The sequence below is a fragment of the Pelecanus crispus genome, chromosome Z (genome assembly GCF_030463565.1).
Source record: "Pelecanus crispus isolate bPelCri1 chromosome Z, bPelCri1.pri, whole genome shotgun sequence".
NCBI classification, from domain to species: domain Eukaryota; kingdom Metazoa; phylum Chordata; class Aves; order Pelecaniformes; family Pelecanidae; genus Pelecanus; species Pelecanus crispus.
In genome coordinates, this window is record NC_134676.1 from 78588056 (window position 1) to 78709951 (window position 121896).

At 41.3% G+C, this 121896-nt stretch overlaps 5 protein-coding genes across 14 annotated transcripts; 4 read left to right on the top strand and 1 right to left on the bottom strand.

Moving 5' to 3' along the window:
* Nucleotides 1-39469: 39469 nt before the first annotated feature.
* RAD17 (RAD17 checkpoint clamp loader component) lies at nucleotides 39470-57135 on the bottom strand. Of its 5 annotated transcripts, none has more exons than XM_075726111.1 (16): nucleotides 57072-57135; nucleotides 55475-55750; nucleotides 54272-54355; nucleotides 53376-53532; nucleotides 52654-52790; nucleotides 51466-51518; nucleotides 51247-51372; nucleotides 51093-51162; nucleotides 50347-50458; nucleotides 47739-47933; nucleotides 46435-46520; nucleotides 45706-45852; nucleotides 45046-45192; nucleotides 44139-44259; nucleotides 42754-42811; nucleotides 39470-40290 (listed from the first exon to the last, which is right to left on the bottom strand). In XM_075726111.1, exons 1-16 carry the CDS (start codon nucleotides 57111-57113, stop codon nucleotides 40029-40031), a joined length of 2073 nt encoding a protein of 690 aa, XP_075582226.1. In that variant the 5' UTR covers nucleotides 57114-57135; the 3' UTR covers nucleotides 39470-40028. The 5 variants fall into 5 exon arrangements, with proteins under 5 accessions (XP_075582226.1, XP_075582227.1, XP_075582228.1 ...); XM_075726113.1 differs by lacking the exon at nucleotides 39470-40290 and adding an exon at nucleotides 41902-42001; XM_075726114.1 differs by lacking the exon at nucleotides 39470-40290 and adding an exon at nucleotides 41941-42015.
* Nucleotides 57136-57476: 341 nt separating this feature from the next.
* On the top strand, nucleotides 57477-59866 carry AK6 (adenylate kinase 6). Of its 2 annotated transcripts, XM_075726523.1 has the most exons (6): nucleotides 57477-57512; nucleotides 58043-58135; nucleotides 58460-58518; nucleotides 58605-58750; nucleotides 58900-59126; nucleotides 59764-59866. In XM_075726523.1, the coding sequence occupies exons 1-5, from the start codon at nucleotides 57485-57487 to the stop codon at nucleotides 59087-59089; spliced, it is 516 nt and encodes a 171-aa protein (XP_075582638.1). In that variant the 5' UTR covers nucleotides 57477-57484; the 3' UTR covers nucleotides 59090-59126; nucleotides 59764-59866. The 2 variants fall into 2 exon arrangements, with proteins under 2 accessions (XP_075582638.1, XP_075582637.1); XM_075726522.1 differs by having other exon boundaries at nucleotides 58900-59866.
* CCDC125 (coiled-coil domain containing 125) lies at nucleotides 59090-73118 on the top strand. 2 transcript variants are annotated; one of them, XM_075726520.1, is made up of 12 exons: nucleotides 59090-59126; nucleotides 60834-61212; nucleotides 62781-62839; nucleotides 64254-64340; nucleotides 65208-65285; nucleotides 66003-66088; nucleotides 68205-68287; nucleotides 69150-69265; nucleotides 69817-69924; nucleotides 70938-71109; nucleotides 72476-72609; nucleotides 72740-73118. In XM_075726520.1, exons 2-12 carry the CDS (start codon nucleotides 60942-60944, stop codon nucleotides 73061-73063), a joined length of 1518 nt encoding a protein of 505 aa, XP_075582635.1. In that variant the 5' UTR covers nucleotides 59090-59126; nucleotides 60834-60941; the 3' UTR covers nucleotides 73064-73118. The 2 variants fall into 2 exon arrangements, with proteins under 2 accessions (XP_075582635.1, XP_075582636.1); XM_075726521.1 differs by lacking the exons at nucleotides 59090-59126; nucleotides 60834-61212 and adding an exon at nucleotides 61327-61405.
* Nucleotides 73119-73165: 47 nt separating this feature from the next.
* ZFYVE16 (zinc finger FYVE-type containing 16) lies at nucleotides 73166-109567 on the top strand. 4 transcript variants are annotated; one of them, XM_075727195.1, is made up of 18 exons: nucleotides 73166-73214; nucleotides 83862-83970; nucleotides 84160-86333; nucleotides 92232-92328; nucleotides 93207-93383; nucleotides 94245-94396; nucleotides 96519-96897; nucleotides 97420-97542; nucleotides 97637-97792; nucleotides 98406-98630; nucleotides 100433-100515; nucleotides 102468-102572; nucleotides 103412-103562; nucleotides 104751-104831; nucleotides 105406-105568; nucleotides 106389-106494; nucleotides 106904-107068; nucleotides 107970-109567. In XM_075727195.1, the coding sequence occupies exons 2-18, from the start codon at nucleotides 83901-83903 to the stop codon at nucleotides 108129-108131; spliced, it is 4569 nt and encodes a 1522-aa protein (XP_075583310.1). In that variant the 5' UTR covers nucleotides 73166-73214; nucleotides 83862-83900; the 3' UTR covers nucleotides 108132-109567. The 4 variants fall into 4 exon arrangements, with proteins under 4 accessions (XP_075583310.1, XP_075583309.1, XP_075583308.1 ...); XM_075727194.1 differs by lacking the exon at nucleotides 73166-73214 and adding an exon at nucleotides 73636-73671; XM_075727193.1 differs by lacking the exon at nucleotides 73166-73214 and adding an exon at nucleotides 81506-81607.
* A 440-nt stretch (nucleotides 109568-110007) lies between these two features.
* FAM151B (family with sequence similarity 151 member B) lies at nucleotides 110008-121514 on the top strand. Its single transcript, XM_075726131.1, has 6 exons — nucleotides 110008-110026; nucleotides 110167-110292; nucleotides 113147-113312; nucleotides 116770-116987; nucleotides 118638-118773; nucleotides 120960-121514. The coding sequence occupies exons 1-6, from the start codon at nucleotides 110008-110010 to the stop codon at nucleotides 121108-121110; spliced, it is 816 nt and encodes a 271-aa protein (XP_075582246.1). The 3' UTR covers nucleotides 121111-121514.
* Nucleotides 121515-121896: the final 382 nt, after the last annotated feature.

Here is a 121896-nt window from a genome sequence, read left to right on the forward strand (position 1 = left end):
GACTGAGGCAATTAATTTAAGCCATTAGTAGACCATTAGAAGAAAACATTGATGACTTTTCTTTCCATTTTTCATTGGATTTTACATGAAAAATCACTGAAACTTTCTCCATTTGCCAAACAATTTTGTTATACTATTCTTATTCAGGTGTGCTAGACTGTTGTCTGATGAAACTAAACTAAAGGTGAAACTTTAAACTAAAGTCTTTGAAGTCCATCCCAGCACATTTTTCCTTCCACAGTTCCTGCTGTGTATGAAAAGGCAAATAATTCACACCTCAGTTCTTAAACCTCTGCTGACATTACTGCTGCTGATGAGGCAGACTTCAAGATTATTAACAAGCAAGAAAATAAAAAGAAAGGAAAAACTATGATTTTCATCAAAATCATTAAAAAGGCATTAGGAGAAGCAACATGACCATTACAAATGCAGGACCACCAAGTAGGCTTGCCAATGTGACGCCCATCTACAGGAAGGGCGGGAAGGAGCATCCAGGGAACTACAGGCCTATCAGACTGACTTCAGTGCCTGGGAAGATTATGGAGCGGTTCATCTTGAGCACACTCAACAGGCATGTGCAGGTCAACCAGGGGTCAGGCCCAGCCAGCACGGGTTCATGAAAGGCAGGTCCTGCTTGACCAGCCTGATGTCCTTCTATTACCTGGTGACCCACCCAATGGATGATGGAAAGGCTGTGGATGTCATCTACCTGGACTTCAGTACAGCCTTTGATGCCATCTCCCACAGCATTCTCCTAGGGAAGCTGGCGGCTCATGGTTTAGGCAGGTGTACTCTTTCCTGGGTAAAAAACTGGCTGGATGGCCAAGCCCAGAGAGTTGTGGTGAATGGAGTTAAGTCCAGTTGGTGACCAGTCACAAGCAGTGTTCCCCAGGGCTCTGTTTTGGGGCCGGTCTTGTTTAATATCTTTATCAATGATCTGGATGAGGGGATTGAGCGCGCCCTCAGCAAGTTTGCAGTGACACAAAATCAGACGGGAGTGTCGATCTGCTGGAGGGTAAGATGACCCTGCAGAGGGACCTGGACAGGCTGGACTGATGGGCCGAGGCCAAATGTATGAGGTTTAACAAGGCCAAGTGCCGGGTCCTGCACTTGGGTCACAACAACCCCATGCAGCGCTACAGGCTTGGGGAAGAGTGGCTGGAAAGCTGCCTGGCCGAAAAGGACCTGGGGGTGTTGGTAGACATCCGGCTGAACATGAGCCAGCAGTGTGCCCAGGTGGCCAAGAAGGCCAACAGCATCCTGGCTTGTGTCAGCAATAGTGTGGCCAGCAGGAGCAGGGAGGTGATTGTGCCCCTGTACTCGGCGCTGGTGAGGCCGCACCTGGAATACTGTGTCCAGTTTTGGGCCCCTCAAGACAAGAAAGACATTGAGGTGCTGGAGCGTGTTCAGAGAAGGGCAACAAAGCTGGTGAAGGGTCTGGAGCACAGGCCTTATGAGGAGCGGCCGAGGGAACTGGGGTTGTTCAGCCTAGAGAAGAGGACGCTGAGGGGAGACCTTATCGCTCTCTACAACTACCTGAAAGGAGGTTGTAGTGAGGTGGGTGTTGGTCTCTTCTCCCAAGTAGATAGCGATAGGACGAGAGGAAATGGGCTCAAGCTTTGCCAGGGGAGGTTTAGGTTGGAAATTAGGAAAAATTTCTTTACGGAAAGGGTGGTCAAGCATTGGAACAGGCTGCCCAGAGAGGTGGTGGAGTCACCATCCCTGGAAGTGTTCAAAAAATGGGTAGATGTGGCACTCTGGGACATGGGTTAGTCAGCATGGTGGTGTTGGGTTGACAGTTGGACTAATGATCTTAGAGGTCCTTTCCAACCTTTATGATTGTATCCCTGTTTTACTTTCATTAAAAAATACTCCAGCCACCAAGCCATGAAACATGAACATGAAATTAATTATTACTCTACCCTTAATTGGTTTAGTAGCAGACTTGGTAGTGTTAATGGTTGGACTGGATAATCTTAAAGGTCTTTTCCAACGTAAACGATTCTGTGATTCTAAGTATGAGGCCAAAGAATTTTAAATCTCAGTTTCGAAATTATGATATGATATAGTTCTGCCTCGCAAGCCAGTGTGAGTGTTCATCAGCATTTGACAATTAGATGGATGTAGTCATTTAGAAAATGTCCTAACCTTTGACAGGAGAAATATGTGTTTCGTCATAAATCTTTGCAAAGATTTCTGTAGTTAGACTACTGAATTTTAACAATCCAGAATTTGTCCATAAATTCCTTCAAACACAAAATAATGAGCAACTTTATCTAAAAGCAAAAGAGCAGAGCAGTTGAAAGACGTGATATAGAGAAATACACTTTTTTTAATAAGTGATTAAGCTTGGCTTGACAGATGTTATAAAAATACTTGGCTCACTATAGTCAATAATAAAAGCTAAAGTCTTAATATTTTTACTGAATAGTTAAGAAATTTCTAGATTTTGTTCTTATCATGCTGTTAGTAAAAGCTCTGTTTGTGGTTTGATTGTTTAAAAGCTAACTGAAGAAAATTTAAGAAAAGTTTGCTTTCTATGAAATACCAAAATTAGGCCACCAAACAACTGCATACCAGTACTACCAGAAAGCTGGTGCACTGAACTAGAGTGGATTCACAGAAGAACATCAAATAAATGGCTCATCACATCAGCCAAGGAGGAAAACTTGCCCTATGAACAAATTGTCTCCAAGTCACACACTGCTGGTGTTGTCTAACAAGACAATGGACTAAGTGGAACTTTAGTCCAGCCCAGAGCAAACATCCTGAGATCTGTAATTATGTTAGAGGAGATATATAAGAAAATGAAAATTTGAAATGAAAAATATGTAAATGTGAAGAGTGATGTTTAACAATGCTGGACAATACTGCTATTGAAAAAATCTTTAGTAGATTTAGTAGATTTGGTCTGTCAGTCTGTATCTGAGTATTTTATCATCACAGCGTGTAGCTACAATGCACAGGGAGCTTAATTCTTTCCTTAATAGTGTCATGATTGTGTCGCAGAAGATATATTTACTTAAAGGTCAAGCACACTATATTGCTGAGTTTTTAAAAGCCTTCTTAAGAGACACTTACTGGCAGTGGAACTCAGTGAAACTGCCACCATTTTTGAAGAATACTTAAAAGCTTTGAATGAAAAGTGATCATGCTGTGTCATTTATGTGCCTAACAATGCCACAAGCCTTTTCCTCCTTCAAAAGACTGTGATAGAACTCAGACATCTACTGGAATTTGTGACAATTCAAATATGTACCCAAGCAAGTACAATAAAAGGCATTTTGCAGCTCCATATGAACCTGTTGATTGATGGACTGGTAAGATTTGATTTCTGCTCTAACTCATTTAATTACTTGGTTCAGATCCTCTGAAGTGAAAAATGGTAGGGTCTAGACTGGCTGCTCTCAGGGTTCACTGACATTTATTCTCTTGGGTTACTTCACACAATTTCTGAGGGAGGTTTTACAGTGGAGAAACTAAATAAAACAACATTTCCATTATTGAACTTCTACTGCTGAGTTAAATAACCTTGTTTAATGACATCTAGCTTATTCTTGTAATCAATGATTCCCCAAATTAAAGATATCCTGTTGTAGTATTTCATTAGGTAAAGATGTCCAGTTTAGAAAAAAAGAAATGGAAAACTGGAAGTAAAATCTGTCTTTCAAATATTCTTGGGAGATAGGATCAAAGTAAAGAGTTTTTACTGTTGCGTGCTAATATTCTTCCCTGTGCTACCAGCTTCCTACACAATCTTAGGGTAAAGATAAATTCTGTTACCATATCCATTTTCCTCACATACTTGTGTCCCACAATCATTAACCTACATTAGAAACAAAGGATGGATGTAAAAATAAATCCTGATACATGAAATGAAGCCATCTTACAGCAAGAAAGAAATATCTATAATAGGATATCTTTTGTGTCAAGCTGTCATTGTTAATCAATCAAAAAGACTTGTCAAATTTGTTGGCAGTGTCAGTACAGGTAGTGTATTAATGCCATCCTTAAAGAGGCATTGTTTTTTACACAAGAAAGAATGAAAACACCAATCTACTGGCAGATCCTTTCTTATAAAAATGCCAAGGCTGTGAATGCATTATGGATATTAGTTGCCTACATGACTAAATGTGAGGGTGGGTAAGATAACTGGTTGACTGAAATAGCAACAAATGTGATTATATTGCCAGTTATTGATTTATTTTACTTCATTCATGGTTGTTATCATCTCCCTTTCTTAATTTGTTTTCTGCAAAGAGTGATAAGAAGGTATAAGAATTTCATTTGCTTCAATTCAGTTTCAATGTAATTGATTGCTAAGTACACTAGCTCAAGTTATTGATCAGAATAAACTTTTTTAAAAAAGATTTTGTGTATGCAATTTAAGTCAAAATGTTGTTGAAAGTAAAAAGAGTTGCTGCACGTAAGTTTGAGAAGTTGCAAAGGTTCAAATATAATCTTTCTACATTTGAACTCCTAAAGTCAGTACAGCTCCATGCAGGTTCATTATTAAGGTTAGATTGAAGAATGTAGGCATAAGACTGTGTGCTGGTTTTGGCTGGGGTAGAGTTAATTTTCTTCATAGTAGTTAGTATGGGGCTATGTATTGGATTTGTGCTGAACACAATAATACAGGAATGTTTTCGTTACTGCTGAGCAGTGCTTACACAGAGTCAGGGCCTTTTCTGCTTCTCACCCCACCCCACGAGTGAGTAGGCTGAAGGTGCACAAGAATTTGGGCGCGGACACAGCTGGGACAGCTGACGCCAGCCGACCAAAGAGATATTCCATACCATCTGACATCATGCTCAGCATATAAAGCTGGGGGAGGAAGAAAGAAGGTGGGGGACATTCTGAGTGAGGGCATTTGTCTTCCCAAGTAACTGTTATGCGTGATGGAGCCCTGCTTTCCCAGAGATGGCTGAATGCCTGCCTGCCCGTGGGAAGTAGTGAGTGAACATCTTGTTTTGCTTTACTTGCGTGCGCAGCTTTTGCTTTACCTATTAAACTGTCTTTATCTCAACCTACAAGTTTTCTCCTTTTTACCCTTTTGATTCTCTCCCCCATCCCACCAGTGGGGAGTGAGTGAGCAGCTGTGTAGGGCTTAGTTGCCGGCTGAGGTTAAACCATGACAGACTGCAATACAGAGTCTTTGGGGAAGAGCTTGTATTTCTAGTAAATTAGTAGAGAGCGTCATGAGCAAGGTCCTCATCTTGACTGATCTTCACCTACAAGTTTCATTTTCCCTTGTTTCTCAGAAAATTTCACTTATATATGCCCATGTGAAATGTAGCTAATATTTGCTAACCTTTTCAATAATTTAATAATTCATGTTTACACTATTTCTTCATCATTGTTCACATTTATACTGAAAGGTCATCTATGCTGTACAAATTTCATGTCACATTAAGCTGGCCTTGTTTTTCCTAGAGAGGAGGAGTAACAACTAGTTGATTGGTAGTTCCCTTCAACACCTTAACCTCTGCTGGCCTGGCAATAATTTCCTGTAGAATTTTGATCATTAATATATCCAGCCACATTTATTGCTTCTCAGTCGGAGAGGAGTTCAGGTTTCCTGGCATTACCAGACACTCTTAAGGTGTAAGACAATGATGAAGCGTTCAAGCAGAAGCAAGAGAACTGGTTAGAAATAGAAATCTTAGGAGGATGGTTTTTAAACCTTTTTTAAAAGATACAGAAAGTTTATATCCTTATCAGATTATCAGTTTTTGCATCACTGCAATTTCAGGAATGCCATTTTTATCTGACTTTCATGTGAACCTTCGAATCCTTAGGCATCAAAAGTAGGTGTTACTGGAGAGATAAGCTCTGCTCTGCTCAATGGGTCTTCATATCTTGTGTTTCACTGACGCTGGTGACCTGCTAAATCACATACAGATTTCAGCTTCTTCTTGTCACTTAAGGAGTGAGATGGATTCGGGAGATTTTTCAGCCAGAAACAGTAAAATAATTTCTTACCTTTCACAGCTATGGGGTGGACAAGGAACAGAATGGAGAGTAAATCCTTCTCACCAGCAGAGCCAGAAAGCCCCAGTGGCTAGTTAGGCAATGCTGTGAGGGCTTAACCTATAGTCTTACCTCAGATCTTTACCACCCAGCAAATAACTCTAGTATTTATGACTGGATACAAGGTAAGGCAATATTGCTAGGCAGCAAAATTTGTTTTGCCAAACACTGCATTATTTGGAAAGTATGTCATTTATTTAATTTATTCCAATATTCATCATTGGACTACCTGGCCAGTTTGTAAAGCATTATACACCAATGCTTTAATTTCTTCTTCCTTCTAAGAGGTAAAGTGAAATCAGGTCCCTTGTGGTTTGCTTCACAAAACAAGATTTGAAATTGGGAGGGCATTTTTTACCTTTCCAAAGCCCTTTCACAATTGTTTAATCAGATTTATTAATACATAGTGTTAATGAATACAGAATTTCCTGATTCTAGTGTGTACTGTTTAGCATACACACCCATGTGCACCAAATACATACTCTTAAACTGTTTAAATCTACACAATACCTGTTAGATGCACAAAACCCCTCCAATACTTCTTCAGATATATGCAATCATGAATATACAGTCTCAGTAAGATGGCTGAAATACCTTGTATTGCAAACAGAACTTGGCAAAGAGAAATAAAGCTCTGAAAATTACTCTGAGATTGCTGCCCATGTTTTTCCAGTGCACTGAAGGCACAGTCTGAGGCTTATTCCATTCTCACTGTGTTTTGGTGGTGGTGTTTTGTTTTGAGTTAAATCTTTCAGGCTTTGACATTGTACTCTGAAGTTTTGCTATTGTATGCCTTTTGCAAGAGAAAGCCACCCTAGAAGACATTTACAGAAGGTATCTTGATCAGAAGAACCCAATATATTTGGTACAGTTCCTCTATGACCATGGACATGACTTCAGTGCAAAAAATTATGGACCTTACTAAGGGAATTGACTTAGATTGAAATCAGTGATGGGCTAACAAAGGAGAGGCAAAGACCTGACTGAATCCAGACAGAATAAATTTAAGGAGAAAATTTCCTTTAATGGGAAAAGAGAGAGTGTGGCTTACTGTTTGTCTAAGCTGAAGGCATGGAGGTTTTTTCCACATATTACACTAAGAGTAAAGGCAGGCTTTGAAACCAGGTGAAGAGAGATGAACTGGAATGTAGCATTGCTGCAGACCAGAACAATTTTTCTAGACAAAGTGGGGGAGAAAAGAAAAAAGGGAATTAAAAAAAGAAAAGGAAGGGAAAAAAAAATTATCTCCTCTGTGAGAAGAGGGAGGAAACCAGTTAAAAATAACCTAGTTCAAAAAAAAAGAAGAAAAAAAAAAAAAAAGCTGTGAGGAAGTTGTGATTTTTCTATTTATGTAGCCTCCAAAGTTTTAGCAAACAGAAGCATGCTTTTTCCAGGAATGCATGAACATTATCTTCTTACAGATGGGACAGTCTGTTTACACAGTCTGCTCTCCTGAGTTTATTCCTAGCAAGAACAAAAGTAATGTAAGGAGGTGACGATGCTTATTTTCCACAAACAGATCCCGGGATCTAATACTACAGTACACTTCAGAGAGACCTCTCAGTCCATCCCAGGATATCAGTCTATGATGTCAAACCAGGCATGGCCACTGGACCAAACTGGTCTTGCCAAAAAGTTCCATTCTTGGCTTGTGCATTTATGCACAAAAACAAACTTTCATGGCGGAAAATTTTGGAAGACTTCACTCCAAGCTTTACTGAAAGGTTCAACGCAATGATGGAAAAGTCTATCTGATTTCTACCCCTGAGAGGTTTGCATCCCTGAGGTTTCTATATTTGAAGCTGTCTACAGCTCTGAGATAATTCTGAAATTCTTAATCATTTTACACAAAGCGATATCCAGTGCCAAGTGAAAAATTTGAGTTAAAATAAAACCGTATCCAAGATATTAGGGGAGAACATATTTCAAAGGCTATGTGAGCCATCTTCCTCCAAAACCTACTTGATATGCAAAAATATAACAAGTTTCCTTAGCAACAAGCATTTCCTTGTCAAACACTTGCTCTCCCAGAACATTTCCATTATGGATTATTTATCCCATTATCTCTACATAAGACACTGCTAACAAAAAGCATTCATTACTGCTCAGTCCCTACGTTTGCCTATCATTTTTTAGCTCTTGATTATTTGAGCAAGAACACCCTTAATGGAGGCTAGTGTAAGCTTTTATTACTGCAGTTAAGCTAGCATGTCTAAATAGAAATGAAAAATGCTAAAAATCTCTTCAAAGTACTAATTAATCTTTTCCAGAACTTCTATTGAGACTATATTTTTTTGCTAGTGACTGCATAAAATAATGGATTCAATTAGTATACTGTCATTCCTTTTAGTCATCTGAAAGTATTGCACATTATTACTTTATCTGAGTTATTTACTTCACATTAGAGATAAACAGTGCTTTTACATTGCTAACAATAACTAATAGATGTTGATGCTCAGCCAATTATTTTATAGACTTGAAAATTAAATATATTCATTCAGTTTCTATGCTTTTCCCACTATAAGGGAAGCCCCATTAGTAAATCCCTGAAGAAAATTTTTACTCAGCAAAGCAGGTGTCTGGCTAGGAACCTTGAAAGACAGTCTATGGAGGTGTTCAGAGAAAGCAGGCTTGGTTTCATTTCCTTGTGACTGGGGTGTGATGTGCGTCCTGCTCCCCTGTGTGCTGATTAGCTGGTTTTGCACCTCTGCACAAATAGGCCAAAAGCAGGGTGGTATGCCTGCACGCCTCTCTGTGCTCATGCTTTATGGTCTCATCCTGCTCCCACACAACAGTTAAAGCAGTTCCAGAACTGAGTTTTTAGTGTTGAAGAACAAGGAAAAGCCATTTGCTGTGGATTAATCTTCAGATTGCACTATATACGTACCAAGATAAACATTTTGAATACCACCTGTTTAGATGTGATTGGAATGGTTAAAAAGGTGTAGTGATTTTACAGATGAGGAAAAAGAAATTCCATGTTTGTCTCATGCAAGGACTTGAAAGTGGTTAATACAATCTTCACACGTTTCCAGATTTCTCAACAACTACACAAATTGCTTTGGGACAAAATACAGGCTATGGACATACCTGCACTGAAAGGCAATTTTTGAGAGAATTGCAGCTGAAAGCTACAAATAAAATTGTTTTGTGTGCATGACTAAAGAATTTCCTAGCAATAAATACTTAAACAGAAAATTTCTGGTATGCAGCCTTTTCTGGATAAAGAAAGAAAATCAATAGGTATATAGCACACTCCTTCTGTGAATGTAAAGCAAATCCTGTTTAAGGACTGAGACATCCAGTCTTCCTTCTCTAGGAGAAAGCTTGCTAGAGCACAAAATTCAATATTTGCACTGAGAGAAAATCCTAACTTTTGAAAGTGTATGTTTTTTTCCGATCTGAGAGGACTATGTTTTAAAGCAACTAGAAAACAAATATTTTGCAGGGGAGAAATAATTTGGAGCCAGCCATGAGGGTGCAGGAGGGTTGGGCAGCTCCAGGGGAGCTGGAGCTGAGGTTGCACCTTGCTGGCAGAAGCAGTGTCCTCACTGGCAAGGGCACAGCAAGGAGTGCGGGCAGTGCAGGGTAGCAGTAGCCAGGACCAGCCAAGAGATAAGGTGGCCATGGAAGTCCATGGTGGTGAGGCAGCTCACGCCAAGGAGCTGTGTCTGTGGGAAGGGCCAGGATCAGAGAGATGTGGTCAGGCACAAGCATGGTTGCCCTGTAGCTCAAGCGAGGAACCAGTGCTTGAACCTTGGTCCAGCTCCCTGTGACAGGGGAACTGTCCCCACTCCTCACACTTTTCATCACACCTTAGCCATGCTCCCAGCCCAAGACCCAAGGTTTTGTGCCTGCCCCATGTCCAACCTGTCCTTGAGCAGCAGCTCCTCTTGGAGAGGGGTGTGCTGAGAGTCCTCACCTCAGCTGAAATACTGCTCTTGAACTAGGATGTTAAAAGTGTTCATATACAATCAAGAAGAAAACAAAAAAGATAGTTTGAAATCAAATAACTAGGATGTTTGGTTCTGTAGTCACCATATCAGTATGTTTATATATTCTCATGATATTTTCCCCCCACTTTAAGAAACTGAAAAGTACTTGATATCATTGAAGGCTAACTCTGAAACTTAGCTAACATCGTATCAGCCAAGAATGCTGCTCCAGTAAAAATTGAACTGAAACCAAGAACGCAAACGGTAAGAAAGAAACAATATCCTATTAAATTAGAAGCCAGAATTGGGCTGGAACCTTTAATAAATACATTTATTCAGTATGGACTATCATGAGAATGTCAATCTGAATATAATACTCCAATCCTACCTGTAAAGAAGCCCCGTACCCAGGAGTACAGACTGGTAGAGGATCTAAGGGAAATAAATTGAATAGTTGTTGAAGTGCACCCAGTCATTCCAAATCCTTATACTCTTTTGTCTTCAATACCTGAGAATAATACTTATTTTTCAGTATTGGATTTAAAGGACACCTTTTTCTGTATATTGCTGGAGTAAGAAAGCCAGAAGGTGTTTGCCTTTGAGTGGGAAAGCCCAACTACTGGCAGGAAAGTACAATTCTGCTGGACTACTTCCTCAAGGCTTCAAGAACAGCCCTTTTTGATAATGTGCTTGCAAAAGAATTAGAAGATTGGCAAGGTAAGAATTCTTCTGTTACCTTACTACAATATGTGGGTGACATCTTATTAGGAGCTGAGACTAAACAAGAATGTGTTAAAGCTGCTATTAGCTTGCTCAACTGTTTGGGACTGGCTGGATACAGAGTATCTCAAAAGAAGCCCAGATAACACAAACTACTGTAACCTACTTAGGTTTTGAGATATCCAGGGGGAGAGGAAGTTGCGAACAGAAAGTAAAGAGGCTATTTGTTAAATAGCGCCACACACCCACCACCACCACCCCCACCACCCCCCCCCCCCCGATCTAAGAAAGAACTGTGGAAATTTTGGGGAATGGCTGGATGGTGCAGACTCTGGATACCAAATTTCACGTTGATTGCTAAGCCATTACATGAGGGTATTAATGGACCCAGACCTGGTGTCCATTCTAGAACCAGAATGCCAAAAAGGGTTTGAATCTATCACAACTGAATTGATGAGGGCTCCTGCTTTGGGTTTGCTGGATTTAACCAAACATTTTACAAACAGAAATAATTAAAGGAAATTGAAAAGCAGATGAAATGGCCAAAAGAGTTGCAGAAAGGGGATCACTAACTGCAACATTGACCCCATCAAGAAAAGTTCAATGGGAAACTTCAGATTATTCTAAGAAGGAGGATCAGCTTGCCAAGTATATAAAGTGTACCAAATCAAAGGAAGGATGGTGGATAACTAAAAGTGGGCAAGTATTGATTGCTAACCCGCTGGTAGGAGAAATATTGAAGAAGGCTGATAGTGAATCCCATATGGGAGCAGATGCTCTAGTTGCAAGTATCGAAAGATATGCTATAGGACCAAAAATGCAAACTTTTTCAAACAGCACCCAATATGTTGTAAGAACAACCCAAAAATACAGAAAAGACCTCCTCCTGGAGAGGTCAGAAGTCAGGAGGGGTCATACCCCTGGAGAATACTGGCAAATTGATTTTTCTGAACTACCAAAATGCAATCAGTATAGATATTTGTTGGTGGTGTTAGACACCTTTTCTGGATGACCTGAAGCTTTCCCGTGTCATACCAATAAGGCTAGAGAGGTAATAAGGATATTGTTAAAGAAGGTAATTCCTAGATTTCAGGTACCTGAAGGAATGTCCTCCAATAATGGGCCACATTTTATAGCTCAAATAGTTCAAGAAGTTGCAAAATTTTTACAAATTACATGGGACTTACATACCACTTGGAGACCACAATCAAGTGGCAACGTTGAATGAATGAACCAAACTCTAAAAGATAGATTTCAATACTTTGTCAGGAAACTCAAATGAAATGGATAGAGGTGTTACCGATAGCATTGATGAAAATTTGGGTCACTCCTAGAGGTAGAGAAGGAATTAGTCCTTTTGAGATTCCATATGAGAAACCATACCCCATAAATAGTTTAACTGGCAAAGATGATCGAATGCATATTATGGGAAACCAATCGTTATCTGATTATCTGTTATCTTTGGGACAGGCTTCGTCTTCCCTTTACAGATATTTAAATGAAAGGGTACTCATACCCTTAGATACCTCAGTTCATCCTTTCATTCCAGGAGATGAAGTTTTCATCCGAACATGGAAAGATGAACCTTTGAAAGAGCAATGGAAAGGACCTTATCTGGTATTACTAATTACCCACATGGCTATGAAAGGAAGAGGCATTGACTCCTGGATTCATCATACCTGGGTAAAAAAACAAACAAACAAACAAAAAAAACAACCCACTGATGGAAAAATGGAGCTCTGAGAAGACAGAAGAAACTAAGATAAGAATTTTCAAGAACACATAAACTGGTTTTGCATCCCAAAGGGTTTTTGATCTCACTTATAAAATATATATTTATGTAGAGCTTTTGATATTTTGCCAAGTAGAAAATAGAATGTGTGTGGTGAAAGTTTTAATAATGTAATTCTACATTAATTGCAGTAACACAAATCTTATTCTGAAGGTGGTCCAAGACTTTGGTAATTTTCAAATTACTTCAGTGACTTCTGTGACTGCATGTTTACCTACTCCTAAGTCTGCAGAGAATCCCATTCCATGGCGGGGGTACTAACTAAAATGTGGGAAGACATGGAAAAGGGAACCTAATAGGTCCACCACATGGTACAATAAGGAAGGAAAACACATCCTTAAATGGACTCTGAAAGATGGTACAATGGATAATTGTAATATCAGTAAGCCTGAAACTCCATGGGCCAAAGAACTAATATATAGAACATCAGAAGATCAGTGTAGTACTACATGGGGTTGTCAGATACACCACCTCAGAAATTTAAATGATACCTGGTCACACCTAATTAATAATGGCGTTGCAAAATAGCCTAGCTTTAGATTTGCTGTTATTGCATGAACATGGAGAATGTGGATACCTGAATCTTTTAAATGGTAGCTGTGGTATCCACATTCCAAATGTAACTAAAGACCTGGACCATCAACTAAATGATATTCAAGGAGTAGCAAAAGTAAGTAGACAGCTAAGAGCAAGGTTAGAAGGAGGCTGGTTAAACAAAATCCTGAATGGACTGGGATATCCATTAGCTGGATAGTTGGAGAGTTTATTTCAAAGTATAATTGTTGCAATAATAATACTGACCATTATTTTTATTGCTGTTAATTGTTTAAAGAGAATACTGTTACGATCAACTAAAGGACATTACATTATGTTATCACAGGTACGTAGTAAGACTTATGAAGCTCTTAGAAAGCCTCATAGTCTCAAAGGGGGGAATTGTTGAAGGCTAACTCTGAAACTCAGCTAACACCGTATCAGGCCAAGATTTTTTTTGTAAGTAAAGGACACTTAATCATCCCTGATCAGAAGAACAAACATTCAGTATCCTTTAACCAAAGGCATCCTGGAGGAACTAGACCTTGAAGAAGTACTCAGAAACTGATAAAAGGGAACATCCTACCCCAGAAGGTGCTGGGAAAACTGCACAACTGCCAAAAAACAGTAACTGGGGGAAAGGTAATTCCGGCAGGGGGAGATCACAACCGCTGACTCAATTTAGGACCAAAAGGACTTGCCCCCCTACACCCATAAGGAGCATGTGTGCTAAGTTACATAGCAAGCAAGGCTAATTAGAATATAGTTGACCAATAACAGATAGGATAATTACTACCTCTGTAAGCTTTGAGTATAAATAAGGCACAGAAGGTCTCATTCGGTGTGCTAGCTTTGTGGAATTACCACCTAGCACCCATCTCTGTGCAGAAATGAAATAAAACCAGTATCTCGACTCAGTGTGTGGATTGGATTATTGCACACTGGGTAACAAACTCCCTTTGTGAGACAACAATATCAGCCAGCTCCAAACACTGAGGAGTGAGAGCAGTCTTAAATTTGAAGGGCTTACTTGACCATCTCCTTTTGTTCAGAGCACCTGCTTTTCATGAAAGAACATAATTCTATATGATGGAAAGTAAAAGCAAAAAATATTTTATTGAGGGAAAGAATATATTTGTTCACTAAAATCTCCAGCTTTTTGAAACAATTCTGCAGGGAATCTACATGAGAAAGGCAAATACATCTGGTAACTGTCTCACATTTCAGACAGATATAAGAGGCAAAGAATCAAGTCCTGCCTTGTGCAAAGTGGGGAAGTTAAAGAAAAACCGCAGCAGGAAATCACTGTTGCCCAGTGTGACTAGTCAGAAGTGGGAAGTGTTTATAGCTCATAGACAGCACTAAAGAGGAGTAATCTGCTTCTTAATCAAGTCTTCAGGGGAACAGCACTTCTGAGAGCAGCTTGCTTTTCTACTTCAACAAAAGCATCTATCCCACCAGGAGTTATCACTACATTCATCTCCACAACTTGCAAATGGCCCATTACTGCTGAACCCAAGTCTCTAGCAGGAGTGAGTGCATTTATATGCCCACTGTTCACACAAGAAAAGCCATAATAACCAGAGCCCTGATGGTAAATACATCATACAAAGGTGTCAGAAAAAATCATCTACTGCACTGTTTGCAACTGAGGACCATCCTGTGACAATCCTCATGCTTGCACGCTAATCACCGTCTCTGCATTATAGAATATATGTGAAATATGTAAGAATAAATATACAGCAATAGTGTTAATTTGTTGACCTCCAAGCAACTGCTAGGGGAGTTACAAACCCCTTAAGAAAATTTCTATGTGCTGAATTTTTATGTTTGAAGGGGAAGGGGATATATACAGGCCCACTAGTGAGGAGCCCAGGGGCGGCATAGCAACATTGGGGGCAACATTGATAGCCCAGCTCAAGTGCATCTACACCAATGCACACAGCATGGGCAACAAACAGGAGGAGCTGGAAGCCCTTGTGCAGCAGGATGGCTATGACATAGTCGCCATCACAGAAACATGGTGGGATGACTCTCATGACTGGAGTGCTGCACTGGATGGCTTTAAGCTCTTCAGAAGGGATAGGCAGGGAAGGAGAGGCGGTGGTGTGGCTCTTGTTGTTAGGGAGTGTTTTGACTGTATAGAGCTCAACAGTGGTGATGATAAGGTCGAGTGCTTATGGGTAAGTATGAGGGGGAAGGCCAACAAGGCAGACGTCCTTTTGGGAGTCTGCTATAGACCACCCAAGCAGGATATAGAGATAGATGAGGCATTCTACAAGCATCTGGCAGAAGTCTTGCAATCGCTAGCCCTTGTTCTTGTCGGGGACTTCCAACTTGCCAGATATCTGCTGGAAATACAACATAGCAGAGAGGAAACAGTCTAGGAGGTTCCTAGAGTGTGTGGAAGATAACTTTCTGACGCAGCTGGTAAGTGAGCCTACCAGGGGAGATGCCTCGCTTGACCTGCTGTTTACAAACAGAGAAGGGCTTGTGGGAAATGTCGAGGTTGGAGGCCATCTTGGGCTTAGCAACCACGATATGACGGAGTTCTCGATTCTTGGCAATGTAAAGAGGAGGGGCAGCAAAACTGTTGCCATGGACTTCCTAAGGGCAGACTTTGGCCTGTTCAGGACACTGGTTGGGAAAGTCCCTTGGGAGACAGTCCTGAAGGGCAAAGGGGTCCAGGAAGGCTGGGCCTTCTTCAAGAAGGAAGTCTTAAGGGCACAGGAGCGGGCTGTCCCCATGTGCCATAAGACCAACCAGCAAGGAAGACAACCGGCCTGGCTGAATAGGGAGCTTTTCCTGGCACTCAGGGAAAAAAGGAGAGTCTACCACCTTTGGAAGAAGGGGAGGGCAGCTCAGGAGGAGTACAGGGATCTTGTTAGGTCATACAGGGAGGAAATTAGAAAAGCAAAAGCCCAGCAAGAACTCAATCTGGCCACTGTTGTAAAAGATAATAAAAAATGTTTTTATAAGTACATCAACAATAAAACGAGAGCCAAGGAGAATCTCCATCCTTTGCTGGATGCAGGGCGGGGGGAACATTGTCACCGAGGACAAGGAAAAGGCTGAGGTACTTAACGCCTTCTTTGCCTCTGTGTTTAATAGCCAGACCAGTCATCCCCAGGGTACTCAGCCCCCTGAGCTGCAAGACAGGGATAGGGAGCAGAATGGAGTCCTCATAGTCCAGGAGGAAGCAGTTAATGACCTGCTATGCCACCTGGATGCTCACAAGTCTATGGGACTGGATGGGATCCACCCAAGAGTACTCAGGGAGCGGGCAGAGGAGCTTTCCATGCCACTTTCCATCATCTATCAGCAGTCCTGGTTAACAGGGGAGGTCCCAGATGACTGGAGGCTTGCCAATGTGACGCCCATCTACAAGAAGGGCCGGAAGGAGGACCCGGGAAACTACAGCCCTGTCAGCCTGACCTCAGTGCCAGGAAAGATTATGGAGCGGTTCATATTGAGTGTGCTTAACGGGCATGTGCAGATCAACCAGGGGATGAGGGCCAGCCAACATGGGTTCATGAAAGGCAGGTCCTGCTTGACCAACCTGACCTCCTTTTATGACCTAGTGACCCACCTGGTGGATGAAGGAAAGGCTGTGGACATCATTTACCTGGACTTTAGCAAAGCATTTGACACAGTCTCCCATAGCATTCTCCCTGGGAAGCTGGCAGCTCATGGCTTGGATGGGCGTAGTCTTTGCTGGGTAAAAATCTGGTTGGGTGGCCGAGCCCAGAGAGTAGTGGTAAATGGAGTTCAGTCCAGTTGGCTGGTCACGAGTTGTGTTCCCCAGGGCTCCATTTTAAGGCCAGCCTTGTTTAATATCTTTATCAATGATCTGGATGAGGGGATTGAGTGTACCCTCAGCAAGTTTGCAGACAACACCAAAATGGGTAGGAGTGTCGATCTGCTGGAGGGTAGGATGGCCCTGCAGAGGGACCTGGACAGACTGGATCGATGGGCTGCGGCCAAATGTATGAGGTTTAACAAGGCCAAGTGCCGGGTCCTGCACTTGGGTCACAACAACCCCATGCAATGCTGCAGGCCTTGGGGAAGAGTGGCTGGAAAGCTGTGGGGTTGAAAAGGACCTGGGGGTGTTGGTCGACATCCGGCTGAACATGAGCCAGCAGTATGCCCATGAGCCAGGATTGTGCCCTGTGCTGGAGTATGTTCAGAGAAGGGCAGTGAAGCTGGTGAAGGGTCTGGAGCACTGGCCTTATGAGGAGCCGCTGAGGGAACTGGGGTTGTTTAGTGTGGAGAAGAGGAGGCTGACGGGAGACCTTATCGCTCTCTACAACTACCTGAAAGGAGGTTGTAGTGAGGTGGGTGTTGGTCCCTTCTCCCAAGTAGATAGCGATAGGACGAGAGGAAATGGGCTCAAGCTTTGCCAGGGGAGGTTTAGGTTGGAAATTAGGAAAAATTTCTTTACGGAAAGGGTGGTCAAGCATTGGAACAGGCTGCCCAGAGAGGTGGTGGAGTCACCATCCCTGGAAGTGTTCAAAAAAGGGGTAGATGTGGCACTTGGGGACATGGTTTAGTCTAGTCTACCCTTGATTGGTTTAGTGTGGACTTGGTAGTGTAGGTTAGTGGTTGGACTGGATGACCTTAAAGGTCTTTTCCAACCTAAATGATTCTATGATTCTATGATTCTGTAAATGCTGCATTATGCCAATGAATTTACATTTCTTAATCTCATTTTTTTGACAAGTTAGGAGTAGTTCATGTCCACAAACCACAAACTGAAAATCACTAGGTAGGAAAACCTCACTCTGTTCACATTTAATATGCAGCTTTGTTTACAACTTGATGGTAGGTATTTTTGTTGTGCAAGTCTTTGCAATTCAGATCTTAACAACTTCTTCTGACCACCCTTATTCAGGCTTCCCCCTGCAAGCAAAGCAGTTCATGCATCTTCTGCAGAGCATGCTCTTCTTCTAAGGTGCAGTTAAGAGTTTTGCCCTCAGGACAGCCAAGAGACTGGACTCAGACCTGAGCTTCTGCACCCTCCAGGATCAATAGAAAAGGACTTTCAGGGAATACTTTAGCCACTCCATGACACAGAAAGCTGAATTCTTTTTTGCTTATTGGCCCATCCCTACTATCCTTACTGCATAAAGAGAAAGGGATCTCTTCCCCCTGGGATCCAGTGCCAGGACACATGGGAATGGCCCAAAGCTGCATCAGGAGAGGTTTAGGCTGGACTTGAGGAAGCATTTCTTTACAGAGAGTGGTCAAACACTTCAGTAGGCTTCCTAGAGAGGTGGTTGATGCCCCCATCCTGTCAGTGTTTAAGAGGCTGTATTGGGTCTGGCGGAGATGGAGTTAATCCTCCCCACAGCAGCCCTCATAGTGCTGTGCTTTGTGCTGGTAGCTAGAAATGTGTTGATAATTCTTTGCCTCAGCCTTCACCAGCAACCTCTCTCCTCACCCCTCCCGAATCGATGGACCAAAAGATGGGGAGCAGGGGGGTAAAGCCCCTCCCACTGTCAGGGAAGATCAGGTTCGAGATCACCTGAAGAACCTCAACGTACACGAGTCTATGGGACCTGATGAGATGCACCCCAGAGTCCTGAGGAAATTGGCTGATGTAGTTGCCAAGCCACTCTCCATGATAGTTGAAAAGTCATGGCAGTCCGGTGAAGTCCCTGCTGACTGGAAAAAGGGGAATGTTGTGCCCATTTTTAAAAAGGGAAGAAAGGAGGACCCTGGGAACTACTGACCTGTCAGCCTCACCTCTGTGCCTGGGAAGATCATGGAACAGATCCTCCGAGAAGCTATGCTCAAGCACATGGAGGACAGGGAGGTGATTTGAGACAGCCAGCACAGCTTCACCAAGGGCAAGTCCTGCCTCACCAACCTAGTGCCTTTCTATGAAGGAGTGACTGCATCAGTGGACAAGGGAAAAGCAACGGATGTCATCTATCTTGACTTCTGCAAAGCCTTCAACACAGTCCCCCACAACATCCTTCTCTCTAAATTGGGGAGATATGGGTTTCATGGGTGGACTGTTCAGTGGATAAGGAATTGGCTGGATGGTCACATCCAGAGGGTTGTGGTCAATGGCTCCATGTCCACATGGAGACCGGTAACAAGTGGAGTCCCTCAGGGGTCCGTACTGGGACCTGTGCTATTTAACATCTTCATCAGTGACATAGACAGCAGGATCGAGTGCACCCTCAGCAGGTTTGCAGATGGCACCAAGCTGAGTGGTGCAGTTGACACACCAGGAAGAGAAGATGTCATCCAAAGGGACCTGGACAAGCTGGAGAGATGGGCCTGTGTGAACCTCATGAGGTTCAACAAGGCCAAGTGCAAGATCCTGCACCTGGGACGGGGCAACCCCCAATATCAATACAGGCTGGGGGATCAAGTGATTGAGAGCAGCCTTGCAGAGAAGGACTTGAGGGTACTGGTAGATAAAAAGCTGGACATGAGTTGGCAATGTGCACTTGCAGCCCAGAAAGCCAACCGAATCCTGGGCTGCATCCAAAGAAGCGTGGCCAGCAGGTCAAGGGAGGGGATTCTGCCCCTCTACTCTGCTCTGCTGAGACCCCACCTGGAGTACTGCGTCCAGCTCTGGGCTCCTCAGCACAAGAAGGACATGGACCTGTTGGAGCGCATCCAGAGGAGGGCCACAAAAATGATGCGAGGGCTGGAGCACCAGTCCTATGAGGCCAGGCTGAGAGGGTTGGGGTTGTTCAGCCTGCAGAAGAGAAGGCTGCAAGGAGACCTTATTGCAGCCTTTCGATACTTAAAGGGGGCCTATAGGAAGGATGGGGAGAATCTTTTTAGCAAGGCCTGTTGTGACAGGACAAGGAGCAATGGTTTTAAACTAAAGAAATATAGATTTAGAGTGGATATAAGAAAGAAATTTTTTACAGTGAGGGTGGTGAAGCAGTGGAACAGGTTTCCCAGAGAGGTAGTGGAGGCCCCATCCCTGGCAACATTCCAGGTCAGGTTGGATTTTGCTAAGCCGCCTTAAAACAGCTCTGAAACTCCCACATTGTCTAACATAGCTTGCCCTGAAGCCCTGACCCACCAGAGTGGTGGATCTCTGACTGTGACCTCTTCTCACAGGTTCTTCTGGAGGTTATACTGTTCTAACTATTGCCGTCTCAAGCCTTACTTCCAACGTCTGTCTCAGTGTATTCTCAAGTTGATGAACTCCACTCAAACAGAACGTTCCATTCTGCCGCCATTTAAATTGAACTTCAGCGATACGTGACGACTAGGAAAAGGAAGTCAGAGAAAAACTTTTGGGGCATCTGTTTCCTGTAGTGAGCAGCTCTCCACAAATCTCTGAAGTGAGACTTGTGCTTCTGCTCTATCCAGGGCGTTTTCTGTGCAAACTGTGCCGTTGCTCTTGAGCTTCCTAACACAGCTTCATAGGCAGTAAAGATTACTGATGGCTTCTTCTCATCTGTCCTGCTTGAGCTACGTCATCTCTAGACCACTTGTGCTTGCAATCAAACGTGTTCAAGGCATGGAAGGGTGGCTACTTTCCAAGTTCAAGGAATATGGGAAGGATTACGTTTTTCATCTGCACGATTGCCAGTGCCAGCTGGAGTGCTACCCATGCGAGCACCGTAGGAGCATATGGCCCGTTGTGACGTCACCAAGCAGTGGATGGTGATGTCAGCAAGCGACGGACTGTGACCTCGCGGCCCTGGCTGCTTATGTTGGGGCGCCGGCAGAGCCCGGCCCAGTCTGCCTCGTGCCTGGACTCCTGCCGAGCGTGCCTGCGAGGCCCGGAGGGTGGAGCGAGGAGGCTTCTCCTGGTGCTGGGTGGCGCTCTGGGGGCTGCCGTCGGCCGCTCTCGGTGCCCGTCCCGGAGCCATCCCCTGTGTTTCCCCGGCCCTGCCTGCGCCAGGCAGCCGGGCACCGCAGGGCGCGCTTGCAGCAGCGGAGGTGAGCTGTGCGGGGAAAGGGCCCCCCGGGGTGGCTGTGGGGCGGGCGATGGGGCTCGGGGAGCCGGCACGGTGTCCTTCTCGAGGGGCCTGGGCATTCCTTCCTTTCCTCCCCTCCGGGGGACGGCGAGTGACCACGGCCTCTCTCCTTCTCACAGCGCGCCACACCCTTTGGCAGCGCCGGCACCAGCGATGGGGAGCCGCTTCTCATCCTCAGCTCTCCCCAGCCTGCCGCGGAGCGCTGACATGGCCACGGAGATGGAGTGGAGGTGCCCCATCTGCCATGATGCTCGAGATGACATCGCTTATGCGATGCCCTGTTGCCACCAGTTCTGCCTGGGCTGCATTGTGCGGTGGGCAGACCTAAAACCAGAGTGCCCCTTGTGCAGGAGACCAATAGAGAATGTCAGGTTTTCCGTGCAGGGAGAACATGACTATCTACAGTGGTTCACCACAGCCCCCGAAGAGTCACCGGCTCCCAGCAGCCAGGCAGGTGGAGCTCCCAGCCACCTGGCCGAAAACAGTCCCCATCACCCTGTGGCATCCCCTCCATCTTCTCCACAGGGGATCCTGTCCTCAGCTGAGCAGGAGGCTGCAGGGCCAGAGGCCGTGGGTGGCCTCCTGCCCGAGGTCTGGGCAGAACTTTTCCAAAGACAAGGGCATCTCCTCGATCCCGTGCTGCCCTGGCTGCGCCAGGGGCTGGAGGCAATATATGGGGCCCAGTGGTGGCAGGCAAAGAGCGCGGAGAGCAGCGTCCTGCATGCCCTCTGCCTCTATGGTCCGGATGAGGAGGTCATGGTCCAGATGCTGCAGGACTGCCTTGAGGAATATACAGCACCACTGGTCCGTGGTGTCATCCACATCATTGTGTGCCAGTGCAGCGAGGAGGCCCGCAGGCTGCTGCGATCCCACGCTGCCGGGGCGGAGGATGGCAGCCCTGCGGCCAGCTCCAGCTCCAGCAGCTCCCCGGGGAGGAATCCCGACTCCAGCCTGGCCTTCTCCAGCAGCTCTGCAGGCTCCAACACGGACGACCAAGCCAGCACGTCGGAGGCCGCGCTCCGCGGGGCTCCCGCCTGCCCCCCATCCACACCCGGCCCTGCAGAGCAGGAGCAGCCCCAGGAGGAGCCAGGGAAGGCGGCCGCAGCAGGTGCCTCTGCCCAGGGCTGCAGCCGCAGCCCCGCCGCTCCTGGACGGGGCGGGCACCGCTCACCCGGGGGACCTCAGTGCCCCCTAAAGAGGAGGGACCCCGGCCCCCAGGACTCGCCAGAACCCTGCAAGAGGCCATGCTGCCGGCTGCAGTAGCAGGGCTCCATCAAGTCTTTATTCAAGGAAAAGGAAATAAATTCCTACTTCCCTGACACAGTCTCTCAGTGCTGCTTTCTCCCTCTTCTCCCGGTGCCTTTCCCTGCCCCCTGTACCCCACCGTCGGACAAGGGCCCCCGGAACCCAGGGCCATCTTGCAGCGGCTCCTCCCACAGGAAATCCTGCTGCAGCCACGGCAATGGAAGAGGTTCTGATAAAGCACCAGGGGGATGCTTGTAGAGGAGCAAGGAGGGAAAGACTGACCAGGCATTCCTTTGCTATTCCGATGCTGTCTCCTGCTGAATACCTTTCCTGATTTAGGGTCCTAGGCCAGGGATGCGGGTGGAAAACTCTGCCTCCTGATCGCTACCTTAGGGACCAACCACCGCACAGCTTACCTGAGCAGTCCCTAACCTAGAGAGGCGTTCTCTGGGCATGTGTCTTTGGGTAATGTCACCTTCAGACTACGTAACTGGGATGGAGAATTTATTACTGCATTAGTAAGACTGGGCCAAGATTTGCTGTTTGTCTTAGTGCAGTTCCACCGATATACCTGTCTGTGGGATAGAACCAGTTCTGAGAGGTGACACAGAAGCACAGGACGGCATTTAGTCTGCGATACAAAGAGCGTATCACCTGTCTGTAAGAGGTGGGGAAGCAGTGGAACAGGTTGCCCAGAGAGGTGGTGGAGGCCCCATCCCTGGAAACGTTCCAGGTCAGGTGGGACAGGGCTCTGAGCAACCTGGTCTGGTTAAAGCTGCCCCTGCTCACTGCAGGGGGGGTGGGCTAGAAGATCTCTAGAGGTCCCTTCCAACCCAAAGCATTCTGAGACTCGGCGATTCTATGAAAGCACAGCGGCTCTATTTGGTAAGGGACATACAGTTAAATCACTTACATTTTACTTCTTATGACATGACTGAGTTGTGCATGACATCCATTTTTGTTGCATGACATCCATTTTTGTTGCATTTACGGCCTGGAAGAGATGGTGAAGGCTTAGTTATAGGGAACATAGTGTCTATGACTATAACATTGTTTGTGCCAGCACGGCTTCCTTGGATGTAGATTCACTGTCTGGATTGTGCTGGCAGAGTCTGGAGCACTGCAGGTTGTGCTTGGAGCGCAGACCCCAGATGGGCACTTGAGGATGATCTGAGAGCGGGTGACTTGCTTTACTCGTATCTGCCATTCTTCAAAGCAGGCACTGCGGTCTGGTTAATAGGGCTTTGTCCTCAGGAGGCTTGGATTCTAGTCCAAACTGGATCAAACTGTTCCTATTTTCATTTCCCATCTTAAAAATGTGAATATTTGTCTGTCTTGAAAAGTTCTTTCAGATATTTGGGTGAGTGGAATTAATGCGATTGCTGTGATTCTGGAGCTGAATCTCTGTTCTTCTCCGTGTGTGTCCGTAAGCAGATCTATACAAAATGTGAACAAGGAGGCTGCAGAACAGCAGCCAAATACCCACTTGTGCTTCTGAAAAGGGGCTAATGGGTGACTGGTCTTGACTGAAGCTTTGAGTACAATCGTTTGAATAATTCTTCATTTCTTCAATTGATTTACAAAGTGATAATGCAGAGCATATCCTTGTCAGGGACTGAAAGAGTTAATGCCTCCAACACTGTGGTGAGGCAAGCTAAGGTCTGCAAAGAGACAAGTAAGGTCTCCACAGCGATAAACTGGGGTCTGCGTAGCACCACAGGTGAGAAGCCATTGGTGTGGAGTTGGCACAGAGCCGGGAGGCTGTCGGTGGACTCGCAGTTCGGATGGCCAAAGGTCATGCAGAGTTTGTCTGAGGAAGGGGCTCACGACCACCTGAAAGACCCCTCGCGACCACCCCCAGTGGTGCCTGTGTAGAAGATGGAGAACCTTCTGGAACAAGCCTCAAGGCGGGAGAGACTAAAGGCAGGGCCTGGCCTAAATGTAGACAAATGTTTATCTCTGACACGTAAGCCCATGCCAGGAAACTGTTTAGCACAGGGTTACAAGACCCGGGGGACCTCAGCGCCCCCAAAGAGGAGGGCCAGCAGCTTCCACACCTCTTCAGCCTGCAAGAGGCCATGCTGCTGACAACACCAGGCTGCCACAGAAGCCAGTGAAACCAGGGCTTGTCCAGCAGCTGGGGCATGCACTAGGCCCCAAGGGGACTTGGAGGCACTTGGTAGTAACCTAATTAAAAAAGAAGAAAATAAAGTTATGAAAACAGCAGGAAAAATCTTAGTCTCTCATTACAAGCAGCACAGGTAGCATTGCTATCGCCACCACCCGTGACACTTTCTCGTCCTTCTCCTGCTACTGTGCACACCTTCCCCCTTGTGCTTCTGCTGCAACCTGAGGTTGATGGGGCCCGTCTGGTGGGAGAGGGTAGAGTTGTGCATCCCTTTGCCAGGGTGGGGAGGGCTCCAGGTCCATCCTGTGCGCTATTGTTCATTAGCCCAGGCCTGGCCTCCTCCATGCCTCACCCTCTGCCCTGACAGTTATACTCTACGAAGGTGAGCAAGAATGCAATGAAGGGTACATGAAAAAGCAATAAGGGATAATAATCCAAGGGCGGTACCAGGGTAAGGAGTCCTCTCCTCACGTCTTTAACCTGGGCCTCAGCAGAGGCAGCAGAGTTCTCTAAGAAATGGATCAGGTCGACATACTGGACCTGCTGTTCCCCTCAGAAGAGTGTCCTACAACAATGATGTATCTTTTTTTCTTTATGGAAGCAGTTTTGACACAGAGCATAGGCTGACTTAACCCCGGCAACACCTCCAAGCTAGATGAACCATCGTCCTCATCATTGTTTGGTTCCGCTTGCAGAGCCTCGTACCTACTATGCAATGGCACCTGCAAAGGTGGGGCAGTCACGGAGGAGACGCACCTGCCACGTCGGGCAGGAACTTGTTGCCATTGCCCCCTACCCCTTAAGCCACTGCATTCTGCTGGGTGGGGAAAGAGTAGTATCACCTCTCCTGTCTGCCTGAAGGGGGAAGTGCCCGGTACTAGCATGAGCAGGGCACACCTTGCAGCCCGACACCAGGGGAGCAGCACGCTCCCATGGGAGCTGCCCGCCACGCTGCCTCAGTCGTGGCAGGTGCAGAGTTCAGAGGGGACAGGGCCTTCCCCTGGGTGGATGCCATTGCTCCCTGGTCGAGCTGGCAGAGCTACAGTCCCTTCCTGTGCAAACTGCCATGCTGCGACCTGTTTGCCCGCCCTGTCCAGGCTGCTCCTGGTTGCTAGTGCTCCCCAGGGCCTTCTTCTGGGGTGGGAGAGGGTGGCTTGTCCAAACAGTCCTGCCCAGGTCTGCTCAGCTGCTGTCACGCAGGCTGCCGGCTCCTGTCGGGTCTCTCGGCTCCCCTGAAGTGCCCCCAGTTCAGGAGCCCCGACATACACCACGCTGGGCAGCTGGGTGTGCAGCCCTGGCGTGGGTGCACTTTGTGGTGCACAGAGAGCATTGCTACGTATTTTCATAAGAGAGCTCTTGCATGTGGCAGGAGGAGGGGGAGAGAGGGAAAAGAGCCTCCTCCTTTTCAGTTGATAGGCTGGCTCCAGAATTACTACGCGCCTTCTCCATAAATGTCGTATCTAACATGTCAAACGCTAGATTTGATTGTAACTGCGGCATCTGCAACTGTTGTGGCTGCTGGGAAGCAGCAAGGCTGCAATGCCTCTTGTGAAGACGGAACTACCAGCTGTAACGTGATACAACACACATTTTGTTGTACCACCACTTAAAATAAATGGGCTTTGCATATTCTTCCTCTGTGGAATTTACTGCCTATGCTTTTTTGAGTATTATCCTACACTGGCTAATAAAATAAAGCAAAAAGTATGTATTACTACAGGCAGAATATCCCCAGTTTCAACCGTATCATCCTGCATCTGTAAACAAAGATCACAGCAAACCTCAAGCAATAATTTTAATAAAGTGTTACAGTACAATTATTTCTCTGTATATGTGGTTAATTAAATTTTTGCCACAGGACCTTCAGAAAATTAAAACAGGGTAATGGAAGCTGAATGGAGTGCACAAATGACGGAGCACAATGCAGTGCTAAGAAGGTTTGGGAAGGAGGAAGAAAGGACTATGTTGTCGTGCCTCAGTGCCCAACTAAGGTGTCAGCTTCCTAAACAACACTGACAAATGGGAAGGGAAATTCAAGCTTTGCAAAGGAAAACAACAGCTGTCTGGCTGTGGAGCTGCCTTCCTCTGTGCTTCTTCAGGACAGCGGTAGGGACACTTGTTGCCGGCCGCAAAAACAGAAAAGGTGTAACACTAAGACCTTTCTAGAACTCACCAACCCGAGAGCAGCACAGGGAGACTAAGCAGTCGCCACCAGGTAGCCATGTAGTCTTTTTGATTCACTGAACTACTTGCATGCCAGGTGTTTTGTGGGATAGACAATTGTTCACTGACTTTTTTACTGCCTGCAACTCTGAGTTGCACTGCAGCTAGCAAAACTGTGTTAAAGGCATGGGTTTGAAATGTGCTGGAAATGGAAGGTAAAGTAAGTTAGACAGCAGTGAAGTTGTAGTACTTTCCCCCGTCTCTGATGACACAGAGATCAAGCAAACATTGTGTCATAAGGTAATCTTAATAGTTTGTTTCAGAGAAGTAGAGTCAAAAATGAAATTTACTGTGGAGGTGTTCTGCTAATGATGGGGTTAGCTGCAAATCCAGGCTCAGATTTTCCAGCAAAGGTCTCTAGTAAGAGAAGGTGTGAAGAGGTGCTGAGAATCTGGAGTATAATTAGGGGAATAAATTGTTCCAGGACTGTGTTTAAAATACAGCTTTTTTGAAACCAAGGAATTACGAACTGCCCAGAGTGGTTAAGAAACCCTCCACTTTACGTAGGTATATTTCAGTGAAATCAGAGTAAATAACTAAGCTTTGTGTTGCTAGGCAGCAGGTAAGACTTTGTGCTTCTGGTAGCAGAGGAATCTGAATACTCTAGGGAACCCTCAGTAACATAGAAATTTCAAGTGAGCAAACGCACACTTCATTTAATTGGCTATCTAATGGAGCAAGACAAAGGAGTTATGCAAATATAATATCAGTTGACTCTGAAAATGTGGATCCAGTTTATAAACACAAAACTACTTCGAGCATTCGCACGCAGGATTTGGATTTTGTAGAAGGAATACCAATGTAAAAATTGGACAAAATAAATAAGTAGGCCCAAAACCAGCAATGCACCTAAAGCAGTATATCACTTGAAGTGAAACGGGAGCAGCTGCAGTATTTAAAACTGTCATTCAAGATAATCCATCTATATCTAGCAATGTGGTATAGCACCTGGATCCCAATTAAAGAGAAAACCATGTGTGTGGCTATTGCCTTCATGGTTTTGCCTGTCACCTCAGCATTGATCCAGTCCAGTTCTAAAGTAGATTATAAAACAGGAATGACTGAGTCCTGGCTTATCATAATCTTTTCACCTTCTAAATAGATCATCTGAGTAGCAGGTGAAAAAGACAACTTTGCTTTCTTCTTAAAATTTATTTTTACTCCTAACACTGTGAATCCACAAACTCAATTTCCCATGTGAAAGCCAGGCCAGGTTCATTTTGTCTCTTGCAAAGACAGTTAATAAAGAATCTGTAATTGGCACTTCGCTGCTGAATCCATAGGTGATGCTTGAGCAAGGACAGAATCCAGATCATATTGCTGGAGGTGAGCTGGTGCTGCTGGGTTGCTTATAGTTTATTTCAGTCAGCAAAGATGGCAGATACGAATCTGCATGTGCACATACACTCAAGGAAGGATTGCTTGAGCAGGCCATTTTGTTCAAAGACAAGTTTCAGTGTAAAACTAATTTTATTACACTCCTAGGAGGGGAACAGAAAAATATTATAATGCTTAAATCGTGTATAAATCAAATGCACGACTACAGTTTGAATGCGATGGTCTGGCTTTTAAACTTAACCTTGGGGAAAACAAAAAAAGATAAGAATTCAGCTGATTGAGAGGCAAATACAAAATTAGCTGAATGGAAAGGTTTCCATTATGGAAACAGGATTAAAAAAAAGTAGGAAAGATTAAATTACTTAAATGGTGAGATTCCAATAATCACCTGTTCTGCAGCCCTAGAGTCACTCTCTTTTGCTAGAAATGCACAAAGGTTTCTTTTTTTTTTTTAATTTTTATTCCTATGTGGAGAGGAGGAAATGTGAAATGTTGAAAATTTCAGTCCAATTAGGAAATTTTTGTCTGCTTCATTTTTATGTTAGATTGATTTTATGAATAACAGGATCTGAACTAGCCATTTTTCTAAGAAATCACTGGGGCTTTTTGCCAAGCACTCCATATGCCAAAATTTCTCTGCTGGTACCATGTTGCATACTGCCCGATGGACCTATGTCTGTTGGCATGGACAGGGGAAATATGGGTGTGCTCACTGTCCAACCACCACATGCTAAGACAGGATCGGAAATGGCTCCTATACATACATTCAGTGAAAGTGAGACTGGTTTAAATTGTGGTAGAGCCCTTGTCTTGCAGCCAGAAAGTACCAACAAACATAATAAACATGGTCAAATTTATTAAATACTGACAAAGGACAATACCTATGAGGAATCCTGATTTCTTGACTGGTCAAAAATTAATCCAGCTGGAACTGTTCCAAGAACTGAGCATAAATCTTGATCTGTGCCATGAGCCAGGAAGTCAGTCCAGTTGCCTAATTCAGTTATCTCCTCTTAAACAGCAGCCAGTATTCATCAGTGGGTGTAGGATGTCCATTATAGCAGAAGTTATCCTAATACCATATCAGCTGGAAGAAGTTCTGAGCCTGCAAGCAGAAAAATCTACATCCCTTCTAAACTGTTCCAGATTTTGTGGTATAACTTTGTACGGTCTCATTATCTGCCTTGTGTTAGATGAAGAAGAAATAACTCAGGAGGGATATTAACTGTATAGACTGAGAAATTAGGTAGACGTTATTTATGTATTTTGGTAGCAGAAGAGATCTGCATTTGTTCTGGTGCCAGTTGTGAAATATGTAGCTTCTTTCAAACTAATAGCATGTTATTATATTTATTTGTAAGGAGACTGAGTTGCTAAGTATAGCTGAATTTGTCTTGGAAGGGAAAACAGAGATGACCATTTCAGGTGCCTTCCAATTTTGTTTTATGCAATTTTGGAACAATGGTTCAGGTATCTTTGGAAATAGCATAAAATAAGTATTAAGGCACGGGAATGGCTTTATATGGTGATGACAGAGAAAAAGGAGAGGTAAACAGTAATAATTATAATGGCAGTTATGACAATAATAATGATAATCATAGTAAAACCCAGTTATTTTGCTTTTTAATTGGTTCTATAGGGAGAGAGGAATTTTTGATTGGTATGTTTATGGTTGGTATGTGAAAATTAACTAAGTCTTTAATAAAAGCTTCCACCTGATTGAATGGAGCAATGAATGAATGAATGAATGAATGTTCCTTTCTCCTCCGTATCTTATATGGAAAATACTTTCCAGACCACCTTGTATTCCATAAAAGCAAAGTAAGTTGCACGAAGGCATTTTCAGTTTCATGAAGCACACATCAAAAGAAGGATGGCATTTTTCAAACCTTTCTTTTTTTGCCTTATGTTGAGATTGTGTGAATATTTGCTGCTGCTGAGCAGCAGGACCATGGTTCAAACAGACACTTGACAACATGCCTGATTTTAAGCTATGCATTTACTAAATAAAGAGCCAGCTAGGACTTGTGGGATCCTTGTTCAGTATTTAACCTGATGCAGACATTTAAGGCAAAAGGTCTTTTGATGTTAGTAGCACTTTCCAAACATTTTACAAACTTTTAGAACATTTTACAAGTATTGGCATTGTCTTACAGGAGTACAGTGTTTCAAAGCTTCATGTCTGCGTAGCTTTCCATAGAATTACTTTTGCCATCTCTGGTACTATGAAATTCCATCAACAGAAGCCAGAGCGAGAAATATGAAAAAACAAAAAAAATACCCTGACAGAGAAACTGGTTTATCTTGACAGGATCTTGTTTAACTCACAGGAGTGGACTGACTGCACGGGTATGGGACATAGCCCTAGTGCCACAGCTGCATCTCCTCCGGGTGTATTTGCACATCTATAGTCCAGTGACATCCAAAGTGGGCTGCAGGAAGAACATATTAGAACTTCAGTAGTTCATGTATATAATTTATAAATAAATACATATATTGGGGGGAGTGCTCAGACATTTTTTACTGAATAGGGTTCATGATCAAAAAAGCTTGGAGGCCACTGCTACAGTCATCCCTCTAGGAGTACCTTTGCCTACAGCCCTCCATGGAAGCACCCCTTGAGAAAGAAACTTGGGAAAAATGGGTAATCCACTTCTGATTCCTAATGGTGACTCCAGTGAATCAGGTAAGTGGGTATTTCAAGGATTGATCCTATTCACCCCTTTTATTTTTCATGTCATTTATGTTGATCGAAGTAAACATATAATTCATAGGAAATGTGTCCAGACTATTTCTACATTCAGGAGAATTTCTCTCCCAGCTTGCCTGCATCTGAGGATGTGCTTACCAGGATTTTCTCTTCCTGGTGTCTGTAGTTTCCATTATGGAAACAGGAAAAATACTGGATATACTTTGCTGCTTCTGGTGCAGGATCCATATCAATTAGAGAATCAAATAATAACATTTAAATGATCTCTTGAATAATTATTTTCAGAAGCACTCATCAGCGGTCCAGTTTTTGTTGTTTTGTTATCACTGTCAGAATGAATAGAATTAGACCCACAGCAAAAGTTTGAACTTTCCCCCTAATACATCACAGCTCAGCATTTAGCTGCAACCGTTTACGCACGTTAGTTTAGATGCACCTTAGCCCATAGTTTCATCACCCAGCACGAGCTCTGCTGACCAAATGGGTCCTCTGAGCACTCACGTGGCACGGTTGCTACAAGACAATGCTGCAGCATTTCTTAATTCATCAGCAAGGGAAACTGCTCTACCTTACAGGGAGTTACAGGTGCTGTGTAATTCAATTACATGGCTATTAAAATCTTGTGAGATGACACCCCATGGTTTTTATTCACAATGCTTCTTGTATAGATTAATGCGAAAGATAACACATCTGGCCATTTCACGCCAGCCTCTGAGCCAATCTTTGCCAAACTGGCTTTCAAATTGGAGTTTTTCCTTTCTACAACCCCGCTGACTCTTTGGTTGTGTTTGTAAGGCTGCACAAATTTTGTTCATTACTTCTCCTGTAGAATGGGTCCTCCTATAGTTATTTAGTGTTAGGGGAACACCAAATTAAGGAATTCATTCTCTTAGCAACTTTTTTGAAACAGGTGTTGCATCTCCACATTTACAAGGATAACACACCTAAAATGACAAGGATGTACTACTCAAAATTACTGTGCTTAGGCATTAGAGTAAAGTCAATTTGCTAATTTACAAATGGTCTCCACCATTTGTTTATTTAGGGTGTGCAGCTATACCTGTCTTCTCTTGCTGTCCTATATTATGTGCTAAACAAACTGGGCAGCTGCTACAATACTGTTGAGCTATAGTTGAAAAATTTAGAGCAAATCAATCTTGTCATTATCTGCAATCACCCTGCCTTTGCTGGTTGGGCCACCAAAAGGGCTGTGGGAGCAAGGGCAGGTAATGGGGCCCGGGGCACTACCAGGCGGCTGCTATGGGAGCACCAAAGGGAGTTGGGATATAGTTGGCATCCCCAATGAGGCCATGGTGCCTTTTCCTCTTCTGGTGTTCAATCTTGCAGTGCTGCCAGTTCAGCAAGGGAGGAAAAAATGGGAAAAGGGGTGGACAGACAGATGAAAGGTACAGGAGCCGCATCCTTTGCAACTGCATCAGGTAAGGCATTTCCTTGCAAGGCATCATCTTGAAGACAGAGATGGACCTGGCATTTGGCAATAGCTAAAGAACCATAAATTCATCCTTCCAAGGTGCAGGCACATCTGGGATGTAATATATGGTACAACCTAATTTACAGAAGAGGTGTCTTCCTAGAAGGTTAACAGGGGCAGTAGGACTTAAAAGGAAAGCATGGTATGCAGGAGTGGGGTTGATAGTCATAGAGGAAGGGGGTGTTACCAGATGAAACATGTGTTTTCCTGAAATACCAACAGCATTTACTGCTTCTGAAGGCAAGGGAACTGCAGGAAAATCATGCCTCTGCACATGAAGTATATTGAAAAGCGCCAGTATCAACTAGGCAAAAAACAATCTTGCTGTTAATAGATAAATGAGGATAGTTTGGTCTAAAGAAAGCAAAGGAGTGATGATGTCTATGTCCTTTGGGCTGTCTTAATAAAATTTCTGAGACTGTGGTATGAAGGAAGAGTTGGGTAAAAAGTTAGGGTTACTGAATCCTGTCAGACAGGAGGGCTTATGGTCAGGTCTGTAAGGAGTCACTGACTTAATGCAATAATGGTCACTGCAATAATGATATGAATTGTCAAGAGCAGTTCAGTATTTCCAGGAGCAAAATGTTGAATTGGCAGTGCCATGAGTTCCGTTTTGCCCTCTTGTCTTTTTCCTCTCCTGATCTGCACTGTAGTGATGGGCAGTGGGACTGGTTCAAGCAGGCGGCTTAGTCTGCCGCCCGACGGCAACAGAGCCTCATTGGCTTGGATGTTTGCAAACGCTGAACAAAGGCTGCTGCCGCAGCCTCTGGAGGGTTTTCAGCAGCACTGTCTGTGCCAGTGTCTGTGTAAAGACATCGGCTGTGCCAGACTGTCTGTTAGAAACGTCCCTGAAGACGAAGGTTCTGGACTGACCTGTGTTTAAAAGCAGGGATGCAGCATCCCCCTGCGCCGCGGGAGCCTGCGGATGACTTTGATCAGGTCAGAGCAGAAGCAGTGCGCACGTACCACTGCCGGAGAGGACGCAGGGCAGCAGCTGGACAGACTGCCCAAGCGGGGCAGCTACAGAGCTTATATACCTTTGGCTGATAGCACACATTTTTCACGGAACTGCAGTATGTGCCAGATAAGCAGAACGCAGTACATCACAGCAGAGTGGCTTCGTATGGCTTACTTCAGAGGAGGGAGCTCCAGACAGTCGCATAAGGAAGCTCTGGGCAGGTTGTCATTTTACAAATAACTCAGTCCTTCGATAACTGGCTGATGCTGGCTCGGCAAGGCTGCTGGGTCGTGCTGCAGGTATTTTCTAGTGAGTGGGGCTTGCAAAGGTCCACAAGGCATTAGCTATTTTGCTTCCGCACTACTGAAGGGCCAGCTGGGAGTTGGGTGATCCTCGCTCAGTTTTTAGCCTGATTCATCCACTTAAGGCAAAAGTACTGGTATCAATAGCACTTTTCAGCCATGTTATGGAAGTCTGGGACATTTTATAAATCTTGGCATTTTCTTACAGGAGTGATGAGTTTCAAAACAGCAAGTCGACAGAAGTCAGAGTGAGAAGTATGAAAAAAATTGATCCCGACTGAGAACATGGGTTATCTGGACAGGATCTTGTTCTTCTACAGACTCGCAGGGGTGGATTGACTGCACAGGTATGTGACATAGCCCTGGTGCTACAGCTGCATCTCCTCTGGGTGTATTTGCACACCTATAGTCCAGTGGCGTCCGAAGTGGGGGTGTTCAAAACAATCCATTGAGGTGCAGGAAGAAACCACTAGGACTTCGGTAGTACAGCTATATAATTTGTAAATAAATAAATATACATATATACAGGGGGAGTGCTCAGAAATATTTTACTGAATAGGATGCACGGTCAAAAAGGTTTGGAGGCCACTGCTACAGTCATGCCTCCAGGAGTACCTTTGCCTGCAGTCCTCCATGCAAGCATCCCTCGAGTACTGAAACTTGGGGAAAAACGAGCTAACCCACTTCTGATTCCTAATGGTGATTCCAGTTAAGCAAGTATGTGGGTGTTTCAAGGATTGTTCCTGTTCACCCCTTTTATTTTTCATGTCATTTATGCTGTGATCAAAGTAAGCATATAATGGATATGAAATGTGCCCAGACTATTTCTGCATTCAGGAGCATTTCTCCCCCAGCTTGCCTGCATTTGCTTATTAGGGTTCTCTCTTTCCCTGGTCAGTGTGGTTTCTTGTGCAATTCCACACTGGCATCTGAATTAAGCCCTGCATCGCATTATAAGCAATATCAGTAAACAGTTATGAAAGATAAGTGATCCTGTCTTAGACTTATCTGAGATTTTTCTCTAAGTTTAAAGGCAAACTCCAGCTTTGCCCATAATACTACTGCAGCCTGTTATCCCTTGGTCAGTGTAAAGCTGATTGTAATAGCAAATACAACTGGATATAAAAGTGTCACAGTAGCAGAGAGGAAGGGAAAAGGAAGGAGAAATCAATCTGCCAGAGATATTTGCACTTACTGACCTGCGAGACAAGATTTAATTTCAGAATTATAGGGATGTGAAATGTCACCTTTTATGCACAATGCCATCCTTCTGTTGAAGATTTTTTCCTTTGTTGAATGAAAAAAATATGACACATTAGAAAACCCCAGTAGTTTTGTCCTTCCTCAAGTCCTGATCTGCTTTAGCAGATGATATTATTGCATTTGACTACTGTTTCTCTCTCTACTCTCAGTTTTCACAGGTCTGTAGTTTTGTGAACAAAACCAACCCTTCCCCATCCCAGGAGGAGCCAGCTATCTGAGCGGAGGCTGGGTGACACAGCTGGGAGCCCAATTCCCAACCCAGCGCCAGCACTGACAGAGGCCACTCTCTGAAGATTAACCTGAAATGTAGGCAAACAGCCATCTCAAAAACACAAGCAATTTAAAAGTGCCCAAAAGTACCATGGGCACTGTGTCCCCAGCCAGAGAACAAGTGCAGACTGTGCTCTTGTGACGCAGCCGTGTTCCCAGCTCCCCGGGGCAGCCATGTGCTCCACAGCTCCCAGCTGCTGGACGAGACCTCAGGGGATGGAGACAGATGCCCAGAAACACTGGGCTCCCCTTCACATCCAGGACACAGGCAGCTGTGGGGCAAGGGGTAGCAATGTATGTATATTGAATTTGTTGTCATGCCGGTTTGTAAAGTCCCACGTCTCAGACCGACATCTGTGGCCTTTGTACATGTGCATTTATTTGGAAACTGCTATTCGCTTATTTTACTTTCTTTTTACACAGTGATTTGTTTAGTACACCCTCTTGAATTAATCACAGTTTAGACTTCCCTGCCAGAATACAAATCTACACACACATTTATACTCCATAAAAAGAGAACACCACTATATTTTACTTTTTCAGCCTTTCTATCACATTAACAAATAGATAGTTTTGGGAAGAAACAAAATTTTTACCTGGAATTGGGAAAGATATCGCATATACTTTGCTGCTTTCGCTTTTATTATTGGTGAAAAGGGGACAGTGGTCTTCTGCTGCCCTTAAATATATGATTGATTTCTTTCAAGCCAAAAGACTACGTGATTGTTATGCTCAGGATTACTTGATCCTTCTGGCGCAGGATCCGTATCAATGAGAGGGTCAAATAACATTAGAGCGATCTGTTGAATAAGTGTTTTCAGAAGCACTCGTCATTGGTCCAATTTTTGTTGGTGTGTTATTGATGTCAGAGTGAGTAGAATTAGACCCACAGTGAAAGCTGGAACTTTCCCCCTAAACCATCACAGCTCAGCATTTAGCTGCAAATGTTTATGCACATTAGTTTATGCGCATTTACCACTGTTCTGCTGTTACTTTCCTTCAGGAAAGCAAGCCATGTCAGCAGCAGCAGAAATACCTGATCCTTCCTGTAAGTTCAAATCTACCTGGAGCTGCACCTCCTTAGGAGTGTGTATATGAAAAATACTTACGCTTTGTGAACAAGGATTAATGAGTCATGAAAAGGAGAACACAGTTATGCCTAATCTTGCTGGGTAAAATATGCAAAACTGTTGAAGCAGCTTTTTATGGCACTCTTCAATCTTAACATAGTGCTGTCACGTTTATCAACTCTGACCCCAAAGAAACCTCAGCCATTTATAACGAGCCGAGTTCTGCTTGCATTTGCTGTAGCGGAAGAGTTGTTCATTTCAGGGGCAATGGGAGTAGGTCCAGTCTAAAGAAATCTATGTCCAGGGGATGAACAAAAGCAATATGGAGCTGCACTGAGAGCTTGCCTTGATTCCAAAATCCTTTGACAGGTGTTGCACCAATGGGCATAGAAAAGCTGATGCAAATGTAAAAAAATAAATAAGCATACATAAAATATACATAAAGAAATAAATAAACATATATAAGCACATAAAATGCCAGTTCATTGCCTCTGGTGTATTTGCTTATCTAAGGCCCTGCACAGCAATCACTGTATGCAATATTACCCACCACCTCTGGCTGGCATGGAGATTCTTCTGTAATAGTGGATGATGATTTTTCCTGAGTTGTACATGTGTTTGTCACAGTTGCTCTCACTATAGCAGTGCATTGTATCTAATTGTGTCTTTAAGCTCAGTGACTGTCTCTTGTTGATTGTAAAAGGGGACAGAAAATACCTGACCTTCCCAGCAGCATTTGGATGCAGCCAGCATACAGACAGCAACAGAAGCCCGTAGCAAAAAGGTAAGGGCCAACTGCCTGTAACTCTGCACCGAGGGTGCCGCATTTGGTGTGTGCTCCTGGGTAGGTGCTGGAGTAGCTGCTGCCAGGACACAGAGATCAAAGCTGAGTCCTAGATCTCATCATGTCAGATGCTCTGTACACCCATATACAGTTAGTCCTTGCTCCAGACGCAAAAGAGGAGAAGGGGCTAAAACATCAACCAAAAAACCCAAGTGGAGTGATTTGCCTAATTTGCCTGATTTTAATAGCAGTATCCCCAAAGGAGGTAATAGAAGACAGAAGAGAAATCAATTCTCACTATCTGGTAACAAACATCTCACCACAACTCTTGAGAACTTTGCCAAAGTACTAAGAATTTTTTTTGTTGTAGTTTTTAGCCATTTTTCTAAAATCCTGATACTGCCAGTGGTTTCATAAGCTCTTTTTCTAATACACGGGCAGGGAGTCCCCTGTACATTTCCCCATGAAGGGAAAAATGTTTGTGCATGTTTGTGTCTAAGACCTCTTCAGTGTAAAAACATACTGGATCCAACTCCAATTCACTGCATTCCAGTAAGAGAACTACTTCCCGGTAAGATGCGATCATGCAACCTGAACACAGATGTGCTAACACAAAACATACGATACATGTATTTCTGCAGCTGCAGGAGTGCATCTCACCAGGCTGGCTCCCCTCTGCCATCCCTCTGAAACTGAGACACTACAAAGGTGAGTATGTCAGGTAGTTGGTGTTAGGAATGGGTTTTGTTAGCAGGGAGTGGGGGGAAGAAGACAACTACTCATGGTAAACTGGATCAAGATCGAGAGGCAATTCCTCTTGAATGCCCCACACAGCTCTGACCTGGAACAGTGGCATTTGCTGATGAGAAAGGAGCTTTCCTGTTCAGGCCCCCAGTTTGCATAATTTTTCAGTTTATCTCTGGAGAACTTTCCTGTTAGACAAGATGGAAAATGTTCTTCTAAATAACTGTTCCTCAGAGGAGGGGAAGCCTGAGAAGGCCACAACAATCAAAGGTGTGTCTTCCCAGCTGGGTGAGGGCTGATTTTGGCATAGGCAGGTGCATCCAGCACTGTGCTCACTCTGTCTGCCTCATGTTAGTGATGTCTCATCTGCACTTTACACACCCAGAATTACAACTACCTTAGAGAGGGTGTGTTGGATGGGTTCAAGCATGAGCCATGGGGGCCTCCCAAAGGCTCTCATAGCTGTTGAAATTCTTTGACTGCACCAAAAAAATACACGCATCTTTCCTTCTCGGGATGCTCCTAAATCACTCCTATCACTCCTGTTTGAAGAACCATTCTCTTCTTTCCCCACCTTGCAATTGGGACAACATTGCTGAGAGCTGAACACCCTAGGGCCTCTTCCACTGCCTAGAGACAGGTGGGAGGGTGGGCTGTAGCAGCAACACTCATTCTTGTGCCTGCTTGCAGCTATGCAAGCTTAACAGCTGTCAGCACTTCCCTTTGGCTTACCTGGGGATTGATTTAATGTTAATTTGGCATCAGCTTTAATCAGGTGCTCACTAGCACTTCAGTAATTTGGGGCTTCCCTCCTCTTCACACATTTTGCACGCCACTGCAATTCAGAGCCAAGAGCACAGGCATTCAAGCACAAGAGATTATTAAAGAGAATGCTTTTTTTTTGGTGGTGGTTTCATGTGAAAGAGGTTTTACACAAATTATGGCTGCTGCAGTTAATAGTGGTAAGTCTCTACTATTACAATTTATAGTAAACCAGGTGAGTATGGAATGCTGCCCTAGTAAGGGCAATGCCAACAGTAACGCAAAGTAGTTGATGTGAAAGTAACTCTGTTACTACTATTATTATGGGATAGTACTGTACGGAAAGCTGAAAAAATACAAAGTAGTAGCTTGGAGTTTTGCTTGCAAAGTAAAAATCAGTATTTCATGCCTTATTGTCATTTGCGCTAGAGGCTCCCCTGGGAGCACAGGAGGGGTTAGACGGCATTTTGGTGCTACACAACTGCAGGAGGCCAGAGTGAAGTGAGCTGCCACCTAAGCCATGCAGGGGTCACCCCATCCAAAGCACCCTGGAGAGGGGGAAACATGTTAAGGGGTATCAACAGCCAAAACCATTTTGACTTTGCTCTAATGAGTATAGCTATTACAGAATTTAAGAATTAACAGAGAAATTTCCCTCTTCAAAATTAAACAATAGCTATAGATACAAGACTGCACTTGTCCCTTGAGAGGACAAATCTGGAATTTTTAATAGCAGCATTAATTACAACATTATAGTGGATAAACAGGTATTTTCTTCTACTAAACTTTGGATGTAAGCAATACAGAAACGCAAACATACGTTACACACTCAAAGTTGTTTGCTTTGGTTTTTTTCTTATTCCTGTGGTATCACTAACCACAACAGTGTATTAGATCAATTTGCATGGACCAATCCCAATTACAGAGAAATGCTGAAGCATTAAACGGTCTGTTCAGAGAACACACTTCTCACGTGTCAGTCACCAAACACAGGATTATTCTTTCCCCCAGCGCAACTGCAGTTTAAGAAGAAAAACTGCACACTACACCATTAACTTCCTACAAAATACAAAGGATGAGGACTTTTGCTTGATTGTTGTATTTCCCCTCCATAAGTTATGAAGATATCTTTCAAAAAGGGATCAAAAAATAATGTTGTACAACATATGTTCAACTTATAAACACATAAAAATCTGTGGCAGAGTACCAAACAGTATTAATACAGTAGTAGTTTTATTTACATCATCAGTATGGGTTATCAAACTTTTTACATGTACACTTCAGTCTCTTCTTTCAGAAGGGCCAAGCTTCCAAACAGCAACTGGTTTTGAAGGTATGAATTTTAATAAAACCTTCAAATGCTGACAACTTATCAAGTGCGTACTAAGAAAACACACTGTACAATTGCAAAGTAAATTAAAATGTGTAAAAAATAAAAATAACTTAAGAGTGACACTGCTTACCTACAGTCTCTTTCAAACTGATTTCAGTCATTTATCATTCTCTTTTTATCAATATAGATTACTTCATGGCTCAGGAGAGGCAGGGAATAGCTTGTAAATTTAGTATTCAGCTCAGGTCTGATCCTGCAAAGTTAAGAGGAAGCTGAGGAGAGCTGTCTCAATGCTGACACAGCATGTTTAGACTTGGCCTCCTAGCCCACCTAAGTAGCTAAAGCAGTGCTTTTGTGCAGACCATACTCTCTTTAGCAAAGGCCTTTGTAGCCTATTAATCTATTCAGGCAAGTCGGTGGTTGATATTTTGTTGTACTCAGTCACTATCATATTCCTCTATGTTTAATTCATCTTCCTCCATGACTGCTTGAGCTGCAACAGGCTGAGGCTGACTGCAAGGGAGTTCACTTCCACTGCACTGGCTAGAAGAGAGAGAGAATCCATCCGATTCATCCATTCTGGTTTTCTCCATCTGTACAGCTGTCTCCATAGCATGCACATCAGCACGGTCCCCCTCAGAGCTAACAAATAAGTCTGGTATCCCAGGATCTTTGTCAGTAAGTGTTTCAAGCTTTAACCTGTAAAATTATCATTGCAACAGTAAGTTACCACAAAAAAAACCCAAAACAAACAAAAAAAACCCACACACATCTCCTGTTCTCACACACAAAGCTGCAATAGAAAAGACTGCCCATTTACCACACAAGTCACTCCCCCTTCACTGATTCTCAACAGCTTTCACATCTTCTGGCAGTAATACCCTCCATCAATCACAGTTCGTTCAAGCTATACGTGTTCTGCGCTTACATCACTACCTTCAGTATTATGTTTCTACAGCTCTGTGTGCGTCTTCCAGGTACAAATACTTGTGCCCAGAACTCAGTATCGTACAGCTTACATGACAGCCTACAGAAGACACAGGAGTTCCTCTCGGAAAAGGACTGCCCTACATAGCCTCAAACCACAGCAACAGCAAAATACCAGATCGTGTTTGTGCTCCGTCACTGCCCCAGTACCCGTTGTTGCTTGAAGTTTCTTCCTTACAGTGACAGTGGTTTTGCTTAGCTTTTCTCATATACATGAACTGCTAACAGTTAAGTTACTGCCAACACCCCATGGTACATTAGATCCTTTCCAAGCAAAACCAAAGAAACCAAAATCCTTTAGGACAGGAAGCAACTTGACTTGAAACAAGCAAATTAAAAAAAAAAAAAAAAAAAAAAAAAAGGAGTGGAAAGGAAATCTTTTTATGTTTTATAATTTCCTTTACTATGTGGACTTCTCAATCTTTCTAGCATCTCTATACGAGTATGTGACCAATTTTCCTTTATTATTTTTCCCACTTTACATGGGAATCATAAAAAACTTAGTTACTGACAAAAACTCATTGTGACACCAATTCAAGCTGATCAAATATCATGTAATCTCCTCAATGCCAATTTTCTTACTACAGTACCATTCCAATTCCATTAATAAATATAACGGAAAATAAATAAAATATTCTTATTTATATTAAAACAGCTGCACATTAAGTTATTTTAAGGACTGCTTAATAACACAAAATAAACTATTTTCAGTTAGGATTCCAGCAGGAAGCAAACACTTACTGGAATACCTACATTTCTCTAGACTTCCTTTCCAAGATAGCGAACAAATGAAAAAGGATTACCATGTTTTCAGGAGAAAGTTATCCCTCAGATAAAACTCTAAATGACACACACCCAATTTATTAATGCAGATACAAAATGTTTATCAATATTTAAAGGTATGCTGCAGACAAAAGTAATGGCATAAGGAAGTCTACAATTAATTTGTAAAGTTACAAACATTTTGGCTTAGACTAGGGAGATTACAAAGAAATACACCCATTAGGGACACTTCTCTTTCTTCCTGATTAGCAACCAAAACGGCTTTTAACACAAGTGTTGGGGAACAGGGTGGTTCTTGGGTAATACAGCCTTTACCTTACAGGTCAGTATTTCGTAGTTAAACTCAGAGAGCAATACCACAGTGGTAAATACGAAATGTTTTGTCAGATGCCCTAACAAACTCTCTCTCGGTTAAGAGATGAAAGACTTAGTCTGATTCCAGCTAACTGTGATCTTGATCCTTTATTAGAAAAAGACCATCACAATTAAAACTCTTTTTTTTTTTTTAATTTCAGACATATCAAAGTTATAGAAATGTACCTGAGGCTCTACTAGTAGAAATGATGCCTACGAATCAGAAGGCTCACTGGAGTCATAATGTAACATGTCATGCCATGTCACCCCATGAGCGCTACACAATCTGTAAGTAGAACACTAGTCTCACAGATGAAATAAACAGTATTTTCTCAGTATTTAACATCTAAAACAGAGGAACTTCAGAAGCTATAGTTTCATTAAAAAATCCATTCTATACAAAGGTTTACTCCAAATAGTCTGATAGGCAAAAATTCCACAAAATAAAAAGCAGTGCTGCTATACAGTTTCAGAGGAAGCACTTGTTAAAATATTTTGTAGTTCCATAGATGTATAACTGCTTCAAAGGAAATAAGAATAATTCCCCATTATACTTCCTTTCTTACACCTCTAACTAACACGCATGTGAACACACAATGTTCTATCAAACTTCCAGATTAATGTTTTAGGTCATGATAAACAATAGGCAAAGCACACTGTATCTTTGCAACAATTCAGTTTTATTCTCATGTAAATGTTTTGAATTGTAAAAAAATATTTTATTCAGATCATGCACAGGAGAAACATATATATGTCTAGGACAGAGCTAATATCTGATACAATAGAAAAGAAAGCTAGACAAGGATTAAAAGCAAGACTAGTTAAAATGTTGCTACTAACATTGTAATGATAAATAGATTTGAACTAGAAAAAGTTTTAACAGGCAAAATACAAAATTTTCATGCTCGAAGTGAGGGAAAGTGTCACATCACAGATGTACACTGAAGATGTTTCTCTATAAAAGAGTTCTTTTCCTCAGTATGTTAAGAAAGAAAGAAAGTCTTGTTTTCTTTAAGGAAAGACAGAAGTCAAGTTTACCTCCCAAAATGTCTTTTCAGCGGTAGCCTCCCAACATCTTGGATAAAAGCAATCTGAGCTGAGAACAAAGAATCACCAGTATCATATTGGGTAGATCATAATGCACATACAATTAAACATACTGGAAAATAAATAATCCATAAGTTTAGCCAAGTATTCCTGTATATATTTGCAGTATTTTGGATACCAAAACACTGTGCATGTGTATGTATTTTTTTTCCCAAACTGTTTACCACATTACCATATTTCCAGATTGTCTACACAAAAAAAAAATCCCTGACATTCATCAACTGTGTATTTATGATGTACAGTTGTTATTCCATAGCCTACAAAATGAATTCATCCTGATGTCAAGGCCTTAGTTAAGACATGAAGCCTTTTATTAGAAGTAATTAACAGAGCATAAGCGACCCAGCTGTCTAAACAGTAATTTTTGGATTACGTACCATACAAAGTAAATTTTTCCGCATTAAGTGTCTGCTATCGGATTACCTGAGGTTATACATTTTTTTAATACACTGCAAACTTGGATTTTGTTTACTTTATCTGGGAAAAGCTTTCTAAAGCCTTTTAAGTCTGTTGATGTTACTGGAAAGGGATCAGTAAACAATGAAGATCTAGTTAATACTGCCTACTAGATTTCCAGAAGTCTTCTCACCAAATCCTCTAGTAGATTTAAAAGAAGCCCTAAGCCTGAGAGAACAACTTAATTAGTGAAGTTCGATAAATAACTAATGAATAGGAAATGGGGAGAAGGGTATGAGGTAATAGTTAACTCTTGCAGTGGAAAAAAGTTGCCAATAATAGTTCTGCAGAGATCTGTGCTAGGACCTGGGCTATCCAGTACATTCTTAAATGTAACCCTGTGAAAAAAAGGGGATGAAGAGCAAGATGAGCAAGTTTGTCCATGCCACCCAGTTAGATAGGCTAGTAAGGAAGCGGGCAGATAGAAAAACTGTGCAAGGACCTTAAGAGACTGAGTGAGAGGGCAACATGATGAAATTCAGAAGTACACAGATACCAGAAATCCATGCAGTAATAAAAGGGAAAAATTATTTCCAATACTCCAACATGAGGACCCCATCTTACACGTTTATAAAGCAGCACATAAGCCTCACTTCTGCCAAGAGAGATACTTATTTTAATTCTTTCAGTTACGTAAGTTTTAAAAAAGTTCTTGATGTTGTTTCAAACCTAACAGAACAGCTTTAATTTTGGCGATGTTACTAGAAACATTTTTGGATACCAGCTATATGCATTTACTCTAAGTATTTTTTTTAACTGAGGCAAAAGCACAGATAGTATTGACATTTTGGGTTACAAAATTTTTCAGTATGCTTTAATTACAAAAAAGAGTCCAAGATCAAGAGTTACACCCATCTTACCTTGGTTTCTCATTGGATTTGCTAACATAGCAAGATAAGGCAGTAGCTCTGTCTGAACACACTCGGGTGGTAAGCAGAAGCTTGAAAAGAGAGATTTTGCAGCAAGGCAGTTTTCTTGATACTGTAAGAATTGGGGCAAAAAGAAACACAAGTAAAAAAACTGGTAAATCATTATTAATGTAGATATTCTGTACCGTAAAAGACAAACTTTCTTCTTGCCTGCTGGATGACTACACACAAGCTACTGAAAAATGAGACCAGAAAAAGAGGTAAGCAGTTAGAGTAAACATATACAGATCATAAAAATGGTAAATTCCTTCATTTTTGCCTTTTGCTGGGCATTGCAATTTCCATAAAATATTTATCCCTTGATTACAGAATCCCCCACCCATCTAGGCCAGTATTTTTTGCCAGATACAGCAAGAGAAGCATTAGTTCAAATGTAAAAAATTGCCAAGAGCTTACGTGTCTCATGAACAAGCTATTTCTGATAAACACATAAAACATAACACCAGTAATTTTTTGAACTTACAAAACAGTTTAATGTGATTTAAACTGCACAAAACCTTAAAACTTACTTTTAGGAATACTTTATAGTATTTCAACACTAATTGTGTCTCCATTAATTTACAATTAAGACTCTCCCAGCACTATGCCAACTTGGACACAGGAATCAGACTTTGTCAGAGGCCTCCAATTTATTTTTCCATTAAAGGAGTAATACAAATGTAACTCTTCAAGCAAGTGCTTTTTAGATGTAGCTTATATCAAAATAGGTATTTGACAAATTTAGCACTGTGACCAAATCTCATCTATACTACTCAATTGTCATACCTTACCAAAAAAAAAAAAAAAAAAAAACCAAACCCAAACCCAAAATGAACAAACAAAACCCCCAAGCATTTACCTTTTTATTGATAAAGAACCACTGGGGTTTATGTAAAGGCCGGAACCCCATCCCTCCTTGGTGGTGAGCAAAGGCTCTGGACGTATTTGAATGTATCACCCCTCGGGTAGCCACAGATGCACTGTATTTTTCCATCACAAGCCGTGTCTAAGAGAGAAATCGAGCATTATGTGAACTCAAGGTCTCTGTACAGTGTGTCTCACTTGAACTAAAACACACTCTGTAATTGCAGTGGCACGACATGCCCAGGATACGTTTAGATTACTGTGAAACTTTTACTCAAAGCAGCTGAATGAAAAAGCTAGCTCAGTTACTTCAGGGGAAAAGGCATACAGACTCCAACACATTTTTAACATCAATATGTTCTACCTAAAAATACTTTGTAGAGTATTTTACAAACAGTATAACACACTACAATAAAATACTGAGAGAAGTTGGACAAAAAGTTGGACCTGCATGTGTTCTATAGTTGATGTACTTCAGCATTAACAATTCATTGTTATCTATACTGTAAGCTTGAAATGATATAGCTTAATTCCTATTGAATTGTAAAAAAATTGCTTTCTACCATTCATAAACACTTAGAGAAAAATGCAGAAGCTCAATGTCAGAGTACTAAAAAGAAAACAAAGTATGTGTGTATAAAAAGATGACACTTACACTCCAATTACTACAAAGGACATCAGCAGTGCTCAAATATTCACTGGCTCTTACTACATCATCTATATCAGTAAAAAAGTCTACATAGTTCTGGTGAAGGTATAAATTAAACATGCTTCCAGACATATGCGATTTTTCCACAATATCCTATTAGGAAAAAAAAAAATTCAAGTTTTACACAGTGTATAAAGAAAAGCATCCTATAAAAGTTGTGATACATTTAGATGGTTAGGGAGCTGGCACATGTGATCTACGAAGTGATGCTTATATACAACAGGGAGGTTGGTTTGCTCCCAGAGAAGGCTAATGGTGGGGATTGAGGGGCAGAAGCCATCGCTGTCTTCAACTCTCTTAATGAGTTGTAACAGAAAGGTGAACTCTGACTCCTCTTGGCAGTGCACAGCAAAAGAATGAGAGGTAACAATCACAGGCTGCAGCAAGGGGAAGTCCACCTTCCACTACAAGTCCACCAGTGAGGTGAGAGAATCTCTACCCCTGGAGAGACTCAAAACTCCACAGATCAAGAGCCTGGGAACCTAATCTACCTTTGAAGTTAGCCACCAGAGCTCCCTTCTAGATTAATTATTCTGTAACTTAGACAGATTGAGTACACATATATTAAGATCAGTGACAAAACCACTGTGCTTGAGAATTTGCATCAATCACTTAAGAGTTTGTTTTGGTTTTTTTTCAAACCAAACTGGAATCAAGTAGTTACTGCAGATGTACCTCAGGCTGAATAAGCAAGGTGTCTCGACGGTAGTCTGATAAGTGAGCAGGCAGTTGAGGAAATTCTGATTCTGACGCTGGTTCTCCTACAAAGGATTTTACAGTCTTTAGTCTTTCAGTATCAGAAATGTTGTTACATTTCTGCACATAATCAGAAAAGCCAGAAGACACACATTTCAGATTTAATATTCAAAATTAGAATAAAAATTATATAGGAGCATGAACAGAGATGTGTAACTGCATAAATAGTAGTTTTCACATATATTTAGCATCATTTTTAGCAACTGTCGTCTCTACCAGCAACTAGATTATACCATTTTCAGCACCCAGAAAGCTCTTTATGCAGGCACAAGTACATAATTATATAGTCAATATTATACAGCTAACTACACATAATTAGTTACATTACACATCATATAAGATATTTAATCTAATTATTTTCATATTCCCTCATCTTACTGTTTCTCCTCAGCTGATTTTGGAACTGACATTGTGAACTATTCCTGAAATGTGGACAGCCAATGGCATTCTGGATCCTGATTTAGCTGAGTGCAGATAGTACTCGTTTAGTAAGTACCAAATGCTTATGAATTATAGTTTTTAAATGTTAAAAAACCCAGTACTGTAACCACACACAGGGAGCAGATAAGTTCTGTAAATTTACAGAGCCTGAGTGTCTAAAAAGTAGAATTTTTCAGTAGTAGTAAGGTGGAAAGTATTTTGGAGAGGTGGAAAGGGAGACAGGGTGTGACAGCATAGTGGAAGAGGTTTTCAGGTCAGAAAGGAGAGAGCACGTATGTCTGTTAAAGGGAAAGAAAGTGTTGAGATAAACAGTAGGAAGGAAAAGACAGCAGAAGGAGCCAAACCCATATACACAAATAATGGAAGCAGTAGCTATGAGACTGCAGGGCTGTTCTGTAACCTTTAGGAATACAGACAAGTACAGAAGGTAACTGTACAACAACATATAATTCTGCACAAAAGCGCAATTTGCTTTTGTACAAAGCAATAAATGTGTTTGCTATCTATCTAGCTTTGTGTGCATGACAGCATGTGGACCTAGTGCATCCAGAGTTAATGTAATTTTATTACATACATGCAGTACATCCTAATGAAACATTTATTTACCTAATACAGACAGCTGCAATCTCAGTTACCACAAACTTTTATTACTGTTTTTCTGCTGTTATTAATGACCAAATGTGCAAATTAGAGCTCACCCTAAGCCTTACTTTAGCAAATTAGCAGTTAGCAGCTGACATGCTTTGCCCATTGAAAGGAAGAACAAGTCAAAGTTTTCTTACTTTTGCAGTAAATTATTTTCCCCAGAGCATGGAAAAGAAAGATGGAAGCATCTTTGCCACCAATAGCTTGTATCTCCTGGTCTTCTGAAGTATCAGATTTACTTTTCTTTCTTAGTTTAGATACTGCTGCCGCTTCACATTTTAGTGTGGAGCTCCTCTTCTTCCTTGACCAAAACTCTTTCTCCAATGAGCAGTCTATCAGTAACAGCAAAAATGCAATCAGGATAAAGTACATTAATCCAAAAAAGTTTTCTATCATATTGCTACTGCTAATGTTCTAAACAAATTAAAAAAAAAAACAAAACAAAAAAACCCCAGAAGAGGTTATATAAATAGGGGCACTAAGAGAAAACTCATTTATTAGGAAGACCACCCAGTCACCTAAACTAGCATGCTTCATTCCACTTCTATCCCTTAAGCCAGAGCTAAGGTGCCAAGAACTTTTTTGAATAATAAATATCTGTCGTGAAAAAAAGCTAGCATTCTTGCTTATTCATTCTAGTTCTGATGCACCCCCAATTTGCCATTCTTAAAAATTTCTTCTTTACAAAGTAAAACTGCAAATATATGTGGATTGTATTTCATTCTGTTCACTTATCAATTTATCTTCTATTTGAATTATCTGTATAATACCCTCACTGAAATACAAGGCAGCAAAGAAAACCTTTCATTTAGGTGATGAACAGTAGGCTTCCAACAGCCTACTAATTTCTACAATGTTCTGAACTCCAAGGAATAAAACCCTTCTTCTACTCTATTTTGAAACTCAAAAATTCTCAAGCACAATTTGATTTTGTGTTAGGTGAATGTTCCTTATCAAGCTAAGAGAACTTATCCTTTAAGTATTTATCTTTCTTTTCTCCCACAATTACCATGGACCCATTTTACTTGTTAATACTACTACAAAGTGAATGTATCGCTTGTGTTTACATATATACACAAGTGAAATAAATTATACGTACGTAAAAACAAATACTGCATTCTCAGGAGATCAGCAAGGAGGTGAGGTGTCTCCAAAATCTACAAAATATCACTGGCTGCCAATCATTTATCTAACTGAAATACCTGAACAACTAAAAAATTTCTATTCAAGATGAAGGCAGCTACTCTCAGTTTTAGAATCTCAAATCTGCGAGAAGAGAATGTTCAGTGTGGTATGGCTTGAGTACATGATTCTGAGATGTCATGTACAGAAGCTGTCAAGCCATGTGCCTTTGCTTTCTCCCAAGTTCTCTTTATAACTCTCATGTTTTTACATTTCCAAGGTAATTTATTAAAACTTAACACAAACTGGTCATTTTAAGACCATTTAGATTTTCTGCAGTATGTAGAAGCTACTTAGCATCCAGCAGTGAGCTACTGCAAACTTTTCTCAGGTATCACCAACCTACTAGTTATTAACTTAATGGCATTATCATCAAAATGGTTTTACTGAGAAGAATTTTATATTTTCCTGATTAACACAGAACAATACAAACTTAGTATACTAGAAGACATCAGAAGAATTTAGTTTCCAAGTTTGCAAATTAAACCTAGAAACCTGACTCTCTCCCTCTGGTAATTTAACAAAACACAGCTAAGCTAATTTCAATATACCCTAAAACTCAAACTACAACATTCCCTCTTACAGTAAGGACTTGAAACTACATTTAACCATTTATTTCATGAGCACATTTTCTGTTTGCAAGGTGGCTGGAAGAGAAAATGAGTAAAGCAACAAGATCACTGCTAGCTTTACAACATACGGCAGAAGACAACTGTTGAATTGACTTCCTTATTTCTAGGTTGAATATAAATGCTGGCACCATCTAACAGTTCTTAGAATGAACTACACATGCCAGAGTACTGCTTTTAAAAATCATAGACTATATAACTTGCATGCATTGGTTTCTTAACAATGACTGGCTTCCAATACTTATAAAAGACTTGACAGTAGATATCCTGTTTCCTTCCGATGTTGGAACACTTAAAATAATCCCAAACTAAGTCTGATTTGAGCACTGTCCAGCCAAGTACTTTCAAGACTACTAAAACACTGAACTTCAAAGTTATTCTACAATACACTCAGTAACTTTTCACAGTAGGTCATGCCACCTCACAGCTTTTCAATTTACCAACAGCCACAGGAACTCCAAAGCAAAAATCAATCACTACAGAAATACTGTATACAAAGTCAATGGGCTACTTCAGAAATGCTTTAAGTGTACAGATAAGGACATGGAGAAGTATAAAGAACCAAGCAATGAAAATATCCCTTTCAAGTTAAGGTTGCATCATAAAAGCTTTGATCAGTAAACACACACCAATAGCAAAGATATCAAGAAGAAAAGAGGGCATTTCATTAAATTACATCAACACATACATAGCAGATGTTACTCAGTTTTAAGACTACATATAACAGTCATGAAATAGAACATTTTCAGCTTAAAAAAACCCAACAAAAAAACCCAACAAAAACAAACACGAACTTTGTGCCTTTTATTCCCACTCCAGAATGTGTGTCAAAGATGTTTTGCACAGCTCACCTAGCTGTGCTGCAACAGCGAACAGAATACCTTTACAGCAAAAATGGTCAAAATGTCATTCACTTAAAATCATAGGTATTTACCTTTCATAGAAGAAAACTGAAGACTGTTTATTGCACTTCTTATATCACCTGAACAACCTCTGCAAAGCAACTCCAGAGAAGTTCTATCAAGAGCATAATTCTTTTCTCTGTTCTATGAGGAAAAGCAACATTCAAAGTAGTAAGAAAAAGCAGGAAAGGGAGTATTTGAAAAGCATTCTGGCTGTGGGGACCCACCTCTGATACACACCATAAACAGACTACATGAGTACCCACCATGTGCTCAAACTATGTAATAATGCTAACTTTAAAACATTTAATCGATTTAAGCACATTGCCACATTTTATATAGCAATATTAAAGAGAATAATGCACATAATTCTTTGCAAGGTGTCACTCTATATTAGACTTGGATGCAATCAAAACCAGTTCAGGAATAATACAGGACTTAGGTTCGTGACCTCTTCTGGCCTTGCTGGATACAGTGAAAATTACTTCTATTGCTATTATTTGTTTCATATATATATAGTTTCTGTCATAGGCAGAAGAATTTTCAGAAGTAACTTTGAAGACTTACAACAAGGAGCAAGTGCAACTAATCTTAAAGACCAAGATATCTTTCCAGTTTGTTCCTTGTTTTCTGTTGGGGGGGGTTGGTGGGGTTTTTTGGGGGGTGCGGAGTTCTGCTATCAAAGATCAAACAAATACAAATAACATATTTCAGATATCAAAGTCTGAAATCTTTTGGCCCTGGCACTGCACAGAAGTTATCAGTTTTGACAACTTACCATACTAGCTTCTGTTGCAGCTATTCGATTAAGAACTTTCATCATATTTGTTGGTGCAACAGGCTTGAAACTGTTGAATTTCATTTAAAAAAAAGTAATTAGTTTCTGACTTCTCGTTTATTTCAATCAAGTTCTAATGAGATAAAAATCTTACCTAATATTGGATATACACAACTCCTCTAGAATTTCCATTGGGAATAGTAACCTCTGGTTGCTGTCTCCACTGAAGTTATCTGATATTATAAATATAAGGGGACATCTGCTTGTACGAACAAATCTCCTAAATTGAAAAATAAGCAAGTATAACAAGAATCAAACTCCAGTTTACTGCAAGTGGCTAAAGTTAATCATTAAAAACTTATTTGCAACTGACCTGAGAATTTCATGTAGACTGCTAGGGTCTCGATAGAACTGATTAGGTATGTCCTATTCAAAACAAATGAACTGCTGTCATTACATTCAGATGTATATATTCTTTCCCACAGACTGACTGTTATGGCACACTGCATTGCTACACATTTTTTCTTCCTAGTTAACTTGCTTTCAACTAAATTTGAATGTGGCTAACAGTGAAGATAACCAGGGGAAAAAAACAAAGAAGAAAAATCCCAAAGCATAGTATTTCTTCCTTTTATTATGGAAAAAAAAAAATATGTAAAAAGAAACATTTTCTTTCTGTCCTTGTTTCCCCAAGAAGCAGCCTTGGGTGATTACACTGCCTATTAGACAGAGTTTTACTCAGAGGATAAACAATCCAAGTAGCAGCTCCACTGAGGAAGAGGGCAGGATACACTATTTGAGATATGAGAGGACCTACACAAGGAAGTGGCTTCATGCAGAGAAGTCACAGAAAACTATGCTTCCTAAATTCTACAGTACATCATACTACTCAGCTAGAATTTTTATCTCATCTATTCTTTTTCTTGAAACTTACAGACAACTTGACTACCACAACTTAGAAAATTCCTCTGTCAGAAAAAAAGAAAAGCTCCGAAAGAAAATGCTATTGAAATACACTCCTGAATAAGTAAAAATAAAGTCTTCTCCTGTACCTCCCGTTATGGTTTACAAACCCTCAGAGTTCACATCTCTGCCCTAAATAATGGCTCCCACGTAAGACCAGGGAATGCTAAATTTCTAATGCTTTCTAATTGTATTAATTCTCACGTATCTTCTACATTCTCCTGCATCCTTAACTAACAAGAATAGTGTGAGTTCTTTCCTCTTCCTGTTTATACACATACGTATTTCTAGAAAGCTAATCATACAGAAACATGGGTATGACTTTTCAATATTGTTTTGATGCACTTTTTGATACTCTATTACTTATTTCTGTACACAAACTAATCTCCAATTTCTGCCTATTAGCTTATGTAGTTTAACTACAGGTAGAACTTGGTTCTACCCTGCAGCAGAGACTCAAAAAGTAATAAAGAACTCATCTGCAGTAAAGCAGACTAACTTTTGGCAACACCAATCCACCAACTGAAGCTAGTTAGTATGTCAATATTATAATAAAAGGTATTGTTTTCAAAATAAGATTCCATAAGTTTTCACTTACTTCAATAAGAATAAGCTTTTTATCATTTTCTGAGGACTCCCCAAGCATCTGAAGTTTGCTATACTTATTTGCTCTTAATAGAAAATCTTGAAAGAGAGCTGCTTGGGCCTGACTTGGAAATGTATGAAAATTCGAGTCTGAAAAAGAAAACTAATTAAAAATGTGTATTCTATGTTATACCCAGTAGAATATAAATACCCACAATAATATAATATATAATATTACATATATATTCTATATAGATATGTTAATATCTATGTTAAATATATAGATATTTATATATAAAATATAGAATATAATACCCACCCATTTTTTTTTCCTGACAGCAGCCATTGAACACCAGCATCCAAGCCCTTTGGCAAACACATTACCAATACAAGAGAATTTTTAAAGGGTAGAATTCAACTGAGGATCCAGACCAAGACAGACTTACCTATAAGTGGTAAAATATGGCTCAAATGATACCCAGGCTATTACATAGCTCTCTATACTGATTTCAATCACAAATTATTTCGGAGTACACACTGTAAAAGAAAAAACTAAATCCCTTTCCAGATAAAAGCAAAAGAAAGATTCTTATGAAACACTACGGATCTGACTTCCATGGATGTGGATCTGACTTCATATGTGACAGAGACACAAAAGAATAATAAAATGCAGAATACAAAAATCACAAAACTCACTGGAAGAAAACAAAAAAAAGAAAAAATCAAACTACTTACCATGGCCAAACATATTTCCTAAGTCTTCTTTTGTAAAGTCTAAAGATACTGGATTTGTCCATTCTTGCACCTGAATGCCAAGATCTTTTGCTAATATTTCTACAGTTGCAGTCTTTCCACAACCAGCAGGACCAGTTAATAGTAAAACAGAGCCACCCTGTCACAGGGGAAGGGGGGGGGGGGGGGGGGGGGGGGGGGAAGAAAAAAAAATCCCAAACATGATAAATAAAGACTGAAAGTTGGCTGAAGATGAATATAGGTTGCATTTCTTCTATAGTTTCTCTGCTAATGATTCTCTTTTTTCCAATAAAAACTGAGTTAAATATTTTGTGTTATTAACTTACCTGTTGAGCATTCAGATAGAAAGAGATAGATCAGAATTCTGAAAGCCTTGCTCTCAGTATTTAATGTTCAGTTAACTGCACATCATGTACACTACCAACATAATACATACTGAAATACATACTGAACTGGAGAATTGGGTCTGAAAAACACTAGGCAAGACTAGTAAATTATGCATAAGAATGCCTCTTATCAATCAAGAGGTTAAAAGCATCCTATTACATCAAGTCAGTGCAAGTGGAAATTTGCCAACATACTTAAAATTAATCTGTGGGAAATAAAATGCAGTTACAAGCACACACTGAAGAGGTATAACCTGACTGGATGGTAGGAAATGGTATTTCTGAGCAAAACCAGAATCTACGTCTTAGCAGCGTAAGCCCTAAACAAATATACAAGCTCTAATCTATGTTCTTAACAGATTTCTTATAATGCAATAGATATATAATCACGACCTATAATTTAAGGGTTTTTCTCTGAAATGAAAAATTATAATTAAATCCAGCTCGTTTGTATGGTTTTATATCTCTAGGTTCTAATTTTAGCAAGATTACCTGCTTTGGCTGCCTCTGAAATATGTGCATTTTTAACCAGGTTTCAACTTCTTCAATTTTCTTCTTTTGCACAGCAAGGTCATTCTAAAACAAGATTAAAGTATATGAAATGCATATAGACACCTCTTGGTTTCTAAGACTGTAATGATGAGATTCAAGAACAGAATATATGCTGACTAAAACATTAACAGACATGTACGTATATATTCCAGTTACATGCATTTATGCCATATAGAAGTAACTGCAACAGTTAAGGATAATCATTTCAGCCTGTTTACTCAAACAACCAATTTTCCATTGCTTGCAGTTGGAAAATAGTGAATTACTTATTATCCCTAAAGTAACAACATTACAATCTTGCCTGTTTTTGTCAGTATTCTTTACAGCTATCGCTGGTACTTTTTAGGCTCTACTGACTCCAATACTAGCTAGATTTTTGGAACTTGTGCAAATCTCATGCACCTTACTCACCTTCTAGCCTTGTTAACTCAATTCCCCTCCAGAGATGAGCTATTAAACATTTAAATATAAACCACCACTACTACACTAACTTACATCAACAAGCTAGGAGACAGTTAACCCACATGCTGACACCTTTGACGCACACTGGGAAAAAGCTGTTCTACAAGTAGAACCAGCGAAGACAGGTTTACTACGGATTTGAGCCCTTTCTCCTTGAAGCCTTAAGGTACCTGCACCCCCCACCTGCAAAGTCATACCTAAGATGCATCAAACAAGAGATAGCGCAAAGTGCAATTAGACAAATACTCTGAACATGCTAACAGACCAGCTAACTGCTATCCTGTAACATGCAAGATAATTTCTGTTATCTTCCCTATAATGAGTGCACTAACTCAGTTCTCTCTCCTTTCTTTAGCTGTGGATTCTCCTAGTACCTGGAGCTGTCAGATGTGTCTGAAATTCAATAATGGGTTCTAAAGTTTAGGAGTGGATTGGCAGGAAACAAAAGCTCATCAGTAGCTTTATCTGCTCAGGAAGCCTGGGGGAAAAAAATGCATCTCCTACAGATAAATAGCTCATTAAAATCTTAACTACTGACAGTAAATAAATCCAACTAGTACTTCACTGCCCTAATAACACAGGATATACTTAGAACCTGACCAATACGTATCATGAACAGAAGCACAACATGCTACGCTATAATGTTACTATTACATTAGCACTTAAGGGTAACTCTCACACCTGAGTTTCAGGTTTGTATCTATCTACCCATGGCTCATCTTGGGACTGGCTCCAGTTTTGTCTGGACTTGTTACAAGGCAGATCTACTGAAGATGACTTTGCTCTTTTTCTGGGCAGAACTTTGCTTTTGCTACTTTCTGGCACAGAAGACAGGTCTTTCTTCTTCTGCTGACGTTTTCTTCCAGAGTTGCTTTCTAGTGGCATCACAGGAACTGCACTAGAAATATTTGTGTTTCCAAGGAAGTCATCAAATGAACGTGCCAACCAATCTGTTACCTGGTAAAATACAAATGTTTTGCTATTAATCTAGCACTCTCCTCCCCTTAATTGGCTACAGCTATCTGTAGAAAATTGGAGGTTTTTATCAAGTGTATGTAAGAATATCTCGTAAAGAACTTCATTAGCATTGAAAGGCATACTACTAGTTAGCAACAAACACGGACGTTTATGCTTTTTCAATGTGTCAATTATATGTTTCTTCAGTATTAACAAAAAGCTACACCTTACACATTGTGACAGAGTATTCTGCAGCAAATTGGCAAATCAGAACAAGTTGAAAATTCTAAAAAACACACATTCAAACTAAAGAAGTAAAATTAAAACAGAGATAAGAATGAAAAAATGACATAAGCTTGTTCATACCATTTTTACATTCGGGTCATGTTCATGTTGTCTCTATATAGTTTTCAGTATGTGGCTTCTTTTTTTTTCTTTTTTTAACATTTACAAGACAGCCATTTGTGTTTAAAAGTTAGAAGTAGGCAACAGGGAAAAATTATTTAGGCAGCACAATAAAATCAAATATTATTTGTTTGCTGTGTGAGGAAGCTTGGACTGATCCAGAATCAGACTGTCACATATATCAGAAGTCTGTCTGACAGTGACAAGGAACGAAACAGCTATTCGCATCAATATTTAATTTTGGGTTTGAGAAATACCCTGCTAGGACAGGTGTACAAACTTACACCCCAGAGCCACTTTTCAGCCGACCTATGGGCCCAAAATAATATCCCAGCGGCCACATACTCTCTGCGGCTAACAACCGCACTGTAACCTTTTAGCACAGGAACTGCAACGGGCTACATGCCGAAACACAGTTCTGTGTAACAGAATAGATGTGTCATCTCCAAAAAGGTCCATGAATGCTCTACAGTTTACACATCTTATAAATTAGTGCAACAGAACACTACCAGACAAGAGATTATCTAAGAATAAGAGGCATCAGCAACCGGGAAATAGGATTTGCCTCTGCACTATTTGCTTTTAACGTTATTCTGACGAAAACTATATTTAGTTGAATTTGCATATTTACTAGCGGGCCAGATACCACCACGTGAGGGGTTTTCCTTTTTACACACTGCACTGTATGTATGTATGAAAACAAACACCTTACAGATCGGAAAAAAAAAAAAAAAAAACCGGAACTGAAAAGGAACTGCCAACAGAGACCAAGGACTAATTACCGGGCCTAAAAATACCGCTAATCGGAGCCGCCGGACTCTTCCCGAAAGCTGCAAAACGCCTCCTCAGGCAGACTTGCGGCGCCCGGCAACCCCTCACGCCGCGCCCCTATCCCCCTTGCCCTGCCGCGGCCTACCTCCGCCGGCGCCGCCTGCCTTCCCGAGGAGCTTCCAGACATCCTCAGCCCGGGCGGGGCCCATCCGCCGTGCGGCCCCACTGCGACAACCGGGCCCGAGGGCAGGGCCCCGCGGCCGGGGCGGCCGGCGCCGAGGAAGGGCCCGGGTGGGCCGAGGCGGCAGCAGGGCCCCGCGAATCGAGCGCAGCCGGGCCGAGCCCCGTCACGCCGGACCGCCGAGCTCCCGGCGGGCCCTTCTCCTGCGGCGGCTCTTAGCTGTCCGCGGCGCGCCTGCCTACCGACGCGCCTGCCTGCCTGCCGGCCCGGCGGGCAGGGCGGGTGACGCCATCGGCGTGCGGCGGCGGCGGCGCAGGCCCCCGCGCACGTGTCTCCTAGGCGACCAGCGGCCGCCGCCGGCGGCGCGGAGCGGCGGGATGAGGCGGCCCAACATTCTGCTCACCGGTGCGGGGCGGTGGTAGCGGCGGGCCGGGTCCCTGGGCCGGCCCGAAGCGGGAGGAGGCCGGTGGTGTCCGGCCCGCTTGGCCCCGGCGGGACTGCTGGGGGTGCGGGCGGGGAGTGCGGCGGAGCTCGGGCTGGGCCTGCGGGGGGAGGCCCCAGCCCGGTTCACAGCACGGCGTGGTTTGGGGTGCGAGGCCTCTGCGGAGGGGGTGCCGGGCTTCTCTGCTTGAAAACTTGTCAGTTTTCCGCATTAGTTAGAGCTTTTAAATGAAACAAGGTTTACTTTTGCATCGTTCTGGTTAGAATAACGCTTATGCACAAGGTGACAGTTTTCTTCTTCGTTTTGTTTTGTTTACTCTCTAGATATTGTTTGTATTTGTTTTTCCTTGTCGTGCAGCTTTTTGCCCCCTTTTTCTTATACTAACTTGCCAGCATTGACTGACAAACGCTTCCTTTTTGACTGCTTAAAAGGTTAATTGAAGAGGACTTGCATACTGGTCTCTTACCCTTTTATATGGGGTTTTTGTCTTCAGGTACTCCGGGCGTCGGGAAAACCACGCTCGGGAAAGAACTTGCGTCAAGAGCTGGGATGACCTACATTAATGTGGGTGACATGGCAAAAGAAGGTAGGCCGTATTAACAGAGTAGTCCATCAAAGTATTTTAGTTGTCTTTGCTTTGTATAACAACGTGCTTGTAGAACATGTATGATATATTAAATGAAAAGGCAGAAATATATTTGGTGGTACAAGTTAAAAAAGCATTTATGTAACAGTAGCACACTCTGTATTAACAAATAACAAACTTACCCTTGTATGGATTTATAAACAAAGTGTTCCTTGCTCTGAACACTATCTTTTGTTTGCATCCTCCTGAAAAAAACATAACAACATAAATAATTGTAATAACTGCTGCGACTTCACAAGCTTCCACAAATTATTTTTGCTGCAGGAGAACTGTATGAAGGTTTTGATGAGGAATATGATTGTCCAATTTTGGATGAAGACCGGGTGAGTCCAACTTCAAAACCTAGCATTTTTGTATTTTGACTTCCTGTAAATTCAGACAAGCTTGCCTATCATTGTTTGTTTTGTAGGTAATTGATGAACTAGAAGATAAAATGAGCGAAGGTGGAGTTATTATCGATTATCATGGCTGTGATTTTTTTCCTGAACGGTGGTTTCATATGGTATTTGTACTTCGTACAGAAAATTCATTTCTGTATGACAGACTTGAAAGCAGGTATGTCAGTGGAGTAAATAAGGAGTCAAGTACTGTCGTGTGACTTCACTGGAGATTTTTCTGGGGTGTAAATTCCTGTTTCTCTGTGAAATACTTTATAGATCTCTGCATATCTAAGACTGTTTCTCGGTATTGTTCTTGTTTTCTAGGGGCTACAAAGGGAAAAAGCTGCAAGACAACATTCAGTGTGAAATTTTTCAGACGCTTTATGAGGAAGCTATGTTGTCATATAGAGAGGAAATTGTACACCAGCTACCCAGCAACACTCCAGAAGACCTAGAGAGAAATTTGGATCAGATTATGCAATGGATTGAGCAATGGATGAAGGACAACAACTGACATTTGCTGAAGAAGTAACTCTGCTGGATCGCTTCCTGTGAGGGTTTAAAAAATGACATTAGTAATTCTTGTGTGATTAAATTAAAATTAATTTTATTGTAATTTGATATGGTTCAGGACTGGAAGAAGGTTCAGAATAGCCAGGTCATAAGGCTTTGGAACAGCCTGTGAAGCACTCTGGAGAGGCACGTGGGACAACTGACACAAGTGAAAATTCAGCAGTGGATGAAAGGATGAAAATGACACGGTTGCCCTTAGTAGCAGGAACTACGTTCAATAATTGAGAATTTTTTGGAGCTTACAGTTAAAACCAAACCTTCTTCCCCCCCCCCCCCAAAGAAAACTGTAAAATCACAATAACTGATGGCCGTTGAGGAGCTTTTTATTTCTAAAGCATAAAACAGTGTCCTGAAAAGGAGTTAGTATGTTTCTGAATTTTTAGACTAAAACCTGCTATACTCCACTGTATTCTTGAAAGGCTAATGCAGAGTGAGGGGTGTGTGATACAGTTTAAGGAGGGTGGTTTGTTTTGGAGGGAAGAGAAGTGATGTGGTAAGGGAGCTATTTTAAAAATTACACAGAACTTTGGGAATTACTTATGGTGTAAGGAAGCATCAGCTATATCTGTACTAGTGTGGGATACTATCAAGTTTTCTTTCTCCTTTTTCTCTCAGTGTTCTCCACCACCCGTCCCAATCGTGGAGCATACTTACCACTGTAAGTTTCTCAAGGAAATACATCATTTGGCAGGATAATGATCCAAAACACGGTTACACTTAAAATACTGGCAGCCATCTGTCCTAATCGCTTGTGAAGCCTGGCTGTGCAATGTGGAAATAACCTTTCTCCCGTGAAAAGGTGGCTTGTAAAGCCTTGTGAAAGATTCTGTAGAAAGAGCTTGCTAATAAACTTTTTATATACAGGACTTTGAATAGTAAAACTCTATTTGCCTGAGAATTTCTCTTGTGAAGAGTATTATGGTTACATAGTTATGATTTTTGTTTTTCGTTCCAAATTTGGCATTGACTTTTTGTAAGATTTACAGAGGAATACCGCCATCAGCAATTTGAGCCTTGTATAAACCGAAATGGTGACAAATCTGGAGCTTCCTTGCAGAACCGGGAGCCGATGCTGTGAAAACGCACCCGTGGGTGTATTGCTCTCAAGCAGCCGCTTTCAGGTTTGTGGCTGGAGCGGGGAAGCAGGTGGAGGGTGATCTCTGCTGTAGAAGCCTCTGGACGACGCCGTTTCCCGAGAATGCTTTTGACGCGTCTTGTAAAGCAAAACCACGTTTCTCAAAGCAGCTGGGGATTTTTGCAAATGCTGTTGTAGGCGGAATATAGGCTTTTATTTCCAAAAAAAAAAAAAAAGGCAAGGCCATCAGGAACGCCGCTCGCCGCTGCGAGCCGCCTCCGGGGGAGCTGTCGCTCGCTGCGCCGGCGCCGGCAGCGGGAGGCTGCGGCCCGCCCCGGGGCGGGAGCGGCAGGGCCGCGGCCGGTGGGTCGGGGGGCTCCGGGGGCCCCGGGCCGGCGAGCGGCTGCGGGGGGGTGGGGGTGCCCGCGGGGCGACCGAGGCGCTTCCAGCCGCGGCGGGGCTTTGGCGGCTTCGCTGCGCTGCCCTGCGGCAGGAGCTGTTTTCGGGCAGCCCGAGCCCGTGCTGCAAGGCGCCGCGCACCAGCAGCTTCAGATTTTTCACTTCAGTGTTGTTTTGCTGCTTTAATGATGGAGTTTTTCTGTTTTTCTAGGTAAAATACTTGCTGTTTTGCGGCAGGCGCCATTCGCATTGCCAGTAAGTGAAGTACCCTCAGTCAGGGAAAAAAACCCACAAAACCCCCAAAACCCAGGAGAAGAAGATGGAGGAGGCAGAAGAGGATGACATGACATGTGGAGACTTGGGAAACGGACTTGGGAGAAGGCCTGGAGGTGTTTACGAAGAGGAACATTTGCAAAACTTCTATTCACTTAGATCTAGGAAGGGAACCGGAAAGGTTCGTAATTCTCCTTTGTCAGCAAAGAGACTGGAAGAAAGTGATGCTGCAGCTCTTCCTGGTTCAAAGCACAACAGCTTTTACGATGGATCATCCGAAAAGCCTGTTACTAGTTCAACCCGACAAAATAGCTGTGGTAAGAGTAATTTGGAAGTTAAATTATTCACCATGAGAAAAATCTCTGTTGGTAAAACTGAGCAGTTCAGCTGCTTCACAAGCTGTCACCAAGTTGAATTCAAGCCGTTTGCCAAAACACTTTCAAACCTCTGAAGGATTCCAAGAAGTGCACGTGCGTTGCATGCCTGCTGAGATCCAGCACAGCCTCGCAGGTTAGCTGGTGCAGCCTGTAAGTCTGCTGCTGGTGTCGCAAGAGATGCTCAATGCCATCGAGGCAGCAGAGCGGTCTCTGTTCCTGCATCTTCCTCCCAAAACATTAACAGCAGAATTGTCTTTCAGAGAATGAGGCTGTAGCACTTCTTAGTGTAGGATGACCATTTTTCAAGTGTTTAGTTTTGCATTTGAAAGTGGCATTTAGGGAAGAGCATCCTGTGGTGCAGGACAGTATTGTTTTTCTCTAAATACATACATGAAATTGAATGGAATTGCTTGGGTTTCTGGCTTGTTTCAGTGTGTCTTCCCAGAGATTGTATCTAAAGCTTATGGTTAATCTTCAAAATCCTGTTTGCTATTTAGTTGAAATTTGTGAATCCACATAGTTTTGAGGTTAAGCAGTTGTTTTTAGAACCTGGGCATCTCCATTCTCCCATTGTTGGTGTTCAAATTTTTTTGTGAAAACAACACTGCTGTGAATAAAATCAAATAAAGGCAGTGCTGTTCATTACATTTGAGCTGCTTTGCCTTACATTTTTAGCCGGTTTTGGTATTTTGACTGAAGTATTTCCATATAACTTGCTTATTTCCCTCCTTTAGAGCAAGTCCCTACTATCCTTTCCACACACAGCAGTAAGCTAAGCCATGTAATTATTCTTTGTTGGTTTCAGTAGCATTGGAGAGATGTTACAAGAGAAGCATAATTCCGATTGGTGTCACTGTCCTTCTGACAGTCTTTGTGTGATGCTTCTCTTAGGCCTAGGTCTTTCACACAGCAATATCCATGAAAGCATGGTTAAAGCCCACATGAACCTGACTTTGATTTAGTAGGAGGCTGCATCTTCATACGTCTCTGCGATGCTCCTTTTAAGAAAAACAGTACCAGTAGTAACCACTTCTTTAGAAGAGTATTAGATCTTGTGGAATACTCCACCACCATATTTCATCATGGTCCCTTAAAAATTGTCCCTACTTCTTCTAAATAGTGCTGGCTACTGTTGTGTTGAGTTTGGTTGTTGAAAAGTTACGATGGAAAAAGAATCTAAAAAATAAAATTAATTTTTGAATCAAGATGGCAATTTTGTTGTGGGGTTTCTTTCTAAGGAAATTCTGAAATAATTATCCTTATTTTAGGTCTCTTTACAACTGATCTTTTTTTCCCATTTGACTTCTTTAACTGTGAAACAATGTGTTTGAGCTTAGTATTTATGTATTTCTTAAATCTATGTATTTCCTTCCTCCAGAAGGAAAAAACCAAAAAGATCAAAATTCATCTCCGCCTGTTACCTGCTGTCAGGGTAAAGCAAATTCTCATGTTTTCTTTTGTAAGTATTTCAGTATCTCATCGTTTATTATCTCCCATCAATCTTACAGAATCTAATACTGAAGTGTCAAATGAAGAACTAAAGCAACAACTTCAAGAAGCTCTAGAGGTTAGTAACTGTGCCAAGTGTGCTGCTGTTGAACTCTGCAATTCCTTTTAATGTGGCAAAGTAAAGCACAGTATTAGTTTAGCTGAAGATCGTGGCATGTCCAGAAGCTTGGATGGATTCAGGTTCTTGACATTAGAGCACTAGTTGGAAGCATCATTAAATTTTATGCCAGGAAATCACAGTGTGAGATGCAGTTCATACTCGGGATTTTTTTTTTTTTTTTTTTTTGGGGGGGGGGGGGGGGGGCAGGGGGGAAGAAGTATTTTTAAAACTTAGAGAATATTAAAAGGATTGTACTCCTTTTCTAGCGGGTTTCCTTTTTTTATTAAGCTTTGGTCCTGAAAATCTGCAGTGTGAACAGAATAGTCCTTGGGTGTTTACTGCATTTTTGTTGAAATGTAGTTAACTATTATGTTTAATTTTACTGTGGTTAAATGTGTAGATGCATTGGTATCAGTCCAGGCAGAAAGAGCAGAGTGATCTCCACTGTGAAAATAAACACTTCACCTGCACTGTGTTCTTTAACCTCGGGATAGTTCCATGGTATGTCATTTTGAAGCTGTCTTAGCATGAAGAACCTTCAGTGCGCAGCAAGTTAAAATGTCAAGAGACTGTACTCATTTTCAATTCAACAAAACTGATAAATTGCCACTGCTCCCAGATACAATTTCAGTATCAATCACTGAAGTAAAAGAACCAGACAAACTATGAAAAAAGTTTAGTATAACTGCAGGTGAACAACTGAGTGACCTACATAGGGGCTAAGGAAAGATAAGTATACAAAGCAGTAAATTTTCTTTTAATGCTTGGAAGTTGAAAAACTGCTTTCTTCTGAAGGGGGGAATGTTACATAAAGACATGATTGGCATGTACCTGGAGCAGGAATCTGTTTTGTTGTTGTCATTGTTTTGTTCTCAACAAGTAGTGGTTTTGATCTAACAGTCCTAACATGATACCTGTGCTACCGAGTATGGATATTTTGTATAATATGTAGTACATTATATTAATATAGCATTTATACTATATATATATATAGTAATACTTACTATATTTTTTGTCTGCTGCATGCATTTGCATGCATGTATATCTGCTATTCTGTTTTGCTTACTTATTTTAAAGCTCCAGACCTGTGTTGGTATATACAATTTCTTTAGCAAGGAAGAACTGCAGTATTCAGTGGTTTATTTTCCAAATACACTGGAAGAGAACAGAAGGAATAATAATTACAAGTATTCTTCTTTGAGAATTTCGTGCTAACGTGCACTGTTAACATCTCTTCATCTCAAGCGAGCTATTAGTCAGAAAAGAATCATATTTGGTTTTTGAAGAGGGCAAATTTATGTTGCTGTTACAGTCGACTTTTAACAGGATTACCTTGACTTTTACTCAGTGTTCCTATTTTATTTTGCTTCAGGAAATTGAAATATTGAAAGTTGAGCTTGAAGCGTCACAAAGACAGCTTGAAGGAAAAGATGAAGCCCTAAGACTTCTGCAGAGCATGGTACGAGTTGTTCAGAAATTGTTTAGGTACTTAGTGGTAAAGGAAAGAAAACAGAAGAAATCTTACTGCCACTCCTCGTCAAAACCCCCCAAACCTTAAGTTCTTCCCAGGGCTATAATTTAAAGCATTGAGTCTGCAAGTGTCTACAGACTCGTCTTCTACGATTTACTACTTTTTCTGTGTGGAACCATTGCGGTTATTTAAGAAGACTTTACTGTTGTAGCAAATTCTCATAATTTTTGTTTGAGGATCCTTGAAGGTTTAGCTATTTAACTTAAAGGATAAGGCCTTCTTTCCAGTCCTTTAAATTTTGCCAGTGCTTGAAGTTCTGCTGCAAAGCACAGAAATTTTCAGCTGACTACTCCATCTGTTGTCTTAGAGGACAGTGTGTGTTGAATGTTAGGTCAGTCTTTTGTTCACAGTTTGTAATGTTTTCATTTGCTATCACAATGAATAATGTTAAAATCAGTTCCTGTTTTTTAGCCTACTTGCATAACCCATTTATAGTTCTGGAGTTTCTACCCTCAGACATTCTTCGTAAGTTACACCTGGATCAAAGTATAAGTATGTTGTAATCAATTTTTTTAAGAGCTGATTTTGTGGACAAGCCCTAAAGAAGACGTGATCTCATCTTAAATGATGCTACGTTATGCAATAGAAAAGATTATGGGATTGAAACACGTTTGCTATGCAACATAGCTATTTAGTGACTTCAAATTAGAACCCACTGGGACTTACAAGCAAGTTGCTAGTGTTTATAATTCTGCACACTCCTGTTTAACTAAGAATGTGAACTTCTCTTGATGTAAAACTGAAAATTTCGCTAAATTAATTACAGTATTTGACAGTTACACTTTTTTTTTTCAGGCAGTATTTAATAAAGCTACTAGTCATACAAAAGCAATGCTTCAAAAAACTGAGGAAGAAAAGAGAACTTTAGAAAAGGTAAGGGTGCATGTTTCCTTCACACCTGTGCAAAAACATAAAAGTCCATTGCTACTACTAAGGGGTTATCAGACTGTCTTTTTAAAATCAGTCAAATCTGCCGTTAGTTCCAGGGTATTTTAAAGTATTCTTACTCTTTTTTAGTAGGAAGAGAAAATGTTAATATATCACTCTTTTGATCTAAATGTTTTCATGCTATAGTGTGTACAAATAATACCTGAAAGTTACTAGAGTTCTCTCTGTACTTTCAGCTGGTCTTTGTTGTGAGTTTCAGAGTCATTCATAGTGAGTTGCACTATTTCTTAGTTCTTAAGCTGGAACTTCCCAACGAGTCTAAAAAATGGGTGCCCAGTTTTCATGGCAGGGGGGAGAAAGCTTGAGCTACCTTATTAAACTGAGTTTTAAGCTTTGTTTCTCTTCCTCTGTGACCTTTCCACAGAACAGTAAGGGGACAGGGAAATGTGACCAGTGTGGATTTGTTTTTCTCATAAGCCACTACAAGCATTAGTTCATGCAGCATGGTCTGGAATCTATAGATCAGTGATGCAGAAACTTTTGGTGTCTGTCACCAAAGGTATTTTTAACAGTATCACAGATCATCACCATCGTTGGTCACCTAGACCTCTGCCAGTGCCAAACTCAGGACCAACAGTTCCTCTTCTTCCTTTCAATGGGATGCTTGTAATAAACTGCTGCAGGTTTGTTTTCTTTCCACAGGAAATAAATATTTTGCAATGGGAAATTGAATTTGATCAGGATAGATTTAAAAACATAGAAGACACGTGGACAGAAAAATATGACAGGTATTTGACTTACACTCTGTACTTTGAGGTTTTTTTTAATTGCATTGAACGCTATATGTCATCTTTCTTGTGTTCCAAGTTTGCTTCATCAGGTTTTCTGGGTTTTTTGTGTTCTCCCAATTTCCTTCCAGATTTGGGAAGATTTATTTAATTTTCATGCTAGTCACATTTGAATTTTTCAATTAAAAACTACTAAAATTATTAAGTCTCGATTCTTTAGTGTGTGTATATAGGCTAGCTTTGCTAGGCTGAGTTTTCATTTTCATCCTGTTATGTTATTATGTTAGCCAGCTGGATCCAGACTGTCCTTACTTATGTTTAGTAAATGAGGCATAGAAAATAATGGTATGTGCATGCATGTGGAAATATCATTTGCTGGTTAATCATTGCTTTATTTTCTTGCGTTGTAGGTGTGAGCATATGTACAGGTAAAATGGAATGCTTTTGAGAGAGGCTGATCAACTGGTTCTTTGTTTAAATAAGAGTTACTCTGGCCAGACAGCAGGTGTGGTTAGGCAAGCAGAAGATGCCAGAGGCACTGAACTAATAATGCAATAACAGACCTTGAAAAATGTGACCAGCAGGCTCACTTATTTGAACATAGAAATGATATCTCTGATCTCTACCCATCAGATTTACAATTATTTCAGCAGAGATTTTTATCTAAAATTTTCAAACTTTGATTCAAAGAACAAGCCAAAAGTTTACAAACTATTCGTCGGAAGAGTTTTGATAAGATACTGTATCTTGTTTGCCGGTTAACTTAGTTACACTTGCTAAGGGATACCTCTTGAAAAACCCTTTGGCTTTCCTGACTTGAGAGAGTAGGAAGTGTAGCCAGGTAGTTCAGAGCAACAAAACTACTGTTAACTATTGAAAGCTAGAGATGTGGCTTCGGAAAACTGCAAGAAACCAGGAGCTCAGTCTGCTTTGTAAAAAGGCTTTATGATATCTGAAACAGCAGGATGAGAAGAATGTGTATTTTCCTTTGTTTATTCAAGTGAAATGATTCAGGTTACTATTTAGTTTTAAACAAAACCATGAATTTACAGTATGCTGCATTTACCGACAGCTGAAGGGATGCACCAAAAAAATTGTATTGCTTTAATATTTAGGACTTTAGATTGCCACTTTTCTATTCAAGAAGGAAATACTTAAATACTTCAAGGAAAAAATGCATTATAAATGCATATTGTATGTTCTCAGGCTGCAACGCTTGAAAGTACAGCTGTTCTTGAGAACAGTGTCAAGAATACAGGAAGTTTACTTTCTAAAATTGAGACCAGAGCCATGTTGCCACTTGTCCAATAACAATTTTGTTCTTTCAAGGAAGTAAGAGATTTCTAGCAAGTGTTCCAGAGGTTCATAATTGCAAATTTCTTTGAGTTTCTAATGGTGATGTGGTACTTAAACTCACCTCTTGTTAATCTCTGAAGTTGTTGGCACCATCTACTTAGATGTGAATCTTTTTTTTTTAATTTTCATTTTTAACATTCACTTGAACATACTTGGACATGTTTAAACTGGTTGTGTGAGGGTGTGGTTTCACGGACAAGGTGAGCCTGTTTGAATAGCACATGCCATCTGGGTTGCAGAGAAACCTCTGCGTGAGTGCAGAGCTTCTTGGTTTTGCTCCCTGCAGAGCCACCTGCAGCCTGGATCACGAGGAGTGACGCCACAGAAGCCAGCCTGACATAGCCTGCTTTCTTAGCCTTGGTTCTGGGCCAGTCAGACCAACCCTACACACGGAACGTTCTTCAGAGAGTTAGGAACAGTTTTAGGTTGCTTATCGGCCCCTGGCTGGCAGATTTGGATCTAACATACTGCATATTATTGGTACAGATGCTGTTATGGAAAAATTTGACAATATTTTCCATAAAAAAATTTACAAGTGAGGAAACTGCTTGTATAATGCTGCATGGATAATATCTTGTCAAACCGAATACTCAACTCTTTTCAGGTTTGATTTTTTTCTTCAATCTTATCAGTAATCCTAATATTAATTTGCAGAAATACTAGATGCAGTGTTTTAACAAGCTAATTTCTTTTTGTCATTTGAGTGCCCATTTTAAAATATTTTTTAAAATGTAATACAGCCTTTTTCTAACTTCTGCAGGATATCTTGTGAAAATGCAGCTCTTAAGGAAGCATTGAAGCTGAGAACAGAAGAAGTTAAAACTCTTAAAGCTGAAAATGCAAGTAAGCCACCAACATCTATTCCTCTTCACATACTCTGTCAGGAATAATTCAGGATTTAGTTATGAAGGAAGCTATCTGTCAGCATAAGTCTCTCGTTACTGGCAGCTGATACTAGTGGATATGCAGAAACCCTCTTTAAACAGACAACTTGTGTTTGTTTTTCTTCTCACATTGTCACTTTAACTGAAAAAAAAGCCATGAAATGATAGGAAAAGTCAGGTATGCATAGCTTAAAGAGTAGATCAGGTGTGAAAGAAATATACCTATCTTATTTCACTGGTGTGGTGACACCCTGGGTGTGGAGGGAAACAACTGGTCCGTGCTCCTAGTCATGTCCTGGAAAGGGGCAACAGCAGCCAGGGGATCCACCAATTACAATGACAATCTGCGTCAGAGGCATTCACTTTTAACATACCCACTTAAAAATTCCCATAGCACGAACTTCGAGGTATTGAGCATGTGGACTTTATAGTGGAGGTTTTCAAACTGCAGGTTGTGCAGCCATCTGGCTGGGTCAGATGGCTCAAGCAAGCCCTTTTCCCTTATTTTTGGTTTCCAAAAAGCTTTAAAACAGCTGACATACATCATTATTTTCCCAATATCGTGCTGCCTTAGGTGTAAGTGTACAAAAAGATGAGCCCTTAGTGCTGAGGCAGAGTAATATATGAGTTCATATCTCTGTAAGTGGGTCATTACCTCTAGGAAAGACAACTGGGATCTGAGTTTCTAGATCTGCATAGTCTCACCACATTCCCAAAGTGATGCTTAAACCACAGAACCACTTAATTGGGTGTAGTTAAACCCAGAAATTAAGAACTCAGAGCAGCAGACTTTTTAATCACTTCCTTGTTTTATTTCATAGTCCTGAATCAGCAGTGCTTGGAATTTCTTGCAATGCTAGATGTGAAACAACAGAAGGTTGTTCAGGAAAACATGTCCTTGAATAAAGGTGACATTACAGATTTTACAGGTCTTGAAGTAAGTGTGGCTTACATGTTTTTCAAAATGGCTGGTTCAAAGATATGTTTATATTCAAAATGCATAGATAAATTTTACTTACTTACTATTTAACTGTTTCTTTGGACCCATTTTTAGCTAATGACAACATGCCCTTGCATGCCTGTTAATCAGTTTTCTAATTTCTGGTGCATCATGATTCCTATCTTGCAAAGAGAGAGTAGACAGAAGGAGGATCAGGCTATCTTTCACAAGCCAGCATGCTTATTTTTTTCTTCCTAATATCTTCATTCTTAACTCCTATGCCTACTGCTTTACTTTATTGAGTGAAGAAAAATTCTGATGAGGTCTGCAGGGAGAAGCATACACAGGCCAACAATTTTTGCCTTTAGGTTATCTTGCAGAAAAATACATTTCAGGCGTGTGGTTGTGAGTCAAAAGAAATCATGCCTAAATCTCTTGTAGCTCCCTTTGTAGTTTCAGGATATTTTTTTGCTAGTCATGTGGCATCTCTTGGATTGCGTTGTGTATGCAGATAGATACTTAACTGGTGGTTTGTTTTGGATTTTAAGCTGGCAGTTCTTGGAGCCTGCACCTGCAATACTTCTGGCGGCCAACCTTGTCCTTGTGCTAAAATGGCAGCTGTAACTCGAAAGCAAGTTCTTCATCTCAAGCAAGAGGTAATGCTGCTTGGCTTAGATATGAACAAGCAGAGGGGTGCTTGTGCTCAAAACCAAATAAAGCCAGAAACACTCTACTGCAGTTTACACAAACTAATGTGTCTTAAAACAAGAATGCTTCTCAGAAGTAATGTAATGTATGTTTCTAGTGCTTGTAATGCCCTAACTTCTGCTGATATGAAACTGTAATTATGATACCAATCAGCTTTACTAGTAAAAAAAAAAGTCATTATTTTTCCTTCCACCCATAAATAAAGGAAAAAACTCTCCTAAGTGTATGCACTCCATACATGTGTATGCAGTGTGAGTGTGGACTACCGTTGACCCTTTCCCTTCCTTCCTGTCAGTGCATTCCACCCCTCCCTCGCATTGACATCAGCACTTACAAGCCCACTCACTGAGCTAGGTCAGGAAGCTGATCTTGGTGAAAACTCTCTATTTACGTCACGCTTAAATTGATAACATGATTTTCAAGCTCTTAAGGTTTTTAATTTAGTGAAATTCTATGGTTTTAGAATTTTAATTCTGATTTGTGTTTGACTCTGCAGATGTGGTAACCATCCTCATGGTCCCACTGCAGAAGTTCCAGCTGACCTACAGGTTTTGAAAAGAAGTACTGTCATGACCCTTTTGTACCAAAGTGATTATTCCTGACAGAGATACGATTCTGTTGCTCCTCTTGCTCCTGGCCCAACCAGCATGGGACATTAATGCCCTCCTCAAGCTCTTCTGCATGCGCAGAAATAAACAGGCACTGCTGGCAGCTTGTCTGTGTAGGTGGGTGGTGGTGTGTGCATGCGTAGAAAAGGAAAGATAAGGACTTCAATACACATTTCAAAATGTATTTCTTACCGTGGCAAGAAAGCACTTTGGTTTCTATTACTTCCTTCATTATATTTATTTAAAAGTTGTCTGTGTTAATGGCTTCAGTCTGTCTCTTAATATATATTTTAAATCTGCTATTGGTTCCAAATTGCTTAATATACTTTCAATTTTCTCTGAATTAAAACCAGACTGAAAATCTGAAGAAGAGTAAAGATGAAGCTTATATAATGGCAGATGCCTTCAGAATTGCATTTGAGCAGCAGCTAATGCAGAGGAAGGACCAAGCCCTGAGGCTTGCAGAAGTGATAAAGATTAAGAAAGAAACGAAATTCATAAACTGGAGACGTCTGAAAGACGATGGTAACTGGGCATGCTGCATGTCTGTAATGGTTGAATAGAAAAGAAGTCAGCTGACAGGTGGCACAGGCAGACTTTCTTACTGTACTAAATGTATGGTTGTGGTTTAATTGCTGACTAAGGCTTCCGAAGAGTCGAGAAAAAAGGAACAATGTTATGTTAAAAACTGTAAATACGTTAAACAGTGTGTTGTGTATCTGAAGAATTTCTACCGGAAGTTTCGCATGTATAATGTACAGTGTCTATGTATAAGTGGACTATATAAATACTACTGTAGGTTATTAGAGCTACCAGTCTAGGCTTTTAATGTAGCCTTTTTTTACTATGTGTTTATGAACTGTATTATCTGAGTGAACACATGCTGGAATAAATAAGCCATTCTCCAGGATGATAATAACATTCTGGATATTAAAAATGTTTATTATGAAAACAGCACAAAAAAGCTAATATCTGGCAAGTTTAGCCTGTCCATTTTAGATGCTATCAGCAATTTAATGTGCTGGGTTTTTTTCAAATGATCTCTATGTAAGAGTAAGGGAGGGAGGAGAAATGTAAAAAATATATACTGAGCTTTCACTGAAATACTAAATACAATACTGGTTTTTATTATGTATGTGTATCTACATCAGTTTTTATTACTCTTCTTGTACTTCACATGGTCACCTGTGGGTTACAAAGCACTCTGAAAGAGGAAGAATTTGTATTATCCTTTTTTAAGAAAAAGGGTAAGGAGAAGTATTTAAGTGCTTATGTCGTGGTCAAAAGCATAGCAGAATTTAGGAACAGCACTTCAAGATATATTTGTGTTAGCCACTGGCCTGGAGGTGCCAGGCTTAGAAGTTTGGTGGGTCTTCTAGATTCCTTGAGCAGCCTCAGGATGTAATGCTAAAACAGCATCCATCTTGAATACCTGTTTCCCCTATACCCATGTCATTGTTTCCCAGCTCTATATCCTGATACATCTGTTTCATAATTTTAATATATTTTAATCTTTTTTAGAAATCTTAGAAGCTTTTAAACACCTTGTGTCAAAACCCACCTTTTTTTCAGGCTACTTACTGTTTAAAAACAAATTACCACAAATTATTGTTTAACTAGAGTGCTAAAGTATGTTTTCCATAGAGCAAAAAGAATTTTATTTTCAATTGGCCCATATATACAATGAAAGGTCTATTCAGGCTTTAAGTGATGCTAAGGGTGGTGCTGCGTGCCACTAATCTGCCCTGTCCTGTACGGCGGGAGAAGCTGTAGCTTGCGTTGCCCTTTTAGAGGAGATGGTTCAGAACCCAGTTTTATGTATGCCCATTTTATCCCAAAGTAGTTTTTCTCTTCCTAAATTCCACAGTTGATGTACTTTTGTTTTCCTTAGGACATGTCAAGTTACAATGGAACAAGAACAGTCTGGGACAAAAACTATCCAGCCTGCTGTCATCAGATGCAGACTGCAGGAAAGTTGAAAAGCTCGACCATCCTCACGAAATCCTGAAGATGTTAATAGATTTGGTTGGTATTTTGTTAAGCTATTCATCGTGAGTCCTTAGGAGAGCAAATATAGCTGTGGATTTACATAGATTGCCTTGTTCTTAGCTTATAAACTAAGTTCATTTTCTTTCTCTTTTGAATAAATACCCAGGTAAATGACAAAGAGGAGGCTTTAGCTCATCAAAGAAAGGTTAGTTACATGCTGTCTCGCGCAATAGAGACCAAAGAGGATGTTTTGGAACGGGATAAAGGAAATGGCACGCTGGGGAGTTGTCAGTACAAAGCCCAGGGGTCATCGGGCCCCGTACACGCCTGCTGCCAAAACCTCCATTCTCAAAACAGTATGTCTTCAGTTCCCAGTGCAAAAACATTTGAAAATCCAGTAAAAATGCTTCGAAAATCACACTCCTGGCCATCAGAGGCTATGTATTGTGAAGGAAAGAATCGACGTGGAAAAGTGGATGAAACTCTGTGATCTCCATATAACTGTCCACTGGAATAAATTTATTTTTTAAAAAGCATGACCTTGTGGAAATGCCTGAAAATGGCCTGCAATCGCATCACTGGGGGCCAAACTAGGAAAATGCCTTAGCTGATACCATCGTTAATGATATCTTAAGAGCGAGGTAACGATTGCTGTGGCGTAGCAGCCCCATTTAATGCATTTAACAGTAATTTCCCAAGGGGATGGACTGTCTCTCCGTTGCCTGAACCCTCCCTTTTGCTTCCTCTTTGCCTGACTCCACGTTATCTGGTGGCGAGACTGACGGAGGAAGGGTCACGTCAGCGTGGAGGGTGACGTCAAGAGAGAAGGCAGGGGCCGGGCACGAGCTGGGGGGGGCGGCGCCCTCTGTCGGCGGGGCGCGGGGGCGCGCGTGGAGCAGCCGCGTCAATCACAGCCTGGGCTCCACCCCCCCGCCGCAGCTGGGGCGCGAGGCCCTGCCTCTGCGCAGGCGCAGGGCCGGGACGAGCGGGCCCGCGGGGGCAGGGCCGCGCATGCGCGGAGGGGCGGCCGGGCGCACAAACAAGGGGCGCTGCCGCCGCCGTCCCGGAGCCGCTGGCGGGGCAGGGGCGGCCGCTGAGGTGGGCTGTTGCCGGTCGCGGCCTCTGGGTCGTGCGCCTTCCTCCTTGCCCGGCCCGGCCCGGGAGGGCGGCCCGGCCCGGCCCCGCTGCCGAGGATGTGGGAACGGGAGCGGCGGTGGGGCCGGGGCGCCGAGCGAGGCGCGGAGCGGAGCGGGACGCGCGGCCCGGCGGCGGTCACGGCTGTCCTGCCGACGGACGGCCTCTGGCAGCCGCGGCCTGCCCTGTCGCCCTCCTTGGCGGGGAGCCCGGGGCTGCCCGCAGAGCGGCGGGGCGGGGGGCGACCGCCGTGTGCTGGGGCTTGCGGCGGGGCCTGCGCCGGGGCAGGGGCAGGAGCCGCTGCGGGCCCGGGGGGCGCGGCTGGGAGCTGCTTGTGCGTCTCTTGGCCCCGGGGCGAGTAATGGCCTCGTGTTCGCGCCGGCCGGGCCGCGGCTAGCTCCGCTTTGCAGTTGCGAACTGCCTTTGTCTTGCCTGAGCTGGCGCGGGTGCGTGTCGCGGTGGAGGGAAGTTCTCAAGCTGGCATTGAGCGCGGAAGTTTGTTCCAGGCCTGAAGAAGGGCTTGTGGACTTCAGAACCGATAAGACTCTTCGTTAGTCAGAGAAGCTTTGAGCAGTAAGGATTTTACAGTCTCGGTAGCACCAGCGAATGCATTCTCTGGAAATGGAAGGTGGTAATGAAACGAAAACAAACCCTTGTGGTATTTTAGCATACAGTTTGCTACTTGCATGCCATAGCAGTTAACTCCGTGGTACTGCTACAGCACTTCATACTGTGTAGTGCATATTAGATAGCTTAGGTGAATTAATTATCCCTAGAGGTTTAGCAATACTAATGATGCTTTTGCTTACTTCTGTTCCATTTATTTTGATAAAGGTACAGAGTATAGTGGGCATGCTTACACCATATGCTTACAGGCATTAAATGTTTTAAGACATGCTTCTGGATAAACTGGGAAACGTTCTCCGTCTGTACTTAAGTACAGCCTAAATGGTAGAGAGCTGGTTATTGAGTAGAGCACAGAAAAGGATCCAGTTGACTGCCAGTACTAGATGCAGTGCAGTTAGCATCTAGTGCTGTATTGCTGAGGTTGTCTAATATGAATATCTGATTATTAATAATGTAAGTTACAGAAGATGAGAATATTGAGGGAACACTGGTTTCCGCTGAGGAAAGGCCTGTCAGACCTGATGTAATAATCATGTTCTCATGATTCATTTTCTAATGCTGAGTAATAAACGCTGATACAACTAATGTATCTGTGGGCAGCACGTGAGAGATGTGTTTGTTCAGTTGAGCGAATGGATTCTTCAGCTGTGGGCCTGGCTGCTGATGGTACTGCTGATGTGTTGGAGCGCTGCTGAAAATCAGTAACTGTTGACAATTTTTTCTGTGTGGTGCAAATTATACTACTTTCTGTTCAGAAGAGCAATAACAAATTACTGTGGATGAACAAAAGAAAATCTTCAGGAGCTGAAGATGTCGGGATAGAGTTGTGTGATTGGAGTTGGTGATAATATCATAATGCTGTTGATAGAGTTTTGTTCTTCTGAAGAAATTCCATTGAACTAACAGAATGTTGCTCTTTAAGTAAGGCAGTTTAGTTTTTTTGCAGTGTGCCACATAAGCTTTTCCTTATGTGTCTGAAAACTTCTGGAACTTTTACCTTCAGCTCTTGATTCAGCTAGTAAATTTGCAGTGGCAGCAGCCGCTGCAGTTTTTGGGTTGGATAATAGGTTGTCTTGCTCAGCAAGAATCACTTTACTTTTTATTTGGCAACATCGAAGTTTTTGACAAAGCATTTGCTCAGCTGTAATGAACTTCCCTGTTGGTTGCTGATGAGGTCCATGTGCAGTTGTACCCATACATTTTTTTTGCCTGTAGGACCTCAAGCCTGTGAGTAGTTGTATGGTGTAAGGGATATTGGAAGGGGGCGAGAAGGAGAAAGCTGGTAATTAAATAATTAAATACCCTTAAGGTGGGAGAAGAGGCAGACTGCACTTGATACAGCACTTCACTTCTGTAGCACTGTGAACTTAGCTCTTAGTGGCTGTGTTTCTATCAGAGGCTTTGTTCTAGTTATGGTAATTGCTGGGTGGTAAGCTGGAAAAAACTACTTAAATCCTGTTGCGAGCATAAAAGCTTCAGTATAGCTTTCTGCTCAGGCTAAATATAATGATTAAACACAGTGATGGAGTTGAAGTAACGTAACTATGCAGTGAGCAAAAAGACTTTCCTGATAACCTAAAATTAAGATGGCTACTGTGGTCAGCTTTCTGGAGCGAAGACCTGCATGCGTGTGTGTGTGTTTCTTTATGTCTAAACCTGATCTTGTGGTGTTTTAGCATGCTCTGTGTAAAAGCAGGCCTGGATTCTGCAGTGAAAATGAGCTGTGACTAGCTGGAGATCTGGTAATGCCTATATACATTAACACTACAGAGAGTGTTTTCCAGGGACTCTTAAACATCAGAAGGCAGCTTGTCATCAGCCATTAAACTGGTTAGCTGATAATAATTAACTTACCCATTTTATTTTACAACAAGTTATCACCACTGAAAACTACTACCTACCTCTGTTTAGAGAGACACTATATGAAAAAAAAGTTGGCCATCCATCCTGTAATTTGGCCATTCTCTATCCTAGCAGACTTGTGTTATCTTGTCCTTTAAATAGGAGTGTGTTGAGAAGTCTCTAGTGGAATGTTGGTTTTGAACTCTGGAATATGTGCCTATTATACTAGAAAGGATTTATAAAGCGTATGAAAGAAGTGGCCTGTGAAGTGTTTCTAAATGGACTGACACACTTGCACTCATTGCACAGTCATCCAGATCACAGTATTTGCTTCCCTTAGATAACAGTTTTTATGTACTAGAATTATCACTTCTGTTTCTTAAGATACTGTCTTTACGCAATTTCAAGTGCAGTATTAGGACTTTGCCAGAGACCAAGCCTCATCTGACTGGGCAAATAATGTAAGCGAACCGTTGCTATTCTCTTTTGTCCCATTTAAGCTTGCCTCTTGGAGGCCTCAGAAGGTAAAGAGGAGCATTTCACCAGGTGTCAATGTGACCTAAATATTAACTGTTCAGATTCCTTCCCAAGAGTGCCACAGAATAGCTCACTTCAGTACTGATCACATCAGCTCTTCATAGAATGACAGAATCATAGAATGCTTTGGGTTGGAAGGGACCTTTAGAGGTCATCTAGCCCAACCCCCCTACAGTGAGCAGGGACAGCTTTAACCACATCAGGTTGCTCAGAGCCCCATCCAACCTGACCTGGAATGTTTCCAGGGATGGGGCCTCTACCACCTCTCTGAGCAACCTGTTCCACTGCTTCACCACCCTCATTGTAAAAAATTTCTTTCTTATGTCTAGTCTAAATCTATTCTTCTTTAGTGTAAATCCATTATTCCTTGTCCTGTCACAATGGGCCTTGCTAAAAAGATTCTCCCCATCTTTCCTGTAGGCCCCCTTTAAGTACTGAAAGGCCGCAATAAGGTCTCCTCGCAGCCTTCTCTTCTCCAGGCTGAACAACCCCAACTCTCTCAGCCTGGCCTCCTAGGAGAGGTGCTCCAGCCCTCGCATCATTTTGGTGGCCCTCTTCTGGACCCGCTCCAGCAGCTCCATGTCTTTCTTGTGCTGAGGGCCCCAGAGCTGGACGCAGCACTCCAGGTGGGGTCTCACCAGAGCAGAGTAGAGGGGCAGAATCCCCTCCCTCGACCTGCTGGCCACGCTTCTTTGGATGCAGCCCAGGATTCAGTTGGCTTTCTGGGCTGCAAGTGCACATTGCCAGCTCATGTCCAGCTTCTCATCCACCAGTACCCCCAAGTCCTTCTCCGCAGGGCTGCTCTCAATCCCTTCATTCCCAGCCTGTATTGATATTGGGGGTTGCCCCATCCCAGGTGCAGGACCTTGCACTTGGCCTTGTTGAACCTCATGAGGTTCACACAGGCCCAGCTCTGCAGCTTGTCCAGGTCCCTCTGGATGACATCTCATCCTGCTGGTGTGTCAACTGCACCACTCAGCTTGGTGTCATCTGCAAACTTGCTGAGGGTGCACTCAATCCCACTGTCTGTCATTGATGAAGATGTTAAATAGCACTGGTCCCAGTACGGACCCCTGAGGGACCCCACTTGTCACCGGTCTCCATGTGCACATCGAGCCATTGACCACGACCCTCTGGATGCGACCATCCAGCCAATTCCTTATCCACCGAACAGTCCACCCATCAAATCCATATCTCTCCAATTTAGAGAGAAGGATGTTGTGGGGGACTGTGTTGAAGGCTTTACAGAAATCCAAGTAGATGACATCCATTGCTTTTCCCTTGTCCACTGATGCAGTCACTCCTTCATAGAAAGGCACTAGGTTGGTGAGGCAGGACTTGCCCTTGGTGAAGCCCTGCTGGCTGTCTCAAATCACCTCCCTGTCCTCCCATGTGCTTGAGCATAGCTTCTCGGAGGATCTGTTCCATGATCTTCCCAGGCACAGAGGTGAGGCTGACAGGTCAGTAGTTCCCAGGGTCCTCCTTTCTTCCCTTTTTAAAAATGGGCACAACATTCCCCTTTTTCCGGTCAGCAGGGACTTCACCGGACTGCCATGACTTTTCAAATATCATGGAGAGTGGCTTGGCAACTACATCAGCCAATTCCCTCAGGACTCTGGGATGCATCTCATCAGGTCCCATAGACTCGTGTACGTTGAGGTTCTTCAGGTGGTCTCGAACCTGATCTTCCCTGACAGTGGGAGGGGCTTTACTCCCCTGGTCCCCATCTTGTGGTCCATCGATTCGGGAGGGGTGAGGAGAGAGGTTGCTGGTGAGGACTGAGACAAAGAAGTTGTTGAGTACCTCAGCCTTCTCATCTGCTGATACAAGTTCGCGTTTCTTGTTCATCAAGGGGGGTATGCTTTCTTTAACCTTCCTTTTCTGGTTGACATACCTGTAGAAGCCCTTCTTGTTATTCTTTACACCCCTTGCCAAATTCACCTCCATCCTCGCCTTGGCCTTCCTGACCTCCTCCCTACACACTGGGCCGTTTCCCTATATTCCCCTCAGGACACCTGTCCCTGCTTCCACTGCCTGTGCAGTTCCCTCTTGCTCTTTAGTTTGACCAGCAGGTCTCGACTCAGCCATGCTGGTCTCTTCCCTTCCTTGCCTGATTTCTTACACTTGGGGACTGAGAGCTCTTGTGCTCTATGGAAGGTGTCCTTAAAGAACTGCCAACTCTGTTCTGTTCCCCTGTCCCTGAGGACTGTGTCCCAGGGGGTCCTTCTGACTAACTCCTTGAAGAGCTGGAAGTTTGCTTTTCTAAAATTTAGGGTCCTGACTATACTCCTCGCTTTTCCCATGTCTCTCAGGAGCGTGAACTCCACCAATGCATGATCACTGCAGCCCAAGCTGCCTCCAGTCTTGACATCACCAATGAGCTCACTTGCATTGGTAACCATCAGATCCAGTATTGCGTCCCCTCGGCTAGGGGTGTCTATTGCCTGGCTTAGGAAGTTGTCGTCTGTGCATTCCAGGAATCTCCTGGATTGCCTACAGCTCGCCATGTTGCTTTTCCAGCAAATGTTGGTGTGGTTGAAGTCCCCCAGCAGGACAAGAGTCTGCAAGCGCAAAGCCTCCCGGAGCTGGAGGAAGAAGGCTTCGTCAGCAGGTTCCCCTTGATCAGGTGGCCTGTAGTAGACACCAAGCACAAGGTTCCCTTTGTTGCCTCTGTCTCTGACTCTTACCCATAAGCTTTCGACCTGCTCGTGGCTATTCTTCAGGGACAGCTCTTCACACTGTATTGATTTCTTCATGTAGAGGGCAACACCTCCACCCCTCCTTCCTCGCCTGTCCCTTCTGAAGAGCCTGTAGCCATCAATAGCCACATTCCAGTTGTGGGATTTGTCCCACCAGGTTTCAGTTATGGCAATCAGGTTGTAGCTGTCTAGTAGCACAGCAGCTTCCAGCTCCTCCTGTTTGTTGCCCATGCTGCGTGCGTTCGTGTAGAGGCATTTCATCTGGGCTCTTGGCCGTGTCACCTTCTTAGTGGCACGTCCCTTGTTTCCCTCGGGGTGTTTCACGAAGGTTTCCTTGTGAGCTCTAACTATTTCAGGAGCCCCCGGCTCATCTGTGCCAGACTTCAGCTGTGCTGCAGTGTCCCCATCATGCATCTGGGCAACAGGTTGAGGGCTCACAGTGGCACCCTGTCCCTCTAACCGTTGCATACCATCCCACAGCTCTTCTAGGTACTGGCTTCCTGGGTTCATCATGGCAACTGCTGCCTGGTGTAGCAGTTGAGTGTTGTTAGTTTTCCACTAAATAAACTTGGGTAAGATAATAATGAATGCTTGTCTTGAAATCAGGGCACAGGTAAAAGCATTGAAAGGTAGGAGTCTTCAGGTGAGCTTGTTTAGAAACATACCAAATGTTTAGCTAGAAAAGTGGCAAGTACTCTGTGTGCTTTTTTTGTAATACATTAATAAAAAGCATTATTCTGTCTTGAAGCTGAAGAATACTCATTCAACAAAATGAAGAGTTGACTGCTAACTGGAAAAAAGTCCAAAGGATCTTTGCCAATACATGTACTTGGGAACCCTGTGATCGGTGTGTTCTGTTCTTCAAGTGAGATTAGCTGCTGCTTAAGGAAGTGAGGTGTACATAAGGACGGATGGTGTGATGACAATTGATGACTTGTAATGGTGTAAAATGTTCAGAATGTGACCTGCCTGTATCCATTAATATATCATATTTGGTGTATTTCTGGCTGAAGAAGTAGTAAGTGAGCATCCTGGCACGTCGTTGGCGTCAGGCCTTGTAGGTTACTCGTACAGTAGACAGTAGGATGTCTTAAGGGAATAACAGACCTAAGTAGCTCAATTCAGCACAGTAATCTGTGAAAGTAAATCTGTAAAACTCAATATGGAAGATTTTTTATAACAGCTTCTGGTGTCATTGAGATACCTGAAGAAAATTCATTTCAGAGAACATCTCTAAGTCTAATTCATTGGCGATAGATGTTTGTTTCCTTCATTAACAATCAATGTTTCTTAAAAAACATATACAGCTGATTTAAAAAATACTCATTTACTGCAATCAGAATTTTGAGAAGCTTAACTTGCAAGGCGGTAACTCTGTGAACAGTGTTTCATGAGTGAAGCAGCCAGATTTACAGATACTTGCCAGGACCTTTTGCTAGGTTAGTGTTTGTTTCACTTTGGAGACCTGTCTTGGTGGAGAAACAAGCAAAAAACCAACTTTGTTCTCTCTCTAAAGTACATGACATTCTATGTTTTTAGCTCTTTGACCTGGCTTCTTGTGGGATGAGGTAAGAGTGGGTGCCAGTACAAACGAAGGCTTGGGTAATGTGTGGCTGGAGAGTGGTGAGGAGCCTGTGACCACAGCCCCTTTTGGTCACAGCTGTTAGTTGGCACATTAGTTGTAATTTAAGTTGTACCTGAGTGGTAAGGTTATAGGGATATATTATATATATGTATATATATAGAAAATAATCCCTACAGAGGATAAAAATCAGCATTATGTATTTCTTGATCCCCAGTTTATCTCATAATCCTTCAGTATTTCTAGTTTATATGATCTGTTAGACTAATTTTTGACCACCAGTTTTGTTGCTGTCCATAAAGATAAGCTTTAAGGACGGGATTTGTACTTTAGTGTCTTTTAATGAATCACCAAAAGCTGTTAACCTTGTAAGGCTCTTAACTGAAATAATTTCCATTTCAAACTGTTATCTCCCACTTGTCAGGAGGCTGTGAAAGGAGTTGATTGTTACAGGCAAGAACTGTATTCAAATGAGTGTAAGAGAAATGGCATTAAGTATGTACTTGTTGCTATTTGATGCTTGTTAGGTAGCTGTGTGAGACTTGATGTACGGGTGCAGCATGCTGAAGACTGCTGGAGTGACTAATTGATGGCCATGGACCTCAGTACAGTGGTATATTCAGATTGTTTATTTTTTGTTTATATATGGGCACAAAGTACTGCATTGAGTTATGATACATACTGTTTGTTTCAACTTTCCTGTGCTTTGCAAGTCTATATTTGCACTACGTATTAGCTTAAAAAAGTATTCTTGTCATATGCATATTAATGTGGTAGTAAGTGAATGGATGTGATCCAAACCATTCAGTGAGAGGAAACCTTACACCTCAGTGGAGTAAGGAAGGCATAGAATCTAGATCTGTAGCTGCAGTGTGGCGTAAGTGATACGGGAGAATTTAAGTATTTCTTTGGTCTCTAAGCTTTGAGAAGAGATAGTCCTAGATGGATGGTCAAAGTACATTGAATGGGGTAGGGTGTGAAGTCAGCTGATGCAGGGACTAAATGCAAGAGTAGAAGGAAAACTAGACAGACCTCCACAGGTCTAGTTTCCAGACATTAGACTAAAGGGATCTGAGTCCCTTCAGTTTACTTAAGGGAAGTGTAAATAACTTCCTGATTATATGCTATAGATAATAGCACAGTATGTGTGTGCAGGCATGAAAAAGATGTGGAATTAGAAAGCACTTCAGAGTCACGAAAAAGGCATAATGTTGAGTGGCTGGAAATCTTCATTAAACAAATGAAATGGGATGTTTTGCAATAGGGAATGTGATCAATAAATAGCTTTCTCGTAAGTTGGTAAGTCTCTAAAAAGGTTTTTTTAAAAAAAACTATTTTGCTTGTGTCTCAGAGAAAGTTAATGAGTTAACGGTTTTTGTATTTTGAGCAGAATAGTGATGGTGAGCTGAATTACCGTGCTGCATACTTGTTAGGGTTTTTTTTCCTGGCCTTGGAGGAAAGGAGGATTTAAAGGCAGCTCATTGGCCATTGTCAGGGAGGAGTACTGACCTCAGCCTGCTTGAACACCTTGCAGCTCTGTGTTTAGATGACTCTGTCATGCTTCAGCTGGTTATCTGCTTTATAGTCCTGATATATTTTAGGTTTTAGCCTGTGTTTAGTCTTACCTGAAACATTTGGTCACAGCTGAAAGTAAATTGAGGTTGATTGGTTGGATAGCTTGGGAACTAAGAGAATCTGTTTCTTTTAAATGTCATGTTCACATGCTCTGTGTTGAACTGGTTGTCAGGTTTGAACTCCTAAAGGAGGCTTTTTTTCTTGCTGGCACTTCTGCCGACAGAAAGATACTTTTTGTGCTTCCTGCTGCAATTTAAAGCATGAATGTCTGGGATTGTGTAGGCATCATTTATTTAAACAGTTCATTTGTGTTGCAGGGGTGATGATGGCCTGTTTTGGTTTTTTGCCTGTGAACTGTGTGGTGTAAAATGTATAGGGGGTCAAACTAGAAGATCATAGAACCACAGAATGCTTTGGGTTGGAAGGGGCCTTTAGAGGTCATCCAGCCGAACGCCCCTGCAGTAAGCAGGGACAGCTTTAACCAGATCAGGTTGCTCAGAGCCCCATCCAACCTGACCTGCAATGTTTCCGGGGATGGGGCCTCCACTACCTCACTGGGCAACCTGTTCCAGTGCTTCACCACCCTCATTGTAAAAAATTGCTTCCTTATATCCACTCTAAATCTACTCTAAATCTACTCTCCTTTAGTTTAAATCCATTACTCCTTGTCTTGTCACAACAGGCCTTGCTAAAAAGATTGTCCCCATAAAAGCTTGTCCCCATGTCCCAGTTTCACTGGCCGCTGCCCGCAGGAGACCCAGACACCAACACTCCAGCGGCGGGCCCTGGCTGCTCCCTCACATCCCCTCAAAACCCACGCCCAAGCCACCCTCACCTCCAGAAACACGGGTACACGCCACCCAGCTCCTGCCCTCACGGGTCCCTCCCCACAGATCCCAGAGTCCCTGCCCCGACGGATCTCTCCCCTCACAGATCCCCCTGCCCCGCCACCACCACCAGCCCTCCTAGTATCCCTTCTGGGTCTAAACTTCCTGACATTACAGTGCCATGCACTTGCAGATGCATTTGGGTTTTGGCCTCAATTTCCTGATTTAAGGTGAATTTTTGAGCGTATTGTGCATATTGTACTGAGTATACTGTAGAGCATATTCAGAGTACATAGGGGGTGACAGTCTGCAGCCCTGTTGGTACTTACGTTTTGTTAACATGGAGAGAGAAGAAAGTGTTATTAAAAAGGAAAAGTACTTCATAGAAGTTGTCTTCTAATAATAACACTTTGACTTTATAAACAGCAAAATGCTGGGAATGAAATGCTGTATTTTTCTTTTTAGGTTTAAGAAGGCTGAAGCTTCACTAGAGCTGTAACTAGAATGGACAGTTACTTTAAAGCTGCAGTCTGTGACTTGGACAAACTACTTGATGAATTTGAACAGAATACAGGTTAGTTGCTGTGCTGCCTCATTCTCCAGCGTAATAATATTGGTCAAATGACTGTTGCTGTGGAATTTGGAAGTAACATATGCTAAACAAAAGCTTGTATGGATGAAGAGATGGGATTTAGAGGGAGTGCACTGTGGAGAGGGAGGAGTTTCATAAACTTTGCTTTTGATCTCTTTTTGCTTAAAATAGATGAATATGACTGCTACAGAACACCTCAAAATCCATATGAGTCAAAACACCATTCACTTTCTTCAGTTCTGGATCACTTACAACATGTACACCCAACACCAAAACTGCAAGAGGATGCTAACAATTGTACTTCATCAGAAGAAATCTCTCTAGCTAGCCACATTGGAACAAGTGAAGTGCTTCTGAGTTATTCACCACAAAATGAGAAGAGCGTTGCTGGACCTGATCTTTTGTCCACTGTGGACAGTGGTTCCTTAAATGAAATTCAGGCTTCAAACCTGGGAAGGTGTAGTATACCTGTGTGTGATCTTGTTAATGACACAGGTAACTTAATGCATTCAGTGGCTGCTCACAAAGATACTCAGAAGTTGCAGCCAGATGACTTCCAGTACAGTGACAATTTGATTGGCTTTGGTGTATTACCTGTTCCTACCTGTATGTCATCAGCTGATTGCACTGGTGGTTCAGGTACAGAGCAGAGTGATGGGGACTCAATGCTACAAGATTCAGGACATCTTAAAACAGAGATTAGTCATTTAGCTTCAAAATCAGACAGCTATGCTGCAGCAAAGATCTTGGATCCATGTGATGATCAATACAGGACAGAATCTGTAAAGCACAGTGAAGTATTTGATCAGCTTGAACAAACTGCTTGCCTCAATACTGCATGTGTCCCTGTAACATCACAGAATTTGAATGCATACAGTCCCAAAGATGAGAAAGCATACAAAAAAATGCCTTGTGAACCACAAGATGAAAGTGCATGCTCTTCAGCAAGCAAAGAGATGTATGGAAGAAATACCACAGAAAAGGTAGACTCAGAAGATGAGAGTGACGTTGAATCCATGCCTTCAGATCTACCAAAGAGGCCTCAGTTGCCCAAAAGCCATGCAATGTTACCTGGAAATTGTGTTCTACCAGGCTCCTCATGTGAAACAGGAGCTGAAGTAGAAGTGGAAAAGAAAATCACAGAAGAGAGCGTAGGTAGTGAAGAACTTCATAGCACTGAAATACTAAAGAGTGTTTCCACTTCGTGTATTTCAGTTGAGCATATCCAGACCTCGCTGTCATGTCTTCCACTTCCTGTATCTATATGTGGTTCATTAGTTGTAACGGAAGAAAAAGTTAATCCTCTACCTCAAAATGAAATGGCGGAGGTTATTAGTGATACTTTAACTGTTCATGCTGTAAAGTCTGAAACTGATCTCTCGGGTAGGGAACACTGCGAAAAAACTGACTTGCATGAGCAGGAAGGATATGTAGCTAAAATCAGCGAAAGTATTGTAGAAGAAAGTACAGATGGAGAGAAGTATGATATGGAGAATGTAATTGGTGACAGTGATTCTCAGCAAATCAAAGCTTTTGCTTCTGCTTTTCTAGAGTATGAAGCTGAGCCATATGGTGTTGGTATAGACTCTTATTACAGTGAAAGTATGTGCCCAGTTATGGCTGACTTTACTGTTGAGGAGAATGTTATTAAAAGTGATACTCTAATAAGCGACGCTGAGCTTGATGATTTCTTGTATGGACAAAGTCTTCAGTCCAGTGTGTTGAAGTCTTCAGACAATGATAGTAACTTAATGGAAGCTGATGCAAATGAAGGGGATTTGACAAATGTGAACAACCTGGATTTCACAGAGGTCAGTGAAGAACATATGCAAGCAAAACTGGAGGAGATAATGAGCATTAATAGTAAACTCAAAGTATCTCTTACTGCCAATGAATCAGAATCTGCAACAGGAGATAATATTTCTTGTATTCAGGACATGACGGAGAGTAGTAGTGAAACACTAGTTTCTAATGTTCGTACTGAAGGTGCAAGACCAAAGCAGTTGCTTGGCCTTTCCCAAGGAGCTGTTGGTCAGAGACAACTGAATAGAACAGATGTACCTGAGAGAGAAGACCAAGAAGCTAGTTCTGTTACCCCAGAAGCTCCCCTCTCAGGCAGCAGCATAAATGTTGGTAAAAATTCTGACCCCATGCACTCTGGGGAAAGCAGCTCTGAAGCTGGAGGAAGTCAAACATCTGAAAATGCAGAATCACTTAAAATACCTGCAACTCTCTCACGGAAACAACCATTGTGGGTTCCTGATTCAGAGGCACCCAACTGCATGAACTGCCAAGTCAAGTTCACGTTTACAAAAAGACGACATCACTGTCGTGCATGTGGAAAGGTAAGTTGTTGGAGAGGGGTCCTGTGTTACTGAAAGCAGATGAATTCTGATTTAGGGATAACCAAAAACAGAAGGGAGAGAATATTGACAGGATTTTTCTAGGATCAAAATATTTTAGTTTTTAAAAAACTAATTTTATTTTTCCTTCATAGAAACATAAAGACTGTTGCAAAATACTGATATTAATTAAGAAACATATGACCTTTTTTGTGAAAATAATTAAAGGGAAGTACGGAGAATGTTCTTATTTTTGTCTTCCCATTACTGGCTAGACTAATGTGTTTTGCATAGAACAAGGAAGATGAGACAGTGGACTACTTCATAGTAGTCATAGTGAATCAGCTTTTTACTCAGCTTTTAAGTTAAGCTTAAGTATTTAAGCTTTAAAAAAATGAGATGATGACGATTGGAATTCAGGTAAGTGGTTATACTACCTGTAAAACACTGTCCATGAACCTGGAAAGATTGCCTTCTTTCAGGAGCTGCAAACCAGCAATACCAATGCAAAGGATTAATAGCTTAAATCTGTCCTCCTATGTGTTTAGATGTATAATTTTTCAGGAGAAAAGTATGCTGCTGTTGTGGGGTGAATGGTACTCACCAACTGAGCAAGTAATCTATAGAACTTTTTTTAGCCTGTGGTCTTCTGCAGTGAGTAGATAATGTCAAAGCTTATTCTTAATCCAGAATTCCCTTGTGAGCTACTGTGGCTTACACTTGTACTAGTGCATAAAGGCAAATACTGACAATACTAATGAACTTACTTTTCAGTGTTCCTCTGTAAACTTCATGGATGAGGAGATACAGCAAAGACTAATGTCAGTACTTACTAACTTTTTGCATCCCCAGTGTTGAGAGGCACCTGGAAAGGCTTGGTAATTTTTTCCCAGGTTGCCTCTTCTAGCAGTGTATTCAAAGCATAGTACCATTTACTTCAACTCCAGTAAGTGTGAACTAAAATGTAGGTCTGAATTTGGGTGCCAAGAAAATTAAGAACTCATTGTGACAACATAGAAGTCATTGAACTTGATCACTTGGCAGAATATCCTGTTGAAATTTTGCAACAGTTTAAAAAGCAGTTCTTCAGAGTGGGTTTCGTTTTAGTCATAAGACTGACTGACTTCAAGTTCCTGTTTACATTTGCTGTGAAATTTCTTGCACCTTGTCTAGAGATGAGGATAAAAGCACCTTTCACTACACAGTCCTGTTTACAACCATCAGCTGTTAGTGTTGCTAATCGTGTGTGTTAACAGAGGGATTTTGGCAGACAGTGTAATTAGAGGGAGTGTCATGATGCATGTTCATTGGGAGAATGAGTGAAGGCAGAATAGAGTATCTAAACTTTATGGATCCTGGAGTGCTGTGCAGTTGTAACTCTGTCATAGCTTTTCTGAATGTGCAACAGCTTAAATTTCTGCCTTGTAAGACTTCTTGTCTTTTTAATAGTAAAGTTACTATTAAAACTATTTATCTTAAAAAACAAACAAAACAATCTTTGTGGACGTGGTGTGGGTTGTTGTGTTTTCAACCACTTGGACATTGGAGAAACTGGTAGGATTCACAGTTGTCTTCTGTGGACTATTCTGGAAGACAATTGTATTGTTTTCATGTGGTCCTACAGCTTTTTTTTATCAATGAAAATGGCAAGACTTGTGAATTCTGGCTTCTGTGCTGGAGGGAAGTGTGAGGTTAGTGGTCCCTGCTTTCTCTCCCATCTGCAGCGCTTGTGAGGCCAGACAACTTCTGTTTCTTTATTTTGGTGTTTGTCTCTTGTTGTGGTACTCTTCCTCTTCCTAGCTCAACCAGAATCAATTTCTTTGCTCAGCAGCCTCATCGTAATCTCCTTTTCCCTGTTACATTACCTGTCCCTTAGTTTGTCTTCACCTCTTGTCTCCTGTGCATTAGGATTGAGCCACCTCCTCTGTTGTGGGTCCCAGTGGCACCGAGTGTAAGAGGAGAAAACCAATTGCAAAGGATTGTACTGCTTAGCATTTGAAGCCCTAAGGTGGATTGTAACTGATTAGCAATTAATCTTCACCAGTTATGTTCTTAACATCTTTACTGAGCATGTGCATTTTCAGCTGAGGTAAATTACCTGTGACACTAATGCAGAAGCAATTGGAGTAGTTTCTTTTTTGAGCTCATATTGCACCAATCAAGTATTACTGTTTTTACAGTGACTTTTCCTGCTTAAAGGAGTTAACTTGTAATAACCTAATTATTTTCTCTGTCACTACTGTTTGGGTTGTGTGCTGTCATTCCCCCCCCCGCAATCCACTTTGTTTTCCTGGAGATAATTAGGAGTAGCAGAAGACTTTTAGTGTTCTTTCCATTTGCTTAACTCTGGTCAGTGGTAGAAGGCTTCTGTCAGACCAGGGTTTCAAAAGATACCTTTTGTAAAGGCTAATACTGACTCTGGAGTCTGCATATAGCTAAAAGTGGTGGGACTCTCTGAAAACTTGCAAATCACCCTTGAAAGAACATAAGGGAAAAGTGAGAAAAGCACCAGATACTTACAGGAACTCTTGCAGAAAACAGTTTTACTAGAGACATAATTCTTTGAATGGGATTGTGCAGTAGTAGTCCAGGCTAAAGAGACGCACTTTTTCCCCTCTCTCTGCTTAAAAATAGACAGGATTTATATCCTGTTGGAGTAGAAGAGCATATTCTGTTCTTTCAAAGAAGCCTTCAGCAAGCTTTTAAAATACTTTGCTGAAGGGAACTAGCAACATGAAGGCAACTGTGCTTATTCTTTCTGACAGAGTTCGGGAGCCCACTTAGCCAACAGAGTTCCAGTGCAGACATTAGTAAATAGCTTGGGAAGCAGCGAGCTCTGTCTTAGATAATTGTCTGTGAGGTGGAAGAGGCAGCTTGGAATTTCATGACAAACTGATAGCGCTTGTTATGGGGAGACTTGGTGCAGCACAGAGTGCTGCAACATCAGTGGATGGGGAATGGCTCTTTGCTGGTATGAGACTAGATCGTCATTACCTGAATCCTTATGGGAGATTATCTTCAGAGGTAATACCAAAGCAGTAAAGCAAATCTGACCCAATTCTGGGTTTCAATCCTTGTTCCTATCACTGTTGTTTAATGTGAAATAGTTATGTGATTAACAGCAGTAGGAGTGAATTTGGGAATAAGTGGTGCAATGTGGAATTATTTTCATCGCTCCAGATAAGAATTTTAATATATCATCACTTGTGTCCTCCTTGGCTGCTTTTATTGTGCATGTATTCTGGTTTTGGGGTGTTTTTTCTGAAGGCTTCTTCATGAGAGAGTAAGATACAGGCTTGAATATTAGGCTGCAGAGGGCTTAGAATCAAAGAAACGTATATTTCTTGGAAGAGTTTTCTAATTGCTGTGCAATTGTATACCAGCTGCTTCCAGCTCTGATCTTCAAAAAAAAAAAAAAATCCAGTTTTAGGTATTTTGTGGGCACCTGGCCTTATGTGATTACATCTGCTCACAGCAAGAAATTTTAGGTGCTGCTCTGTTTCATAGCTGAATCTGAGAGAGCATTGGCAAGAGCTGAGTGCTTAGCAGTGTAGAATCATAGAATTGTTTAGGTTGGAAAAGACCTTTAAGATCATCCACTCCAACCATTAACATAACAATACCAAGTCCACCACTAAACCAATTAAGGGTGGAGTAGCAATTTCATGTTTCCTGGCTTGGTGGCTGCATTATTTTTTTTAATGAAAGTGAAAACTAGGAATCATTAAGGTTGGAAAGGACCTCTAAGATCATCAGTCCAACCATCAACCCAACACCACCATGCCCACTACACCATGTCCCAAAGTGCCATGTCTACCCATTTTTTGAACACTTCCAGGGATGGTGACTCCACCACCTCTCTGGGCAGCCTGTTCCAATGCTTGACTACCCTTTCTGTGAAGAAATTTTTCCTAATTTCCAACCTAAACCTCCCCTGGTGCAGCTTGAGCCCATTTCCTCTCATCCTATCGCTAACTGCATGGGAGAAGAGACCAACACCCACCTCACTACAGCCTCCTTTCAGGTAGTTGTAGAGAGCAATAAGGTCTCCCCTCAGACTCCTCTTCTCCACACTAAACAACCCCAGTTCCCTCAGTGGCTCCTCATAAGGCCTGTGCTCCAGACCCTTCACCAGCTTCGTTGCCCTTCTCTGAACACGCTCCAGCACCTCAGTGTCTTTCTTGTCTTGAGGGGCCCAAAACTGGACACAGTATTCCAGGTGCGGCCTCACCAGCGCCAAGTACAGGGGCACAATCACCTCCCTGCTCCTGCTGGCCACACTATTGCTGACACAAGCCAGGATGCTGTTGGCCTTCTTGGCCACCTGGGCACACTGCTGGCTCATGTTCAGCCGGATGTCCACCAACACCCCCAGGTCCTTTTCCAGCAGGCAGCTTTCCAGCCACTCTTCCCCAAGCCTGTAGCGCTGCATGGGGTTGTTGTGACCCAAGTGCAGGACCCAGCACTTGGCCTTGTTGAACCTCATACAGTTGGCCTCGGCCCATCGATCCAGCCTGTCCAGGTCCCTCTGCAGGGCCATCCTACCCTCCAGCAGATCGACACTCCTACCCAGCTTGGTGTCATCTGCAAACTTACTGAGGGCGCACTCAATCCCCTCATCCAGATCGTTGATAAAGATATTAAACAAGACCGGCCCCAAAACAGAGCCCTGGGGAACACCACTTGTGACCAGTCACCAACTGGATTTAACTCCATTCACTACAACTCTCTGGGCTCAGCCAGCTTTTTACCCAGGGAAGAGTACGCCTGTCTTAGCCATGAGCAGCCAGTTTCTCCAGGAGAATGCTATGGGAGACTGTGTCAAAGGCTTTACTGAAGTCCAGGTAAATGATATCCACAGCCTTTCCATCATCTACCAGGCGGGTCACCAGGTCATAGAAGGAGATCAGGTTGGTCAAGCAGGACCTGCCTTTCATGAACCAATGTTGGCTGGGCCTGATGTGGGCGTTCCTGGCCATGCGTGGAAGGTTGGTTTGTAGGCATCTAAGGATTGCTTTCATCCAAGAGAAATACCTCACAAATTTCAAAAGCTTATAGTATGGATGGGTTGTGGTGCAGTTCTGGGAACAGGATAGGAAGAACCCCTAATCAAAAGCAGACTTTGTAGTTTGGCCCAAATTGTGGAGCTTTTATGATTCTTAATCATAGCATCACAGAATGGTTTGGGTTGGAAGGGACCTTTAAAAATCATCTAGTTCAACCTTCCTGCCATGGGCAGGGACATCTCTCACTAGCCCAGGTTGCTCAGAGCCCTGTCCAGCCTGATCTTGAACATTCCAATGATGGGGCATCCATGACTTCCCTGGGCAACCTGTGCCAGTGTCTCAGCACCCTCATTGTAAAAAAATGTCGTCTTCGTATCTAATCTAAATCTACCTCTTTCAGTTTAAAACCATTGTCCCTTGTCCTGTCACTGCAGGCCCTTGTAGAAAGTCTCTCTCCATGTTTCTTATAAGCCCCCTTTATGTATTGAAAAGCGGTAATCAGGTCTCCCCAGAGCCTTCTCTTCTCCAGGCTGAACAACCCCAACTCTCTCAGCCTTTCTTCATGGGAGGGGTGTTCCATCTCTCTGACCGTTTTTGTGTCCCTTCTCTGGACCCGCTCCAACAGGTCCATGTCTGTCTTGTGCTGGGGACTCCAGAGCTGGATGCAGTAAAAGCCTTTTTAATAAAAGTACTTCCTCTTTTCCCCAAACAGAAACGTATTAAGGTGCACGTGCTAAAGTGCCTTTTCTCCTTCGCTACTTCCAAAAATGTGTATGCATGCTTTATATAACACAATCTGTTTTAGTAAAAGGAGTGAATAATAATAATAGGAACTTAATTCAGGAAATACTGAGATTTTGTCTATAATATTTAATTCAATCTTTTTCTGGTTCAGGTTTTTTGTGGTGGCTGTTGCAAACGAAAATGCAAACTACAGTACATGGAGAAGGAAGCAAGAGTCTGTACTGGCTGTTATGATGACATTAATAAAGGTAAAAAGGTTTTTTTGAGTAATTGCAGTTATCACTAAAGAAGAATAGGTACAACTAGCACCTCTAACATTTGTTCTTTTTGGGCGGCTTCACTATTTTAATTGGTGTATGTTTTCCTATTTCTGAGATGGAGGGAGGAAGAGAATAATTATACCTCTTAGTTGGATTTTAGTTCTTGTTTTAAACTTTGAGTAGTAAATTGGATATTTTTCATTAGAAAAAAAAGTTTTAACTCCATAGGACTAAATATAAAGTTATGCTATTGGGTCATTTGTGGCAGGAGTTTAAAAAGTGATCCTCCCTTCACAGTAGCCTTCTTTGTGTTTAAAGGCCATACCGCTGCTTGTTCTTGCATGCTATTTGCCCATTTTATGTAGCTTTTTGTCCTGATGTTTTTAAAAGTCACTTAACAGTACTACGGTAATTGAATCCTAAGATAACCTTTTCTTAACTGAAAGCTAAGCATGGATGCTTATGGAAACATCAGGAGAAAAAAACTGAGATCCTGATTATTAATAATTAAATAGCAAGGTGAAAACATACCAGACTTTTAATATGCCACCTGAATGGAATTTGATTTGGTAAGTGTGATATATGTATTTATACCAAGGTACAGGGATCATATGGTTCAATGTAGTCACTGCAACAGTAGCAAGATGTATAAGGAGGTCTGTTTCTGTAGGAATAAATTAGGCAAATATGCAGGTAGGAAATCAAGAAATCTAAATTTTCTTCTGTACAATAGCTGGAGTGTTCATTTTTCATAACTAGCTCACAGATTGTGCGCTGCTCTTGCAAAAAAACTGCACCCATAATACTGCACTGCAAATTAAATTTAGTCAATGGTGAGATGTTAAAAACTAACCGCATTTTTTTAGCACAGGCATTTGAAAGGATGATGAGTCCAACTGGTCCAGTCCCCAATTCCAGTATCTCCTCTGAGTATTATTCTGCTGTTCCACCTTTGGAGGAAGCCCAGATATCTGGTAGTGCTAGCTCTCCTTCACCTTCTGCATTGTTACCTATCTCAGTACTTAAACAACCTGGTACTGAAGGTACGCTAAACACAGTATAACATATCTAACACTTTCAGGATCTCTTTGGAAAGAGTTGTTTATTGCATCATGGATACATATTTGGTATAGTGATGCTTTTTGTGGGAAATGGAAACTGTGACACTGGCAAGTTACTTTCAGTTCCCAGTTTTGATGCCATGTGTGAGCTTGACCAAGTCTGTCTTAAGTCTCCATTTATGAAATGCAGATGTTACTTTTTTCCTGTTGTCCTCTCTGTTTATATTGTCATTCCTTTTTGTGTAAATACTACTTTCATCATTTTTACATAGCTAGGAGATCTCTGGCTTGTGTTGCAACTGCCAGTCTTACAGTAAAAACAAAAAGTAGTTGTTTAGGGAAGAGTTGCTAGGGAAGAGTAGGGGTTCCTTCTCTGTCTAGATATGAATGATTAGTGGCTAAGTAGTGTCTAGATACGAATGATTAGTGTCTAAGTAGTGTCTTTGTTCCACTTTTATTAAATATCTGACCTTCTTCAATGAAAATAAGTTTTAAAACAAGGTGATAAGCTAACTTTTTTAGAGTGTATTTCATCTTTCAGTTGTGATATACACTTAATTCTTATCTTACTACAGAGGGATGATTGAGGAAGTAGCCTTCCTTATATAGGAATTGATAGATTTAACTATGGCATGGCAGCTTCCTCTGCAAGTATGAGATTTTTTTTTTGCATGTATTTGCTTGACTGGAGACTGGGAGATGTCAAACTGTCTACCTGTGCTGCGTTCCAGTAAACAGATTCTCTGTATATCTCGGGGGAGATGGGGCTTAATTTTTATCCCTTTCAGCTGTTAGAACAGTACAACAATATGAAGTCAGTGTTGTTTTCTTAACCTGTCCTAGGGCTGTGCCCCAAAGAACAGAGGAGAGTTTGGTTTGCAGATGGTATTTTGCCAAATGGTGAAGTGGCAGATACAACAAAACTTTCATCTGGAGCAAAGAGGTCGTCACAGGACTTAAGTCCAGTAAACCCTGACTTGCCAGAGATGCATATGGTATGAATTAAGAAGTGTGTGTAGGTGCATGAATTACCTCTTGAAATAGCTTTGCTTGCTATTGATGGGGCCCCTTACATACCATAATATGACACTTGCTTCACAGCTTTTTGGAATCTGAGCCAATGTTTGATTATTTTTTTGGGGGGTGGCTGTGAAGTCCTTGGATTGAAATATTCTGTAGACCATACTTCAAAGGGAACCACTTTGATTTGGGGTGTATTCGAACTTCAAAAATGGTATGGCAGAAAATTTTCCAAAACAAGTTTTTTTTTTTTTTTTTACAAAGCCTTTGATTGATTACTTTTATGAAGGTAACCTCATCCACAGTTCTAAAACCAGTCATTAACAACATGCCTATAGTAGAAGTTTGTGGGTTTTTTCCAGTGGGTTGCTATAGTTTGCCTGTTGGATTAGACTAACCAGAAGTTGCTTAATGCCCTAGAATAGAGCATTATAGGGTGTGGAACAATCTGTCTATTGCTTCTAATGTGAACTCATATTCAACTGAGAGGGGGATTGGCTTTTTTATAATAGGTCGTATTCATGGTGTTGAACTAGTTGCACTTGACGTGAAAAGTGCAAAGAAGTAATATAAGTTTGCTGTGGAAAGATTTGGAGAGATTCCTCAGCTGGAGCCTTTTTAAACTAAAACATAGCTCTGAAGCACTGTCTCAAGTGATAGATAAATCCTGTGATTCTAACAGTGTTCTTAGTAAAGCTAATGACCAGACCAGATCATTATTATTTGTATGGAGGTTCTGAACAGTTACCAGGTGCATAGCATGTAAATCAGCCTTAATCCACGAAGAATGGATAATAGTAAATGTGACTTCATTTGAACAAGGAAGGATTCCAGTAAGTTGCAGTAATCAAAAGGTACAGCCTATCTTCCATTTTGGGGAAGGAGTAGGATACTTTTCACTTGCAAAAGATGAGCAATGGCTAAAATTAAAAGCAGCGTGGACAAAGTAGGAAACAATTAGTTGATGGTTCTTGTATGCAGCTTCAGAAGCTCCAACAAAACCACCGTACTGCAAACAAAGTGCAAACTACAGTGCATGGAGAAGGAAGCAAGAGTCTGTACTGGCTGTTATGATTATATTAATAAAGATAAAAAGGGGTTTTTGAGTAATTGCAGTAATCATTAAAGAAGAATAGGTACAGCAAAGGATGTACTTTACTAGGTTAATAATCCTGAACATGCTGCCACAGGATGCTATGAAGGTCAAAAGTATGAAGTGATATGAAACACCAGCAAGCAAATTTGTGGGAAAGAAGTTGATTAGAGGCCAATTTAGTGATCGTTTTGTCTTGTGTGTTTTGAGGTGTTATTTTTGGGGTTGGTGTCTTCCCCCCACCCAACACGTGTATTCTCTAAACGGATGATTGCTGGAAGCTGATGGCGTACCAGGAGAACTATTACAGGGCAAGCATGGAGCTGTTAGGTTTTTTCTTGTTGCAATGCAAAGTCTTCCCTGTTGAGATAGGATGCAAGTCTAACATACTTGAATAGCGCACCTCTTGATTTGTTTTTTGATGACAGCTCATATCCTAATGTGCCTGTGCTCATAGCTTGTCTTGCCCATTTGGCTGGGGGAGTAGCATAGCTTTGAATCCAAACTAGAAATGAATCAGACTGTAAGATGGTAGACAGCTATTAGTAAGTAGTTTAGAAATAGAAATACACTTGCAGTACTGAACTGCTGATTCCAGTAATGGCAAATTACAATGATGACAAGGTTCAGTAGCTATGAGTGGGGAAATAGTAGTACCAAACAGATTCCTGGAGGGGTACTTTGTTTATTGTTGATTGTGTTACATCTGACTGTTGTATGCTAAAAAGACTCATCTGCAGTGCTCTGATATGAATTTTGTGTTACCAAACAAATAAATGAATGATGCATCTTCACCTAATGTAACTCCTAAAGGGGGGGGGGGGGGGGGGGGGGAGGAGGGAGGGAGGAAGATCCACGAGAGATTTGATGGCTTTCTTCTTGTTTAGAGGAAATGCACGCTCAGTATTTGTGATAGATTTCCTTCTCTTTTTGCTTCTAGAATGCTAGTAATGAAAGTTTACCTTGTGAGACAAGAGTGTAGATATGGTTTTTCTTCTTCACAGGCTGCAAACCCAGAGGAAGATAGCACATTAACTGGTGTAAATCCAAAACCTAAGGAAGAAGCTGATACTATTACAAGAATGGAGGAATTGTGTCCTTTGGTTTCTTCAGATGATGCACAGCAGGCTGTTCCAGGAGAGAGTGAGGTGGTACATAGTTATAAATCTGTAACTCTAGAAACTAAAGAGTGTTCTCCTACTGCAGAAGCCGAGAAGACTAGTTCCAGTTCAGCTGATCAGACTACAAGTGATATGCCTGTTAGTTCTTCAAGTTACAAAGCACTATGTGGTGTTGAAAACTGTGTTCGTAAAGAGATCAGCCTTGTTCCTGATGACGATAAACTGCCACCGCTTTTGCTTGCAGTGGGTGAAAAAGGAAAAGGTAAAATTTGAGAAAATTGTTAATACTTAATCACTTGATGCAAGATTTCTAAATATGAACTTGTGTGTATTTAATTTGTATTTTAATACAATTCTAATCTCACATTTGTTTGCTGCACATTGGATTGTTGGATAATTGAACATGCATTATTAGCAAGATCAATACGTTATGCAAAGAATATTTCATCACTTAAATGCATTATAGTAGTAACTGTGCTGCTCATTGATGGTAACTAACAGTACCAGTGTATGGATGAGGAGACAGCATACACAAGTAGTCAGTAATTAGCAAATGAATGATAGCCATAGTTTGCAGCTTTGTTACAAGTTACTGCTTTGTTTTTATTTTTCTTAAATCTTAGGGTAAGTTATTCATTAGTTGATCTGTTGCTATTCTAAGTTTAAGAATAGTTACCACCCTCTTAGGGTAGGAGGATGGGACAGTCTTTCATACGCTATGATCTGTAATTCTTTTAGGTAGTTGGCTGACATGTTGAACTAAATTGGGTATTATTTTATTTAGATCCTCTAGTGGAAGAACATCCATCTCACCAGCAGGTCACCTTGCTTCTTGTGGAAGGAGGTCCTAATCCATTAACTTTCATCCTAAATGCAAACTTGCTTGTAAATGTCAAGCTAATAACTTGTAAGTAGTGCACATTTTCTTTTCCATTAAATCCAGCTTGCTTTTTCTGACTGTAGAACAGCATTACTGTGGTATCTATCTCTTTAATTAAAAGATTCTTCAGAAAAGTGCTGGTTCTTCTCAACAAATGGACTACATGGTTTGGGTCAGGCAGAAATTGTCATTCTGTTGCAGTGTTTGCCAAATGAAGAGATTTTTCCCAGTGAAATATTCAAATTATTTATTGACATCTATAAGGATGCAATGAAAGGTATGTAATTTTAATGTCTAACTCTTTTATTTTATAATGTTTTCTTGCTGATCTTTAAAGCTGGAAGTGGATAGGTCATTTTTCCTCAAGTATTTGTAAGTGTCTAATGATTCTGTTGAAAAACCTTGCAGTGTTAGCCTTGGGTTCTAAAGAAACAACAGGAAGAAAAGAATTGAAGTTTCTTTGGTTTTTTTACTTCTGTAAAAATCCTGTTTGCAGTCTAGTTGTTGTTATTTAGTCATATTGTGTTGGAAATTCTGGGTTATAAGTCCTTGAGTCAATGGTTTAGGACATCTGGAACTTCATTTGTAGAAGTACAATACTCTTGCGTATGTATATATTTGAGGTCTGTTAATCGAAGTTCATCAATTGGTGTGTGTCAGAACATAGTACTCTTTAGGGGTTTTTGGTATTTGTTTGGAAAAACCTAGTTTCATATTCGAGTTCACTTAGTAATACAGAGCAGTTGGTCTATGGGTTTAGATGTCTGTCAGACTTCCAGGAAGATGCGAGATAACACTGTGGTTAGGAGACCAGTGGTTAGAATCGTTTTCTTGACACTAATGTATTCCTTCTCCAGATGTGCAAAGACTCTCTATCCCTCTTTCTACAGGAAGGTTAATAAGAAGCATGGAAAACATCACTTTTACTGAAAACTTGCTCGGTAACAAAGAGCATGGAGGATTCCTGTTTGTTTCACCAACTTTTCAGAAACTTGATGATCAAATTCTACCAGATAACCCTTTTCTCTGTGGCATTCTCATCCATAAGCTGGAAATACCCTGGGCGAAAGTTTTTCCAATCCGTTTAATACTGAGATTGGGAGCAGAATATGGGGGTAAGTTTTAACACTTTAAATAGCTGTATAAATGTAAAAGTCCTTCTGGAAAAGGCAAGGTTTTTTAGGCCAGCAAAATATTTAAAGTCATCTTTGCAGTATTTTATATTACACTTGTGTCAGACTGTGTTATACATTGGAAGGCAGCTATTGAGACACTTGGGAATTTGCATTGTCATGCTAGACTCCCTTGACTTTTTTTTCCTGTTCTTAGCTGATGAGAAAGCTAAGAAACCAAAACTGACCGTAGTAAAGTATCAAAGTGTCTAGTTTCTGTTGTCATAGGAAAAAGGTTTGAAGGGAAGTTCACAAGCCCAATTTACAACTCTGACAATTGGTTTTTTGAGTTTAAATTACTAAAATTGAGAATATTGGCAAAATATTACTGCTTCATAAAATGAATAAAGGTATTCATTACTTATGAGGATAACTTACTACTTAATACATTTGAAATCTCTAGGCCTGTAAAAATGCAGAAGGTATTCTTTCAAAGTGAGGTGGATGGAGAGCACAGCACACAAATGTGCACCACCAGAGGTTGTGCAGTCACCCAGCCTCCATGTGTGGGAATTACTTTCCACAGTTTGTTGCAGGTGGATGTGAGCATTTTCTGCTCTCCCAACGAGATTTACATTGACTTTGCACCAGGCTTACCAAAAGAAAAGCGTTTACACAGATCCCCATTGCCTTGAAGAACAGATAAGCTAGCTTCTGCAAGGTCTGAAACTAGATACTGTCCTAAATGCCTTCTAGAGTTGCTCGCATACTTGCTTGAATAACAGAGACATTTAATTTAGTGATAGAGGTGTTGGTTTTTTTCCCCTTGCACTGCTGCTTATGATTTAGAGAGCAGGAGTTCAGATAAGGAACATGCAGCTGTTGCTTAAGCAGAATGGATTTAAAAAATGTATCATGTGCAACTTTCTTGACCTGAATGCATTTTTTATAAATAAGCCTACTGTTCTAGAAGCTGCGAGTCCGTAAACATGTATCACTTGCTTGTTTATGGATTTCTTGAGTCAATAGCAGATTTCTACTGGCTAGGCTTCTGTCTGTGTGTTGACAAGGGTGGTAGCTTCTTTGTCATTCTTCTTTCTCTTACCGAACTACTTGTCTTTTTTTTTTTTTTTTTTAAATTTTCTCTTTGACCTCACAGTCCTGACTTTGCTATGCTACTTGTTTGGGTTTTGTTTTTTTTTTCAAATGGCTTCATACTGTGGTCTCCTGCATCTATCTCATTGCCTTCCCTAATTTCCATCAGAATGTTTCCCATTGCAGCCATGGGACTTCAAAGCATGTTACTTTGTAGGAACATCCTCACTCACTCCATTCTTGCTTATTGATACTAAGCATTCACTTTGTATTATAGTGTTAATGTAGAAGCAGGTGTTAACCTATATGGTTTTCTTAGTCAAGCAACTATGATGACTCATAACCCCTCCCACAGCTGGTGACCCAGAGACTAAACCCAGGATGTTTCCATCCAAGATCACCTATTGCAAGAAGCTGACAAAGCATATGAAAGCAGCAACACATCTCTGCCACAAAATTACTACCTCTAGGAGAGTGACTCCAGGCAGTAACATTGCAGTAGGATTTAACCGTGGGTGGGGAAACAATGCAGTGGGTTGAAGGACAGTCCATGACAGAGAATCAGACAGGGGCTCTAGTTCCTTTGGCTGGTCAGATATTGAGATTAAGAAACATAGGCTATAGCTGAAAATAAAAATAAATACTTGGATTAGCAAGTCTTAGAGTTGGTGACAGGTAAACATGACCTTTTTTTTCTTCCTCCACCCTAGCCTACCCAACTCCTGTAGTAAGTTTCAGGCACAGGAAGCCACTCTTTGGAGAGATAGGACACACAATTATGAATCTGCTTGTTGTGAGTAAATGTTTTATTCTCTTCCTTTCCTGCTGTAATATAGGTTGTGTAAAATATCCTCAAAACTCTGATTCTTGAAAGCAGTTATTTTTTGCAAAGGGCTAATATTTCTGTTCTTCATATGTGACTTGAAACTTTCTTACCAAAGAGTATTTATATGTGAGTTAGGAAAGCTGTATCTTTCACATCATATTGTGACACAGTAGTTCTGGTAGTAAGAAATGGCTTTAAATGAATGAGAAAAATGTTGACGTTTACATTTATGCTGGTAGTAATCATTGTTCAGTTGCATTTTTCTCTTCCAAGCAAGTGTGCTACAAGAATTCTAGTGTTAAATCTGACATTTTTTGAATCTGAAGAAAAGACTTGACAGGCAGATGCTGTGGTCTAACTGTAGCAGTAATTACTTTGCCACACAAACTGAACCTTACCGCAATTAACCAGTCTGTCTTGGGTGAGGTACTTTAGGTTTTGGCAAAATCATCAGAGTAAGTCAAGTCTGGAATTTATGCCATTCCCTGAGGAAATTTTTTCTTTGTTACCCAAATAATTTGATTTAAACTTCAGTAAGCCTGTATTCCTGACCAGTAACCTTCTTATACTTAAAAAGAACTTATCTTTAATGCTGTGATGAGAAGTGCTGTAAGGTTGTGGAGAGAACTGCGTGTATTATTTAGGTGATCATTAAATCCTCTCTTAAGAGGCTAGAGACCATTACAGCTGAGATGAAACTTCAGTCTTTGGCTCCTCTTTCCTTCTTGCCACTGTTGATGTCCATGTCAATACATAAGGAGTCAATCAGAGGAGTTGTACCATCTGAAAAACAGTGTAAGATTCCTCCGTTAAGAAAAGATACTTTAATTCTATGAGTCAGCTCCCTGCCTGATTGGTGAAGTGCCAGTGCCAATGTGGAATTGCATCTTCAGACCTTGAGGAATCTTAATGTTGTGCTGCTCATGAAGGGAGCTTCTATAAAGTTTATTTTCAGCTGGATTAGAGTTACCCTGATTCTCCTTCGTAGCTGTGTTTGTAGTGTCAGCTTGAAGCAAGTAGTAGGAATACATGCTCTTTGGCAGGACTGTGTCTTTTGATGCAGCAGGAGCTTTAATCATTTTGAAATGACTGCAAAATGTTCTCTTGATGTTATGCTTTTAAGTACCTGTGGCGCAAATGCTCAAGTAAAATCATATAAGATCTAGTACCACACAAGGTAGTGGTAGGCAGTGGTAAAAGACAGAGGCAAAGGGCATCTGTGACATATATCCTTAATGGCTAAAACAATGCCAGTTCAGCTGAAATTTGTAATGTAGGGACATGTGTTCATAAATACCCTTTTTGCTAAAGCTATGCTGATTGAGGAAGATACTGATTACCTGGCTCAGCTGGTGACAAGAGCATTTTCTAACCTTTTTTTTCAGCTAAGCTAGTAAAAGTAAGAAAGATCATTTTATACCTAATATTCTGGAATAAAACAGAGCAGGGAATGTTGCAGAAGTGGCTGAGATGATGGATGGTAACTTCTGTCAGAGAAAGGTATAAGAAACAGTGCAGTATTCAAGCTATAGCTCAAGAAGTTAGAGCTGTAGGGGACAGGGTATGAGCCTGGAAACAAACTAACCTAGGTGGTGGCTTCCATGCTTTGCTTTCCTTTCAGAGAGGGAGGGTGTTGAAGTATTTTGTGATCTAAACCACACTAAGATTCTAATGTGCATAAAGTAGCCATAGTCTAAATAACCCACTGGTAAAAAAAATTGTGAACATACTCACTAAGGTACTCATCACATGTATCACAGGAAAAAAGTGATCAGTAAGTCTTTCACCACCCTTAATGTCATCACTCTTTAGAAGTCTTAGGGATGTATGTCAAGTACTTTATCTAGGTAATATTTGATATAAAAGGTAAGAAAATTATACTTAATTGTCTGGTAATACAAACCCTTTGTCTATTACAGGACCTTAGAAATTATCAGTATACTTTGCATACCATAGACAACCTGTTTATTCATGTCGAAATGGGTAGAAGCTGTATTAAAATACCCCTAAGGAAGTATAATGAGGTGAGTAAAACCATCTAGATTAGCTTTCTAATCCAAACTGCTTTAGTCTTTAATTTCCATGTAATACCAGTCACATCTTTAACATGAGCTCTTCAAAAAAAAAAAAAGGGGGGGGGGGCAGGGGGTTGGTTCTTAGAGGCTGTAATGTTTTTATTCTGTAATCAGTTTCCAGGCAGTTCTGCAAGTGAATTTTCCACTTGACAGCAAAGTAATCTAGAAATCTGGAGAGCTGCTATTTGCTGTGCAATAGACTCTTTGAACTTTAAACTGATGTAAACATGCGATGGGGGAGGGCATGAAATCTGAGCACACATTTCCTTCTTCCTGGATATGGTGGAAGGTGGGTAGTGATGAGTAAAAAGTTGAGCTTTAGGATAACTATTAAATGCTGAAAAATCAGCAGTTTCTTCAAAATCTTTTAGCATGTATTTTCAGGGATTCTCTTACACATTTCCTGATGGTGGTGTTTTGCTTAAAATTTAAAAAAAAAAAAAATTTCTGCCAGCATAGTTTTTATTACAATTTGTTTACTTCAGCTTTAACAAAAAAAGAGTAATAAACTGCACAAGACTTAATGTGTATTTTAGCCTTAAGACCAACAAAACTCCTACAACTCATATTCTGCATTGTCCAGACATACTCATTCCCTCTCTGCTGAAATAGTATTTTTGATCATGCTTAGTGTTCCTCCAGCTAGTCATGGCAAATTGTGTTGCTCAAACTCTCTGGAATTGACTTAACTGAATAATTCTTGGGATTTGCTTTGAGAGCTGGATTTTTCTAATGTCTTGTATTTAAAATGAGGTTCATTAGTTTAATGAAAAATCTTGTACTGACAGGTAATGAAGGTGGTAAATTCCTCTAATGAACATGTAATTAGTATTGGAGCAAGTCTTAATACTGAAGCAGATTCTCACTTAGTGTGTGTGCAGAATAACCATGGCCTCTATCACACACAAGCAATCAGCGCTACTGGACATCCTAGGAAAGGTAAGCTGTCTAATTTGGCTTGTGGAGAAAAAACACGTTTCTAGAGCAGAAGTGCAAGTTCACCTTTAGGCTGCAAGGAAAATATGTATTCCCAGTAAGTTGTTTAGACAAAAAGTTCAGCATCAAAGCAGCAAAGTAATTTAAAAGCAAAATAAAATGTTGCTGGTTGATATCAACACGTAGGTACCTTTTACAAATGTTATAATGAATGGAGATTAATACTTTTTTCTTCTTTGTTTCCAGAATGTTATTAATACAGCATACATTTTCAGACCTAATCAGATTGTTACATATGTCAAAACCTAAATTTAATATTAGTGTGAATTGGGCAATATATTTACATATATAAACAAATAGTCTCAATAACTGAGTGCATGGAAATATAGTAACAGTGAGGACCTCTATACAACACCTAGCAAACTGATACAACCGCCTGTACACAGAAGAGTGTAGAGGTACCTTTTAGGTTCTGAAAGTAATACAGCTGTGCAGCATGGCAGTGCATCTGGGCCGATGAGTTGTGCTTTTCAACAAGGTCCATTATTTGGGGGGGAATTCCAGATTGATAGGGCTGTACTCTTACAATCTCTGGTGTCAACCCGAAACGTTGTTCTGTGCTTCATTAAGCATAGCTCCTTAGTGTGGTTTTGTTGAAGCACTGTGTGTAACTAACAAATTTATGCAAAGGTTTGTAACATGGAAATTTGCTTATGTCACCTTTTCTTTCAATTGTGTTTAGTAAACATCATGTAAACTTCAGGAATATATTCTGTAAATAAATTAAAACTTGAGTGACATGTCTGTTTTAAAGGACAAAACCCAACAAAAAACCAACAAAAAACCCCACACCACTGTTTCTTCAACTCTGTCTTCTCTTTGCATATGGTGTTTTTTTTGGCTTGCCTGTGTTGGCTTGCCACCAATATCTTAAAAGGGTACTGTATACACCCTCAAAAAAAGTTAACAAGGCTGGTCTTTTTTGCCAAGGTCTGGTTGGAAAAAAATATTTTCTCTTCAAAAGAGTGTTATGTTGCATATCATCCTGTCAGTAAGGGATTTCTATTAGCGCTTTCAGTATAGTAGTACCTTTTTTGCCTGCCTTTCTAAAAAAGGAATGCAAGTTAAATGGTAGTAATGACAAACTTGAGCAATGTGAAATGGTAGTCACTTTGTTCCTACTTTTTCTAGTTACAGGTGCAAGTTTTGTGGTGTTTAATGGAGCTTTAAAAACATCTTCAGGATTTTTAGCTAAATCCAATATAGTTGAAGGTAAGAATTTTGTCCTATGTGGTTTCTTCTTAACAGAATTTAAAAAAAAAAACAAAACAGTAGTCTTGTGCAAGGTCTTTATTACTCAGTAATCTAAACTTTTCGGTATTTTTAACTTTGTAGAAAACCTGTTGCAAACAAATGCTGTATAAAAAATACAGGTGCTAGGTCACCTACTTGTTTTAAAACATACTAAGTTTTCACTCTTTTTGCTTTAGTCAATGCAAGTGTTTCCTTCATGGCTGCCTGTATCTGGAGCTACTTTCATTGCTGTGTTGATGAAATATATTTATTGACACAAATGTAAAAAACTTATAAGATTAGTCTAACGTAGACGATTCTATGATTCTAAGATTGATATTTTAGTCTTAGTTCTGTTGACAAGAAAGGTTTTCATTACTTCCTCTTTCATGTAACATTCAATGCTGTAGTTGGGGGATGGAGTCCATTTGATATGCATTTATTAGAGCTGTAGGAGAGGGTTGGTCCTACTAGAATTTAGGCCAAGATTCTACTAAACAGCTTTGCTACTCTTTCTGTACATAAGTTGGAATTCTAACTAGTTTTTTTCTAGATGGACTCATGGTACAAATAACGCCAGAAACGATGGAAGGCCTACGTCAGGCGTTAAGAGACAAGAAGGACTTTAAAATAACTTGTGGCAAAACAGATACAGGAGACATAAAAGAGTATGTCGATATTTGCTGGGTAGAAAATGAAGAAAAAACAAATGAAAGGTAAGTGTATTACCAAAGCAAAACATCTTAGAGAATTCTTGTTCCCAATTTTCAAATATCCACCTTTAATTTCTTGAAATTAATCTAAGGTATTTTGAAAGATAGTACTTGATACTAAAACCTGAAAGGGGATAGAATGGTAAATCTGTACCTGCAATCCTCTAGATGTCACTAACAGAGCAATTTTTCTTATAGTTCACCAAAACTTAATACTGTTTTCTCTGTTTGAGAAGTTGATGAGAAAAGTCAGTTTCCTTTGAAAGTTCTTTATCAAATCAGTAATCAGTTTGTGTGAGGATGTGATTAATCCCCTTAAGCTTCCTTACTGGGGTGGGGCTTGGAAGTGTATAGTACTGCCCTTGGCCATTCACTGCTTGGAATGCCAGTATTCAACAAAGCAAAATGAGATGTAAGACATCTTTATTGGATGTGATTTGAATGCTTGTTTATGTAGCTTCGAACTTTAATTATACATCACTAACTTAAAACTTGTCTCATCTTCAGTTGTTTCTCAGGCCATGAGCTTGACTTGGTATGCCTTTTTCTGTGGCTTCTCTGACCAACTGGAACAAACAGTGGCTTTACCTAAGATGGTTTATAGCTTCTTAAATGTGTAAGATTAGGTTTTTAGTAAGTGTTGTTTGTTCCTTATTTAGGATACTTCTTTTTGTGGCATCTGTATTTTCATGATGCAAGTCCCGTATTACATTTTGTTGTAAAGCTGTTTAAATGGCCTTTAAGGATGGCTAAACATTATTTCATACAAGTTACTCAGATCATAAAATGTTGTTTTAATTATCCATACTGTTATCTTCCACAGAATTTTAAGCCCAGTCGATGGAAAATCAATGGAAGGAACTCAGAGTGAAAAAGTACCACAAGGCAGAGACTTCGAAAGAGAGGGAAAAGTTATGAAGTGTACTGAAGTTAGTAAATTACATTGCTCTTGAGCTGTTCTGAAATGTTTTAGAATTGCTAAGTAGTAAAGAGATCATACTAAGTGAAACTACTAATGAAACTAACTTACTTGATGCATTGCCATACTGATAGGCAGAATGTTCTCTGTAGCTCTTCGATAAGTTTACATACTTTTCATTTTTCTCCTCTGAAAAAGACTAAGTGTGTGTTCGCATTGATAACTGTATAAATATGTAATCCAGATATTCACATGGTCACTTAAGTATTTTGATTGAATAGATGGAATATTAAAATACTTCGCCAGCAAACCAGCATTGTAGCTTGCTCTGTTCTGCATTATGTGTATACTGAATTACTCTTCCTTCCTTTGGAATATAACCAGGCTGCTGACTGTCCTTATCCTTTCTGTAATTTCAGGTATACTATTTTCTAAAGGATCATGAACTACCCAGTCCTGTTCCTCACCAGTTTGCTAAAGAGATTGCTGTTGCCTGCAGTACTGCTCTCTGTCCACACCTTAACACGTTGAAAAATAATGGGATGAATAAGATAGGCTTAAGAGTTTCTATTGACTCAGATATGGTAATCTTTTAACATCTATTGCAGACACTCTATTTCAACTGAAATCTTTCTTGTAAAGACCTTGAATCTTTTTCTGAATGTTTTTAGTTTTTTGCCCTACCCCAGATCCAGACTGAGGATGAAATTTCATGAAGAACCTGTCTTAATGGCTAGTTTTTCTTGAAAGGAGTAGTCCTGTTTCCTTATTCTGCCCAAATCCCCTAATAGCTGCTTGCAGTAAGCTATCAGTCCTTCCCTAGTTCTAACTCTCTCTGGCACTCATCTGCCTCCAAGGTGAGTCAATTTAGAGAATCATGGAGCTAATTTTCTGGTTCTTTTCTCAAATTACATAGTTTCCTGCTGGTTTTGCTCCCTAATGTAGTTCAGTAAGGCATATTTGCACCAAAATCTGTACAGCAGAAAAGGACAGGTCTGCCCAGCTGAGGATGGAAGAGAGGGAAGGCAAGGCTGTCCGGCAGGTGATGCCCCTCAAGAGATGACAAAACTGTAGAACAGTTCAGTTCCTTGCCTCTGAAGGTGTTCTGTGTTGTACCTCCTTACCTTTTTTGAGAGAAGCTGGAAATGCAGTCCTGAAAATCTAGTTTTCAGTAATATATTTTGAAATCGATCTAATAGTAACTGTGATCCTAGGATATAATCAGTTCACTCCTGGACACCAGACTGAAGGAGTCTGGGACGGAGAGGATGTGTGGCCCTGTAAACCCAGGGGCAATGTTACATGCTTCTCAATGGCAAGCCTAATCGTTCATGATTGACCTCAAAACCCATCCAGTTGCCAGTGTTTGGATGTTATTTTGTCACTTCATGCTAGCTGAAATAATCTTTTACCAATATACTACACTTTCACGTTGTCTTGTTAGTATTAATGTTGCTATTAACACTTTTAATGTTTTCCTTCTAGGTTGAGTACTTAGCTGGATCTGGAGGCCACCTTCTTCCACAGAACTATCTGAATGAATTGGACAGTGCTCTGATTCCTGTGATTCATGGCGGGATGTCAGATCCTACAAGTCTACCATTGAAAATGGAATTAATATTTTTCATTACAGAACATCTGTTTTGATGAGGCTGATTACAGGCAATACACTGATTTGCTACATCTGAACACCAAAGTTGTAATGCTATAAACACTAAAAATGTTGAAGTTTCTAAACCTGTTATGTTTTAATAGATTTTCAGACTGTTTTTTAAAACCCTCAAATCCTCTCTGGTTGCTTTACCACAAAAGAATTGTAGTTTGTCATGTTTCCTAAAGTTCTGAAAGTTTACACTTAATACAGGTGCAGAAGAGGGCAGGTTTTGTTACCTCTTTACACAGTTGTAGCATTTACTGTATGTAGAGTAACTTCAAGCCATATTATCTTGCCTCTTAACCTCACACAAATGTGTTAATAAAAATTGCTATGGGTAGATCTAATCTTTCTCTGAAGCAAGTGCTTTCCATGTGTAAATGAGATGAACACTGGAGTGGAAGCTGGCACAAAACTGTTTTCTTGCCATTTGAGATTCAAATATGAGGTCTTCTGTAGCTGACAGCAAACTTCCTATGTCAGTGCAAAATACAAGTGTGTACCTTCTGACACTTGTTTATGGTCATCATGAGGAAGAATTTTGCAGGTATGTTTATGAAGACTTTGTAGTTGAAGTCCTTAACATGAGGATGTTATGCTGGTGCTTCAGGAACATAGGCTCTGAATTTTTTTTTAATAACTGATTTCTTTCTTGTATTTATAAGGATTTATCTAATTTAAATGGATGCTATTTTTATAAATACTGCTTTTTTTTATTTACTCTGTGTTCAGAAGTCCTGATACAATTTGATCTTTCAAGGATTAATAGAAGACCAGATTACCCTTGACCTAATCTACATGTAGCAATAAGTCACACAAGAATTCTGCAATATCTTTTCTGCTCCTGTCTACTATTTTTGCCACCTCTTAGTAGCCACCTTTACTTTCAGGGAGAATTGATGTATTAAGTGTGAATTTTCATGAACAGATTGATTTTTTTAGTATACCTGAAGTTCTTGTATAGTATGTATTTTTGATATTCGGTCATTAAGATCTATTTATGTATTTGTGATGCATGTGACTTGTACTGATGTTCAGCAAACCGTAATTGGGGTTTGGTAACTGTCACATGACTGTTTATCAAAACAGAACCAAAATTAAATATATACAAGATCTATATTGTTTTCAGTAAAAATGCTGGTACAGTTTTGTAATAAGACTATTAAAACTTTGATGCCTTCTTGATGCTAATAGGGGATATTTTATGTTTTTGTATCAAAAACAATTTGTAACTTAACCTGCTCCGCTGTTACCTATGCTTCAAAATACCAGTTCTGGAAGGGCCTGGGCTTCAGGATCTTGCCCTGGAGGAAACTGGGGCTAATTCATGTAACTTCTTTAGAGAAACTGCAGTTGTGGGGGAGAGCTGAAGACCACACCACGCGCAGTATGAACAAAACCTGTCCCTGCCTGAAAACAAGCTGCAGCCAGACAGTCGAGGAGACAACAGCGGAAGGCGGAACAGTCGTTACGGACTGTGGCTGGCTTGCTCCCGGTACCCTGTCCGCCGTGGGTGCTCCAGCCTTGCCCGTGTCTGTAGGGGTAGCCGAAGGCGCCGCCGACTCTCGCCGCTCGCCCTGTACTAACTCATTTTAAGTAGTGGTCAATAAAGAAAGTTAACTGAAGTGCCTTGCTATCTTATCTCTGTTATTTAAGGGGGGGGAGAGGAGACGCCCTTTGGGTGCAGCTTTTTGGGGATTCTTCTGGCAGTGCTCCAGCCGGCCGCCGGTTCCGCTTCCGGCGGACACCTTCCCGCAGCCCTCGCCGCGGCGGCGGCTCCTCGCTGTCCTTCCCCGGGCCGGAGACGGCCGGCAGCCGGCGGCGCTTCCCCGCCCGCCTCGGCAAGCGGAGGAGGGCAGCGGCGAGGCGATGGCGGACGAGACGCAGGGTAAGAGCTGCGCGGCGGGGAGCGGGCCTCCTCGGCCGCTGCCGCCGCCTCTCCCCGCGGTGCCGCGGCGGCGGGGGGCCCTGGGGCCGCTCCCGCCCAAGGGCGGTGCTGAGGAGAGGTCTCCCTTCGCGCCGCCGCAGGCGCCTGGAGCGAGGAGGTGGTGGATCACTTTCTGAGGTCGCGGCGCATCAGGGCGAGAGACGGGGCGGCCATCAGGTGGTTCCACGCTGCCAACAGCAAGGCCCGAGCCGCGCAGGCCGCGAGAAGTAAGTAACGCTGCCGGCCTGCCCTCCGGCCCGCCCGCCCTCCGGCCTAACCTCCTGCCTTCCCTCCCTCCGGCCTGCCCGCCGGCCCTCCCTCCCTCCGGCCTGTCCTCCGGCCCTCCCTCCCTCCGGCCTGCCCTCCTGCCCTCCCTCCCTCCGGCCTGCCCTCCTGCCCGCCCTCCCTCCGGCCCTCCCTCCCTCCGGCCTGCCCTCCTGCCCTCCCTCCCTCCGGCCCGCCCTCCTGCCCGCCCTCCTGCCCTCCCTCCCTCCGGCCTAACCTCCGGCCCGCCCTCCCTCCGGCCCTCCCTCCCTCCCTCCGGCCTGCCCTCCCTCCCTCCCTCCGGCCTGCCCTCCTGCCCTCCCTCCCTCCGGCCTAACCTCCTGCCTGCCCTCCTGCCCTCCCTCCCTCCGGCCTAACCTCCCGCCCTCCCTCCGGCCTGCCCTCCCGCCCTCCCTCCGGCCTGCCGTGCTGGTGCAGCGCTGGTGGCTGCCTCGGCGCTAACGTTGAGGGTCGACGGAGCGAGGGGACCGGGTCGTGCTGTGCGGCGCTCCCGGTTTGTCTTCTAGGCAGGGCCCCTCCCAGGATGGCCATTAGCCCCTGCGAACCGCTGGTCTGGCATCGTGAGGGCTGGCAGGACATGGTTTGGTGGTGGTACTTTTTTATGAGACTCACTCATTTAGTTGAAGACAGCCAACCAGCTTCCAGGCATGCAGGCTGTCAGGTCAGACCTTCAGATTCACAAAGCCTTTCATCACCTCCTAGCAGACCAGAGCCGAGGTTAAAAAGTCTTCTGGTTTCACGCACTCAAGCTAGGCTTGTCTGGAGTGTTGTTCGGTTTATATGTTTGCACAGTGGAACGCAAAAGCTTCTGCCACAGGTAAAACTGGTTTCTCCAATGTGGTCGTACTGAGGCTAGACTGCAGCTCCCTGTTACGCCAGCCTGGGCAGCAGTAGTCGAGTTATTCCAGTTTTTTCCTGTTTGATTTCACAGTAGGTCACCCTTTCCATTGTGCTGACACTTCTGTTTGTGGATCTGCTCTGGAAAACAGAAAATGGAAGTGACTTGATTAAAAGTCCCTCTGTCCGTCCATCCATCCATCCTGATACCAAGCTTGAGAAAAGCAAATGATTCCCCTCTCGTGAAACAACATAGCCAAAATTGGACTGTTTCAAATGCTTTATGGGTAGATGGCCTTAGAGCTTGCTATAAGATTAGACAAAAGGGAATCCATGGGACATTGTATCCTTGAGTAGAATAGGTAAAGAGGATGTACTAGAATAAGCTAGTTTTGTATCAGTGGAATTGAATAACCAAGCCAAAAATGAACTGAGCATGCCCAAAAACGTGAGTTCAACCAGCAAACACAGTGAGGAAGACTACCGATGACCACCAGAGGACCCCAAAAGACCACCAATGGACATAAGTACACATGCATGAAGGACATTTACATATGTTAATAAGCCCCAAGAATAACATGAATATGATAATAATTTGTTGGAAATGTAATGAACATGTATGTCTTAAATCGTATATAATCTTTGTAGTCAAGTAACTTGGTGTGCACGTTAGGTGGAAGTATCCCCTGTGCACCTGGCGCCATAATAAAGAATGCCTCCTTTCTGAAACTCCAAAGATGAGTCTTAGAGAGTTTTTGCAACCAGCTTTTATGGTAACCGTCCATCCCTCCCTCCCTCCCTCCCTCCATCCAGTGAGGTTCGGTATCAGTGCTGTTAAACGGGCAGCAGGCAGTGGAGCAAAACTTCATGGGAAGCTACTGGAACTGTCAAGCTGGCTTTACCCCGGGTGCCTGACCATTGAGCAGCAGCTGCAGTGCTGTGAGGATAGGTGCTTCTGATGGCTTCATCAGGGCTACGCTGCAAGACTTGCCCCATCTTCCTGAAACAGTTAAGGATTCTCAGCTAGTTTTGACCCTATGTGGATGGATCTTCTAGGTCTTTTTAGGATGGTTTGAAATTGCATAACGTTGTAACATGCTGGGTAGTATTTCTTGGTTTGTACAGGACAACTTTATTACTGCTTTTGCCCCTATTTTGTTCAGGATGATTAAAGTATTTCAGGTTATCTGTGAGCAGTTTATTTCAGTGAATTTTAATTTATGTGAATATTGGGGAAATACGTGATTTATTTATGTCATTTTATATGTAATTTGCTTTCTATTGACTCTACAATTATTATCTTTTTTATTATTATTTCAGTCGAAGTAACTGTAGGTATTGAATTCTCTGCAAAGCTGGTAGCACTGCCCAGACCCTCCGATGCTTCTCATGATAGCTGTTTTTAAGAGGCTGCAGCATTCCTAAGATTTCCACTCACTTGTCTTGTGTTTCTGCTACCATTTTCCTAGCAGAAGTTTCTAGCTGGCTGGCGGGCTGACTTATTTTTTTAAAGTTTTGGCTGAGGTGGGTTGGTCCATTTTGAGAATGAGACAAGGGGAGTACTTGGTCTTTGCTAGTGTTAAAATGTTCTGGTCACCTTTGCTCTAAAAGGCTCTGCCTGGAACCCTGTTTTAAGAGGAAAAGATTTGAAATTTAGCAAGAGCAGATGCACATTTTGGATATTCATTTTGCTGTTCCTCTGAAAAAAACGTGATTACTTGGCCAAATGTATCTACAAAAATCAATTTTCATGTGCTTGTAGATTTCTAAAGAGTTCAGTGACTGAAGTACCCAAAGAAATGCATTTCTGTTGCTTCACAGGCAGCGACTCATACTGGGTCATCTTTGTGGAGTAAGCATACACAGTCCAGTGTAGAAAGACTTGCCCTGTTACTCTGAAGCAGACACTGGAACTATTGGATTTGCTTCTGTTAGAGCATTCGGTTTTTAAATCAACAGGTGATGTTCACATGATAGAAGCAGATGTTCTTCTTCGTGGTGGCAAAGGAGGAAATGGAGACCCTATCATGGCTCATCCACCTGAAACAGACAGTGACAACACATTGCAGGAATGGCTAGAAGAGATTGTCAACACAAATAAAGGCATCAAGCTGGATTTTAAGAGGTGCCTCAAGACAAAAAGATTTGTATATTCTTTGCATTCTGACCAATTAACAATTTTACAGGTAGTGCTAACTATCTTTTGGTGATGGTAGACCAAACCTTTTCTTACTGCCCAATTTAGTGTAGTGCACTCCTTCCTAAACAGAAAATGTGGTGAAACAATCAGTATTACTAAATGCATTGCAAGAATAAAAGCTTTGAAAGTGTTTTGAAGTACAGATAATGATTTCAAATTCAATGAATTTGTTACTGAGTTGCTATTGAGCAAAGTTTTCCTATCAGGAAAACTGAAATGATAGTGCCTATCTGGGAAGCTCCTATGAGTTTTCTGCTTGTGCAAAGAAATTGGGAAAGACAGCCTTCTGACTGGGAAGTCAGACAGTGGCTCCCAGGCTGCAAATGGGGCTGAGCCCCCTGTGTCTCTCTGCCTGGCAGCTCACAGGTCTCTCCTGCTGTCATCCAGCTTTCTTGGTGGCATTTGCTACCATGGAAGGAGAATGAGTGTCAAGATTTTTCAGTGAGCTTCTGAAAAGCTTGCTGAAGAGCCAGCTTCTGTTCCAGGTCTGCTGAAGTTCATAATAGTTTAGAAACGTCATCCCATACCAGCATGAATATCTTTATTTTCCCAGAGGTTTTCTTGCCCCTCCCTGCCAGGAGAGGAATTCTGTTTTCTATTCAGCTCGAATCCTAACAATCTGTTGTGGATGTCTCAATTCAAGAATTAGGTGTACTCCTTTGGAATATCTGATCTCATACAACGTCTGATGTGGTGGTAGATTTCTTCAGCGTGGTTTGTAATACAAAAAAGTTGTCTTGCCTTTTGTGTAGTAAGGTGCATGTATATTGAAGTAAATTCAGTTTCTTTGGCCTAGCTTCTTAATTAAATTTTCAGAGGTTCATTTAGAATTTTCACCATTAGCAGTTTCATTGTCTTTAATGGAAAATACACTTGAAAACCTCATGGGATTACCTTGAAAAGTTTGAAATGGGATTCACAGTGAGGTGTGATTTTCAGATATACACCTCTGCAACTCATAACTTTAGCTTTGTCTGAATTTGCATGTACAATGGCTATTTTTGCAGCAGATGGAGAATCCACCTCCACATTAAAAAGAGCGTCATCAATGCTTAAGTATGCTATAGAAATGCAAAAAAAGCTAGATAGTTGTAAAATGTGATTTGTACCTGTTGTTCTGTGTAATGCAATCACAGTTTTCATGTGGAAGTTCATGAAAGTACAAAAAGGTGGGCAGGCTAAATCGTTTTATTATTAACAGAATTGGTAAATGTCTGCCTCAACAGAGAAGGGAAAGGGCAAGAGAAGCAGACATTTGTTTGGTTTTGTTTGTTGTTGGGTTGGGGTTTTTTTTTTCATTTTAATTATTGTTTAAATTAATTTTAAAACATCTACCTCTTATTTTTCCACAAGGAATTTCCAGCCAACTGTAGTGATTTAAAAAAGCTTTTAAAATTATGTTGCATTATAAAAGTCTAATTGTATAAAAGCATTTAAGCACAAAGTGCAGATATAGTCATATGAGTGATACAGATTATGGTGTTCTTTTGAATAATATTTCTTTGGATACCATTGCTGAAGTTTTGAAGATTATTTCAACAGCACTTAAAAAGAAATATTTTGTATATTTCTACTCTGTCAGCTTGATTGACCACATAATCACGTTTCCTGATGGCTTTATCTACAGGAGTGAATGTATTCTGCAAAAGGACTTCAGAGTCCCACTTCAAAAATGCCAGAATCATTCAATATGGAGTCAGCAATATGTTTGAATTTTCCAAATGCTGTGCAACAAAAACAGTGCTGTCTGGGTTTTTTATTTAGTTTGTTTCAAGAGAGCTGCTTTGGACTTTTTACATTATCATGTATTTTGTAGTAAAAAGGAAGGCATTCCACTGGCTTTGACGATCACTTGTATATTGGAAAATGTGAACTGTTCTGGCCTCAGACGATGTGAGAAATACTTAAGCCAATAATATTAACTCAAGCCATTACTAGCTTTTCTCTAAGACTTGAGCTAATACTAATGGAAAGTGTTGAGTGGAGTTCTACTTTGCAGCTTTCTCAACAACAGAAAAGTTGGAATGTACAAAATGACAGGAAAAAACACAGGCAGCTCAAGGGACAGTTTTTGGCTTTAGAGCTAACCTAGTGTAACAGCTGGCTGCCATTCCCATTTTTGGCTGCAAATCCTGACACGATTCATCTGACCTCATCACGAGCCAGGTTAGGGAATAACTTGATACAGAACCATCCCTGCAAAACAGTGAGAACAGTTGTTTACCGCTTTATGTCTCTGAACTCACACACTGCTGCTAAGGTGATCATCAGCACTGGTGTAAAAGAGGTACGATGGCCTTGGAATTGGGAATTGGGGAGACATGGTAGGAGTTAACCATCATCTGTGTTCTTCAAACAGGCACCCGTGGAGCATGTAGCCTGTGGTTTATATCTGTGTGAGCTGGAGCAGTTGTGATCCTCTCCTTGCTCTTCATAGCGCCTTCTCTTCCCCTGGCTTTCCCTGGTGCTCCTATGACACCCAGAGGGACCAGTTTAGGATGTTGAGCAGGGGAACTAACCGTGCAGAACAGCATGAAGAATTTTCTCTTGGCTCAGCTCTTTATCAGGTCACTGCAAGATTTTGAGGAAAAGCTGTAAGATGGCTTATTCAGAGCTTTCTGAATGCATGACTTGCAGGAGAAAACACAGGTCCTTGCCATTAGTAAGGAAATCATAATGATTTTAAATTTCCAAATGTTACATAGAATGTTAATTAATTTGCTGTGAGAGGAGAAAAATGTGTTTTCTTGTAATTCATTCCTTTTCCCCATTATTCCGCATTTCCTTTCCTTTGACAACACTGCTGTTCAGAAAATGTCAGTAGGATAGAGAAAGGTATTGTTTGCCTTCTAGTTACGCTTTTTCTTTTGATTTGAGAGAACAGTGAGAGTATGTGACTTAAGTTACGTTGTTAAATGTTTACAAGTGGGGCTACATTGGTTGCGCAGGTGATTACATCTCATACTTAATAATTAGCTGTAGGATGAACATCTGATGGGCAGACTTCTTCATGCTGCTACTACTATGCCACACTTTTGGGCTGTGGAAACAACCACTACGAAAGTGTTAGAGCTTGCAGTGGCTTCCTTAATTAAAATCCTTCCTAAGAGTTCAATAACATCCAAGTCTTAACAGGTCAGGAGTTAGAAGGGCCATGAGGTAAGAGCTGTGAAGCAGTTCATACTGGGCAGCAGGGAGACAAGAGGCTGGCGCTACTTTACACCAACAGTAAGTGTCACCTCACGGTAGAAAGGGTCCTCAGCATTTGGTCTCTGACTTACAGGGAGAGTTGCATTGACATATCCATCTATATGTGTACTGTACATTTCCTGTCCTCAATCTGAGTGAGGTGTCTCATCTCACCCATGTGTTATTGGTACAGTCTAGAAGCCGTACGGCCTTCCTTGGAGCTTCTTGAACATGTGAAGCAGCATTTGAAGCGACCTGTTTGGATCAATGCAGACATCCTACCAGGACCTAATGGAAGTAATGCTGTAGTGGATGCAAAAGGTTTCCTCGACACTGTCACTTTGTTTTTCCCAAACGTAACCTTATCGCTGGGTTGGACAACTGGCTGGCACCCTGACAAACACAATAAAGGTAAAGGTAGAAAATGTAATGCTTACAACTGCATAGTCTATTTTCTTCAAATCCGTTTCATAATTGATTCAAAATAAGCTATATGCCATCTTCTCAGTTTGAAAATAATAGTGAATGTAAGAATTATTTTCTTTGTTGAAGTATGTTTGATAGTGTGTTATATAGCAATTAGTTCAGTGTTTGAGTCACCATAGAACTGTGTAAAAATTTGATATTTTTCTTGTTAAAATGAACTATTTTGTTCTTCAACTCATTATCACATACTGAGGAATTTTGGGGGACAAATTGCTTAAGCCCTGTTGCAGGTAGCCTGCTCCCTGAATCCTAGGAGGATTGGTATGGCAATCGGAATTGTGGCACATTTCCTGAAGCAAAATAGATTAGCTGGAAATTTGAAACCCTATCAGTGTGCTTTTGCAGTAGATAACTGAAATCAAATTGTAGGTCAGCATTGTTTTTCACATTTCATTTCTGTTGAATAATTGAATTTTTGAAATAAATTTTCCAGTCAGACGTTGTTGTAGGGTCCTTTTCACCGGCTTCCTCTTATAATTCTGATAGGTGTTTCGTTAGGGTGTTTTACTCCAGTGCATGTGCATTTGTGTGCAGTAGCATAGTCCCCACTGATACTGTCTGTGGCCACAATGACAAAATTATACACCGTTCCAATTGTTAATTATTCGTTAGCAAGATTAAGTATTGTATTACAAGGATTTTGTTGTATGTTATACAGTACTTTTGTTAAACTGTATGGTACTTTCTCCAGAGTATTTTCAGTGCAGTAAAAAGTTGCTGGAAATACGTATTGGAAATATTGTAGTAAGTAAACTTTTTTAATAAATGTAACTTTATTCTAAATTTCAGTTTATCACGATGCTAATTAAGGGTATACTGGAAGACATGAGAAAAACAGCTTATTTGACTGATTTCAACTAAAAGTTGCTGTTTGCCCAGCAAAACTTTTTTTTTGAGATTTGGTGCTTTTTTATTTCCAGTCACTGTGTTGCATATGAGTAATTGAGAAAAAAATTACTAACTTGTTATTGAAGTTAAGATTTTAACAGGCTGTAGAAATAAAAGAACAGTTAAATACCATTTTAAATAGCTCCAGTGCTTGTAAAAATCTCCACAGCAGGCACTTCAGGTGTTTTAGGTTGCTTGATTTTAGCATTTTTAAGCACGTGCTTAATTTGTGTATAACTCCAGTCCTACTGGATTAATTCTTTTTTTTTTTTCTGAATTTTTCATCATGTTTTTGTTTCTAAAGGGTCACTGTCAAGTTAAAACTAGCCCGTATTGAAGTCAGTGGTAGCAATGTTTTTTTAGAGAAAGGGCAAAGATACAATTTCTTGGACATAAAAAAGTCACATTCTATAGCTATATGTAAACTAACACTGCAGTTACTGGAAATAAAGATTTTCAAAGTAAATTTTTTTTTCCACGTTAGTATTGCTTTTCTCCTCCAGGACAGTGGATTTTTTATTTATAATAATTTGGCGATTTCATTTTAGAATTATGTGATTTTCACAAAACCCATATTTGCTCTTGTTTTGTCTTAAAACCTAACTGTACTATAAATCACTGTGTCTTCATTTTGATAGAGATTGTATTTGTGAAGAATTCTTTTTAATCAAATTGTCTTGACTCTAGGCTATGATTGGATGATGGTGAAAGAAATGGCTCAGATATGCAGTACACTTTCCCAGCCTGTGACTTTCCCTGTAAGAGCAACATTAGTACGACAGTCAATGTCTGAGCTGTGCTGGTTAATCCAACAGTCAGATAGGTAAGTTTGAGGGACTTTATTTTTAGCTGTCTTTATTATAAAGGCACGTATTTGTTTATACGAAATACAGCACATTTATATGTACATACTTATCCCAATTACATTGAAAATATTTTTTCTTTTAGTTTATCCCTTCAGGTCTTTAATTTCTTCAGTTCTTAAATCGTTTTGTGATACAGAAGTGGTCGCTATTCATTTCTTTAAAACAATAAAATTCCAAAGGCCTCTCTCATTACCTATAATAAGTAATTTTAAATCTCATGTAGGTTTGTAATCCAGTTCTACTATAAGCATTTTGTAAGACTGATGTAGTTAAATAGACTAAGTAAGTTTGATGTTGCAATTTGGAATTAATCCAATTGAAATACTTACATTTTATATATACTCTTTATTGGATTCAGTATTTATATTTTCTGTAGTAATGTCACCTAAAAACATCAAAGGTGATTTTTAGATTAGAAGTCAGTGAGTTCGCTATGAAGCTAATTAATTTTGCTTAGGTATTTGAAATACATTCAGTGCTTTCCAAACGCTGACTTACATTTTCATTTAAAAATTGTTCTTACAAACCCATAACAATTTAATTTAAAATATTATTCACATGTAATAGAATGAGAATAAAGCCTGCTTCATACATATTGTCATCCACTCACCTTTTTCACCTACTCTGCCTGCCTTTAATAAAGTTGTTCCTTAAGCACCAACCAAGGTCAAAACGCAAGACAGAAGATTTAAGACAGTCACTTGTCTGGAAAATTACTAAGGAATTAGAAACAGCAGGATGGACAAATAGAGTGTTGTTATTCTCACTTACAGTGGAGAATCAAGAGAGAAATTAGAATTACACATTTTAAACTGGGAATTTAATTTCAAAATATTGTTATGTTAAGAATATGTCTTGTGAATTGTGGCATTCTCAAATACATCCTCCTTGTATACAAGCATTATTCCTGCTGAAATACTAGGATTTACCTCAGCATAAAAGTCCTGATTTTTTTAGTGGCATGATGAGAAGATGGAAATTCCTGAGCCAATTTTGCTGATGTACAACTAAATTCTGATTTACCCATATTTTAGATTAATACAGTTTTAATAAACAAAGGGAAAAATGAAGTTTTTGTCACATGGATATTGTGGAGGGTAATGCTTTTAACTTTAAATGATACTTGGAAGTTTTTTAATTTTTTTGAAAAGTTATAATAAAGTCTGTGCAATTAATGAGAAAAGTGTATGTGGTACAGTACAGAAGATATATTCAGTTAATCATGTGGCATCACTACACATAACTTAGGTGACAAAACATAGGAGTATGAAAATCACCTGTGACTGAGGTTGCCTCGTATTTTCTGTTCTAATCTCTGCTTGTAACTATTTATTTCTTTGTCAAACTTTAAATGCTCAGCCTGGTACATTTCTTTGCTGAGTATCTGCCTAAGATTTTTTATTTTACTCCTTGCTAGGTTTGGCAGAATGGTTCACACAAGGACCAGGCTACAGATAAATTGTTCTGGCTGGTGTAGGACTGTCCATCTTAAAAATTTTGCAGTCCTCCTTGGGAAGTTCTAGCAAGTTCAGCTTTAGCAGCAAGAACTCCAAGTTTGATTGGAGCCAAATGGTGTGCCTTACCTCTGTAATGAGGAAAAAAAACATGGCAAAAGAACAGACCTCTGAAAATTTTTGTGTGTGTCAAGTAGAGGTTTCTTTAATCAGTCATATTCTTCAGCTAGTCTGTCTGTACCAAGCATTCTGTGCACCCTGTGTGCAAACTAGGATGTGTTTGAGCATGCCTGTGTTCTGAGGTAGGATTTTGATCCAGCTATTGCTTTTCCCAGTAACTTGAAGTCACTGTGGTAGCAAGACAATTGGAGAGACTCTCAGTGCTCTTGGTTGTAGCACAAATGCAGGGTACAGGGTGATGACTTCCCTGGATATAGAAGGGTGAGGAGGGCAGGGACATACAAAACTGTTATTTCCAATAGTTCATAAACTGTGGTTGCTTAACTTTGAAATCTAAAGGAGATTAAGTTTTTTGTATTTAATTACATGCGTAAAATTAAGATAACCACAGTCTTGAATACTTTTAGGAGCTTGTTAGTGCAATGTCTTTCTGTCTTACATGCTTTATCTCAAGATAATAACATACTTTTTCCTCTTTCTCTTTTTTTTTTTCCTTTTTTTGGTTATAGGTACAGCCTCACTGTTTGGACAGGAAAGGAAGATGTGTATTCTGTAGAAGATTTGCTTTACATCCGAGAAAACTTTGATAAAAGTAGGGTATATTATGACATTTTAGAGCCAAAAAATTCTGAATTCAAAAAAGCCATAGGAGTAGAATAGTAAATACAAAGCAGGCAACATCTGACCTTATAATACTTAGCCTCTTTAAACATGAAGATTTCTTGTTCAGAGAAATGCATTTTCCTTACCAAAAGAATTGTATAGAACACACCTGTGGTTATTGAAGGAGTTTTTGTATAACACTTTATTGAAAAGATTCTCAAATAGAAATTTAATGCCTTCTTAATTGTTACTTACTCATCATATGCCTGTTCCCTCTCATTCACCCAGTGGCATGTGGCGAAGGCTACTCACATTTCCTAAATATTCTAGTACTCCTTCCCTGTGAGCATATAAAGGGGAGAATGGCCCCAGCTGATAGTTGTGGACCAAGGTAATTTGCTACTAACTGCTTTTGTGTAAGCCAAGGTCTATGGGATGCTCCATCGCTCTCTACAACTACCTGAAAGGAGGTTGTAGTGAGGTGGGTGTTGGTCTCCCAAGTAGTTAGCGATAGGACAAGAGGAAATGGGCTCAAGCTGCATTGGGGGAGGTTTAGATTGGATATTAGGAAAAATTTCTTCACGGAAAGGGTGGTCAGGCATTGGAACAGGCTGCCCAGAGAGGTGGTGGAGTCACCATCCCTGGAAGCGTTCAAAAAACGGGTAGATGTGGCACTTCAGGACATGGTTTAGTCTAGTCTGCCCTTAATTGGTTTAGTGTGGACTTGGTAATGTTAGGTTAATGGTTGGACTGGATGATTTTAAAGGTCTTTTCCAACCTAAATGATTCTATGATTCTATGATTCTATCTCTACTAAAGCCTCCCCTTTCATAGGGGAGGAAA

Bases quoted from the DNA above. Each gene is read 5' to 3' on its own strand.
- AK6 (XM_075726522.1), top strand. From the start codon at position 57,485: ATGAGGCGGCCCAACATTCTGCTCACCG. The intron at 57,513-58,042 runs GTGCGGGGCGGT...TTTTGTCTTCAG, and splicing joins GCCCAACATTCTGCTCACCG to GTACTCCGGGCGTCGGGAAA. The intron at 58,751-58,899 runs GTATGTCAGTGG...CTTGTTTTCTAG, and splicing joins TATGACAGACTTGAAAGCAG to GGGCTACAAAGGGAAAAAGC.
- CCDC125 (XM_075726520.1), top strand. From the start codon at position 60,942: ATGGAGGAGGCAGAAGAGGATGACATGACATGTGGAGACTTGGGAAAC. The intron at 62,840-64,253 runs GTTAGTAACTGT...ATTTTGCTTCAG, and splicing joins AACTTCAAGAAGCTCTAGAG to GAAATTGAAATATTGAAAGT. The intron at 66,089-68,204 runs GTATTTGACTTA...TAACTTCTGCAG, and splicing joins TGGACAGAAAAATATGACAG to GATATCTTGTGAAAATGCAG.
- FAM151B (XM_075726131.1), top strand. The intron at 110,293-113,146 runs GTAAGTAACGCT...TTAAATCAACAG, and splicing joins AGCCGCGCAGGCCGCGAGAA to GTGATGTTCACATGATAGAA. The intron at 116,988-118,637 runs GTAAAGGTAGAA...TCTTGACTCTAG, and splicing joins CCCTGACAAACACAATAAAG to GCTATGATTGGATGATGGTG.
- ZFYVE16 (XM_075727195.1), top strand. From the start codon at position 83,901: ATGGACAGTTACTTTAAAGCTGCAGTCTGTGACTTGGACAAACTACTT. The intron at 94,397-96,518 runs GTATGAATTAAG...TCTTCTTCACAG, and splicing joins ACTTGCCAGAGATGCATATG to GCTGCAAACCCAGAGGAAGA. The intron at 96,898-97,419 runs GTAAAATTTGAG...TATTTTATTTAG, and splicing joins AGTGGGTGAAAAAGGAAAAG to ATCCTCTAGTGGAAGAACAT.
- RAD17 (XM_075726111.1), bottom strand. From the start codon at position 57,113: ATGTCTGGAAGCTCCTCGGGAAGGCAGGCGGCGCCGGCGGAG. The intron at 51,519-52,653 runs GTAAGTGAAAAC...TGTTTTGAATAG, and splicing joins AAAAGCTTATTCTTATTGAA to GACATACCTAATCAGTTCTA. The intron at 44,260-45,045 runs GTAAATGCTTGG...CAATTCTTACAG, and splicing joins GGTTCTTTATCAATAAAAAG to TATCAAGAAAACTGCCTTGC.